General features: G+C 61.7%; 12 protein-coding genes across 20 annotated transcripts in view; 4 read left to right on the top strand and 8 right to left on the bottom strand.

Annotated features, from left to right (window-relative positions):
- LOC134171771 (glycerol-3-phosphate acyltransferase 2, mitochondrial-like) overlaps positions 1 to 1,613 on the bottom strand; it is a 6,138-nt gene extending 4,525 nt beyond the window's left edge. The window contains exons 1-6 of the mRNA XM_062634309.1: positions 1,568 to 1,613; positions 1,274 to 1,368; positions 1,007 to 1,120; positions 799 to 872; positions 359 to 469; positions 166 to 276 (exon numbers count right to left, since the gene is read on the bottom strand). Of these exons, the coding sequence (XP_062490293.1) occupies positions 166 to 276; positions 359 to 469; positions 799 to 872; positions 1,007 to 1,120 (410 nt within the window). The 5' untranslated portion in view covers positions 1,274 to 1,368; positions 1,568 to 1,613. The remainder of the gene's footprint in view (positions 1 to 165; positions 277 to 358; positions 470 to 798; positions 873 to 1,006; positions 1,121 to 1,273; positions 1,369 to 1,567) is intronic.
- Positions 1,614 to 5,556: 3,943 nt separating this feature from the next.
- ADRA2B (adrenoceptor alpha 2B) lies at positions 5,557 to 7,291 on the bottom strand. Of its 2 annotated transcripts, none has more exons than XM_062634313.1 (2): positions 7,238 to 7,291; positions 5,557 to 6,924 (listed from the first exon to the last, which is right to left on the bottom strand). In XM_062634313.1, exon 2 carries the CDS (start codon positions 6,794 to 6,796, stop codon positions 5,645 to 5,647), a length of 1,152 nt encoding a protein of 383 aa, XP_062490297.1. In that variant the 5' UTR covers positions 6,797 to 6,924; positions 7,238 to 7,291; the 3' UTR covers positions 5,557 to 5,644. The 2 variants fall into 2 exon arrangements, with proteins under 2 accessions (XP_062490297.1, XP_062490298.1); XM_062634314.1 differs by lacking the exon at positions 7,238 to 7,291 and adding an exon at positions 7,005 to 7,058.
- Positions 7,292 to 7,901: 610 nt separating this feature from the next.
- Positions 7,902 to 13,349, bottom strand: ELMOD3 (ELMO domain containing 3). 3 transcript variants are annotated; one of them, XM_062634317.1, is made up of 10 exons: positions 13,226 to 13,349; positions 12,698 to 12,767; positions 12,278 to 12,340; positions 11,611 to 11,702; positions 11,331 to 11,454; positions 10,644 to 10,766; positions 9,478 to 9,608; positions 9,104 to 9,180; positions 8,872 to 8,999; positions 7,902 to 8,560 (listed from the first exon to the last, which is right to left on the bottom strand). In XM_062634317.1, the coding sequence occupies exons 1-10, from the start codon at positions 13,298 to 13,300 to the stop codon at positions 8,385 to 8,387; spliced, it is 1,059 nt and encodes a 352-aa protein (XP_062490301.1). In that variant the 5' UTR covers positions 13,301 to 13,349; the 3' UTR covers positions 7,902 to 8,384. The 3 variants fall into 3 exon arrangements, with proteins under 3 accessions (XP_062490301.1, XP_062490299.1, XP_062490300.1); XM_062634315.1 differs by lacking the exon at positions 9,104 to 9,180 and having other exon boundaries at positions 8,872 to 8,995; positions 9,474 to 9,608; XM_062634316.1 differs by lacking the exon at positions 9,104 to 9,180 and having other exon boundaries at positions 8,872 to 8,995; positions 9,474 to 9,608; positions 11,331 to 11,448.
- A 201-nt stretch (positions 13,350 to 13,550) lies between these two features.
- On the top strand, positions 13,551 to 20,188 carry RETSAT (retinol saturase). The gene is made up of 11 exons (XM_062634308.1): positions 13,551 to 13,783; positions 14,854 to 15,036; positions 16,171 to 16,412; positions 17,059 to 17,260; positions 17,425 to 17,622; positions 17,709 to 17,828; positions 18,379 to 18,517; positions 18,691 to 18,800; positions 19,047 to 19,213; positions 19,487 to 19,646; positions 20,016 to 20,188. The coding sequence occupies exons 1-11, from the start codon at positions 13,609 to 13,611 to the stop codon at positions 20,159 to 20,161; spliced, it is 1,842 nt and encodes a 613-aa protein (XP_062490292.1). The 5' UTR covers positions 13,551 to 13,608; the 3' UTR covers positions 20,162 to 20,188.
- Positions 20,189 to 34,705: 14,517 nt separating this feature from the next.
- Positions 34,706 to 54,853, bottom strand: TCF7L1 (transcription factor 7 like 1). Of its 2 annotated transcripts, none has more exons than XM_062634310.1 (12): positions 54,568 to 54,853; positions 54,429 to 54,489; positions 53,448 to 53,578; positions 39,966 to 40,049; positions 39,736 to 39,868; positions 38,389 to 38,491; positions 38,145 to 38,228; positions 37,630 to 37,773; positions 37,386 to 37,545; positions 36,932 to 37,039; positions 35,852 to 35,924; positions 34,706 to 35,778 (listed from the first exon to the last, which is right to left on the bottom strand). In XM_062634310.1, exons 1-12 carry the CDS (start codon positions 54,769 to 54,771, stop codon positions 35,312 to 35,314), a joined length of 1,752 nt encoding a protein of 583 aa, XP_062490294.1. In that variant the 5' UTR covers positions 54,772 to 54,853; the 3' UTR covers positions 34,706 to 35,311. The 2 variants fall into 2 exon arrangements, with proteins under 2 accessions (XP_062490294.1, XP_062490295.1); XM_062634311.1 differs by having other exon boundaries at positions 54,429 to 54,483.
- Positions 54,854 to 58,520: 3,667 nt separating this feature from the next.
- Positions 58,521 to 71,695, top strand: DBNL (drebrin like). The gene is made up of 14 exons (XM_062634312.1): positions 58,521 to 58,669; positions 60,176 to 60,231; positions 61,881 to 61,993; positions 62,485 to 62,559; positions 62,991 to 63,137; positions 63,238 to 63,315; positions 63,513 to 63,664; positions 64,627 to 64,681; positions 65,063 to 65,137; positions 65,214 to 65,316; positions 66,976 to 67,125; positions 68,877 to 68,983; positions 69,963 to 70,065; positions 70,703 to 71,695. Exons 1-14 carry the CDS (start codon positions 58,587 to 58,589, stop codon positions 70,840 to 70,842), a joined length of 1,437 nt encoding a protein of 478 aa, XP_062490296.1. The 5' UTR covers positions 58,521 to 58,586; the 3' UTR covers positions 70,843 to 71,695.
- A 777-nt stretch (positions 71,696 to 72,472) lies between these two features.
- Positions 72,473 to 76,316, bottom strand: CAPG (capping actin protein, gelsolin like). Its single transcript, XM_062634306.1, has 10 exons — positions 76,221 to 76,316; positions 75,813 to 75,858; positions 75,049 to 75,221; positions 74,799 to 74,953; positions 74,083 to 74,244; positions 73,225 to 73,374; positions 73,038 to 73,130; positions 72,768 to 72,900; positions 72,605 to 72,693; positions 72,473 to 72,538 (listed from the first exon to the last, which is right to left on the bottom strand). Exons 2-10 carry the CDS (start codon positions 75,833 to 75,835, stop codon positions 72,473 to 72,475), a joined length of 1,044 nt encoding a protein of 347 aa, XP_062490290.1. The 5' UTR covers positions 75,836 to 75,858; positions 76,221 to 76,316.
- A 1,954-nt stretch (positions 76,317 to 78,270) lies between these two features.
- Positions 78,271 to 89,967, top strand: AEBP1 (AE binding protein 1). 2 transcript variants are annotated; one of them, XM_062634303.1, is made up of 21 exons: positions 78,271 to 78,538; positions 78,661 to 79,092; positions 79,340 to 79,399; positions 81,343 to 81,414; positions 81,494 to 81,580; positions 81,962 to 82,060; positions 82,174 to 82,260; positions 83,310 to 83,390; positions 83,480 to 83,554; positions 83,629 to 83,738; positions 84,362 to 84,501; positions 84,589 to 84,673; positions 84,760 to 84,904; positions 84,995 to 85,083; positions 85,192 to 85,315; positions 85,395 to 85,591; positions 86,291 to 86,470; positions 88,165 to 88,507; positions 88,601 to 88,740; positions 88,824 to 88,923; positions 89,012 to 89,967. In XM_062634303.1, the coding sequence occupies exons 1-21, from the start codon at positions 78,310 to 78,312 to the stop codon at positions 89,560 to 89,562; spliced, it is 3,426 nt and encodes a 1,141-aa protein (XP_062490287.1). In that variant the 5' UTR covers positions 78,271 to 78,309; the 3' UTR covers positions 89,563 to 89,967. The 2 variants fall into 2 exon arrangements, with proteins under 2 accessions (XP_062490287.1, XP_062490288.1); XM_062634304.1 differs by having other exon boundaries at positions 78,272 to 78,538; positions 81,962 to 82,002; positions 82,200 to 82,260.
- A 67-nt stretch (positions 89,968 to 90,034) lies between these two features.
- On the bottom strand, positions 90,035 to 95,304 carry POLD2 (DNA polymerase delta 2, accessory subunit). Its single transcript, XM_062634305.1, has 10 exons — positions 95,051 to 95,304; positions 92,724 to 92,845; positions 91,995 to 92,118; positions 91,805 to 91,919; positions 91,389 to 91,587; positions 91,227 to 91,307; positions 90,733 to 90,890; positions 90,504 to 90,631; positions 90,318 to 90,419; positions 90,035 to 90,243 (listed from the first exon to the last, which is right to left on the bottom strand). The coding sequence occupies exons 1-10, from the start codon at positions 95,268 to 95,270 to the stop codon at positions 90,086 to 90,088; spliced, it is 1,407 nt and encodes a 468-aa protein (XP_062490289.1). The 5' UTR covers positions 95,271 to 95,304; the 3' UTR covers positions 90,035 to 90,085.
- Positions 95,305 to 97,322: 2,018 nt separating this feature from the next.
- On the bottom strand, positions 97,323 to 103,023 carry GCK (glucokinase). Of its 3 annotated transcripts, none has more exons than XM_062634300.1 (10): positions 102,199 to 103,023; positions 99,995 to 100,157; positions 99,720 to 99,874; positions 99,436 to 99,555; positions 99,256 to 99,351; positions 99,035 to 99,134; positions 98,298 to 98,471; positions 97,923 to 98,097; positions 97,599 to 97,832; positions 97,323 to 97,514 (listed from the first exon to the last, which is right to left on the bottom strand). In XM_062634300.1, exons 1-10 carry the CDS (start codon positions 102,241 to 102,243, stop codon positions 97,370 to 97,372), a joined length of 1,407 nt encoding a protein of 468 aa, XP_062490284.1. In that variant the 5' UTR covers positions 102,244 to 103,023; the 3' UTR covers positions 97,323 to 97,369. The 3 variants fall into 3 exon arrangements, with proteins under 3 accessions (XP_062490284.1, XP_062490285.1, XP_062490286.1); XM_062634301.1 differs by having other exon boundaries at positions 97,923 to 98,078; positions 98,288 to 98,471; positions 102,199 to 103,018; XM_062634302.1 differs by lacking the exons at positions 99,035 to 99,134; positions 99,256 to 99,351; positions 99,436 to 99,555; ... (1 more) ...; positions 99,995 to 100,157; positions 102,199 to 103,023 and having other exon boundaries at positions 97,923 to 98,078; positions 98,298 to 98,431.
- Positions 103,024 to 103,421: 398 nt separating this feature from the next.
- YKT6 (YKT6 v-SNARE homolog) lies at positions 103,422 to 109,470 on the top strand. Its single transcript, XM_062634299.1, has 8 exons — positions 103,422 to 103,573; positions 103,698 to 103,812; positions 105,805 to 105,887; positions 106,503 to 106,603; positions 107,208 to 107,312; positions 107,390 to 107,455; positions 107,762 to 107,863; positions 109,114 to 109,470. Exons 2-8 carry the CDS (start codon positions 103,709 to 103,711, stop codon positions 109,147 to 109,149), a joined length of 597 nt encoding a protein of 198 aa, XP_062490283.1. The 5' UTR covers positions 103,422 to 103,573; positions 103,698 to 103,708; the 3' UTR covers positions 109,150 to 109,470.
- A 1,181-nt stretch (positions 109,471 to 110,651) lies between these two features.
- On the bottom strand, positions 110,652 to 125,087 carry CAMK2B (calcium/calmodulin dependent protein kinase II beta). Of its 2 annotated transcripts, none has more exons than XM_062634297.1 (17): positions 125,039 to 125,087; positions 124,883 to 124,948; positions 123,319 to 123,391; positions 122,345 to 122,447; positions 121,932 to 122,015; positions 121,517 to 121,611; positions 121,221 to 121,343; positions 121,038 to 121,121; positions 120,298 to 120,340; positions 119,746 to 119,820; positions 118,252 to 118,292; positions 118,101 to 118,172; positions 115,949 to 115,997; positions 113,433 to 113,508; positions 113,259 to 113,353; positions 112,129 to 112,367; positions 110,652 to 112,040 (listed from the first exon to the last, which is right to left on the bottom strand). In XM_062634297.1, the coding sequence occupies exons 3-16, from the start codon at positions 123,343 to 123,345 to the stop codon at positions 112,135 to 112,137; spliced, it is 1,200 nt and encodes a 399-aa protein (XP_062490281.1). In that variant the 5' UTR covers positions 123,346 to 123,391; positions 124,883 to 124,948; positions 125,039 to 125,087; the 3' UTR covers positions 110,652 to 112,040; positions 112,129 to 112,134. The 2 variants fall into 2 exon arrangements, with proteins under 2 accessions (XP_062490281.1, XP_062490280.1); XM_062634296.1 differs by lacking the exons at positions 124,883 to 124,948; positions 125,039 to 125,087 and adding exons at positions 116,257 to 116,301; positions 124,040 to 124,110.
- Positions 125,088 to 131,297: the final 6,210 nt, after the last annotated feature.

Here is a 131,297-nt window from a genome sequence, read left to right as displayed (position 1 = left end):
GAAGCCCCCACTCAAAGCCCATCCAAAAGGGGCTTGATAAAGAGCACGAGAGCCCTGGAGAGGAGGGGAGGGACTGGGAACGCCCGAGCCAGGAGCTGGGCTCCCTCCAGGATGAGGTGGGAAGTGGCAGGGAAAGGGGATCCCAGCCAGGGAGGGAGCCCAGACCTCAGCATGAGCAGGGAGAGCGGGGCCTGGATGTCACCCAGGAGCTCCAGGATCTTCTCCTTCCATCCACCCCCCAGTGCCGGGCCACGGGCGGCAGCAGCATCCTGCACCCTGCGGAGGGATGGAGGAGGTGGAAGCATCCCGGCCCCCTTGCTCCAGCCACCCGATGGGATCCCCCAGAGCCCGCTCCCACCTCCTGCTGTGGCAGAGCCGTGCCGGGAGGTCCCCAGGGGTGTCAGCAGGAATCCGCCAGGAGCAGACAGCCAGGAGCCCGCAGACCCTGCGCGCCAGCCAGCCCCGGAACCTGCGCACGGGCACAGGGAGCCGTGGCAGAGGCTGCTCCAGGGCCGGAGCTCTCCCTCCCTCCCCACCTTACAGCTCCTGGGGCCAAAGGAAAAGGCTTGGGATGGGCGCAGCCCCGGAGCTGGGACAGGAGGGAGAGGATGGAGCATTGGGAAGAGGCTGGGAGCCCGCGTGAGCTTGTCCCTGGGACGGCTTCCAGCCCCCCAAACAGCCCCTCCTTGGAGGCACGACGGAGCAAGGCTGATGGAGAGGCGTCCCCAAGGGGAAGGGGTTTCCATGGGGATTGGGAATTCCCTGGGGGATAAAGCACCGTTTATGCCCCGGCCTCACCGCGTGTCCTTCTCCGTCACCCGGCTGATGTCGCGGAAGCCGAGGGAAGGGAAGCGCTCGGAGTAGAAGCCGTCCTGGAAGCAAGGAGGGAAGGGGCATTATGGGGGTTCAGCCCCACATCTCCGGTGCTCCCCACACGCACCGAGATGGGGCTCATCCTCGCCACCAGCATCCCAAGATGCCCGGGATAGCTCCACGAGGCTCTTACCCAGCTCATGGGGGTGCAGGTCTGGCAGCAGCGCCCCGAGTCCGGGTGGCACCTGCCCAGGAAGGGCAGCACGACCTCCACCCTCTGCCCCCCAACACAGAGCCACGTTCTCATCTGCGGCAATGGCAGAGACCGGGAAGCTCCGGGAATGCCGAAGGGGGGGAATTCCCCCCCCCCCCCAAAACACTGAGCAGAACTCACTGCATCGGGGGGGGGGGACAGGACACGGAGATGCCGCTAAGGGGAGATCAAGGGGGGGTCACCCACGTTTCTCACTCAGAGCCGGATCCGCTGGGATCAGCACTCGGGAAGGCTCCAGCAGCAGGTTCCGTGCAGGGAGGAGCCCTTGGAGCACAGCAAAGCTGTGGGGCACAGAGCAGGGGGGCTCAGTGAGGGGTAGGGGGGGGGGGCCCTCATCCCACCAGCCCAGGACCAGAGCCGTGGGGCAATGGCGTGAGGCAGGATGTGACCTGTGGGGTGCTGGTGGCGTGAGGGGAGCGGGGTCACCCCCTTGCTGGGGGTCCCCTCCGTGCCCACCCTTGTCCCCAGGGGGTCCGGTACCTCGGGATGGGGCTGTCCTGGTGGAGACACAGCCCTGGGTGTGGGGCTGGGGTGGGGGGCAGCAGAGGGGCTGGGATGCTCCAGGATCCTGGAAAACAGGAGGTGGGAATGGGCAGAAGGGGTCCGTTGGGAAGGTTTAGACCCGTGTCCTACAGGCACTTGTGGGGTGGGTAACACACCCCATAGGGGCCCCAACACCCCATAGGGACTGGAGGGGAGTCCATGGGGGACCCAATGTTCCCTATAGGGTGTTGGGGGGCGGGGGGGGGGGGAACCGCAACCCCCAACACCCCTTACAGAGCCTTGGGGGGGGGTAACACACCCCACACAGGCCCCACACACCCTATAGGGTAACACCCGCCACAGCCCCTATAGGGCCTTAGAGGGGGTTATGGAGGATGTGGATGGGGGGGTGCAGCACACCACACGTTCCCCATAGGGCCTTGGGGGGGTTATGGGCCCCACATATCCCATAGGAGCGGGGTTACACAGCCCCACACGGGCCCTGCGCACCCCATAGGGGCTGTGGTTGGGAGCGAACGCATCCCACAGCCCCTGCAGGGCCTTGGGGGGGGTTGTGGCCCCACACGAGCCCCACATCCCCCCCCCAAGCCCCACTCGAGGCCCGCGGGGCTCCGCGCCCACCCCGGGCCCGCTCTCCCGCGCTCACCGCCGCAGGCCCGGCCGCTGCTCCCGCTCCGCCCCCGCGGAGGGCGGCACCGGCCCGGCCGGAACCCCCCGGGCCGCGACCCCGGCCCCGCCCGCGGCCTTTGGAGGGGGGGGCTCGGGCTCGGCGCCGCCGCTGGGGTTACCCCGGGCCCCGCTCCCAGCCCCGTCCCTGTGCGGGAGGAGCGGAACGAGCGCGGGGGCTGAGGCGCGGCTCGGAGCGTGCGGGCCCGGAGGGTCCCTGGGGAAAGAGGGGGCGAGAACGGGGGGAAAACAACGGAGAAGGGGAAGGGATGGGAGAAGAGAAACGGGAAAATAGGGAAAGGGAAGAAAAACGGGGAAAAAAAGATTAAAAAGGAAAAAAAAAGGCGAAAAAGGGGAAAATAAGAAAAAACGACAAATAGGGGAAAAAGAAAAATAAGGAGAGAAAAAAGAAAAAAATAACGCAAGAAAAAAAGGAAAAATAAGACGGAAAAGGAGAAAAAAATGGAAAAAAGGGAAATAAGATGAAGATATGTGGGGAATACAATAAAAAGGGGGAGGAAAAAAGGAAAAATAAGACGGAAAAGGAGAAAAAAGGGAAAAAAGGAAAAACAAGGAAAAAAGGGAAAATAAGATGAAAATATGGAGGGTAAATACAATAAAAAGGGGGGAGGAAAAAAGGAAAAATAAGGAAAAGTATCACAATAAAAATGGAGAAAGACGATAAGAAAGGGAAACAGTATATGAAAAAAAGAGGGAAAATATAGAAAAAAGGAGAAAAAAAGGCAAAATACAATAAAAAGGAGAAAAAAGTGAGCAAAAAAGAAAAGAAAATATAAAAATGGAGGGGGGGGGAGGGAACAGGCAAGGAAAAGGGAAAAAAAAGACAAAAGGGAGGAATAGAATAAAATGGGGGTGAAAAGACATTAAAAAAGAGAAAAAAAAAGAAAATATAAGGAAAAAATACAGGAAAAGAGAAATAATGAGGGAAAAAAGAAAATACGATTAAAAGGGAGGGAAAAGAAAATACAAAAGTAAAAGAGGGGAAAAAAGCAAGAAAAAATGAAAACTTCAATTAAAAAGAGGAAAAAAAGGGAAAAGACAAGGGAAAAATGGGGAAAAAAGAGAAAATCCCAGAGAACAGGGAAAGCAGAGGGAGAAAGCCCCTTATTGCCGGGCATTCATTGGCAGTTGGGAACGCAAAGCCCTGGCAGCAGCAGGCTGAGGCCTGGCCAGGGCTCATCCCTCCTCCCCTGGCAGCCAAGGGGCAGAAACCCTCATTTCACCCCATTTTAACCCAATTTAACCCACTTTAAGTGATTTTGAAGCCAAACCCCTGGAATTTCCAAGGCTTTTTTTTCTGCTGCAAACCCGGTTCTGTTGCTACGAGCCGGGGGAGGTTGGGAATGAAGGCATCACCATGGCAACCCCTGGGATGGTTTGGGGGGTTCTGGGGGTGCCTGTGCCCCAACCCCTCTATGGGGCCACCCTATGGACCCCACCCCGCACGCTGTGGGGCGCAGCCGTGGGGCAGAGGACGCGGTGCTGGCGGCGTGCGCGGCCCCACGGCTCCGGCCCCGTTCACACGACCTCTCCCACCCCGAGCATCGTCCCAGCGCGCCGGGACGGGAGAGCAGCCAGGCTGGGAATGGGCTTCCCAAAGCTCCGGCGGAGCCGGGCGGGATGGAGGCGGGGAGATGGGGCCGCGTCCCCTGGGAAGGGGGCGCTGGGGTGGTGGTACCTCAATGGGGTCAGCGCGTGCCAGGGTGAGTCACGGCGCATCCATTCCGTGTGAGTGGGGATGCGCCAACACGAGTCACGACACAGCCGTGGGGGTCGCAATCTTCTGCTGCGGGTCACGACAATGCCACTGCAAGCGTGGGTTGCCATTCCCTGCTGTGGGTCACAATACGGTGGTGTGGGTCACAATGTGGTGGTGTGGGTCACAATGTGGTGTGGGTCACGATACGGTGGTGTGGGTCACGATACGGTGGTGTGGGTCACGTTATGGTGGTGTGGGTCACGATGTGGTGGTGTGGGTCATGATACGGTGGCGTGGGTCACGATACGGTGGTGTGGGTCACGATACGGTAGTGTGGGTCACGATACAGTGGTATGGGTCACGATGTTGTGGTGTGGGTCACGATGTGGTGATGTGGGTCATGATGTGGTGTGGGTCACGATGTGGTGATGTGGGTCATGATGTGGTGTGGGTCACGATACGGTGGTGTGGGTCACAATGTGGTGTGGGTCACGATACGGTGGTGTGGGTCACGATACGGTGGTGTGGGTCACGATGTTGTCGTGTGGGTCACAATGTGGTGATGTGGGTCACGATATGGTGGTGTGGGTCACGATATGGTGGTGTGGGTCACAATGTGGTATGGGTCACGATACGGTGGTGTGGGTCACGATACGGTGGTGTGGGTCACGATACGGTGATGTGGGTCACGATACAGTGGTGTGGGTCACGATACAGTGATGTGGGTCACGATATGGTGATGTGGGTCACGATGTGGTGGTGTGGGTCACGATACGGTGGTGTGGGTCACGATGTGGTGGTGTGGGTCACGATGTGGTGATGTGGGTCATGATGTGGTGGTGTGGGTCACGATACGGTGGTGTGGGTCACGATACAGTGGTGTGGGTCACGATACAGAGATGTGGGTCACGATACGGAGATGTGGATCACAATACAGTGATGTGGGTCACGATATGGTGATGTGGGTCATGATACAGTGGTGTCGGTCACTGTCATGCATCACAATACACCAGTGTGGGTTGCGATACGGTGGTGTGGGTCGCGATATGGTGGTGTGGGTCACGATATGGTGGTGGTCACCACACTGCTGTGGGTTACCCCAACCCAATTGTGGGTCACAACCCATGAACCCTCTTGAAATGCAGCACCAAGGCGGGCAGCAAAACCCCTATATGAGCCTCCCACGAATCCCCACCGGGCCCCCGAGGGGGGGTTGAACGCCCTCAGGGCCAGCAGCTGGTTCATCACTTGTGTTTAATTAATTAATTATTATCATTATTATTTATTCCTTCTATAATTTATGGTGCTGCCATAAATAACACCCCCCCCCCCCCAACATCATGTTCCTGCTGCTGTCCCCAAGTGTCCCCAAGGGATGGGGGGGGGGACGACGACACACACGACACAATCACACCCCCAGCCCCCCCCTTGAAAACAAGGGAATGGTTTTCTTATTCCAAAATAGTTTTTATTGTTAAAAGGCCTTGGGGGGGGTGGGGGTGTCTCTTGGGATGGATCCCCCCATTCCATGTGCTGGGTCCCCATGGAAACCTGGCAACAAGCAGCCATGGGAGAGGGGGGGGCACCCATCATCACTTTGGGGGGCTTCAAAGCTCAACCCAACAGTGAGCGCAGGCAGGAGGAGGAGGAGGGGGTGTGGGAGCCCCTCACCAGGGCGTCGGGGCCCGGCAGCGGCACAGGAGCCGCCGGAAAGCCTTGCGGAAGTCCTGGTTGAACACGGTGTAGATGACGGGGTTGAGGGAGCTGTTGCAGTACCCGATCCAGAAGAAGAACTGGAAGACGCCGTCGGGGACCTTGCAGCGCCGGGGGCAGAGCGCGCCCAGGCTGTAGAGGAAGAAGAAGGGGAACCAGCAGAGCACGAAGACGCCGATGACCACGGCCAGGACGAAGGTGAAACGCTTCTCCCGGTTCACCTGAGCCTTCCTCCTCCAGGGGGTCAGGGCTGGCGAGCGCCGCGCCAGCACCACACGCCCCGTCCCGGTGGCCACCGTGTCCCTGCGGGGTCCCGCGGGCGGTGGGGACGTCTCTGCCCCGGCGCTGGGGGACGCTGGGGGTTCCTCGGGGCTCAGCAGCGAGGTCCTGTCCACCGGTGGAGGGGCCCCGGAGGCCGGTGCGGGGATGCTCGGTGGCACCGGCGGGGGTTTGGTGGCGCCGGAGCGGGCGCGGTGGCGGCGCCTGGCGATCAGGTAGATGCGCAGGTAGACGAGGATCATGATGAGGCACGGGGCGAAGAAGGAGCCGACGCTGGAGGAGAGGATGTACCAGGCCTCCTCGTTGAGCTTGCACTGCGGCCGCTCGCCCGCCGCCGCCTTCTTCTCGCCCTTGTAGACGAGCGGCGGGAGGGAGATGGCGGCGGCGATGGTCCACACGATGAGGATGCCGCACTTGATGCGCCGCGGCGTGCGCTTGGCGTTGTACTCGATGGCGCGGCTCACGGCCCAGTAGCGGTCCAGGCTGATGGCGCAGAGGTGCACGATGGACGAGGTGCAGAAGAGCACGTCCAGAGCCAGGTAGATCTCGCACCACGTCCTCTCGAAGTACCAGTAGCCCAAGAGCTCGTTGGCCAAGGAGAAGGGGATGATGAGGGTGGCCACCAAGATGTCGGCGGCCGCCAGCGACACCAAGAAGAGGTTCTGGGGTGCCTGCAGCGAGCGGCTGCTCAGCACGGCCATGATCACCAGCGCGTTGCCCGCGATGGTGAAGAGCACCAGGAAGGTGATGGCAGCGGCGATGGCGGCGGTGGCTTGCACCGAGTACCCCCCAGGGGGGCTCCCCGTGCTCCCAGAGCCTGTATCCATCTGGATGGATGCGGCTGCTGTGCTCAGCGGTGCTGTGGGGTGCAGGAGGGCCAGGACACCGGGTGCTGGGGGACACTGGTGTCCCTTCCCATGCTGCCTGATGGGCTGCCTGCCCTGCCTGCACCCCCCTTACCCTGCCTGCACCCCGCTGCCCTGCTTGCACCCCCCTTACCCTGCCCGCAGCCCCCTTACCCTGCCTGCACCCCACTGCCCTGCCTGCACCCCCCTTACCCTGCCCGCAGCCCCCTTACCCTGCCTGCACACCCCCTGCCCTGCCTGCACCCCCTTTACCCTGCCTGCACCCCCGTCCTGCCTGCACTCACCTTACCCTGCCTGCAGCCCCCTTACCCTGCCTGCACACCCCCTGCCCTCCCCGCACCCCCTTTACCCTCCCTGCACCCCCGTCCTGCCTGCACTCACCTTACCCTGCCTGCACCCCACTGCCCTGCCTGCACCCCCCTTACCCTGCCTGCACCCTGCTGCCCTGCCTGCACCTTTAGCCTGCCTGCACCCAGCTGCCCTGCTTGCACCCCCCCTTACCCTGCCCGCAGCCCCCTTACCCTGCCTGCACCCCCTTTACCCTGCCTGTAACCCCCTGCCCTGCCCGCACCCCACCTCTTGCCGCCGCTGTCGGTGCCGCTGCCCGTCCCTGCCGGTACCGGTGCCGTTGCCGGTTACCGGTGCTGGTATCGATGCCGCTGCCGCCGGGCTCTGCGCTGCCGAGCGCCTCCTCCGCGGGGTTTTAAGCGGACGCGGGGGGGGGGATGAAGCAGCCGCCGCCCCTGGGGCGGAACCGGGAGAGGGGACCCGGTGGGGCCGCGCTGAGCTCCGCTCCCTCCCCAGGCCCCTCCGGCCCCACATCCCCCCGTACCCGGGTCCCCCCCAGCACCCTCCATGCCTCCAGCACCCTCCCGCAGCTCTTCCTCCATCACCTTTTACCTCCCAGTTTGGGCTTTCTCCTCCCTTTTTAGGCCCCGAGGATGTGCTTGGAGCCCCACATCTGACCCCGGCAAACCCCACGCTGCCCTTCCCCACGCTCCAGCCACAGGCCCAGAAGCAGCTCCAAGTCCCAAAGGCTCTTTTCCATCCAAAGCAGCTGAGTTGATTCTATTTTTCCTCCTTCTAAGCACTTCTGTCAGTGCCAACACACACAGTGACACCCCGGGGACTCCAGCGTGCAGAGGACGAGCTGTCCCCAGCACCCAGCAGTAACACCCAGTGGGCCATCTCCCACCCTCCTGGGTGCTGCTGGAGCCGGGACTGTACTTCGGAACACCATCTCCATGCTCCAGCATTGCTAAACTGGGGGTACAGATGGGAGCGTGAATGTGGGACACACGCACGGACTATCCCAGCCCCACGGCTGATAAATGCATCCTCTCGTCCACGTTTTCCTCCTTCACATCCAGATTCCAGCCTGGAAGGGTTGTTTCTGGGGGGTTTGTGCCACAAGATCTCTCCCCACGGTGGCATTCCAGGCTCCTGGCTCGGCCACGGACCCCTCTCCTTGCCCTGCGCCCACCAGTGAGCCCCATAACCGGCACTAGGAGCCGATCCGGGCTCTCCCTATGGATCCTCTCCCGGTGTTTCAGCCGAGCCGGGGCTCACCCTCCAGGTCACACAGGCCGGTGAAGCTGAGCTCCCGGCTGGAAGGGGAAGGAGGGGATGGGGGGTCAGGACCCTCGGCTGTGGGGCTGCGGTTCACAAAGGCTTCCAGGGATTTCAGGAGCTGCTTCGGCTTCCTTTTGGTGGATGACTCCAGCTCTGAGGAGGGCAGAGGGCAAGGTGTGAGGATGGAGAGTGGGGACGGGGTCAGGGATGCTCTAAAGCTGCTGTCCCTACAGATCCCCTTGGGAAAGGCTGCCCCATTTTCCTCACCAAACCCCAGCCGAGCTCGGCACCATCCCAAGATCCCCCCATAAGGGAATCCCGGGGTGAAGATGAAACAAGGAGCGGTTGGGGGTTTCTGGGGGTTACAACCCTCAGGCCAGACCCAGCGGGACACTAAGACCATGCCGGGTTCAGCGTTGGGTTGTTTCCCTTGGGAAAGAAGGAGGAAAACCCGGGACACAAACCCTTCAGGAGGAAGCAGGAGTCGGCGATGGTCTTGTGCTGCCCCTTCCAGACGCGGTAGAGCCGCAGGAAGGCGGCTGCATAGAGGTCGTTGAGCACAGCAATGACCTGCTGCCGGCGGTTGCACTCCCTGCAAGAGGTGCAGAGGGGCTGAGCCAGGGCCTGGAGTGCCGGGAAGCAGCTCCAGATCCCAAATCCCTTCCTGGCCTGCCTATGGGAACTGCTGGAACGCACCGGGAGAGCCGCTCCTCCCGCAGGGCCTGCAGGACGATGCGGGTGATGTTCACGGACATGATGCCAAAGGGGAATTCCTGCAGGAGAAGGAGTGTTACAGGAATCCCAGCTCGCTGAGGTGCCCACACAACCTCCAGCCCTTCCACACCGCCCCAAAGCCATGGGATGCGGCCTGCAGGCCACAAATCCACGCGGCAGGATAATGGTCCTGAGAATACAGCTTCGATGGATGCTGCACGACAAGATCCAGGCTTAACCCCAACTATGTCCAAGATGAAAAGACCACGTTTACGGAGACACTCGCTCCCGTTTTTCACTTGGATCTTTGTGATTCCCACTCCCGGAGCGTTAGGAATTGTTAAGGGAGGACCTGCCTGGGTTTTGTGTTGGGACAGTTTGAAGATGTTCAGAGCCAGAGGCAGCATCTGAGGGTCCATGACGAAGAAGAGCAGCTGCATCAAGGCCAGCATCCCTGTGCCTCGCAGGTCTGTCCCGGGATCTGCGCCTGGAAGGGTGGGATGAGCCTGGAGTCATTCCCTGTCACCTCCCTGCTCCCATGGCCTTTTACACCACTCAAATCCCTTCAGGAACTGCATCCTTAGGACAGGTTTTTGAGGGGGTTCCCAAGCCGGTGCTGTCACCTCCTCCCTGTTGCTCCCCCACCCATGGGCCCATTCCCAACCCTGCTCCAGGAATGAGCACCTTTAAGCTCGACCAACCCCAAGGCTGTGAAGCATCACCTAAAACCAGTTGTGGAGCCACAGGAGCTGCTGGGTTCAGGCTTTGTCTATCGAGTGAACCAGAAGGTGCCGGCGAGGCCACGTGTGACACCTTTAATCACCCTGGGTCTCTTAATGACATTGTTTTTCTTACCCAGCTGAGGCCACCTCAGTGACAGGGACCCGGCCTGCGCCAGGGAATGGGCCACGGCTCATTAGCCCTAATGAAGAGCATTAACGACACCATGGAGCTGGTGAAGGGCCTGGAGCATGAATGTGCCGAGGAACAGCTGAGGGACCTGGGGGGTTCAGCCTGGACAAGAGAAGGCTCCTGAAAGGGAGACCTGAGAGCAGCTCCAGTGCCTGAAGGGGCTGCAGGAAACCTGGAGAGGGGCTTGGGACAAGGGATGTAGGGACAGGCCAAGGGGAATGGCTTTAACCTGCCAGAGGGGAGACTGAGATGAGCTCTGAGGCAGAAGCTCTTCCCTGTGAGGGTGCTGAGGCGCTGGCACAGGGTGCCCAGAGAAGCTGTGGCTGCCCCATCCCTGGCAGTGCTCAAGGCCAGGTTGGACACAGGGGCTTGGAGCAAGCTGCTCTAGTGGAATGGGTCCCTGCCTGTGGCAGGGGTTGGAGCTGGGTGAGCTTTAAGGTCCCTTCCAGCCCAAACCAGGCTGGGATCCCATGAAATCACCCTGGGAAGGAGGGAGAACAAGGACCAAACCCTTTACCCTGTGTTTGCAACCCACCTCCGGAGGAGGGAATGGGACCAGTGTGATCCCTCCCAGCACAGGGAGCTCCCCAGGTCTCTCCCTCTGCCCTACCTTGAAATCCAAGTTCTTCCCAGTGCGCTCCATAGCGCGGGCAGCCCAGGTGGGAGCGGGTGAGTTTCTTGTAGATGGTCTGCAGGATCCTCATGTGCACGCTCTCATTGTCATCCAAAGCACCTGGTGGAGAGAAAACACCCGTCAGCACCCAAAACCCACCACTTAGCACCCAAACCCTGCCCATCAGCACCCAAAAGCCACCCCTCAGCACCCAAAACCACCTCTTGGCACCCAAAAACCTGCCCCTCAGCACCCAAAACCACCTCTTGGCACCCAAAACTTGTCAGCATTCAAAAAGATCACCCCTTGGCACCCAAACTCCACTCCTAGCACCCAAACCCCATCCCTTGCAATACAAAACCCACCCCTTGGCACCCAAAACCACCTCCCAGCACCCAAAACCTGCCCCTTGGCACCCATAAACCACGTCCCAGCACCCAAAACCTGCCCCTTGGCACCCATAAACCACGTCGCAGCACCCAAAACCTGCCCCTCAGCACCCCAACCCCACCCCTTGGCACCAACACAGAGTGGAGAAAGAACCACCCCCCCCAGCAGCGGGGGGAAGCCAGAGCCCTGGACACGAATGGGTGCTGGTGCTGGTGCCAGGAGGACGTCCCGGCCGCGCTCATCCCGCGGGATGGAGGAGGGAAGAGCAGGACCACGTCCCCCGGAGCCACTCACACTGCGCCATGGCCAGCGCCAGCTCCTGCTCCCCCCGCAGCTGCGGCTGGAGCCGGGGGGGCCCGAAGAGGAAGCGGAGCAGAGCAGCCAGGCCCTGCCTGCGCCCGGGCGCACGCAGCTTCCTCTGCAGGGAGAGAACAGCGGCGGATGAGGGACGGGGCACGGGGATGAGGGAGGGAGAGGCAGGAGGGAGCTGCGGGAAGCGCAAAGGGAAGGAGGGAGCTGCCTCTCCCCTCTCCTACTTACTAAAGCTCCCCCCGCGGCGGGGCCCTGCCCCTACCCTGCACTCGCCCAGCTTGGCCGTCTCGAAGAACTGCAGCGCTTCCCGGAAGGAGATGGGGGCTACGGGCACCGCCGGCGTCCCCCCGAGCCCTGCGGGGGGCAGAGAACGGGGTCACCCCCCCCCCAGCTCCTCCATCCCAGCACGGAGTGAAGGGAACGGCTGAGGGACCTGGGGGGGGGCTCAGTCTGGAGAAGGCTCAGGGGGGACCTGATGGCTCCCTCCAACTGCCTGAGAGGAGGATGGAGCCAGGAGGGGCTGGGCTCTGCTCCCAAGGAACAAGGGATGGGACAAGAGGAAACGGCCTCAAGCTGCCCCAGGGCAGGTTTAGATGGAGCTGAGGAACAATTCCTGCCCCAGAGGGTGCTCAGGCATTGGAACAGGCTGCCCAGGGCAGGGCTGCAGTCACCGTCCCTGCAAGTGTTCACACCCCCCCCCGGTGCCACGGGTCAGTGGTGGCCGTGGCAGTGCCGGAATAGAGGTTGGATCGGATGATCCCGAAGCTCTTTTCCAAGCCCGCTGACTCCATGCTTCCCAGCCAAGAGCTTGCTCCCAGCAGGAGGGTGAGGACTTGGGGAATCTCCCTCCCCTTCCCGCTGGGCTCTTTCCCAAGCTCCCTCCTCTCCCAGCCTTCCCCACCCGCCCCGTATCCCAGCGCCGGCTGTACCTGACTGGATCTCTTCCACAGCCTCCCATTCCTCCCGCGCCCGCTGCAGCTCCTCACTGATCCCTAATGAAAGAAGGGAGGAGGCATCAGAGACCCATGGGGGGGGGGGGATTTGCTGCCTTCTCCCAGGGCTGCTCAGGGCAGGATTCCCCTTCCCCAGCTGAGGTGCTGCGGGGTTTCTCTCTGGAAGCTTTATGGAATCGTGGAACGGTTTGGGATGAAGGGACATTAAAGCGCTTGCCACAGGGACTGCTTTAGTGGGAGGCTGCCTGCGGCAGGGGGTTGGAACCGGAGGAGCTTTAAGCTCCCTCCACCTCAAACCATTCCACGACGCCGGGGCAGAGCCAGCGCGATCCACGCAGGGCTCCTCGGGCTCTGGAGCCGCCGGGATAACGCCCTGGAACCGGAGCTCACACTCACCATCACCCGCGGGCGGCTCCGCTCCCTGCACCAGCGCCTGCAGGAGCCCGTTCTGCCCCAGAGCCGAGAGCTGCGGGGGGACACGGGGACACCGATCACACACCGGTCACACACCGGTCAGACACCGGTCACCCACCGATCACACACCGGTCACACACCGGTCACACACCGGTCACACACCGGTCACACACCGGTCGGACACCGATCACACACCGGTCACACACCGGTCACCCACCGGTCACACACCGATCACACACCAGTCACACACCGATCACACACCGGTCACACACCGATCACACACCGGTCACACACCGATCACACACCGATCACACACCGATCACACACCGGCCACACACCGGTCACACACCGGTCACACACCGGTCACACACCGGTCAGACACCGGTCAGACACCGGTCAGACACCGGTCACACACCGATCACACACCGGTCACACACCGGAGCGCTCCCCGCCGGGACCGGGACCGGGACCCGGCCCCTGCGAGCGGGCTGGGGCGGGGGGGACACGCACGGGGAGGGACTTGCCGGGCGGGGGGAATCGCTGCCGCTCCTCGGGCCGCTCCGAGCCCCCGGCACCTCCGCTCATGCCCTGCGGGGAGAAGGAACGGGCCCGGCCCGGCCCCTCAGCGGCGGCACCGGGCTGGGGGAGCCCGGGCCCGGCTCCGCCGCCGCCGCCGCGCAGTGCATGCCGGGAGCTGTAGTCTGCCCCGTGACACCCGCAGGACTACAGCTCCCAGCAGGCACCGCGCGGGGCGGGGACGGCGGCCCTGGAGGGTCAAACCGCGCGGAAGGCGCGATGGCAGGTCCCGGGGCTCGGTGCCAGCGCTCAGCGGTGCGGTGCCTCCCGAGGGCGGAGCGGGGTCCCGGTGCTCCGCAGCAGAAGGTGCCGTCGCCATGGGGCTGTACGCGCTGCTCTGCCTCGCCTCCTTCATCCTCCTTCCCCTCCTCTCCCTCGCCTGGCTCCTGCTGCGCTCCGGCGGCGGCCCCAGCCCCTTCGCTGCCGATGCCCGGCGCCCGCCGGCCCCGCTCGTCACCGACAAGGCGGTCCGCAGGACGGTCGTTAAGACAGGTACGGGACCCCCCCCCCCCAGCAGCACCTCCGGTTCCCCTGTGGGATCCCTCCAATGACCCGGTGCGACCCCTTCATCCTCCAGTGGGACCCCCAGAACACCCCAATGGGACCCCTCCAGTACCCCGCTGGGACCCTCCATTCCCCAGTGGGCCTCCCCCATACGACCTCCAATCTCCCTGTGGGACCCGCAGTCTCCCATGGGACCTCCCAGTCCCCGGTGGGACCTCAACATCCCCCCGTGGGACACCCAATCCCAGGTTGGACCCCCCCAGTCCCCAGTGGGACCCCCCAGTGCCCAGTGGGACTTCCCTAATAACCCTGTTGGACCCTGCATCCCCCCCTGGGAGCCCCCATCCCTCAGTACAACCCCCCCAATCTCCCAGTGGGACCCTCCAAACCGCGGTGGGACCCCTTCATCCTCCAGTGGGACCCTCTCCCAATATCCCAGTGGGACCCCATGACCCCCAGATCTTCAGTGGGCCCCCCCCAAATACCTCAGCGGGACCCTCATTCCTTTGTGGGACCCCCACATAGGACCTCCAGTCACCCTGTGGAACCTCCCAATCCCCAGTTGGACCCCCAAATCCCCAGTGGGACCCCCCAATACCCTGGTGGGACCTCACCATCTCCCAGTTGGACCCCCAATCCCCAGTGAGACCCCCCCCAGACCCCAGTGGGACCCCCCTGATCCCCAGTGGGACCCCTCAGTGCCCAGTGGGACATCCCTAACACCCCAGTTGGACCCTGCATCCCCTGGTGGGAGTCTCCCCTCCCTTAGTATGACCCCCAGTGGGACCCCCAATCCCTTATGGATCCCCCTCATCGCAGCTCCACTGGGTCTGTGTCACCCCTTGGTGGCATCTTCCCCCCCCACCTCCCAGCACAGCATCACCCTCTGGACCAGCATCACCCCCAGCACAGCTGGGCATTGCCCACAGCGGTTCCATCACCCCCCAGCACAGATTCAGAGGTCACCCCTGTGTACCCTGCACATGCCCTGGGGGGGTCTGCATGCCACCACTGAAGATGCTCTGTGTGTGTGTGTGTGTGTGTTCTGTGCCCCCCAGTTTTCTCTGCAGACAAGGTGCCGGAGCAGCTCGATGCCATCGTGGTGGGGAGCGGCATCGGGGGCCTGGGAGCCGCGGCGCTGCTGGCCAAGGCGGGCAGGAGGGTGCTGGTGCTGGAGCAGCACGGGAAGCTGGGGGGCTGCTGCCACACCTTCACCGAGAAGGGCTTCGAGTTTGACACCGGTATGGCCCCATAGCAGGGATCGCATCCATAGCCCTGTGGTGGGGATCACATCCATAGCCCCGTGGCAGGGATCGCATCCATAGCCCTGTGGTGGGGATCACATCCATAGCCCCATGGCAGGGATCACATCCATAGCCCCATGGCAGGGATCACATCCATAGCCCCGTGGCGGGGATCGCATCCATAGCCCTGTGGTGGGGATCACATCCATAGCCCCATGGCAGGGATCGCATCCATAGCCCCGTGGTGGGGATCGCATCCATAGCCCCGTGGTGGGGATCGCATCCATAGCCCCGTGGTGGGGATCGCATCCATAGCCCCGTGGTGGGGATCACATCCATAGCCCCATGGCGGGGATCGCATCCATGGCCCCGTGGTGGGGATCGCATCCATGGCCCCGTGGTGGGGATCGCATCCATGGCCCCGTGGTGGGGATCGCATCCACAGCCTCATGGCACCCCCCTGGCTCCCAGCCTGGGTTATACAAGTGCTTTTCCGCCTGAGCACACGATATCCTGTGGGTTCCACACCCCAAAAGCCTCCTGCCAGAGGGCAAGGCAGGGCTGCTCACACCCCTAACCCCAACCCCTCGTGATACTCGATGGACCCAGCCCACATCTGTAGAATTCCCCATAGACTGGGTTGGGTTAAAGGGACCTTAAAGCTCCCGCAGCTCCAAGCCCTGCAACGGGCAGGGACCCCTTCCACTGGAGCAGCTTGCTCCAAGCCCCTGTGTCCAACCTGGCCTTGAACACTGCCAGGGATGGGGCAGCCACAGCTTCTCTGGGCAACTTGTGTGGTTAACTGTGTCCCAGGGATATCACCTGAGGGCATATTCCCTTGACAAAGCCTTTCCGGCAAGACAAAGTCCAGCCCTGCATCATTAATGTTCGGGATTAATGATTTACAGCAAGACAGGCAGGAAAAACAGCCACGCAGAACAGCGTTCCCAACCGCTGCTGAAAACCATGGCATCGAGCACTTTCCCCATTGACCTAAAGCGGTGGGAGGGTGTTTCCCAACTTTTCCCATTCCCCTCCACATGGAAAAATAAGAGGAGGGTCCTCGTGCATCCTGGGGGCGTGAAAACAAGGGAACCCCCCCGTAAAACAAAGGGAAACCGCATCTTCCAGGTATCCACTACGTGGGGCGGATGCAGGAGGGCACCAGCCTGCGCTTCCTGGTGGACCAGCTGACGGAGGGGCAGCTGGAATGGGTCCCGCTCCCGCCTGCGTTCGACGCCGTGGTCCTGGGGGAGCCCGGCAGAGCCAGGACCTATCGGCTCTATTCGGGGCGGGAGGGCTACTTCCAAGGCTTGAAGCAGCAGTTTCCCGGGGAGGCGGCTGCCATTGAGGAGTTCGAGCGGTTGGTGAAGGTAAAGGGGGCTTTGGTTTTGGCTCTGGTCGCCCCCCAGCACTCAGCTACGGGGCAAGTGCATGTGCTGGTGTGGCACAACCTGCCCCTGCCCGGCCCTATCTCCCCTTCCTGCCTCAAAACCCTGGAGTTTGACCTCCCCTCCCTGAGGATGCTCATGGTCCCATGGGCTGCGCTGGGACACCCATGAGCTCCAGCACCTCCATGGGGTGATGCTCCAGGACTTCCCCATGGGGTGATTGCAGTCCTTATCGAACGAGTGCTGCAGTAGTGTCAATTGTGCCTTGAAACCCTCACCACAGGGAGTTCTATGGGGGGGAGGAAACGCTCCCTGTGCCCGAAGCAACTCGGGATGCTGTTGTCTTTGCCAGCCAAGCAGTGAACGGGATAGAATCGTGGAATCCCAGCCTGGGTTGGGCTGGAAAGGACCTTAAAGCTCACCCCAGCTCCAACCCCTGCCACGGGCAGGGACCCCTTCCACTGGAGCAGCTTGCTCCAAGCCCCTGTGTCCAACCTGCCCTTGAGCACTGCCAGGGATGGGGCAGCCACAGCTCCCCTGGGCACCCTGTGCCTCAGCACCCTCCCAGCCCCTGGAAGGGGCAGAGATGCCCCCGAGCCTGTCCTGAGCCGGCTCCTCCGTCCCGCAGAGCGCCAGCAGAGGGGTCCCGCTCCTGGTGCTGCTGAAGGTGGTGCCTCGGGCGCTGGCAGCGCTGCTCTGCCGCTCGGGGCTGCTCCCCCGGCTCTGCCCCTTCCTCCGCCTGGCGTCGCGCAGCCTCAAGGACGTGGTGGCCGCTCTGACCCCCAACCGGGAGCTCAGGGCCGTCCTCAGCTACATCTTCCCCACCTACGGTAGGTACCAGGGCGCTCCCTGCTCCTCCCCGTTTCCCACATCCCGCATCCGCCCTTCCCTGCAGCGCGCCCAGGCCTTTCCTCGTCCTCGCACCTTCAGGAGGAGCCACAGATCCCCGCGGTTTGGCACAAGCTCACCCGACCTTTCTCACCCCTTTCTCCAGGCGTGGTGCCCTCCAAGGCCAGCTTCTCCATGCACAGCATCCTGGTGGACCATTTCCTCTGCGGCGCATGGTATCCCAAAGGAGGGGCTGGGGAAATCGCCTTCCACACCATTCCTGTTATCCGGAAAGCTGGAGGCAATGTGTTTGGAAGGGCACCAGTGCAGAGGATCCTGCTGGACTCCCAGGGCAAAGCCTGTGGTGAGCATGGGATGGGGCGCCCGTGCCTGCTCCCTGCTGTGGCGTTGCTTTGAGCCATTCCTCCCTCTCCCACCTTTCCCTTCCAGGTGTGAGCGTTAAGAAGGGTCAGGATCTGGTGAACATCTTTGCTCCCATCATCATTTCGGATGCCGGGATCTTCAACACCTACGAATGGCTCCTGCCGGCGGAGGCGCGGGCATTGCCCGGTACCCCAGCACCGTCGGGTTTGGGTTGGGTTTCACTGGGCTGATGGTGTTAATCCTGCTCCGAGCCACAGCAGAATCCTTCGGATTGGTCCTTAGACATCCTCAAACCTTGTTGCTCATGTTCCAAACACCATCCTTGGCCGGGCATTTCACCACAGGGGTTTTAGTGCAACCGAAATGAGCTCACCCAACCTCGTCATGGTTAGCAAAGCCTTGGCTTTGCTGCTCCATCTCCCTAAAAACCACAGCAGAGCACCCCAAACCGTGGGGCAGTCGGTGGAACGTCCACGTAAGGTTGGGTTTAGTGGTGCCACGAAGTCTTCGTGCTGCTTTGGAAGGGGCACGGTTGGGTGGGAGCGTTGTGGGCATCCATATGGTTGGTCTCCAAGCACTCAACAGCTGCAGAATTGGGTTCAAGGAATCCAAGAGATGAGTCAGTTCTAGAGGCAGCAACAGAGGTAGGAGTGGGGCTGCTTCTAGGAGTAACCACTTCTCCGTTGCTGAGGATCCCAGGGAATACTGATTTTCCCCTTCTTCCCTCCGTATCCAGAGATCCAGTCCCAGCTCCGCATGGTGACACACGGCGAAGGGGGTTTCACCATCTTTGTAGGTCTTAATGGCTCAAACGAAGAGCTGGGGCTGGAGCCCACCAACTACTACATATATCAAGGACATGACCTGGATGAAATGTAGGTTTGGCTTCACCTTGGATGTGCTCTGTTAAGCATAAAGAGATGAATTCCAGGGTGGTGATGCAGCAAAGGCTCCTGCTTGATCCTCACTGCACGGGGGTTCGGTCAAAACAAGTCCTGTGGGCAAGGTTCGGGCCAAACCCTCCTCCAACCTCTGCATCCCTGTGCAGGATGAGTCGCTACCTGTCCTCGCCCAGGGAGGAAGCTGCCAAGAGCATCCCCGTGCTGTTTGTCAGCTGCCCGTCGACCAAGGACCCCACGTGGGAAGCGAGGCACCCAGGTGAGGGCTGGAGCCCAACCACACGCTCCCTGGAAAGCACTTGGGGACTTGGTTGGGTTTCCGGCTGCGCACAGGGAGCTCCTCCTCCCGTGGCCGTGGTCAGAGCTGCTGAGCAGGTCGCTCATGGAAAGCGGTCCTCAAGGGGCCTGGCTGAAGGATATGGGGCCACAGAGGATGCTTGTGGCAGCGCGATGGTGTCGTGAGGGCGGGCAGGGGGACACCAGCCCCAACCTTGTCCTGCTGCAGGTAAATCCACGTTGGTCGTCGTGACCTTCGCCAGGTACGAGTGGTTTGAGGAGTGGAAGGACAAGCAGGTCCACAAGCGGGGCGATGACTACGAGGAGCTGAAGCAGACCTTTGTGAACACCGTCATGCAGACCGTCTTCAAGCTGTACCCTCGCATCGAGGACAGGGTGAGGAAGCACCCTGGGGCTCTCAGGTGCTCCAGCTCTTCTCCTGGGTCTCCTTTACCCAGCCCCATGCAGTGAATGTAGGAGCAGGACGTGAGGTGACACCAACCCATCACCCACCCCTGACCATGCCTGGTGCGAGGGGAACCACCGCAGGGGGTGCAAGGAAACCCATCCCAACCCGCACCCCACAAACGCAGCTCTCTGGGGCTGGGACACCCAACACCTGCACCCCCTTCCTCCCTGAGGACCACGTTGTCCCTTTGTCCCCTGCAGATCGAGTACCTGTCCAGCGGGACGCCCCTCACCAACCAGCACTACATCGCCAGCCCCAAGGGGGAGTTCTATGGCGTTAACCACGACATGGCCCGTCTGCAGGCTGAAGCCATCGCAGCCGTGAGGGCCCAGACGCCTGTCCCCAACCTCTACCTGACAGGTACCGTGCCCAGCGCCATGAGGACCCTGCTGGGGAAGCGGGGTATGAGGGGGGGAAACCTTCAACCCTGCAATGAACCAAGGGCACGAGGCACCCCTGTGCCGTGCGCTGATGCACGGGCACGTCCGAGTTGCATGGACCCAATGGGAGGAGGAAAGGGCTGGGCCTCTTCCAGCTCCTGGGTGCTGTCCCCATGCCTGATGTTGGGAGTGGCTGGGCAGGATGAGGCCCTTTCCCCGCTGGGAAGGAGGAAGGGGGCAAGCAGGGACCCCCGGGGCGGTGCAGGGCGTGATGGTTGTGGCTGGCGATGCTGGAGCAGCGCTGGGGATGGAGGACACGGGACCATGGCTGCTTCGCACACGATTCCAGGGCAGGATGTGTGCGTGGGGGGCTTCGCGGGAGCCCTGCAGGGAGCCCTCATCTGCGCCAGCTCCGTCCTGGGGCGCAACCTCTACATCGACATGGAGCTGCTGAAGCGGCGCACGGAGGCCGAGAGCACCGGGAAGAGGGACTGAGACCCCGGGACCGGGACCCCCCCATCCCACCGGAACACCCCCACTGCTTCGTTCTCACCTGCAGCACTTCCCTCCCTGGCGCCAGGCCCACGGGGGAACAGCCCAGGAGGGCGCTGGTCCCGTTTCCAGGCACTTTGCTTTGGACCTTGTGCACCTCCGGCGCTGATCCCTGCCACGCTCCCAAGGTCAAACCCCTCATCCTGGTGCAGGGACAAGGGTCTCCGTGTACAAGTCAAGGCAATCCCAAACCCCGCCTCCACCAGACCCAACTGTTTCCACCGGCGTTTGGGGGCTGCTTGATCCCCACCAATGTCCGAGAGCTGCTGGACCATCGGGGGAGCATCACCCTCCACCTGCATCCCCAGAGCTGCAGCATCAGTGGGGATGTTTCCTCCCTTTCTGATGCTAAGTTGGGCTCAAAGGCTCAGGGAGGAGCTCACCGACGTGGTCCTTCAGGCAGGAACCAGCTCCTGCCTCACCGGGGTGGTGGATTAAGCAAATCCTCACATGCCATGGCTGGGTGTGACGGATTTAAGATGGGATTAAAGCTAAAGAGCAACAGCGCGTGGTGCTCCCGGACCAGCGCCGAGGAGCCGGATGCAGCCCCATGGTGCTGCCACCCCCCATTGCCCGTGCAAACACCGATTCCAAGCCTGGGAAAAGCTTGGGAACGGGATCAAAGCCCTCTCCAGAGATCAGGAGTTAATAAAAGCATCCTCATCATCTTGTGATTTGGGCCTCGTGATGTGGGAGCAGCAGGTGGGGATGGGGGACAGCGGCTTCCTGAAGCTCCGGTTTGGGAAGGGCAGAGGGAATGCAGGTGAGCCCCATCGGTGGGAGTGTGGCCCTGGGGGGCTGCTTTGGGAAGGGATGATCACGGATCGGCCATAAACGGGTAAATCAGGCACTAAAACCAGCTGGGAAGCACCTCCTGGAGCAGGCAGGGTTCGCAGTGGGTGGCACCGGCTCAGGAGCCCGCTCCAGGGAGCTGGATGGGGTCTGCAATGGGAAACGGGAATTACCTGGTGAGGGAGGCAGCGGGATCCTGGTTGCTCCATGGTTCCCTCCGTGCCGGCGTTCCCAGCCCATCCAACCCCCTTGGAGGCACAAACCCTGCTCTTCGCTGTTTTCCTCCCTGATCCTGTGCCCAGTGACCTGTGCCCGGTGCCATCGCACACCCAGTGCCAGGCGCTGCCCTTCACACCCAGCCACGCCGGTGCCGATGGAGCAGGATCCATTCCCTGCACTTCCCAACGGAGCACTCGGGGCCCATCACGAGCCTTGGGGGGGGGTTGGACACCATTCACCTGCCGGGGGCCCCCCGGAGAGGAGCCAAGAGGGAAGTGAAGCTCCCCAGGACACTCAGCTCAGCTGCGAGGTGAAGCTGATGCACAAGGTGAGAGCCAAGGGGATAGCAGAGCTTTAGCAGCAAGGTACCTGTCCCCCCGCCGGCCCCAGGACCCGGCTTCTCTCCCAGCCCCACTGCGTCCCGTTTTCCACCTCTCTATCCAGGTAATGCAGCCCCTTTTGGCTGGCTTCGGGCTGAATCAGGCTGGCACAAGCAGGAGGCTTGAGGCTGCTTCCATGGTGGATTTTGGGACACCCATGGGAGAGCTCGGGCCCTTCGTCGCTCCCCGCACAACCTCCCTTTTCCTATCTCCTTTTCCTGCTCCCGCTGGTTCTGAAGTCAAACTCCTCTGCAGGCTCTCCTCACCCACCCATGTGTCCCTTTGGGTCTTTCTCCAGCACCTCCAGGTGGGAGCGTTTCTGGGTTTTCCATGAGCAGTGACCTTGCTGGGATCAACCATTGCTCCTGGATCCGTAAATCCATCACGCAGGACAAAGGACCACGCGCGAGCTGCGCTGCCCCGCTGGATGTGCTCCAAGGGGAACCCCTCCCGGCATGTTCCCAATGGACTCTTGTGTTTCCATGTGGAATGGCACCTGCGGCAACGCATTTACCAGCAAAGGGGAAATGCCGCAAGGACGGGAACCAGCGTAAGGAGAAGAGGGAGCCCCATCTCTAAGCTCATCGCAAGAGAGATGCAGTGGGTGAGAAGGGGAGAGAATGGGTGAGCTGGGAAGGGAATGGAGATGGAAAAGGAGCCAGGTGGGGCTGTGGGACTGCGGGAATGGGAGCTGGAAGGGGCTCCTCATCCTGGGCTGGGCTCCAGGCTTGGCTTGGGGGGGGTCCTACAGCTCCGTTTGCAGCTCCCCAAAGACCCCAGGAGCTTGAGGCTTGCCCTGGAGGTGGGCAAAGAGGAGGGAGCACAGGGAAACATGGACAGGGGGATTGAGAGCACCCTCAGTGAGCTCACCGATGACACCGAGCTGTGTGGTTCAATTGATACCCTGGAGGGAAGGAATGCCATCCAGAGGGACCTCGACACGCTTGTGAGGTGGGCTGATGCCAACCTCATGGAGTTTAACCATGCCAAGTGCAAGGTCCTACACCTGGGTGGGAGCAATCCCAGGCACAGACACAGGTTGGGCAGAGAAGAGATTCAGAGCAGCCCAAGGAGAAGGACTTGGGGGTGTTGGTGGATGAGAAAATGAACATGAGCCGGCTTCAGTGTGCGCTCACAGCCCAGAAACCAACCATATCCTGGGCTGCATCAAAAGGAGCGTGACCAGCAGGGCGAAGGAGGTGATCCTGCCCCTCTGCTCTGCTCTGGTGAGACCTCACCTGGAGCATTGTGTGCAGTTCTGGGGTCCTCAGCATAAAAAGGACATGGAACTGTTGGAACAAGTCCAGAGGAGGCCACGAGGATGCTCAGGGGCTGGAGCAGCTCCTGTATGGAGCCAGGCTGAGGAAGTTGGGGCTGTTCAGCCTGGAGAAGAGAAGCTGCATGGAGACCTCAGAGCAGCTTCCAGTGTCTGAAGGGGGCTACAAGGATGCTGGGGAAGGACTCTTCATCAGGGACTGCAGTGACAGGACAAGGGGTAACGGGTTCAAACTTAAACATGAGAGGTTTAGATTGGATCTAAGGACAAGTTCTTTCCTGTGAGGGTGGTGAGGCACTGGAATGGGTTGCCCAGGGAGGCTGTGAATGCTCCATCCCTGGCGGTGTTCAAGGCCAGGTTGGACAGAGCCTTGGGTGCCATGGTTTAGTGTGAGGGGTCCCTGTCCATGGCAGGGGGTTGGGACTGGATGATCTCAAGGTCCTTTCCAACCCAAACTGTTCTATGATTCTAGGAAAAGCAACAGGAAACCCGCCCTGGAAAGGTTCCAGCCCTTCAGACACCATCTCACCCCTTGGTGGGGTCTGCTTTGATCTAAGCAAGAGGCAGAACGGATGCATCAGCTTGGCTGGTGCCCTCCCCACAGGGACAGCGTGGAGGCTGTGAAGGTCAGCTCATGCTCTGATGAGGATGCTCCAGGAGTCGAAGCCCAGCCAAGGAAGTGCCAATAAACCAAGGAGGGCAGGAGGCAGGAGCCCAGCTTCACTCGGCTCCTTGGTACCATCGAGGAGCACAGAACCCACCCGAGCTCCAGTGTGGGAGGTGGGCACGGCCCTGGTCCGTGGTGGCTGCAGGAGGACAGGGCCCGGGGAGGGGTGAACCCCTCCACCAAAGCAAGCCCCGCTCTGTGCTCCTGCATCAGCCTCAGCACTGATCCTGCCCCACGTCTCCCCGAGGGCTCGTGGATCAGCGGCTCTGTCGGCATCTCCTCAGCCCCGCTGCCAGATCCCTTTGAGCTCCTTTAGTGCAGGACCTCGGCTCCTGGGCAGCCCAGCTCAGAGCTCCCCATGGCCCACACGTGGGGTGGGATGGGAGGGACCTCCGGGGCTCGTCCTTCCCCGCTACAGGGAGACCTTAGAGCAGCTCCAGTGCCTAAAGGGGCTGCAGGAAAGCTGGAGAGGGGCTTGGGACAAGGGATGTAGGGACAGGCCAAGGGGAATGGCTTTAACCTGCCCGAGGGGAGACTGAGATGAGCTCTTAGGCAGAAGTTCTTCCCTGTGAGGGTGCTGAGGCGCTGGCCCAGGGTGCCCAGAGAAGCTGTGGCTGCCCCATCCCTGGCAGTGTTCAAGGCCAGGTTGGACACAGGGGCTTGGAAGGTGGAAGGGGTCCCTGCCCGTGGCCGGGGCTGGAGCTGGGTGAGCTTTAAGGTCCCTTCCAGCCCAAACCAGGCTGGGATCCCCTGAAATCACCCCGAAGCCACCCAGCACTGGTGCTTTGATCCAACCCCTCATGTAGGAGCGCTCAACCCAACAACCCGGTGTGCGGATGAAATAATTCCCATTGGAACTCCCCATTTCCACCTTTTCTTCCTCCCCCAAGCGCCCCTCCTTGCTCCAGCCCATCGTTTGCTCTCAGTGTGGGGCTGGATGGGTGCAGGAAGGGGCAATCCCCCCAGCGGAGCCGGGGCTGCGCTGGGATCCTCCTCAGAGCCTCCCTGCGGGGGAAAAGGGGAAACACAACAGGAAGGATCCCAACGCAGCCCTGCACAAGCAGCTTAAGCTCTATTCTAAGAGGAGGAAGAACCCGGCTCCCGTCCTGAGCCGCTCAAGAGGAACGGGGCCGCAGAGCAGAACCGCTGCAAATCCGCTCTGGGCTGGAGGCTGGCGGGGCTCCATCCGGCCCCGGGCTCTGTGGGTCACACAAGGGCAGGTTGAGCACACAAAGAGCCCTGGGCTTGCCCAAACGATGGTGTTTTGTGCACCAAGCAGCACTGCTGGAGCCAGGTTTGAAAGGGGCCCGTGCTCAGAGCACGGACACTGTGAGCAGAGGTGAAAACTCGCTGCTTTTTTTTGGTTTTAAACCCATTTATTGACTTCAACACACAGGAAACCAGAAGAAAAAACTACAAAGAAACAGAAAACTTGAGATCCTTCAAAGCAAAGTGCAGCAGAAAACAACCTCTTTGCTCATTCAAACCCTCGAAGGAGCAACGGTGGCCCAAAACAGAGGTACCGAGAGGCCCCATCCACCCACTGAGCCAGGAGCCCCTGGGAATGGGGACAGGAGATCCAGGGAGAACCCCCTTGGTTTAGCCTGGCCTGAGCTGTGCCTCCTGCCGGCACTGAGCAAACCAAGGTCCTCATCCAGCTCATGCAGGAGCTCCTCGTGCTTGGTCCCAGCTGGGCTCGAGGTGTTGGGGTCCGATGGTTCCCAAGAGCTCACTGCTCCCTTTGCTGACAGCAGTGGGGCTCCCAACACCCCCCCTGGGCTGGAGAGAGCACTGGGACAGCTCCCGGCATGGAGAAGCAAACAGCTTTAAAGAGACTGAACCCCTCTGTCAATCCGTTCTCCATCAAACCCAAAAGGCAAAGCAGGAACACGGCACGCGGGAGCAGCTCGGCAGCGCCCGGCATTGCACGTGTGGAGCCATCACCTCCCACCCCACACCCCGTCCATAAACCAGCCGCACACCACTGGAGCCCCAGGCTTATCCCATGGGATCTCGGACCAGTGGAGTCTTGCTGCAGGAGCCCCCACGAGGTCCGCTCCCCCCGGGGGACATTCCTAACCTTGTTCTCCTTTCCCTTCCCTCCCAGTCTCCAAAACAGCTTCTGCAAGCTCGAGCTGGGCAGGCACTTCATGGCCTCTGGGGGAACATCACACAGACATCTTTGGAGTAGAAGTGCAAGAAGAAGCCGACCCCTCAGAGCTGTAACTCCTCCATGAGCGCATCTGGCAGCTCTAAACCACCCCAGGATGCCCCCACCCTGGTTTAAGTGCACCAAAGGGACCGGCCGCTGGTTTCATTACATTCAAGCCCTCAAACCCAGGGCCAGCAGAGGCGAGGATGTGCTGGTGACACCAGGAGCCCTTCACGTGTTGGTCACCGGCTCGAGGAGGTGACCTCAGGGGGAGGAAGTCCCTGTGGTGACGCAGGCACAGGCGGTGGTGCCTGTGCTGTGGTTTCCCAAGGCAAGAGGCTCTGCCAAGGCTTGTGCAAGCAGCTCAGCCGGGTGAGAGGGCACTAGAGCAGGAGCCAGCACCGAGGGCCCGGTAGCAGCGAGCTCCATGGTGGGGAGGCTCCTTCAGCTTCCTTCCGGGGCCTCCATGCTGCACTTCCAAGGAAGAGGTTTGAAGGGTGCGAGTTCCGTTCATCCCAGTGCTTCGGGGTTACCACACACTCTACATCGCGGTGGAATGATGCCGACAAGGGGGTGGGAAGCCACCTTCCAGGTGAGGTCTGCTACAACCACACCGTGCCAAGCTGGCACGGAGCTTCCTCAGCCTCAGCTGTCCTCCTGCATAGCATTGGATGGCAGCTGCCACCTTCAAACAGTGCAAACAGCTCTGGGGGGGGGGGAGAGGGAGGAGACAAGCAGGGAGCAGGGAAGGAAAGAACCCCACGGGGAACAGAAGATGCAGGTGAGGAAGTTTAAGCTACAACCCAAGGGTCAAAGATGTGCAGGAAGAGAGAATCTGGATGTCAAACCCCAACATTGTCTTCATCACCCAGAGAGGGAAATAAATCACATCGGATCAGAGGCCTCAGGGGATCATTTCCAAAGCAGTGCAGTTGGTCACACGCTGCAGTGGAGCATCCAAAGACAGCGGACAGAAGAGGAGCACACGTGTGCCTCGAGGTGCTGGGTACGACCAGAGCTCTCGGGCTCTGGAAGGGGAGGGTCCGACGGCTCATTTCGCAGGCAGATAGATAGATATATCTCTCTATATATATAATTTCTTTCCCCCAAGAGGAGACATCAGTACAGTAGTTGGCAAATTCCATTTCATTTGGCCACAGAGGCTCTGTCAAGTGCCGGGCGCTGGCTACAAGCCAGAGTTTCATCTTCAGGCAGGTGGAAAAGGAGGAACGTGTTATGAGGAAGTGAAGGGTTTAACGTTACCAAGGTGCAGGTGCAAAGCTAAAAGCACTTCCCCTTCTTCTTCCTGCTGTCTGGAACCTGACCATGGTGCGCAGCTGCAGCGGGGGAGGCGGTGGTGTCCTGGGCTTCCTGCACTTTCAATGCCATCCATCGCTACGCTGAGCATCCAAGGAGGAAGCTAGATCTGGAAAGGCAAAAAGCAAGGTGACGGCTCAGCATGGCTCTTCTGCTCTGAGAAAGCACCGGGCTTTGAGCGGGCTGCGTGGCTCCAATGAGCTCTTCCTAACTGCCTGCCTGCTTCGCTGTGCCCCAGGGACGAGTCCGGGAATTCCTGGCAAGGGAAGCAAGTTCCTGAAATCCTGCTGAGGTTAAACAGGGAAAGTGAAGCAGGAAAACCATCCCCGTGGCACTTGGGTGGCTTCCCCAGCCAGGTGCGGCTGCAGTTCGGGAAGGGAGAGTGCTGCTCCCAAGGGCAACACTGAATCCGAGCTGGGCACTGCTGGAGTGCAATCCCTAATCCCGTTTGGAAGTGTCCATTGTCACGGCCCCCCGCATGGCAACAGCCTTCCCAAAGCCTGAGCTTCAGCTTCGGGTGACTTTCTGCTTCCTTCCCGTGTCTCCTCCTCTTCCTACTGCAGAAAATAACTGCAGACACTTCCAGCTTCAGGGACAACCGGGGAGAAAAGGTTCAAGGGGGAAAAAAGTCCCCAAATCCTGCCCTTTTCCTGCTAAAATCCTCTTGGGAAAAAGCCATTTGAGCCCCTGACCCAGCAGAGCCGAGCTCAGGACTCCCAAGCCTCCACCCTGTGTTAGCTCTGCCACCATTTCTCAGCACTTCCACTTCCCTGTTTCTACACCAAAAGCGGGGCTTTTCCTTAAGAATCCAGCTTTCCAACCCAACCCCGTGTGGGTTCGGGCCCATTCCCAGGGCAAGAGGCCAAGGTACCGTGTTCACCACCCAGACCAGCCCCAGAACCTGCCCAGCTCCGCTTTTGGGCACATTTTACCTTCTGATCCAGTCTCTGATAGTCGCCAGATTTGGGTCGTCGAGCGCTTTTGGATCTTTTTCCTTCCAGAGCAAAAGCAATGATCTTTGGAGAGAGAACGGGGGGCAAGGTGAGTGGGACAACAGCGACCAAATCAGCTTTTCCTCACTTCAAACACGGGTGCTTTCTAATGCTTGTTCCAAAGCACTTGCAACAACTGCACGCCACTACTAAAGCCAGCACAGATGGGAAGCAGGCGGTACCTGAGGTCCGCCTAACGCACAGCAAACAATAAGAGTTTGTTTTCTGTCTCCTGCCCCTAAAATAGCTTTACAGGAGGAAAAAAAACCCCAGCAGCAAAGTTACATCCCTTGAGCTGTGTGAAGACCATTTAAGGACAAAGCTTCTGCAACCTGCTCCAGAGAGCTCCCTGGCAGCAGGAAAACACGGGGTAACATCACTCATCTCCTCCTTTTCACCTCTCTCAGCTGAAAATAACCACCAGAGCTGAGGCCACCTGATTCCCACAGCGATCCAACCCTTTTCCCGGCTCCAGCACCCTCCCCGCTCCTCCCAAAGCTCTTGGGTCAAGGCTTAATAGTAAATTGACAATAGTATTAGCATTCTTATATCAAAGCAATGCCTCTCACCTTGCGCTTGTTGTGATACGCTACGTACAAGGCAGCGACGATAATCGCAGTGGTCACCAGGTAGGCGAAGAAGTGGCTGCTCTCCGACTGGTCCCTGGGAGAGGGAAGGCTCTTCCCTCTCTCCCTAGCAAAGGAGGAGGCATCGCTGCTCCCTTTAGCCCCTTCCTCTTCCTCCCTGGGGGTTTCTTCATTCTCTAAGAAGCTGTCGTCCTCACCAGCAGAGGAAGCTGGTTGTGGTGGCACGTTTTTATCCCTCGGTGAGCCCCCATCATTGCCCTGGCTCCCGGTGTCGCTCTCCTGGTTCCCATCGTTACTCTCCTGGCTGTTTTCCTGCTTCTTGTCATCATTTTCCTTGTTCTCGGTGTTGGTGTCTTGGCTGTTGGCCTGGTTCCCACTGTTACCATCTTGGTTGCTGGCCTGGCTCTCATCCTCAGCTTTCTCCTTCTCAGTCTCTTTGTTGTTGGCCTGGCTCTTGCCAGTCTCGCTACCCTCGCTGCTGCCCTGTTTCTCGCTGCTGGTCTCCCCGTTCTTGCTCCCACCCTCAGCACCGCTCCCCTGGCTCTTGGTGTCAGTGTTCTGGCCAGTGACCTGACCCCCGCTGTTACTGTCGCTGGGCTTGCTCTCGTTGTCAGTGCCGGTGCTGTGGTTCTTGCCTGGGTTATCAGTGCTGTCAGCACCACCGGGACTGCCGTTACTGCTGGGGGTGTTGCTCTGCTCCTCACCTGTGCTGCTGGTCTGGTTGTTGGTCCCGTTCTTGTCGTTACCGCTGGGGCCGGTGCTCTGGTTTGTACCGCCACTGCTGCCACTCTGGGTGCTGCTGGCCTTGCTGTCCTGGTTCTGGCCATCGCCACCCGCTTGTGCGCTGCCCTGGGTACCTGTGCTGCCGCTCAGGCCATTCTGGCCATCCCCATTCTGCTTCTCCGCCCCGTTACCAGCGCCAGCCGCAGCCTGCGGGCCCCCCTCTGCCACCTCCCCACCGCTCCTGCCCTGCTTGTCCTCCGAGCCTGGCGTCCGAGCCGACACGGGGCGCTGCCCTCCGCTCCCGTTGGCTCCATCCGCAGGCTCCTCGGGGACGCCGCTCCCTCCGGGCTGGGCCGCTCCGCCGGTGCCCGCAGCAGCTCCGCTGCGCTCGGCTGCGGAACACAGAGCTCAGTCACCCGCGGCCCCGCCGCTCCCGATCCCGCTCCCGGTCCCGCTCCCGGTCCCGCTCCCGGTCCCGATCCAGGTCCCGCTCCCGCTCCCGGTCCCGGTCCCGATCCCTCTCCCGATCCCGCTCCCGGTCCCGCTCCCGGTCCCGCTCCCGGTCCCGATCCAGGTCCTGCTCCCGCTCCCTCTCCCGATCCCGCTCCCGGTCCCGGTCCCCCCTCCCCGCTCACCGTCCAGGCGGAGCAGCAGGAGCACCAGGAGCAGCCGCTGCACCATGGCGGCCCCGCACGCACCGCGTCCGCTTCCGCTTCCGCCCCGAGATGTCGCGACAGAGGAGGGGCGCGGCGACAGCGGGAGGGGCTTGAGGAGTCCGGGGCGGAGCGGACGCGATGTGGGCGTGGCTTATGGAGATTGAGAGGCGTGGCTTATTCCGACCGATGGGCGGGGCTTGCTGCGTAACGGGCGTGGTCTATGTAAATTAGGGGCGGGGCTTAGCGCCGAGGGCTGTGCTCCTATGAGGACCGCTCGCCCTGGAGCCTGCCTTACCCAGCCCGTGTCCATCTCTCCCTATGGGATTCCCTGCTCCCTTCCGGGCTCCCTCCGCACCCGCACCCAGGGCTCCTCCACCTCGGTCAGCAGAGCGGCCATGAGGATGTCATCACCCTCCGCTGGCAATCCCGCTCCTCTCCAGCCTCCGGCTCTGCTCCGGGGATGGGAACCAGCCTGGACTTGACGCACACGAAACGAAGGAAGCTCCCCACATCCACCCGTCATCCTCCTGCCACGGTCTGAGCTCCTCACGTGGATTTGATGTCCTCGGGTCCGTTCCTTCGCCGTATCCCTCTTGCTGTATCCCTTTCCGAGCAGATGTCGGCTGAGCCATGGCTTTTGTGGGATCCTGGTAAACCAAAGATCTCCACATGTTCCTCTTGGGTTTTCTCCCTGCCCATCACTGCTTCCTGGTGACCCCACACAGGTCTGGGTCCCTCTCTTTAGGGACTTTGGCATGGGGGCACATCATCCGTACCTCCCTGCCTGTCCTTCCCAAAGCCAGAGCTTTGGTATCAGTTTTCCAGGTGCAGAAATCACACCATCAAGTCCCTGTAATTTGCCTTATGAGTATCAATCTCCATTTGTCCTCACTCCTTTCAGATCAATGGATTTGCCTTCCTCTCCACCCAGGATGAACTTCCTTGGTGCTCAACCACTCCAGAGCATGCTGTCACCAGAGCTGTATCTCATCCCTAACACGACATCCTGCCGAAGGACACGCGCCCAAGTCTCTAGAAGGAACCACAAGAACGTCCCAGATCCTTCAGCCGCTCCATTTAACACTAAAACCTGGAAAAATATCCCACCACCATTCACCATGCAACCAAATGAGTCCTGTGCAGCGATAATACCGTGGGGAATAATCCTGACTTGGCCTCAGAGCACAATGGATTATGTGCTCGATTTTTCCTTCTTTGCCCCCCTCCAACCTCGATTCAATTCAACCCATTCCAACGTTCCCAGCAGCTCCGTTCTGCCCATTCCTGCCCTTCCAAGGAGACACAAGAGCAGTTGGCCCAGTGCTTTTGCTGACATTAAAAGCAGACAAGCGGGGCTGTTTCTCATGCCCAGCCCCTTCAGCTTTCACTCACACCCCTGGAAGTCAAGAGCAACGGAACAGAGGCCAAGTTCCTCTGGATTTACAACAATGCATCTGGGAATGGGATCCTGCCCAAGATACCAAGTCCCAGGCTGACATCAGCTCAGCGCCGGTGCCTCGCTCCGGGCTCCTTTGCCTTCAGCACTTTTCTTGGCTAAAATGGGATAAACAGGAGCAGTGACCTCCCCTGGCCTCCGGGGCTGCCCCCTCCGCGCGCAGCCGGGAAACGGGAAGCTGCATCGATGTGGACAACAAGGAAATTCCTTCTGGCTTCAGCACGGCCACACGGATGTGGGCTGGAGGGAGGGAAAGGAGGAGGATTGGGGATTATTCTGTCTGCAAAGCAGAAGGAGGAAATTCCCTCTCAGTCTCACCCAGGTGATGGCAGCTGCTGGTCCTTTATCACCTTTAACCCAACCCCGTTCCATTCCAACTCCAGCCAGATCCGCTTGGTTTCCTCATCTCTTCCCATAAATCTCTGTGGGATGTTGCTTTTTGGGGATGACTCTTTCTGAGAACGGCCACAATGACCGAGACCAGGCTGTACACCCAAATCTGGACGAGAACTGAACCAACTGAGGCACTTCAATGCTTGGAGCTAATAAAGTCCTCACCTTGTCAGAAGCGCCTGCATCCCCCATCCCATCCCTTTCCCCCAGAGGGCTAATCTGGTCAGGAGAAAGGATCAAAAGGAGAAACAATTAGCAAATGGAACAATTTAATGATGCTAATTAAAATGTATTAAGTGTAGCCAGTGCCTCTGCACCAGCTGCTATGGCAGGAGCCTGGAGCCCACGGAGCGCCCAGTGCGGGGCCGGGAAACGGGACATCTGCTGCATCCCCCCCCTCCCCGGGCTTGAGGAACGCTCCGTCTCATTGCTGCCGCTCGCAGGGTTCACCGTGGAGCCTCTAATTAGCTCCATCTCTGCAGGAGACCCCTGGGACCTCATTAGGCATTTCAATTAGTGAATAGCCAGAGCTGGGGGGGAGCGGGGCTGGGGGCTGCTTGATGGAGATGCTGTAATTAAGCAAGAGGATGGAGGTGACAGGAGTAACCCCGCTTCCAAGCAGCAGCAAGGAAAGCACCAGCTCTACCACAGGTTTGCTCCTGACAAGCTTTGAACCAGGTCCCGGCCATAAGACCCCGGTGATGGGCGCAGGAGGCTGGGGCTGGGCTCTGCATGGAAGCGGCATCCTGCAGTCCAGGGTTTAAACCTTTCCTCACTGCAGGAAAGGCCCATGGAGGAATAGCTGCCAGTGCTCAAGGCCAGGTTGGGCACAGGGGCTTGGAACAAGCTGCTCCAGTGGAAGGGGTCCCTGCCCGTGGCAGGGGTTGGAGCTGGGTGAGCTTTAGGGTCCCTCCAACCTGGCCTTGAACACCGCCAGGGATGGGGCAGCCACGGCTTCTCTGGGCACCCTGTGCCAGCGCCTCAGCACCCTCACAGGGAAGAGCTTCTGCCCAAGTTTTCCTCATTTCATTCCCTCCCCGACCTTTTCCCCTTTGTTGGATGTGATGGTGGGGAGCCCTGTGAAGAAAAGTCACCTCCGAAGGCAGGAGCAGGAGTTGTGCAGTGGCTTTCTATTGGGAACCTGTCTAAATGCAACACTTCCATAAAGCATGAAGGGTATGCAGGTACCACCATCAGCCTGGGTCAGCTAGGAGAGCCTCAACATGTCCTCTTGAGATGGAGCACCATGGAACCGGCCTTGTCCTCCAGGAGAAGCCAAGAGGGCTTTGGTGCCCAGTTGCATCTCTTCTAGCAGGGGATAATCCAAGCCTATCCCAGTTTGGGAGCACCGCGAAGGCATCGGAACAGATGTTCCTTTTCTGTATGGGAAAAGGCAGAGCAAAACAAAGGAATATTCTCCTGCTGAAGTCCAACATCTGTTGGAAGCTGTCTGGCTCCGGTTCAGCCTCTAATTCTTGTGACAGGTCTCTTCATGCCTTTAATTTCCCATGAAATCTAATTCAAGCAGTTGTTTGCCTGCAGCCTGCTCCCGGTGTTGGGCACGGCGGGGCCGCATGCGCTCCAGGCGTTCCTCGCAGGAAACCGGCTCCTTGGCACGGCCTCTCTGAAGGCAGCAGCGTTTTGCCCCTTCCAGCCCACGGGCACACGTGGTTCCAGGGGCTCTCTAATCCTCTGGAGCCTGGATCTCGCACCACGTGCCATCAGGATGCCATTAATGCAAGCTGCGTGCCTGGTCCTCTTGGGTGCTGGGGTGGAGGCACCGTGCCATGCCCCAGTGCTTCAGATCTGTCCTTTGAAAGCAAGAGCTTCAAACCATCTCCTGTGTGGAGTGGAAACGTCCAGCAAGGTCAGGGCTCTCTGGGCTGCAGCAGGGACTAAAGATGCTCCAGGCACTTTCTCATCCTCCGGGTTCCATCCAATGGGGTTCCAGATGCCGGCGTCACCCCATGGCACACGCTCGTCTCACGCAACATCTGGTAACGCGGAGAGCATCCTCCTCGAGGACAAGACACCGAGATGGTCCCTTTTCCCCTCTACCTCCATACGGACATCTGCTGCTGCTAAAAGCACTTCCCTGGTGGCTCCTTGAGCAGCTCAGCACTGGAAAGGGAAGAAAAATGTCACATATGCCATTAATGAGCAAAAGCACCCCCCAAACTGAGAGCCGAGCGGGAAGGGCTCAGCCCATCACCCAGGGAGGGTCTGGGTGCTGCTCGGACACCCTGGTCCTCCCCATGCAGCACTGGGCCAGGGGGAGAGGAGCCAGGCTGGGTCCTGGGCAGTGGAAACCAAGAGGTTCAGGAAAGGGAATGAACCAGGACTATAAACAGCACAAAGCACCCCTGGGCAGGAGCAGCTCGGGGTTAAACCTGCGACAGAAAACAGGGTTGTGATTTTCAGTGAGACACTTGGAAACAGAGATTTTCCTGTTAAAAAATACAGCACAGGAGGAGTCTTGATGAGCTCAAGTATTAAACTGACCAAGAACTTCCGATTGGTTGAAAATCCACCGGGTGCCCCTGGCTGGCTTCAGTGCAGGTCCTTTGTCATCCTCATGTGGCATCCCTGGGCTGGAAGCAGCAGGCACAGGGCACCCTGCAGCTCCTGGCTGAGACAACTCCGGATCCTCCACTCCTCAGGCCCCCCAGCACCTGCTTTACCCAAACCCCATATCCTGCTGCCCGTGTCTCCCCGATGGACACCCCTAAAGCACCCTGTGCCCATCGAGGGAGGCGCCTGGGGCTGGACCAGAGCCCCAGCCTGATGCTTCCCAGGATGCGGCGGCACCGGAGCGCTGTGGAGGAGGCAGTGATGGGCAGAGAGCGTTCCCTGCACTGACCACGCTCACGCAGCGAGTTACAGCTGAGGTTTTATTTCCTTTAGTGAAAAATAACAGGGTTTCATGGGGAGAAAACGCCCCCAGCCAGGGCTCAGCCCCGGATCCTGCCCCCCGGTACAGCCGCAGCACGGAGCATCCCCAGGGCAGGATCCAGCTCCTCGCTGGGACGGAGCAAAGCCATCGCTGTGGCCGGGAGCAGAGCCACAGGACAGGAGGGGTTTGGAGCACCAGGAGGCAGCGGGTCTGTCGCTGGTGTTTCTCCTCTTGCCTCCGGGATGGATGCAATGCCCGCTGCATTCCGTGCTGGACTGCCCATGGCATTGGGAGCACTCGCTTCGTGCCCGCAGGCGCCTCGCAGGAGGTTTCCATCATCGGCAGCTTACGGAGGGGCTATTTTCTTCTTTTTTTTTTGCCTTTTTTTTCCTTTTTTATTAATAAAAACGGTCTTTACGTGTGAGCAGAAAGCCCCTTCCTCCAGAGTCTGCTTACAAAAGAGTTCAGAGAGGGTCAAATATTGACCAATAATGGTTTTGGCTGCGTTTGAATCTTGATTGTGGCTTCTGCAATGTACAGCAGGGAGGGGACGGACGGGCCGGGGCCGAGAAGGGGGACAAGGTTTTCCCTTAGTCAGCAGGTTTGGTGACCAGGGAGAGGGGCTGCGTCTGCAGCACGGCCAGAGCAGCCGGCGGGGACGGGATGGTGGCCGCGAAGGATGGAGGCGAGGACAGGAGAGCCGCGGAGGGCACCGAGGTGAAGGGGATGGGTCTGGAGAGGAGCGAGGGCGGGCTGCCGAGGCTCGAGGAGGAGGAGGAGGAGGAGGAGGAGGAAGAAGAGGAGGAGGAAGAGGCGGCTTTGCCCGAGAGGAAGCCGGCGGAATGCACGCTGAGCCTGGCCTCCGGCTTGGTGGTGAGCGACAGGGGCTGCGCCTGCTCCGAGTGCGTGGCTGCCGGCGCGGCCGGGGACGCCAGCGCTGCCGACGGCGTGGCGGGCGAGTCCAGCATGCTGCCGTGCGACGAGGCGGGGCTGGCGCAGGGCTTCTCGGCAGGCAGGTACTGCACGCACGGCTTCTTGCCCTTGGACACCAGGGAGCCTGGAATGGGGTGGGATGGGGTGAGCGGGAGCAGCCCCGCAGGGGGAAAGGGACCGGGATGGGGGATACTGACTGTCCGTGTCGTGGCTCTGCTGCTGCTGCTGCTGCTGCGCCAGCTTCTCCCGCTTCCTCTTCTTCTTCTTGCCCTGGGAAGGGTTATAAAGTGGTTTGTGCCACTGCAGAGGCCTTGGGGGTGTTCGAAACAGGGATGGGGGTGCCCCTGATAGGGATTTATCTGCAGGGATTCAGCACCAGTGCCTCAGGTTGCTCCATGAGCAGAGCAACGAGACAAACACCCAGTGAGGGGACAGGAGGGGACACCCCATCCCAGACGGACACCTCATCCCAGACAGAGACCCCATCTCAGACACAGACCCCATCCCAGACGGACACCTCATCCCAGATGGACACCCCATCCCAGACGGACACCCCATCCCAGACAGAGACCCCATCCCAGACAGAGACCCCATCTCAGACAGAGACCCCATCCCAGACAGACACCTCATCCCAGACAGACACCTCATCCCAGATGGACACCTCACCCCATCCCAGATGGACACCCCATCCCAGACGGACACCCCATCCCAGACAGAGACCCCATCTCAGACAGAGACCCCATCCCAGACGAACACCTCATCCCAGATGGACACCTCATCCCAGATGGACACCCCATCCCAGACAGAGACCCCATCCCAGATGGACATCCCATCCCAGATGGACACCTCACCCCATCCCAGACGGACACCTCATCCCAGACGGACACCCCATCCCAGACAGAGACCCCATCTCAGACAGAGACCCCATCCCAGACAGACACCTCATCCCAGATGGACACCTCACCCCATCCCAGATGGACACCCCATCCCAGATGAACACCCCATCCCAGATGGAGACCTCATCCCAGACGGACACCTCATCCCGGATGGACACCCCATCCCAGATGGACACCTCATCCCAGATGGACACCTCACCCCATCCCAGATGGACACCTCACCCCATCCCAGACGGACACCTCACCCCATCCCAGACAGAGAACCCATCCCAGACAGACACCTCACCCCATCCCAGATGGACACCTCATCCCATCCCAGACAGACACCTCATCCCATCCCAGAGACCCCATCCCCGCCGGTCCCACATCCCCATCCCTTACGTAGTTGTCCCGCGCTGACCACGTCGGGTAGAGCTGCGAGTGGAGCTGCCGCTCTTTCCGTGCCAGCTCGTAGTACTTCGCCTGCTCCTCCCGCGACAGCGAGTGCCACTGCAGGGGGAGAAGAGACCACGCTGCAGCCCCTGGGACACGCTGCCCTGCGGCTGCAGAGCTCCCATCCCATTGCCACCTTAGAATGGCTTTAATAGATAGAGGGGAGACTGAGATGAGCTCTGAGGCAGAAGCTCTTCCCTGGGAGGGTGCTGAGGCGCTGGCACAGGGTGCCCAGAGAAGCTGTGGCTGCCCCATCCCTGGCAGTGTTCAAGGCCAGGTTGGACACAGGGGCTTGGAGCAAGCTGCTCCAGTGGAAGGGGTCCCTGCCCGTGGCAGGGGTTGGAGCTGGGGGAGCTTTAAGGTCCCTTCCAACCCAAACCAATGCCAAGGGAAATGCCCGTACCCGTCTGCCCAGGATCTGGTTGATGGCAGCGCTCTCCTTCAGCGTGCACTCGGCCACCACCTTGGCCCTCATCTCCTTCATGTACAACATGAAGGCATTCAGCGGCTTCTTGATGTGGGGCTTCTTCTCCTCCTCCTTCTTCACAGTCACGGGGGATTTCCTGCAACGAGGAGGGGTCAGGACCCCCTCTGCCCCTCGCAGGGGACGAGCCCCTGTCCCCGGGGCTGCTCTGCCCCACACTCACGTGTTGCCTCCAGGGCTGACGCTAGGCTGGGTGGGTTCCTGCTTCACGATGGGCGAGACGATGGTGGGGTGCGGGATACCCGAGGGGTGCAGCCCATGGGTCGGGGGGGGGACCATGTGTGGGGAGAAGCGGCTGGACATCAAACTGCAGCAGAGGGAGCAGGAGAAGAGGGCTTGTCAGCTCCCCACCGGCACCAACAGCCCCGGTTCCACCCCAAACCCTCCTGAGAACCTCCTCTGTTTAAGAGACCACCAGCTCCACGGTGTAACATGGACCCAAGTGATGCTCTGAGCCCATGGGCTGGCGCTTTCCCCCTACCCATGGGGACCATCCTCAGCCTTCTGGGGGTATTTTTGGCCAAGGAGGCCACCACAACCTCCTGGGACTGGGTTGTGCCCGTGCGGAGCAGGGTGTCCCACCGTGGAATGAGTCCCACATCCTCAGGGAAGCAGCTAAAATCCCACTGCCAGCTCCGGGATGCCCAAGGAGGGTCCCTCACCCCTGCAGAGACAAACCTGGACATGGAGGCGTTCATGGCGAGGGCAGGGTAGGGGTGCCGGAAGCCGCCGGGAGGGATGGAGTACACGGGCTGCCCTTGCCTGCAAACACACCAGCTTCAGTGGAGAAATCGGCCCCTTGGACCCATCTCCATCTCCCCATCTCCTCCCTTCCCACCCGCCCCATCAGCATCCCACTGCGTGGATAATGGGATGAAGCGGGAAGAGGAGAAGGGGCTCACGGGACACGGCCCTTCCTTACTGCGGCACGAGCCAGCCCAGCGGGTGCGGGATCTGGCCCACGGCTCCCGGTGACAGCGGGTAATAGGGGGGCAGCTCCGAGGGGTGCTGCGGCCGTGGGATTCCTGCCGAGGAGGGAGGGAGACAAAGGGGAAGGTGTTAGAACATGGACACGGGCCCTGAGCACACGCTTGCGATCCCAGCAACTCGTCTGCCCCCATGCACCCTTCCTCTGAGCACTCCAGCTCCCACCAAGCATCCCATCTCCTTCCAAACATCCCATCTCCTTCCAAGCATCCCATGTCCTTCCAAGCATCCCATCTCCTTCCAAGCATCCCATCTCCTTCCAAGCATCCCATCTCCCTCCAAGCATCCTATCTCCTTCTAAGCATCCCATCTCCTTCCAAGCATCCCATCTCCTTCCAAGCATCCCATCTCCCTCCAAGCATCCTATCTCCTTCCAAGCATCCCATCTCCTTCCAAGCATCCCATCTCCTTCCAAGCATCCCATCTCCTTCCAAGCATCGTGTCCTCCTCCAAGCATCCCATCCTCCCCCAAGCATCCCATCTCCTTCCAAGCATCCCATACTCTTCCAAACACCCCATCTCCCTCCAAGCACCCTATCTCCTCCCAAACATCCCATCTCCCTCCAAGCATCCCATCTCCCTCCAAGCATCCCGTCTCCCTCCAAGCATCCCATCTCCCTCCAAGCATCCCATCTCCTTCCAAGCATCCTATCTCCCTCCAAGCACTCCATCTCCCTCCAAGTATCCCATCTCCCTCCAAGCACCCCATCTCCTTCCAAGCATCCTGTCCTCCTCCAAGCATCTCATACCCTTCCAAGCCTCCTATCTCCCTCCAAGCACCCCATCTCCTTCCAAGCACCCCATCTTCTTCCAAGCACCCCATGTCCTTCCAAGCACCCCATCTTCTTCCAAGCACCCCATCTCCTTTCAAGCATCCTGTCCTCCTCCAAGCATCCCATACCCTTCCAAGCCTCTTATCTCCCTCCAAGCACCCCATCTCCTTCCAAGCATCCTGTCCTCCTCCAAGCACCCCATACCCTTCCAAGCACCCCACCTCCCTCCAAGCACCTCATCTCCTTCCAAGCACCCCACCTTCTTCCAAGCATCCCACCTCTGTCCCAGCACCCTCCTGCTCATCAGCAGCACGAGGAGGGGATGCTGAGACCTGGAAGGATCCCCACTCACCCCAACCAAACCTGAGCCAGGCGAGGACCCGTCCCCATCCACCACCTGCATCCCCTTCCCACCACCCAGGGCGCAGCTGCGGAAGCCATGGGGAAGCAGTGGGACCATCCAGCAGAGAGCCCCCCATTCCCAGCATGGCTCCAGTCCCTTTGCTCACCCGTCTTGGGGTCGATCTCGGGTGAGAGGTGCCCGGGAGGTGACCCCGGTGAGAAGTGGTCGTTGCTGTAGGTGATGAGCGGCGTCAGCGGGTGCATGTGATGGGCGTGCTGCACCACCGGCACCTTGTTCGACTGCGGGCAGAGCACACGGGAGGGAGAAAGCGACCTCACATCAGCATCACGGGGGGGCTGGGAACCCCTCATCCCGGTGGGATGCAGCGGCTCTTACCAAGTGTGCGGGCGAGGGCGAGCGGCTGTCCTTCAGCGTGGCACCAGCGGGCACGTCCAGCAGCGGCCACTTCATCTGCAGGTACTGCGGGACAGCGGGGGTCATGCTCTCCACCAGACCCCAAATACCCCCAGCTCCGCCTGCACGCTCGGCTGGGGCACCCTGACCCATGGACGTGACCGTGGGCTGGTGGCAAAGGGGTTTTGGGGGGCACACGGGGCTGTTTTCAGCCCTATTGCACCCCTATGCCAAACCCAGGAGAGGATAGGGGGAAGCATGGGGGGATGCAGTAGGTGTGGCCAGGTGGATGCAGGAAGGAATGGGGATGCAGGAGGGGATAGGTGAAAGCAAGAGGGGATAGGTGAATGCAGGAAAGGATGGGGAATGCAGGAGGGGATGGGGATGCAGGAAAGGATGGTGCCAAACCCCAGCCTCAAATCCCTGCTCTCTCACTGGGGAGCCACGAGCCCCACACCCCTCCCTGCCCACGCTGATGGCACCCTTTACCCTCCCCCAAACCAGCTCCCTGGGGCTCCGGCACCAACCTCCCATTGCCACAGGGCACAAACCCAGCCCCACGCTGCAGCGAGGGAAAGGCAAAGCTGGGGCTACTGTGGGGGGGTTCGTGCTCGCTGGGCTCAGCTCGGCCCTGGACACCCCAAAGAAAGGTGCTTTGTGCCGAGGGCCCGGGGGCGGTTCCCGGCAGACGGCGCGTCCCTCGGGATGCCGGAGCTGGGGAATGTGGCCCGGACGGGCCGCAGCTGCGCGCAGGAATTTCCCCACGTACAAACCTTCGTGATCCGCAGCAGCTGGAAGGAAAAGCCAGCGAGGAGCTGCGGGAGCGTTAACCCCTCCGTGCCTGGCCGGAGGCTTCCCTGCCAGCGCTGCCTCCTGCAGGGACCCCAAAGTGTCCTGTGTGCCCCCCTGCATCACCTCCCGCTTCCCCACAGTCTCCAACGTCTCCCCATTGCCTCCAGCATCCGTCCTACACCCCCCATCCTTTCCTGCATCCCCATCCCCTCCTGCATTCCCCGTCCTTTCCTGCATTCACCTATCCCCTCTTGCTTTCACCTATCCCCTCCTGCATCCCCATTCCTTCCTGCATCCAGCTGGCCACACCTACTGCATCCCCCCATGCTTCCCCCTATCCTCTCCTGCTTCCCCCCATCCTCTCCTGCATCCCCTCCTGCACCCCTCATCCCCTCCTGCATCTCCAGTACCCCCCTGACACCCGTTCTGCATCTTCTCCTTCACCTCCAGTGCACCCCAGCTCCGTCTCCAGCATCCTTCCTATGTCACCAGTATCACCCCTCTCCATTCCCAGTATTCCATCTCCAGTCCTTCTTCCAGCACCCCCTGTCCGTCGGCACTCAGTCCCACTCCACCAACAGCCCCACAACCGTGGGTAAGCCACAACCCCACCGGCACGTCCCGGCAGCCTCAAAACCCAAGTGAAGCCCATCCAGAGCGGGCCGGGAGTCCAGCAGCCGCTGGGATGATCCTGCTGGAAGCCCCACTGGATACAGCACGATCCCAACGAGCCCGGGATGAGGATTCCCTGTGAACCCAAGTGCAGGCACAGGGAACCCCCCCCAAAACCTACTGCAACGCCATCAAACCGCTCACCCATCCCCATCGCGCGCACAGGGATGCTCCAGCACCCCGGGCCCGATGCTCCACGCACTCTGCCCAGGTTGATCCTTGGCACTGCCGGGATAACGGTGACAGGAAGGACCCCTCAGAGCCAGGGAGCCGCAACCAGACCCGGCCCTTGGCCGCTGCTCCCAGGGCCAGTTGTGGAGGAGGAGGCAGGGAGCCAGGGCTCGCCGGAGCTGCCAACAACAGCTTAGCACCACCAGGCTGGCTCTGCAGAGCCAAGGGCCACCGGAGCTGCTGCGGCGCGTGGATGCGGAGAGGGTTTAGCATTGAGATGCTCCTGGAGATGCTCCCAGTGGGAGCGTGGCTGAGGCAGTGCCATGAGCATCCCTGAGGCCGTGCCAGAGGTGACCCAACAAAGAATCACATTGGTTTGGGTCTCCCTAAGAGCTCATCTCAGTCTCCCCTCGGGCAGGTTCAAGCCATTCCCCTTGCCCTTGTCCCAAGCCCCTCTCCAGGTTTCCTGCAGCCCCTTCAGGCACTGGAGCTGCTCTCAGGTCTCCCCTTCAGGAGCCTTCTCTTCTCCAGGCTGTCCCAGCCCAGCTCTCTCAGCCTGGCTCCAGAGCAGAGCTGCTCCAGCCCTCGCAGCATCTCCATGGCCTCCTCTGCACTCACTCCAACATCCCTATGCCCACGCCAGGGCGATGCAAGAGATGCCCCAATGTCCCCACGGCTGCACTGGGGCCACACACAAGATATCCCAACACCTCCATGACGGTCCAAAGGGCAATGCACAAGATGAGCATCCCCACGGCTGGTGACAGACGAGAACACTTCCCCATCCCCGGCAGTGCTCAAGGCCAGGTTGGACACAGGGGCTTGGAGCAAGCTGCTCCAGTGGAAGGGGTCCCTGGCCATGGCAGGGGCTGGAGGAGCTTTAAGGTCTCACCACCTCGTGGGGCCAGGGCAAGGCAGGAGATGCCCCCTGTGTCCCCAGCGGGCACCCGTGGCTCCTCCTCGCCGTCCCCTGCCCGCTGCCCCCCTCACAAAGGGGCTTTCTCGTCTATTCTGTAAGCGGAGAAGCCGCTGGGGGACGGCGGCGGGGGGGAAGCCGGGGGTATAAAAGGCTTCTTCTCATGGTGAGGCCGTTTCAGGAGGCCGGGGAGGGGAGAGGAAGGGGGGGACCCTTTCAAAATATACAAAGGGGGGGGGGGAGCTGGCGAATGGTTCAGTGCTAATGTGGAAAACTGAAGCCCCTTCCCCTCGGGAAGCGCGGACACAGCTCCCACTGTCCCTGCACGTGCGGGGCCGGCGCGAGCGGCACATTGGAGCTATTAGGGGGGAACAAAAACAGAAGGGAGAAAATAGCTGAAAATCGGTCACATTCCAGAGAGATTAGAGCAAGTTCTGGGTCCTCGTTACCAGCCACCCCCCAATTAAAAGCAGGGAGTTAACCCCTTCCCTGCCAGCCGGTGCTAGGACCACAATGAAGGCTCCTGTCTGTCCGTCCATCCATCATCCATCCATCCATCCATCCATCCATCCACCCATCCATCCATCCCCTCCCCGGGTGGGATGACCCCAAACCACGGCCCCAGCACAGAGGAAGGGGTGGTGCTGGTGGTGGTGCTGGTGGCTTCTGACCTCCATGCTCAGGGAGGAGGCAGCAGCTCCATGGGATCCCCAGTGCCCAATTAGGGGCTGGAATGAGCGGATTCCCTCTCCTCTTCCATGCGCAGGGCTCAGTCCCGGCTCAGATGTTCATCCTGGGAAGGCAGGAAAAGGTCCTGGCTGGTGGCAGGGTTGGTGCTGTGTGTCCCAGCATCGCATGGCTGCCATTCCATGCTGTATGTCCTGGTGCCGTTTGTCCTGGTGCTGCGTGTCCCTCCATTGTGTGTCTTGGTGCTGCATATCCCAGCACTGCATGTCACGGTGTTCCATGTCCCAGGATCACATATCCCAGCACTGCATGTCACGGTGTTCCATGTCCCAGGATCACATATCCCAGCACTGCATGTCACGGTGTTCCATGTCCCAGGATCACATATCCCAGCATTGCATGTCACGGTGTTCCATGTCCCAGGATCACATATCCCAGCACTGCATGTCACGGTGTTCCATGTCCCAGGATCATATCCCAACACTGCATGTCACGGTGTTCCATGTCCCAGGATCACATATCCCAGCACTGCATGTCACGGTGTTCCATGTCCCAGGATCATATCCCAGCACTGCATGTCACGGAGTTCCATGTCCCAGGATCATATCCCAGCACTGCATGTCACGGTGTTCCATGTCCCAGGATCACATATCCCAGCACTGCATGTCACGGTGTTCCATGTCCCAGGATCATATCCCAGCACTGCATGTCACGGAGTTCCATGTCCCAGGATCATATCCCAGCACTGCATGTCACGGTGTTCCATGTCCCAGGATCATATCCCAGCACTGCATGTCACGGTGTTCCATGTCCCAGGATCATATCCCAGCACTGCATGTCACGGTGTTCCATGTCCCAGTATCATACCCCAGCACTGCATGTCACGGTGTTCCATGTCCCAGGATCACATATCCCAGCACTGCATGTCACGGTGTTCCATGTCCCAGGATCACATATCCCAGCACTGCATGTCACGGTGTTCCATGTCCCAGGATCATATCCCAGCACTGCATGTCACGGTGTTCCATGTCCCAGGATCACATATCCCAGCACTGCATGTCACGGTGTTCCATGTCCCAGGATCATATCCCAGCACTGCATGTCACGGTGTTCCATGTCCCAGGATCACATATCCCAGCACTGCATGTCACGGTGTTCCATGTCCCAGGATCACATATCCCAGCACTGCATGTCACGGTGTTCCATGTCCCAGGATCACATATCCCAGCACTGCATGTCACGGTGTTCCATGTCCCAGGATCACATATCCCAGCACTGCATGTCACGGTGTTCCATGTCCCAGGATCACATATCCCAGCACTGCATGTCACGGTGTTCCATGTCCCAGGATCACATATCCCAGCACTGCATGTCACAGTGTTCCATGTCCCAGGATCACATATCCCAGCACTGCATGTCACAGTGTTCCATGTCCCAGGATCATATCCCAGCACTGCATGTCTCGGTGTTCCATGTCCAAGGATCACATATCCCAGCACTGCATGTCACAGTGTTCCATGTCCCAGGATCACATATCCCAGCACTGCATGTCACGGTGTTCCATGTCCCAGGATCACATATCCCAGCATTGCATGTCCCAGCAGCTCACAGCCCAGGATTGTGTATCCTGGTGGTGCTGGTCCTGGTGTTACACCTCAAGGCTCTGCCCATCCTCCTGGCATTGCGCATCCCAACACTGCACATCCCGATGTTGAACATCCCAGCATTGCACATCCCAACACTGCACATCCCAATGTTGAACATCCCAGCATTGTGCATCCCAACACTGCACATCCCAATGTTGAACATCCCAGCATTGCACATCCCAACACTGCACATCCCAATGTTGAACATCCCAGCATTGTGCATCCCAACACTGCACATCCCAATGTTGAACATCCCAACACTGCACATCCCAATGTTGAACATCCCAACACTGCACATCCCAATGTTGAACATCCCAGCATTGCACATCCCAACACTGCACATCCCGATGTTGAACATCCCAGCATTGCACATCCCGATGTTGAACATCCCAGCATTGCACATCCCAACACTGCACATCCCAATGTTGAACATCCCAGCATTGCACATCCCAACACTGCACATCCCAATGTTGAACATCCCAGTGTTGAACATCCCAACACTGCACATCCCAATGTTGAACATCCCAGCATTGTGCATCCCAGCGTTGAACATCCCAGCATTGCACATCCCAACACTGCACATCCCAATGTTGAACATCCCAGCACTGCACATCCCAACACTGCACATCCCGATGTTGAACATCCCAGCATTGTGCATCCCAACACTGCACATCCTGATGTTGAACATCCCAACACTGCACATCCCGATGTTGAACATCCCAGCATTGCACATCCCAACACTGCACATCCCAGTGTTGAACATCCCAGCATTGTGCATCCCAACACTGCACATCCCGATGTTGAACATCCCAGCATTGCACATCCCGATGTTGAACATCCCAGCATTGCACATCCCAACACTGCACATCCCAATGTTGAACATCCCAGCATTGCACATCCCAACACTGCACATCCCAATGTTGAACATCCCAGTGTTGAACATCCCAACACTGCACATCCTGATGTTGAACATCCCAACACTGCACATCCCGATGTTGAACATCCCAGCATTGCACATCCCAACACTGCACATCCCAATGTTGAACATCCCAGCACTGCACATCCCAACACTGCACATCCCGATGTTGAACATCCCAGCATTGTGCATCCCAACACTGCACATCCTGATGTTGAACATCCCAACACTGCACATCCCGATGTTGAACATCCCAGCATTGCACATCCCAACACTGCACATCCCAGTGTTGAACATCCCAACATTGCACATCCCAATGTTGAACATCCCAGCATTGCACATCCCAACACTGCACATCCCAGTGTTGAACATCCCAGCATTGCACATCCCAACACTGCACATCCCGATGTTGCACATCCCAACACTGCACATCCCAGTGTTGAACATCCCAGCATTGTGCATCCCCACGGGATGGCATAAGGTCATGGCAGCCTCTTCTCCACCAGCCTCTCCTTTTGGGATAGAAAAGGTCCCTTTGGAACCTGAGCTGCCGCTTTTCCAGGGAAACCCCTTTTTCCTGGATGAAAGCCTCCGCACCAGCATCTCCCTCTGCCTATGCTGCTCCATCCCAGCAGAGATCCAAATGATGCCGGCACCCAGCAACTTCATCCCATCCCCAAAGACCCAGAAAGCATCCAGGGAAGCATCCTACCAGAACATTCCCAATATCCATCCATCCATCCATCCCTCATCACCTCCATCCCTGAGAGCAGCCTGGGGCAGGCGGTGCGGACAGGGACCCATCCCAAACACCATGCCCTTTTCCAGCCCTAATGCCCAGGGTTTGGCAAAGCCGGACCATGGCCCCGCTGATCCCCCCCGGCCTGTTTACACAGCTGTGGGATAACCATCCGCTTGCCCTTCCCCCTCCCGCCTCCAATCCAGCCCTTTCCCCCCCCAAAATCCATCCCAAAACCCTGCGGGGGAGGTGGGAATGGCCCGTTTTCTGGGATACTTGATGGAGCCCCCAGAACCCTTTGTCTGGGTATTGGATGCTCCACAGCATCCCAAGAAGCAGCATCTCTGGCTTGTTTGGGATAAAACCAGGCAGATTTGGCTCCCGGCAGCTCAGGGGGTCAGAGGAAAATGGGAGTTCTGAGGGAAAAGGGTTTTCTTGGCTCGAGGCATCGTCTGATCCCACAAAATTCCGCCTGGGAGCCAAAGGCTGGCAAAGGCCCAAATCTGCCCCGGCAGGAGGTCCTGAGGCTGCAGGGGAGGAGGGAGGGGGGGGTGGCTGAGCCCTGAAAAGGGGGAAAGAGAGGAGGGGAAAAAAGGGAGGGGGGGAAGGAAAAGAGGAGGAAGGGGAGGGAAAAGGGGGGAAGAAAGGGGAAAAAGGGAAGAAGAATAAGAAGGGGAAACGGGGAAAACGGGGAGGAGAAAAGGTGGGGAAAGGGGAAGGAAGGGGGGGCAAAAAGAGGGGACAAAGAGGGGGAAAGAGAGGGGAAAGGGGGGGAAGCAGGAAAAAGGGAGGAAAGAAGGGGGAAAGAGAAGGGAAAGGGGAGGGAGTGGGGGGAGAGAAGGAAAGAAGAGGAAAGGAAGAGGAGAGGAGGAGGAAAAGAGGGAGCAGGGAGGGGGAAAGGTGATGGAAAGGGGGGGAGAGGGAAAGGAGTGGGAAGGGGAAAAAGAGGGGGAAAAAGGGGTGGAATGGGGCCAAAAGGGGGGCAGGGCAAAAGCTCCTTCTCAAAGGCCACCATGGGCCATGGGAAGCGAATCCCACTTGGAGGAGGGCGGCTGCCCGCTCGCTTGCCACCGGGATTCCACCCCGGGGCAGGAACGGGATGAGGGAACCCGGTCCCTCGCCCTCCCTCCGAGCTCGGATCAACCACCTTCATGGCAAGGAAAAGCAGGGAAAACCAAGGAGCATCCCTCCCAGCCCCTCGCCCATCCCGCATCCCCGCACGGAGCCGCCGCATTCCGCTTCCCTGCGGATAATTAGGGAGGGAGAAATCCCAATTACAGCTGGGATTTACAGCCCCAGAAACAAGCCATAAATCCTCACCCCTCCTCCCGCTCCCAGCCGCTTCCCAGCCAAATCTCCTCCAGATGTTGCCAGTTTCCAGCTGGAATGAGCCCTTTCGGGGGGTGTCCTGCACCCCTGCATCCTGCCCAGGAGAACCCCAAGAATTCCTGATGGGATTCTTCTTTTTCCCACTGGGGTTTTAAAGGGCTGCGAAGGGGCGCAATGCTGCGGCCCAGGTTGTCCCCACGGCTCCTGGTGTCCCTTCCCAGCATTCCCAGAGTGACACAAACCAAGTCAATGGCTTTGGGGACATGGGTTTGGGGTAGGAGCAGGTGCTGGGTGCTTGGGACTCCCCACTAAAGGATGCTTGACCGTTCCCGTGATGCTTCCCAAACCCCTCAGCCAGTGGCACCAGGTGGGAAATGCCAACAGCACTGGGATGGGAAACTAGGAAAAGGGGCTGGAAGCTGGGAAATGAGCCCCACAACATCCCCATTTGGGATGAGCTCGGAGAGGCAGTGCTTAAAGCCGACCTTAGCTCAAGGTACAGCCCCTCTGTTCCCACACCGGGAATGCCAGGGAGCAGCCTGGACCCAGCTACGGCTCCACAAAGGAAAAGGCAGGATGGAAGGGATGGAAGGAAGTAGGATAAGGCTCACAAGCAATACCAAGAGCCAGCTTCATCCCAAAACAGGGATGCTCCAAGCATCCACTGCCCATGGGTAGGAGCATCCTCCACGCAGGGATGCCCGGAGCATCCCTGCCGCTCGCAGGAGCCATGGAACAAGCTGGGATTGGACTCACCACGATCCAACCGACCGCAATTCCCTCTCTGAGCCCCAAACCTGCCGGCAACAAGTTTTCCCTGCTGCCCCCAGGCTTTTGTATGCAGCTTTCAGCTCCCGTCCATCACGCTGAATGGCTCCATTCATCCCCCAGCGGCTGCATCCGCGCCGGGGGGATCCCAGCGGGTGCAAAGGGCTCATCCCACCCCGGCAGGAAAAATCCCACCGGCTCCAAGCCCCCCCCCCCCCGCCCCGAGCATCCTTGGACCTGGGGGACGTGACACGCGATGTGCACCCCGGGAAGAGGTTTGAACGGGTTTCTGCGTGTGTAAAACGCTTAAGAGTCCATCCAGGGTGTTGGAACGACGGGAGACGTCCCTGGAAGCCACCCTGGCGTGGGACTGCGGGTGAGGAGGGTCCTGCTGCTCCCAATGGACACGGAGCTCCTTATTTTGGTGGCTGCATCTCTGCATCCTGACGGGTGATGCTGCACCCAGGCTTGGGGGAGCACCAGGGCAGCGGCACGCATGGGACACCTGGGGGTCCTTTAACAGCCCAGGCAGCACCCATGGGACAGCAGCTCACCCGGCAGCATGGCCTGGCAGCCTCCCCTGCCCTCTGCCATGCTTCGTGGGGGGCTCCCCAGGGCACAGGAATCAATTCCCAGGCCCCAGGGACTGACCCCAGGGCTCAGGGATCGATTCCCAGGGCTCATGGATCAATCCCAGGGCTCAGGGATTGATTCCCAGGGCTCAGGGAGCGATCCCCAGGGCTCAGGAACTGATTCCCAGTACTCATGGATCAATCCCAGGGCTCATGGATCAATCCCCATGGCTCAGGGACTGATCTGCAGGGCTCAGGGAGTCATTCCCAGGGCTCAGGGATCGATTCCCAGGGCTCAGGAACTGATTCCCAGGGCTCGTGGATCAATCCCAGGGCTCAGGGAGCGATTCCCGGGACTCATGGATCAATCCCAGGGCTCATGGATCAATCCCCATGGCTCAGGGACTGATCTGCAGGGCTCAGGGAGTGATTCCCAGGGCTCAGGGATCGATTCCCAGGGCTCAAGGAGCGATTCCCAGGGCTCAGGGAGCAATGCACAGGGTGCCAGAGCTGCCAAAACCTAACCCCATAAAGAAGCCGTGGAATCGTGCATCACCATCACCATCACCATCATCACCATCACTCCTTCCTCATCCTCCTCCCTGGTACCTTCCCCATCCCATCCCATTGCCCCCTCAACCCAAGCCTGGAGAGACGGCGCAATCACAGCCTTCCTCTGCCCTTATCCCTCCTCTTCCTCCGGCTGGGATGCGCCAGGCGCTTCGCTCCGGGTTCCTCTTTTCCCTCCCGCTCCCGCCAGCGACTTCAAGGAAGGAAAACTAATGCAAAGCAGCTGCTGGGAATAGCAGCGGGATGATGAATGCGTGTTAAGTCCCCTTAACAAAACCAGGTCTGATGAGAGTCGCCCGGAGCACTTACTTCATTGCTTTCATTTGGGAATCGTGTTGGAAAAGGGAGGGAGGAGGGAGAAGCTGGGGGGGGGGGTTAGTGGAAACCTCCTGTAGGTCTCATTTAGCCCCTCCAAGCAGACCTCAGGGTAATTAGCCGAATGGCATAATTAAGGAAGAGACACAAAGGGGCCATTGTGTGCAGAGGCTCAACAGGGGAAACTGAGGCACAGGCTGGGGTTGCTGCAGGGAGGCACGCGATGGGCACGGCTGCTGAGCAAAAGAAGCCAAAAAGTGGGAAAAATCCTTTGGTTTTCCTTCCGATTTCCCAGGTGGGGACAGAAACTGGGAGGGGGGGGGGGAATCCCAAAGAAACCAGTGAATACCAAGGAAGTGCCCGGAGCCCAACCAGCGATGGATGCTGAGCCCCCTGCATCCCAACACCTCCATCCCACATCCCGCCGGAGCACGAGCCAAAGCCCTTCCCGCTCTGGCGGAGCCTCCGGCAGCACCCGCCCGGCTTTGGGAACAAGCCCTTTTCTTGCCAAAAACTCGGAATTTGAATCATTTTCCTTGGCAGCCGCGCGGGGCCAGGATGGATTTTCCTTTGCAGACAGATCTGCCTCTGTCCCGCGCCGGGATCGGGAGCTGGGCTCGGGAATGGCAGGGACAAAGCCAAAAGGAGCCCAAGTGATGCTTTTCTCCCTCGTTTACTTGAGGGCCACAACCCAGCGATGCATTAATGACACCAGAGCATGGATGACTTCGGCACAGGGAGCTGGTTGGGTGCCTGGGCTGCATCTAAATCCTTGCCTCCAGACTGGAATTCCTGGGATTAAACTCCTTGTTTTGGGACGGAACCACGACAACCCCATGTGAGGTTGGTCAATACCAATGCATGGTCCCGGCTTCTCCTCCCTGGTGGTGCTGTGCCTGGTTTGGGGATGCTGAGTGTCCGGTTCCATCCCTTTCCCAACCTGGAGGAGGACATCCCAGTCTGATTTTGCTCCACTATGGATCCCGCTTGTTCCAGGGTTGGGATAAAAGGCACCAGCTCCAAATGATCCTGATGGGATGGATCCAGTGTGGCGGCAACAGGGGTTTGCATCCATTCCACTCATGGTGCCCAGACCTTTTCCTTCCCATCCGGCCTTGGGTAGCTTCCTATTTTGGGGAATTGAGGGGTGATGATCCCAGGGAGCCAAACTCAGCCTCAGGAGTCCTCAAATCCTGATTCCCGGTGCACCCATAGGGAAAACCAGGCTAAAATGCTGCCCTGAATGGCAATGCCAGCATTAGATCCTGCCAAATTCCAACCCCACCTTAGGGAGGCCTCAAAATATCCCAGAACAGCGATGCCGGGGAGCGAGAAATCCCAAATTCCAGAGTCCTGAATGGAACCAACACCGGTGATATTGGAGTGGATTAACCCAAAGAGCTGGAGCGTCCCGTGGCTTCAGTGCCCAGCAGCTTTGCACAGGGATGGAGGCGCTGCTCCTTGTTTAGGCATCGCGTTTCCACATCCCAAACTCATTTTCCAGGTTTCCAGGTATTTGGGAGCACGAGAGATGCAGAAGCAGCCGCTTGCCTGCTTGTTCATCCCAAAAAGCTCATCCAGTGGTTTAGCTGCTGCCGTGGCTGTCCCAGCATCCCCCGGCACAGAGATTCTTGGGATTTGGGGATTTTCCCCTCCAAAATCTTCCCTTTCCTCACTCGGAGCAGTGCGGTTCAAGCCGCAGCCCCCCCCGGGATGCCGTGGCCACCGGGATGGCCGGATCCCGCGGATCAGCTCATTTCCTCCAATGGCTGCAGGGGGGAAAAAGAAGGAAACGGGAAAACAAAAAGCTCCCGGGGCTGCTCCCGCCACCCTGTGCCGCACGTGTCCGGTCTTGCCTCGAAGCTTCCCGGGATGAGGGTGGGTGGTGCCTGGATGCGGAATGGGCTCGGGATGCTGCGCCCCATTGGCTCCAGGATGCAGGATCGAGGATGATGTCCCAGCCGAGCTGGCATCCCAGGATCCAGAGGATGGGGTTTGCCGAGTGGTGCAGAGCTCGGGGGGGGGGGGGGGTTATTCCATGAAACGGGATACGGCGCAGCACATTTCCCTTTCCAGACACCTCCTGGTTGCAATGAGACGCAACGTGCACCCCCAAAACCCCCTCCAGTTTGCCCCTACTGCGATGCTTCTGCACTCAGTCAGTGCCCCAGGCTCAGCTCTGCATAGGACCCAGTGGGATTCGGCCCCAATCCGGGGCTTTCCCATCCCCACTCATCCCCCAACAGGCTCAGCATCAACACCCGGGATGCAACAGCAGCTCCTCTCCCAGCTCCTTTTAATTAATCTCCTTTTCTGGGATTCATTAAATCATCGTTAGCGGCCAGGTTCTACGAATCCCAGTCCCTTTCCATTATCCCGTTTTCCTTGCCGGTATTTGGGATCGTGGCCAGTTGTGCATCATCTCCAAAACGTATTCAGACCAAAAGTGACAAAGTGGGGATACAACCTTTATCCCGCTCCCGGCCAGCAGTCGAACTCGGGAGATTTCTCTAACACACCCCCTGTCCTCATCATTCAAACCAGTTACTTCCAATAAATCCCAAAGAAACCCCAAACACACAGAAAACTCGCCACACGACACCACTGGGAAGCCGGACCCCAACCGGGCTTTTAAGCCATTTGAACTGCACTGTTTTTTGCCCTCCTTTCCGTATTATATATGGAAACGCAGCTTCCAACAGGGCAAAGGATGGGCTTTGAACTCTCCGGTGCCACCGAGGGAGAAATCCACCCGGAAAACTGCGATGCTGCAGCCGGGATTGACGGGTACCATAGCACATCCCTTCCCGGGATGGGGAAACTGAGGCAGGGAACGGGGTCCTGTGGCTAAACCCGGTTTAACCCAGTGTCCAAATTCACTTTGGAGCTCTGAATTCACTTCGAGTTTCTCAGTGAGGCTCATGGCCATGGCCCAGGCTGGAGTTTGGGATGCTCTGGGTGCAGAGGGGTGATGCTGAGGTGTGGGGGGAGGTCAATCCCGTTCTCCTTTGTACCCCCCCCCCCCTTTTCCCCTCCCCAAATCCTCACTCCATTTGCTTAATCACTTTCCTAAGGGCCAGACAATGTCAGCCCATTGAGAGCTCCAACATCAGCCCATTGAGAGCTCCAACAAGTAGGTTTTCAATGAGAAAAGAGGCGCAGCTCAGGGTCAGGTTTCAGGGCGAGGACCCCCCCCCAGACTCACCGACACCCCCGGGGGGTCCCTATACCCGCGAGGGGGCAAACCAGCTCAATGTAAGGGGAATGGACCCCTCGGGGGTTGCCAGCATCAGGCGGTTGCTTCCCTGCAGGGAAGTGGGGTTTGAGCATCCCAGAAAGGGTCTTGGGGGGGGGGCCGGGGGGACACTTACGGTGCGGGCGCCACCGGGGGACAGGGCTCCGTTGGCGAGGTAGGGGCTGCCCAGCTCGGGGAGCATCAGGAAGGGGTAGCCGGGGTAGGGGGGGCCCTTAAAAAACCCCCCATCTTGCTGGCGTCTGACCACTGGTGAGAGAAGGAAGGGGGGGGGGTCAAGAGGGGGTGGAATCGGGGGACACACACGGGGGATGGGGGTGCTCCCATGGTGGGGGGAAAGATGGGAGCATGGGGGGGTTAGGTGAAGGTCCCTTTGGGAGTGCTGAAGTCCCCTGGGGGGGGGGTCCTTGGTTCTTCTCGAAGGGGGGTCCCACTTGGGGGTCCCAGGTAGGTCCCGCTGGGGATGCTCAAGTCCCTCGAGGTGGTCCTCTCGGGGCGGAGGGGGGGGGCACCCAGGTCCCTCAGGGGGGTCCTTGGTTCTTCGGGGGGGGGGGGGGCGCAGGGGGGGGGAGGGGCGCAGTTCCCTTAAGGGGGGGAGCCCATTTGTGGAGGTGGGGGGCACTGGGCTGGCGGCGAGGGGCGAGGTGTCCTGGACCGATCTCCCCCCCCCCGAGGGGGTCCTCGGCTGCACGGGGGGGTCCTGGGGGACGGCTCCGCGGTGGGGGTGGACACGGATCCATCCGTGGGAAGCGATCGGGGGCCGGTTAACGGGGGGGGGGGGAGTAGGGCCCTGGGGGCCGCGATCGCTGCGGGGGGGCCGCCGCCAGGACCGGTTCCTCCGGTGGAGGGGGGCCCCGACACAGCGGGGGGGGGGAAACGGGGGGGGGGGTGGACAGAGGGGGGATGACCCGGGGGGGTTGGACGGGCACCGAGAAGGGGTTGGTTGGACGGGGGGGGGGGTCCCGGGGGTCCCGCCCGCAGCCGGGGGCGGAAACAAAGAAGTTGCGAAGTGTCGGATGGTCCCGGGGGGATGCGGCGGGGGCCGGGACCGGGAGCGGGGCCGGGGCCGGGGGGGGATCGGGCCGGGGGGAGCCGGTACCTTCTGCCAAATAGTCCCGCGGCTTCTGGAAACTTTCCCGGGGCTGCGGGGGCCGCTCCGCCTGCGGGGAGAGCGCGGTGAGCGCGGCCGGGAGCGGGTCCCACCGCCCGCCGCGGCCCCCGCCGCCCCCCGGCCTCACCTCGGGGTCGGAGCCGGAGCCGGAGCCGGAGCCGGCGCCGCGGTTCTCGGTCTCGCTGACCAGGGAGGACTTGAGCTCGTCCAGGTCCCCGTGGGCCGAGCCGCGCCCCGCGCCCTTGTCCTGCTCCTCGCCCTCGTCCTGGAAGGCGATGAGCTCGTCGGGGGCCCCCAGGTCGTCCCCGGCCGCGGGCTCCAGCTGCGGCATGGTGGGGGTCCGGCCCCGCCGCCCCGCTCCGGCCCCGCCGGGCCCCGCCGCCGCCGCCGCCGCCGCCGCCCGGGAGGGTCGGGAATGCGCGGGGCGGCGGGGGGAGGAGGAGCCCGGCTGCAAACCGACACCGCGGGGCAGGGCAGGGCGCTCGCACCGCCCCGCGACCGGCCCCGCCACCGGCGAGCGCCCGACGGCGGGACCCGGACCGGGCGGGGCAGCGGCGCCACGTCCAGGGGCCCGGAGCCCTCCCTGCGGCTCCCCAGCACGTCCAGGGCTCCCCAGCACGTCCAGGTCCCCCCCATCCCATCTGTGTTCCATCCAGGGGCTCCCCGGTACGTCCACGGTGTCCCCTGCAGGGCCAGGGCTCCCATACTGTCCAGGACCCCCCATCCCATCCAGGGTCCCCCCATCCCCTCTGTGTTTTCCCCATCCTGCCCAGGTCCCCCACCCTGACCCTGTCCCTGCAATCACACCCAGGGCCCGTCCTACACAGACAGGGCTCCTATTCTGGGAGTCCCTCATCCCATCCAGGTCCCCCTATGCTATCTGTGTTCCCTCATCCTGCCCCGGTCCCCCCCATCCTGTCCAGGGCCCCCCATCCCATCTGAGTCCCTCATTCCCATCCAGCACACCCCATCCCATCCAGATCCCCCGCCATCCCATCAGTGTTCCACTTTTCCATGGTCCCCCCATACCATGTGCTCCCCATCCCATCCAGGCTCCCTCTATCCCATCCAGACTTCCTCTACCCCATCCAGCGTGCCCTATCTGAGGTGCCTGTGTCCCACCCGGGTACCTCCATTCCATCCAAAGTCTTCCCATCCCATCAGAGGAACTCCTCATCCCAGCTGGGTACCTCCATCCCACCCAGCACACCCCATCCCATCAGAGGGACTCCTCATCCCAGCTGGGTACCCCCATCCTTGTCCTTACCCTGCCCCATCCCATTCAGGTGCCCCCCTCCCACCTCGGTGCCCCTGTTCCACCGAAGGTGCCCCCATCTGCCAGGGTGCCCCTGTCCTGCTGGGGTGTCCCTATCCCATTTGGATTCCTCCACGGAATAGGAGACCCCCCCATCCGCAAAGGCTGATCCTGTCCCTCCGGAGTGGCCCCATCCCACCGAGGAAGCCCCATCCTACCCCTGTGCCCCACCAAACCTGAGCATCCCCATCCCACCAGGGTGTCCGTGTCACCCTCACCAGTGGCCTTGTTCCCCCATGACAGGGACACAAGGGTGGGATGGGTGCCCACCCAGCACCCCCTTAGGTGAACCCAGCAGGGCCTCATCCAGCACCTCCAACCAGCTTCACCGTAGCCATCACCCTCAGCCTGGCCGTGACCCCCAGGCTCCAGCCGGAATTCCCACCTCCCCGTTTCACTGGCACAGTCCTGGATTCCTGCTCCCAGGAGCCCCAGCCCCAGCGCTCCCTGCCAGCCCCACAAAGGTCCTTCAGTTGCTTTGCCTCAAAGACTCCATGAAAAGGCTTTTGTAACGTCGGGATAACTGGTGACCCCAGTCCCCCCGGCCAGAGCTCCTCAGGGAATAGCGGGAAGCCCGGCCCCGCTCCCAGCCCTCCAGATGTTTAATTACCCGGCTTTTAATGAACCTCATCCATGTGCTGAATAGGGAGTTCAGAGCTGCCCCTTCCCAGGCAGATCCATGCTCTGGGGTTCGGGAGAGCCCGGATGTGTCCGGGGGCTGCTAAAAGAGAGAAATAATCAGTGAAATCCTTGTTTTTTTCCAGCAGTCTCCCAGCTCCAGTGTGAATCCATAAAGGAGCAAGGGGAGATCCATGGCATGGAGGAGATGACGGTGGGACAGGAGGTCCACGGGACGGAGGAGGTGACAGTGGGATGGGAGGTCCACGGGACGGAGGAGGTGACGGTGGGACGGGAGATCCATGGGATGGAGGAGGTGACGGTGGGACGGGAGATCCATGGGATGGAGGAGGCGATGGTGGGACGGGAGGTCCATGGGATGGAGGGGTGATGGTGGGACGGGAGGTCCATGGGATGGAGGGGTGAGCTGGGACGGGAGGTCCATGGGATGGAGGGATGAGCTGGGACGGGAGGTCCACGGGACGGAGGAGGTGATGGTGGGACGGGAGGTCCATGGGATGGAGGAGGTGACGGTGGGACGGGAGGTCCATGGGATGGAGGAGGTGACGGTGGGACGGGAGGTCCACGGGACGGAGGAGGTGACGGTGGGACGGGAGGTCCATGGGATGGAGGCGTGATGGTGGGACGGGAGGTCCACGGGACGGAGGAGGTGACGGTCGGACGGGAGGTCCACGGGACGGAGGAGGTGACGGTGGGATGGGAGGTCCATGGGATGGAGGGGTGAGCTGGGACAGGAGGTCCACGGGATGGAGGGGTGAGCTGGGACGGGAGGTCCACGGGATGGAGGGGTGATGGTGGGACCAGAGGTCCATGGGGTGGAGGGGTGATGGTGGGACGGGAGGTCCATGGGATGGAGGAGGTGACGGTGGGACGGGAGATCCATGGGATGGAGGAGGTGATGGTGGGACGGGAGATCCATGGGATGGAGGAGGTGATGGTGGGACGGGAGATCCATGGGGTGGAGGGGTGAGCTGGGACGGGAGGTCCATGGGATGGAGGAGGTGACGGTGGGACGGGAGGTCCAGGGGATGGAGGAGGTGACGGTGGGACGGGAGATCCATGGGATGGAGGGGTGAGCTGGGACAGGAGGTCCATGGGATGGAGGAGGTGACGGTGGGACGGGAGATCCATGGGATGGAGGAGGTGACGGTGGGACGGGAGGTCCATGGGATGGAGGGGTGAGCTGGGACGGGAGGTCCACGGGATGGAGGAGGTGATGGTGGGACGGGAGGTCCATGGGATGGAGGAGGTGATGGTGGGATGGGAGGTCCATGGGATGGAGGAGGTGACGGTGGGACGGGAGGTCCATGGGATGGAGGAGGTGATGGTGGGACGGGAGGTCCATGGGATGGAGGGGTGATGGTGGGACAGGAGGTCCATGGGATGGAGGGGTGAGCTGGGACCATCGGACACCCCAGGACCCTCAGACACCCCAGGAACCTCAACCACCCCCAGAGCCTCGGCGGCTCCAGGACCTGTGGCTGCCCCAGGAGCTTCAGCTTCCCTGGAATCCTTGCATAAGGTGGGGGCTCCAGGCAAAACTTGGCAAGTTGGAAACTGAGGAAATCCATGGGAGCCTGGAGCGAGAGGGCTGGATTCGGAGCGGCTCTGTTGGACCCCTGGAATTGGGGGGCACTGGGGCCATGTCTGGGTGTCTTGGGGTGCAGGGTGTGGGGCCACGCTGCGGGTTGGGGACCCCTGGGGTTGAGATGGGACAGGGGACCCCGAGAACCACCCCAAAAACTGCTCTGGGATGGGGCTCCCCAAAACCTGGGTTGAGACGGGGTCTCCAAGAGCCGTCGGGGGATGGGGAGCCCCGAGAGCTGCCCCGGGAGGGGGGCCCTGCAGACTCGCCCCATGCCAAGGTCCCCATGAACCCCCAAAGGACGGGGACCCCGGGGGTGGGCTCCGAGCGGGGGAGCGGGGAGGGGCGGGGCAAGACGTTGGGGGGCGTGGTCTGCAGTGCCGTCATGGGGCGGGGCGATTGAGGGGGGCGTGGTCTAGAGCTCAAGGGGCGTGGTTTAATGAGGGGCGTGCAGTCCAGGGGCGGGATCATGTATTGGGCGTGGCCTCGAGGCCAAGGGGCGGGGTTCTCCGAGGGGGCGTGGTCTGGCGCTGCAGGGGGCGGGCCGGGCCGGGGCGGTTCCGGGGCGGGCCCGCGGCAGCGCGGCGGGGCGGGAGCTGTCGGTGTCATGGCGCTGAACCTCGGCAAGAACGGGCGGGCGCTGCAGGAGGCCTACGGGCGGGTGGTGGCGGTGGGGAGCCCCACCGACTGGTGAGGGGCCGGCGGAGGGACGGCTGGGTCCGCAGCGGGAGATTGAGGGGGCCTGGCAGGGATGGGGGGGTGATGGGGGGGGATGTGGGGTTCATGGGGGGGGATGGGGGGGATGTGGGGTGCATGGGAGTGATGGGGGGGATGTGGGGTGCATGGGGGTGGGGCGGATGTGGGGTGCATGGGGGGGGATGTGGGGTGCATGGGGGGGGATGTGGGGTGCATGGGAGTGATGGGGGGGATGTGGGGTGCATGGGGGTGGGGGGAATGTGGGGTGCATGGAGGTGGGGGGGATGTGGGGTGCATGGGGGTGGGGGGGATGTGGGGTGCATGAGGGTGATGGGGGGATGTGGGGTGCATGGGGGTGGGGGGGATGTGGGGTGCATGGGGGTGGGGGGGATGTAGGGTGCATGGGAGTGATGGGGGGGATGTGGGGTGCATGGGGGTGGGGGGGAGGTGGGGTGCATGGGGGTGGGGGGAATGTGGGGTGCATGGAGGTGGGGGGGATGTGGGGTGCATGGGGGTGGGGGGGATGTGGGGTGCATGGGGGTGGGGGGGATGTGGGGTGCATGAGGGTGATGGGGGGATGTGGGGTGCATGGGGGTGGGGGGGATGTGGGGTGCATGGAGGTGGGGGGGATGTGGGGTGCATGGGGGTGGGGGGGATGCGGGGTGCATGGGGGTGGGGGGGATGCGGGGTGCATGAGGGTGATGGGGAGGGATGTGGGGTGCATGGGGGTGATGGGGAGGGATATGGGGTGGGGGGGGATGTGGGGTGTATGGGGGTGGGGGGGATGGGTGCATGGGGGTGGGGGGGATGTGGGGTGCATGAGGGTGATGAAGGAAGTGGGCTGCATAGGGGTGGGTGGGGATGTCGGGTGCATGGGGGTGATGAGGAGGGATGTGGGGTGCATGGGGGTGGGGGGGATGTGGGTTGCATGGGAGTGGGGGGGATATGGGGTGCATGGGGGTGATGGGGGGAAGTGGGGTGCATGGGGAGGCTGTGGGATGCATATGGGGTCTGTGGGGGTGCTCCAGGGGCTTGTAGGGTATATGGGGAGGTCTGAGGAGGAGTGGGTGGTAGAAGTGGACCCGGGATAAGGAGGTTTGGGGGTGGCTGGTAGGGTTTGGGGGGTGCATAGGGGAACGTTTAAGGCTTGGCTGGTGCCTCAGTGGGGCTGTGGGGCGGGAATTGTGAATGAGCGGTGTGGGGGTGTCTGTGGGGTGCATGGCAGGGACTGGAGGTGAGGGGGTGTCGGGGATGTGGGGGTGTGAGGTTGGGACAGAGATCAGGGACTGGGGGTGTCTGGGGGAGGCTGTGGGGTCTATGGGGGGATCAGGGGTTGTGTGCTGTTGGGGGGGCTGTGGGGGGGCTCGGGTGGGGCAGGCAGCGTGGGGGCCCCGTGGCACTGTGTGCATTGAGGTGAGGACCCCCCCGTGGGCACCGGGAGCCTGGGCAGGTTTTGGGCTGCGCCGCAGGGGCTCAGCTCCGCTCTTGCCTTTCCTTCAGGGCTCTGTTCACCTACGAAGGCAACAGCAACGACCTGCGCGTGGCCGGCTCCGGGGGTGAGCGCGGGGGGACCTTGGGTGAGGCTGGGGCTGCTGCCAGGGCTCTGCTCCCCGCATCCTGTGCCTCGGGCCCCTCACTGTGTCTCGAGCCCTGAGGGGGGATGCACGGGGAGGCTTGGGGCAGGTTCTGGGTCTCTTTTCCTTGCGTTTTTCCACAAGGATCTGAAGTTCTGGTGCCCCTTTGTGGGCCTGGCGTGGTTTAGATCCCAGCTGCCCGCAAAGGAAGGACCGGGACGCGCTTCCTGGCTTTCCCAGGCTGCTGCTGCCGGAGCGGCCTCTGCTCTCCTTGCTTCCCCCCTTGATGGAAGTTAGCGTGTGTGTTTCTTCCCTGGCTGCTGATGCCCACACAGCAGCTGGAGCCGTGGGAGCGCAGCCAGGCAGGTTGCTCTGCTCTCCCTTTGCATCCTGCAGCGCTCGCTGCATCCCCTCCGCTCCCCTCCTGCCTTGCCCGTTTGGGAGCGGTTCCTCGCAAGCCCTCGGTGGTCGCGGTCAGGTGAGGAGTCCGGTGAAGCCCCTGCTCTGCGTGGTTTGGTGCTGGAGCCTTTAGATGAGCAGGAGCTCTTCAGGGAGCTGTTGGGGCTGAGAGCGCGTTTGCTGCTCTCATAGAATGGTTTGGGTTGAAGGGACCTTAAAGCTCCCCCAGCTCCAAGGGACCCCTTCCACTGGAGCAGCTTGCTCCAAGCCCCTGTGTCCAACCTGGCCTTGAACACTGCCAGGGATGGGGCAGCCACAGCTTCTCTGGGCAGAAGAGTTGGGGTTGGATGGGGGGACTTTTGGCGTGCATCTCTGTGTGGTTCCATGGACCCCGCTCTCATGGGCACGGTGTCACCCTGCTGCTCCCCGCCAGCGGAGCCCCGACCTCTCCATGGAGCTCCGCTCCTCCCTGCACTTCCCTTTGTGTCCTTCCCCGCCTGCTGCTGTGGTAATCATTGACCTGGCAAGCATGGGCCCTGCCAGCCCATCGCCTTCAGGCTTCCAGCCTTCAGCTTCCCTGCGGGCTGCGAAACCACGGTGCCAAATTTAGAGCCAAAGCATAAATATTTAATAGCAGAGGGGAAGCCGACGGCGGGTCCTGCTGCAGTGCAGAGACCGGCTCCTGCTGGTGCCTGCAGGAAAGCAGTCACTGCTTTTCCAAGGGTCAGACAAGCCCAGGTAGGAGGACGTGTGCTCTGGAGGGCTGTTTCTGTTCAAAGGACACGTGCTTTTGCGTTGTCTCTCCTTTTCTGGCAGTTTTTTGGCATCAGCTTGCAGCAGGAGGGATGCTGCGGTCCATGGGGCAGCGCAGTGCTTCCCATCGCGCACCCTCCGATCACTGAGCAGAGCTGGGCTCTGCTTCTCCATCGCTGAGCCCTGCCCTGGGGTTACACCAGCCGGGGTTTCCTCCTGCTTTAGCCTGCACCAGCCTCTTGGTCTCTCCTCTGCTTCCTCCTTGGTGAAGCACCAGAGGTGGAAGATGGGACAGAACCAAGGCCCAGCCAGTTCCTCCTCTGCTTCTCAGGACTTCTCTGATCCTCCCCAGGCTCTTTGCTGGTGGTGGAGGTGCTCACCGGGCTCTCCTCGCAGCGTGGTTTGGGGTAGGGAGCACCGTTCCCACCACGTGTACGTGATCTCCTGTCTCACAGCATCTCCTTTCTCTCCTGGGGCAGATGGTGGCCTGGAGGAGATGGTGGAGGAGCTCAACAGTGGGAAGGTGATGTACGCCTTCTGCAGGGTGAAGGATCCCAACTCCGGCCTGCCCAAATATGTCCTCATCAACTGGGTGAGTGGGGACTGGCCTTCACCTTTCCCAGGAAGGGCCTCGGGGGAGAAATCACTGTTTCTCCCTTCAACTCCCTTTGGAATTGCTCACGGCCAGCACATTGAATCCCTTCCCCGAAGCTGCAGTACCAAGGATGTACCGTGCCCACTGCTGTGGGTGTGTAGCCCAAACCCCATGGACGCAGGCAAAGAGAAAGAGGGAGGATTCACTTCCCTGCTGCAGCTCTCTTGGCCATGGAGCTCGCTTGGTGACATTGCTGGGAAATGGCTCTGAGCCCATCTAGGATGGGTTGAGTGAAGCACCTGAGGACGGGCAGGAGCCTGGAGCCCTCCTGGTGCGCCCGTTGTCATAGAATCATGGAATGGTTTGGGTTGGAAGGGACCTTAAAGCTCCCCCAGCTCCAAGCCCTGCCACGGGCAAGGACACCTTGCACTGGAGCAGCTTGCTCCAAGCCCCTGTGTCCAACCTGGCCTTGAACACTCTCTTCACAGACTGGGGAAGGTGTGAATGACGTGAGGAAAGGAGCCTGCGCCAACCACCTCAGCACCATAGCCAACTTCCTAAAGGTCTGCTCCTCTTCCCTGCTTCCTCCTCACATCCATGGCCTCTGGGTTAGGGAATGGCCATGGGGACCCTGCTCGGCTCACGCTGCTCTTTGGGTGGCACAGAGGTGTCTGCAGGCAGGAGCAGGGCTGGGGATCGCTGCCCCGGTGCTCAGGACTCCCTCCACTGTCACAACCCAAACCTTCTGCAGTCAAAACCAGCTCTGGAGACTGCAGAGGAGGGGAAAAAAAAGCCCCTCTGAGCCCCAGGGAATGTTTGCTTACCCAGCGTTGGGATATCTTAACATGGCTGGTGACCTCTTTTACTCACCTGAGCCCTTTTCCTTCCCTTGGGAGCTCTGGGAGCACAGATGGGACCTGTCAAGGCAGCGTGATGGGTTTAGTGGCTTCTAGAGCCACCCTCTCCCTCCTGTGCTGCCTTTCCTCCTGCTCAGGGGGCTCATGTCACCATCAACGCTCGCGCCGAGGAGGACGTGGAGCCTGAACTCATCATGGAGAAGGTGGCCAAGGCCTCTGGGGCCAACTACAGCTTCCACAAGGAGAACAGCAAGTTCCAGGACTCGGGCCCTCAGGCTCCTGTGGTGAGTTGGCTCCATGGGGGCTTCCTGGGCCCCAGTTGCGCAGAGGAGCAGCGGTGGCTCAGTGCCTGCTGCTCACGCCTGCTGCCTTCGCCTCCCCCAGGGCTCTGTCTACCAGAAGACGAACGCAATGTCCGAAATCAAGAGGGTCAATAAAGATAATTTCTGGGCCAAAGCTGAGGTGGGTGCTGGAGGATGAGGCTACAGGGGGAGATTTCTCTCCGTCCACACCTTCCCTCTCTGACCTGCCTGGAGTCAGGGCTCCAGACCCCAAGGGAGTGTGGAGCTGGGCTGGGTCCTGCTGCAAGAGCAGCGCTGGGCTGCAGCGGTGGCACCGTGTGGCATTAAGCCCGTGCTCTGCTGTGTGTGCCCTGGTAGAAGGATGAAGAGAACCGGCGGCTGGAGGAGAAGAGGAGAGCAGAGGAGGAGCGGCAGCGGCTGGAGCGGGAGCGGAGGGAGCGGGAGCTGCAGGAGGCTGCAGGGAGGGAGCAGAGATACAAAGCGAGATCCAATGAGATCGAAGCCCAGAAGTGAGTCCCTGCCACTGGCGCTGCCTGGATCCTGCTCTCGGGGATCTCTTGGCTCTGCTCTTGGGGTGCCCTTGTCCCCACCGCTTCCGAGCTGCAGGCAGGGTTGTTCCTCAGCTCCTGTCTGTGCTTTCCCTGCTGCTGCAGTCGCTGCAGTTCCACTTAAACCCCCCAAAGGCAGTGGGTGCGGAGGGGATTGGCTTCAGGTCACACTGGGGCAGGCTCAGCCCCGTGGCACTGTGCCTTCGGGGCTCTGATCCCTCTCCTAGTGCCTGTGTGGCCCGAGCAAGCATCGCCCTGCTCCTGCTGATGTGCAGGGGCTGTGTTCCCCTTGCTCATTGTCCTGGAGCGGTGGTGGAGGGCTGGCCTTGGGGGGAGACAGCATCTCCCTGGCCAGACCACCACCAGGCTTGGCTGCTCGTCCCGCATCGTCCATGGCTCTCCCTGCCCCAGGACCAAGCCCTCCCTTTGTAGGGTGCTTCTGAAACACGTTTCTGAAGCCCGTAGCCACTGTTTGTGGGGTACCAGGGCTTCAGGCTGGCTGGTGGGGGGGCTCTGAGCCCTGCAGAGAGGAGGCAGCGTGTGCAGGGCCCTCTCTCTGCTGATTTCCTTCCTCTCTGAGCCTGTGTTGGGTGGTGGAGCTCGCTCTGCAGCAGCAGCGGGCACTGCCTTCCTGTTTGGAGCTCGGATGAGGAAGTCTGCGTGGCCCCTCCGTGCTGGATGCTCGTGTCTGTGCCGCTGAAGGAAGAGCTTCTGCTGCTCTGCCCCTCTCTCCTTGCCCTTGCCCCCTGCACAGCTGCAGGGGTGGCCTGTGCCTCCTCATCCGGCCCAGAAGTGAGGGGCAGCATCCTTCCTGTGCTCTTCCCTGTGTAGCTCAGCAGGGCAAGGTCCCAGAGCAGCCCCATGCAGGGCAAACCCCTCGTCCTGCCTGGTTGCTAACCTCACTTTGTCACTTGTCTCCTCAGGAGACTCCAGCAGCAGCAAGAGGCAGAGAACAGGGACAAGGAGCAGCAGCAATGGGTGAGCTTCAGCGTTAGCCCCCGTTTCTTCACCCACCCTCCGTGATGGAGAGCACAGGGTGCTGTGGGGCAGAGGCAGGAGGGTGATGGAGGAGCTCCCCAGGCATCCCCGGGCACTGCTGTGGCATGTGGGGGACATGGGGAGACCCACGGGCATGGTCTGGCCCGAGGAGAAGAGCCTGGAGGAAACCGAGTCCTTATCCCGAGCCATCCCTGGGTCCGTCTCCCTCCCAGATCCAGGGGGTTTCTCCTCATTCACCCTCCAGCACCGTGGCTGTTCCCTGTTCCCTGTTCCCATCTCTCTGGTGCCTGGGGCTGCCTGGGGAGGGAGGGGGCTGGCCGGGCCCCCAGCGAGGCTGCAGCAAACCCTCTTGTGCCGCAGAAGGAGCGAGCTGAGGAGTACGAGGCCAGGCGGCAGAAGGGCTGCACGAGGAGCGAGTCGGTGGAGAAGGCGCAGGTACAGAGCCAGGCTCCCCGCTCCCGTCCTGCCTTGGCTCCAGGGGTGCCTTGACCGTGGGGTCTTCCCTTTGCAGGAGGCTGCCTCGCTGATAGCACAGAGAGAGGTGAACCCCCGGGACATCTTCAAGCAGAGGGAGAGGTCGGTGCCAGTGGACACAGCAGCAGCTTCGCAGCCAGGTACAGCAGGGAGCTGGCTCCTGATCCCGGTCCGGGGTCAGTCTGTGTGTTCCCTGTGAGGCCACAGTTCCTGCCCCCCCCCCCGTGTTCTGTGCCGTGGGCAATGTCACACCCAGCCCATGTAGTTTCCCATGGGAAGGCTCTCGCTGGGGGCTGTGCCAGGTTTTAGCGGCAGGGGTGAGAGTTTTCATGCTTTGGCTCTACTGCTGAAGCTTAAACTTCATATTTAAAGTGAAAATCAAGCACATTAATGGCAGAAAGGGACCCCTGTCATGGTGTGTCCTGGCTGGCATCCATTCACCTGCACTGGGCACTGGTGAGGCCGCACCTCAAATCCTGTGTTCAGCTCTGGGGCCCTCACTACAAGAGAGACATTGAGGGGCTGGAGGAGGGGCAGAGAAGGGCAATGGGGCTGGTGCAGGGCCTGGAGCACAGGGGTGATGGGGAAGGGCTGAGGAACCTGAGGGGTTCAGTCTGGAGAAGAGAAGTCTCAGGGGGGACCTGATTGCTCCCTACAACTGCCTGAGAGGAGGATGGAGCCAGGAGGGGCTGGGCTCTGCTCCCAAGGGATGGGACAAGGGGAAACGGCCTCAAGCTGCACCAGGGCAGGTTTAGATGGAGCTGAGGAACAATTCCTGCCCCAGAGGGTGCTCAGGCATTGGAACAGGCTGCCCAGGGCAGGGCTGCAGGCACCGTCCCTGCAAGTGTTCACACCCCCTCAGTGCCATGGGTCAGTGGTGGCCTTGGCAGTGCTGGGAACGGTTGGACTGGATGAGCTTAAATGGCTTTTCCAACCTGGCTGGGTCCATGATTCATTCCACCCATTTTCCACTGGCTGAACGAAGCAGGAGCATGTTCTTTCAGAAGAGACCAATCTGATCTATCATCTGATCAGATAGAAACCAGGAAGCTGAGAAAGCAAAGCTGAAAGCAGCTGAGGAAGTAGCTGAGCACATGTGCTAGCCCTGGGTGAGCGGCAGCTCTTAGGCAGCTCAGCCTCCTCCCAGGTATCTGGAGTTCATCTGGAATAAGCACTCCTGTGATAGGAGCACAAAACCCCTTGGGGTTTCCCTCCCTAGTATTTGACAGCTTCCAGTGGTGGAAAGGGAGACAAAGGCCCTGGCACTGATAAAACCCAGGGGCTGAGGGCGGGCTTGTGTGTCTTGGTGCTTGCTCAGGGCTGTGCTGGGGTAGGGTTTGCCTCGTAACTCTGCTGCTTTGCTTGTGTTTGCCTTTGGAGGCGTAGATGGGGGAGATAACAGCGGATAGTTACCTTCTGCCAAAGGCCCACTTTGAATCCTACCCCTCCCATTGCTGCTCCTAATGCCTGGAATTCAGGGCGCTCCAGAGATCCTGCGGGAAGCGCTGGGTGACCCCATCCTCCCCAGAACTCTTCCCCCCCCCCCAAAAAAATGCCTTTTTCATCTTTGTGCTGCAGCTCCTGCTGTAACCAGGAGACAAACTTGTTTTCCACAGCCAGGATTAGCGCTGGAAAATCCTGCTCAGGAGGGAGGCTAATGGAGCTGGGGGCTCCTACGGCAAAAAGCATCCCACAGCCCCCCTCAGTAACTGAGCCCTTTGGGCCACGGAGCTGCTGCTGCATGGCTGGAAGCCTCAGCGCCTGCCCAGCTCCTGCAGCTCATCCCGCTCCTGTCCTAGGCAAGCTTCGCAGCCCTTTCCTGCAGAAGGAGGTGGACTCAGTGCCGAGCCCTGCCTGCCCCGGGTCCCCTGCCCGGGGCGCTGCCCCGACCGCCTTCATCCCCTCTGCTGCGCGGGGGACGCCTCCAGCCTCTCCGGTGCCCGCAGCAGGTACGTGGCCTTGCTTCCTCACCTCCCCAGCGCTTGCCACCGGCAGTCCCAAATGGGCAGCTTGAGGCCGGGCTCGGAGTTTCTGGTTCAGATCTTCAGGCCGGAAAGCAGAGTTTGTCCCAAGGGCTCAGTGTGATGCTGAGGCTGGGGAAGAAGGCGAGTGAGTTCCTGCTGCCTGGTGGGGAGGTCCCTGCGTTTCCTCCTTCAGCCTTCCAGTGCCTAAAGGGGCTGCAGGAAAGCTGGAGAGGGGCTTGGGACAAGGGATGTAGGGCCAGGCCAAGGGGAATGGCTTGAACCGGCCCGAGGGGAGACTGAGATGAGCTCTTAGGCAGAAGCTCTTCCCTGTGAGGGTGCTGAGGCGCTGGCACAGGGTGCCCAGAGAAGCTGTGGCTGCCCCATCCCTGGCAGTGCTCAAGGCCAGGTTGGACACAGGGGCTTGGAGCAAGCTGCTCCAGTGAAAGGGGTCCCTGCCCGTGGCAGGGGTTGGAGCTGGGGGAGCTTTAAGGTCCCTTTAACCCAACCCAGTCTATGGAGAATTCTACAGACGTGGGCTGAGTCCATCGAGTATCACAAGGGGTTGGGGTTAGGGGTGTGAGCGGCCCTGCCTTGCCCTCTGGCAGGAGGCTTTTGGGGTGTGGAACCCACAGGATATCGTGTGCTCAGGCAGAAAAGCACTTGTATAACCCAGGCTGGGAGCCAGGGGGGTGCCACAAGGCTGTGGATGCGATCCCCACCACGGGGCTATGGATGTGATCCCCACCACAGGGCTATGGATGCGACACAGGGGCTTGGAGCAAGCTGCTCCAGTGGAAGGGGTCCCTGCCCGTGGCAGGGGTTGGGGCTGGAGGAGCTTTAAGGTCCTTCCCAACCCTGACCAGGCTGTGAGTCTGTGATAAGCAGAAAGCTCAGTGGCCAAGGGGCTGAGGACATCTCCTGACTGAAAGGCTGCCATTCAGCTCCGTGCACCCCCAGAGCCCCTCCTGCTGCAGGGGATGTGCAGTTTGCTCTCAGGCCTTTCCAAAATGCCTTTGACAGAAGCAAAGGACCTTTCCTGGCCCTGTGCAGGAACACTCGTGCGGTCAGGGCTGTTCTATCACCCAGTGAAGGCAGAGGACTGGTGCTTGTTGTCAGTGCGGGGTTGCAGGGCTGGCAGTGCCCATCTGCCTGCACATCGCTGCCCTCACTGGGGCGATGGCAGGGAGAGGGACCCATGCAGGGGAGAGCTTCCTCTGCCTGTGGGGAGATGCTCTGTCCTCTTCCAGGCGGTGTGTGGGGGAAGAGCAGGTCTGGAGGAGGGCTGGCTACATCCGGAGGGTCTCCCCATGGGCCGAGGGTGACACGGAGGTGTTCCCTTGTCCTCGTGTGGCTTCACATCCCTGCTGGCTTGTCCCCAGGCTGCTCCCGGCCCTGCCCAAGGCTACCGCAGTCACCACTAGATGCTGCTCTTGACCAGGGTCTCCGCACCAAGCCTTCCCCGTCAGGCTTGAGGAGCAACTTGGGAATGGTTCATCCTGAGCAAGCTTATTCCTTTCCTCATTGGAGATCCTGGGGCTCTCCCTTGTCCTTCCTGCCATTCCATAAGCCCCCACTGGCCTCGCGGCTGGGTTTGTGCTTGCAGGACAGGTCAGGGAACATCCATGCACCACAAGTTTGGTGGCACTTCAGCCTGGAGCAGGAGCTGGACAAGTGAGGGGCCAGGGGGAGGTTTTGGGGGGGGTACCATGGTGAGATCCCGTGTGTTTCTTTCACAGGGCGAGACTCTGGGTACAATTCCAGCGTCCCAGCTTCCCACGAGGAAGAGGCAAATCTGTACGAGGAGCCACCGGACTCCTCGGCCATCTATGAGGAACCCCCTCGGGTTGGTGCCATGGGAGCTAGAATCAGTGCCGAGCTCGGGCTGCATCCACGTGGGAATGCTGCTGCATCCTTCCCATTGCCAACAGGGAGCGGTGCTGGCGCTGAGCCCCTCTTACCGGCCCCGGTGTCACTGCCCCAGGAGGTGACAATGGGGGAGGCTCTCAGCAGCCTCTTCTCCTCCTGCTGCTTTGCACGTCCCAGCCCAGCGGAGCAGACAAAGCCCAGCTCTGTGGTGTGCTCTGTCAGCTTCTCCACTGGCTAATAGCGGGGTTGTGTCACGCTGCAGTGTTTCCCTTGGAGATGCGGTGGCCGTGTGGTTTCCTCCCCTTTAGTCATCCGCCCGTTCCCGGCTCTCAAACACAGACGCATTTCAGACAGACTTGATTTTCTCATTCCCAAATCTGTCTGGAAGTGTTGAGCTTCCAGAGGAGCAGGAGTGGGGCTGAGCCCCCCCCCTCCCCAGCTTTCCTCTGCAGAGGAAAAACACACAGCAGCCACTGAGGCTCGGGCAGAATCACTTGGAGAAACTGGAGCTGGTCCAGCTTCAAGGGTGCATCCATGGGGTGATGAACCACTGCCTGCAGCAGAGATCCCAAGGGATGTGGACTGGCTGCCAGAGGGATTGTCTGCTGCCGGTCTCTGGTGCTTCTGCTTATGATGCTCCTTTAGGAGTCCAGCAGAGACACTTGGTGTGAGCTTCCCAGAGCCAGGGGGGCATCTGGGACCTGCACACAGTGCTCTGAGCCTGGGGGGGCTGCTGCGAGTCTCTGGGCACTGCAGGGTGCTGTACACCTCCTTCCCGCTGTTTCTCCTGCAGTTCAACACCTCCCAGTCCATCCAGGGAACCAGGATGCTCTGTGATGTGCACCCCATTGTGTTGGGGTGGTGAGAGCCTCTTCTGCAGCCCCTTGCTCTGCTAACAAAGCCCGAGCTGCATCGTGCACACTGGTAACTCCTTTTCTTCTCTCTCCTCCCTGAAGGAACATGTGGATGATGCCAAATACGAGTACCCGGTGGAGTACCAGCAGCCGGACCTGACGGGGAAGGGGATCTGTGCCCGGGCGCTCTATGACTACCAGGCTGGTAGGAGCTGCAGAGCCCAGCTTCCCCTCTGACCCTAGGGAGGGGGTTTGCTGGGTCCAGGCTGTTCCCATCTTGCTACTGCATAGAGGGTCTTGCACCCAAACTGGAGCTGGAGTGGTTTGGGTTGAAGGGACCTCAAAGCTCCCCCAGCTCCAACCCCTGCCATGGTCAGGGACCCCTTCCACTGGAGCAGCTTGTTCCAAGCCCCTGTGTCCAACCTGGCCTTGAGCACTGCCAGGGATGGGGCAGCCACAGCTTCTCTGGGCACCCTGTGCCAGCGCCTCAGCACCCTCCCAGGGAAGAGCTTCTGCCTAAGAGCTCATCTCAGTCTCCCCTCGGGCAGGTTCAAGCCATTCCCCTTGGCCTGTCCCTCCATCCCTTGTCCCAAGCCCCTCTCCAGGTTTCCTGCAGCCCCTTCAGGCACTGGAGCTGCTCTCAGGTCTCCCCTTCAGGAGCCTTCTCTTCTCCAGGCTGCCCCAGCCCAGCTCTCTCAGCCTGGCTCCAGAGCAGAGCTGCTCCAGCCCTCGCAGCAGCTCCGTGGCCTCCTCTGGCTTCTCTTTTTCCTCCGTTGGCTTCTCTCTCTTTTCTCCCCTAACGCCTGTTTCTCACTTCCCTCCCTCGCTCTGTCTCCTTCCAGCTGATGACACTGAGATCTCCTTTGATCCAGAGAACATCATCACCAACATCGAGATGATCGATGAGGGCTGGTGGCGCGGCTACGGCCCCGACGGCCACTTTGGCATGTTCCCGGCCAACTACGTGGAGCTCATCGAGTGAGGGGCCATGGGGCTCACTGCCAGGCTCCTCCCGCTCCTCCCAACGGCTCTGCCTTTGATTTCCTCCTCTTTTGACTCTGATTCTCTCTCCACACTGGTGCCATCGCCCCGCTCCCGGCGGGGCTGACCCCAGCACTGCTCCCTTCTCCCATCCCCTATTGCCAGCCCTTGGTTGGGATGAAGGCCCCGGTCCCATCCCGAGCCCTGCAGTGCTCCTGCCTTTGGGTCAGGCTCTGAATTCTCTTGCAGGGCTCAGGGATAAGGGATGACAAATCCCTTCCAGGGCATTTTCAGGGAACAAGTTGCCTCTTTCCCCACGCTCCCTCTGACCCTGTGGCCACAGCAGAGCAGCTTTCCCCGTTCTGGCTCGCTGGCGAGGCCCTTGCATTGACTCTAGCATCTCTCGGGGTTTAACATCACCTGCAGAGATGAAACCTCCTCTGCAGCGTTGTCACCACCCCTGAAACCCGCCATGAGCGTCCCCCTCTGCTGTCCCCACCACAGGGCTTTGCTCTTCTCTTCCCTGTCCCCAAACCACGCTCCAGGCTGTGTGAATGAGCTCCCATGGAGGGGGCCCAGCAAGGCCAAAGGGGGCTTTGGGTCTATCTTTTGGTCTGTCTCCCATGAGTGTGGGACCCCCCCCCCCATCACCCCAGATTCACTGTGAACAAGGAAGAGCCCAGCCCAGCCGCAACCTTCCCCTTGTTGAGTCTCTTCCCTGGTGTTGCTTTAGAAGTAGAAGGAGAGGATGGGTTTGAGGGTACCCGTCCCCCCCGTGGCCCTGTGGGCTATTTCCCCACTGCTTGCTCCTCCCCATCCCTCCCAGCAACAATAAAAGGGCTTTTCTTTGGTGATGGATGTGTGGTCGCATGCAGGAATTGGGGTGAAATGCCAGTGTTTTGGTGCAGGGAGGGCAGAGCTCTCCTGTTCCTAGCATCAGCTATGAGCACTAAGGGGAATCACCCCATGGTTTTGGAATGGGTGCCCCAGCATCAGGCAGTGAGGGGCAGGACTTGGCCCCATCCCTTTATTCACTGGGGCCCAGGTGCAGGATGGGGAAGATGCGTTGGGATGGTGGCAGCGGGAGCGTGGGGACAGCAGGGACATGGGGGTGATAGACACAGGGATGCACAGGGCAGGACAGTGTTGAGGGCATGCGGGTGGTGGGGGTGCAGCAGCAGTGACAGTGGGGAACTTGTGCTGGCGCAGGGTTACCATGGGCAGGGCACAGGCTGGAATGCTGTGGGGATGGGGAAGGGAATGGTGTGGGCAAAGGGGTGGGGATGGCACAGGGATGGGATGGGCAAGGGGATGAGGATGGGGAAGGGAATGGCGTGGGCAAAGGGATGGGGATGGCACAGGGATGGGATGGGGATGGAGAAATGGATGGGGATGGCACAGAGACAGGATGGACAAAGGGGTGGGGATGGGGAAAGGGATGGGTTTGGCACAGGGATGGGATGGGCAAAAGGGTAAGGATGGGACTACACGGGGATGGGATGTGGATGGGAAAAGGGATGGGGATGGCACGAGGATGGGATGGGGAAAAAAGGGATGGAGATGGGGCTGGCAGAGGGGTGGAGCTGGGGACAGCATGGTCACAGGGCAGGGCGCAGGCAGTGGCACGGAGCTCACTTCCAGCCAGTGAAGAATTGCTTGAAGAGCGGCGTCTCGTGGCCCTGGGGCAGGATTTCCACCTGCAGGGGCAGGGATGTGGTGACGCTGCCTGTGCCAGCCCGTGCCCCCCTCACCGCTGCACCCACCTGCGTGCGGGGCGAGTGGCCCATGCGGGCGATCACCTCCTCAGCCACCCTCAGGGCCGCCTGGCGCTCCTGCTCGTTAGCCTTGTGCCCTATGGATAGGGCATCAGAGCCACACCAGGGGTTTTCCCTGTCCCCGTGTGCCCCCATCCCCATCCCCGGGCACCTTTCCAGACGTAGACCTTCCCACCGGCGCCGTTGTCCAGCACGAAGCAGTCGTCGGAGCAGAGCAGGCTCTGGCTGAAGGGGCTGCTCGCAGCCACTTGGGTCAGGTCCATGCGCCCCGTCGCGTCTGACACCTGCCCGGGGACAGGGAGTCACCTCCTGCAGCAGTGTCCTCTGGCCATGCCTAGCCCCATACGTCCCCTGGGGCCACCATGGTGTTCCCAGCCATGCCCGGCCCTGGTGCCACCGTGGTGTCCCACCGTGTCCTTGCCTTGCAGAGGACGGCTGCCCGCGCATTGCTCTGGTCGGCCACAGCATCCTCCTCGGGGCTGCCCTCTGGCAAGGTGGGTTTGGGGCCCAGCACCTGCCGGGAGAGCAGACTCAGGCCTTAGAGCCACCCCCCGGGGACACTGGGGACCCCCTCTCCTCCCAGTGGGGACATTGGGGTCCTGCCATACCTGGAGCATCTCCGGTGGCTCCTCGCCATCAGCCACGATGTCCAGGCGCGCTCTGCCGCGCCGCTCGCTGTCCCGGATGGCCGCGGCCAGCTCCTGCGCCCGGCTGCGCTCCAGCGCGTTGCACCCGGAGCCACACCAGACCAAGAGCGTCTGGGGACAGGGAGCGGGGTGGTGGGGACAGAGCCATAGGTGGTGGCTTCAACCCACCTCACCCAGGCTGGGGATGGAGCGGTCACAGGCAAACGGACACCCAGACGGACGGACACAGGGATGGATAAATGGCTGCCCCAATGGGTGCATGGACACACGCGGGTGGATAAATGGCTGTCCCAATGGATGCATGGACACACACAGATGGATAAATGGCTGTCCCAATGGATGGATGGACACACACAGATGGATAAATGACTCCCAATGGACGGATGGACACCCAGATGGAGAAACACCCCAGCAATCACACATCCCTATGGATCAGGGAACCCCCCAGCTGATTGATGGGCAACCCAAGAGACAGAACTCTCTAAGGACAGACAGACACCCCTATGGATGGAGCCAGTGGACAGATGGCTACCTCGAAGGGCAGACAAACAGCACAACAGACTGATACTTGGAAGGACAGACAGACATCCCAGCAGATAGACACCCCAAGGCAGACAGCCCTGCGTGTGGATGGACGCCCCAAGAGAAGGACAAACAGCCACCCAATGGATGGCCAGTTGCCCTGATGGACCCAGTGAGTGGATGGGCACCCCAATGAGCTGACAGACACCCCAGGGGGCAGATGGACACCCAGCAGGACACATTGCCCTGGGTTTGGGGCACAGGGAGGGGATGGTGGGGACAGAGCTCGCCCCGCACCTCGCCCAGGTCAAGGATGAAGCAGTCGCCAGTGTTGAAGCTGCTCCAGGCCAGGTCCCTCTCGCTCGCCCGGATGTTCCTCCTGCCCTTCACCTGGTAGAGTCGGTGCCCGGGGCTGGCGCTGGGGCGTGGGGTCTTGAACGCCGAGGCCACGCCACCATCCTGCAGCATTGGGGTGCTGAGCTCCCATGGTGGGACCAGCATCCACCAGGGATGCTGAGCACCCAGCAGAGATACCAAGCACCCAAAAGGTGAGTGCTCAGTGCGCAGCCCAGCACTCAGTGGGGATGATGAGCACTGAGTACAGATCCTGAGCACCCCGAGATGATGCTGGGCACCTACCAGGAAGGCTGAGCACCCTCCAGAGGTATCGAGCACTCAAAGAAGATGCTGAGTGCCAGGCATCTGGTGTTGATGCCCCCAGCAGGATGCTCTATACATGTCAAGGATGCTGAGCACCCACCAGGGAAGCTGAGCACCCACCAGGGAGGCTGAGCACCTACCAGTGATGCCCAGCACCTAGAGGGGAGTCCCACATGCTCAATGGGGATAAGTGAGGGTGCCAAGAGCATCGATCAGGATGTTGAGCATCATGTGGAATGCTGAGCACTCAGTCAAGGTGCCGAGCACCGGGTCAGGATGCCGAGCACCACGCAGGATGCCGGTGCACAGGGGATGCTGAGGGCCGGGAGCACTGTGGGGGTTCGCAGTGGTACCTGGTAGGTGATGCCGTGTGGGAAGTACTGCATGAAGAGGTCGGACTCGTTGCCCTGCACCTCGCGGTGGGTGACGGGGCGCTCGCCCAGCAGCGCGTTCAGCTGCGTGGACAGGAGGGCGCAGGCCCCCTGCTCGTCCTGCGAGGAGTCCTGGCCTGCGGGCACCCGGTGTGAGCCGGTACCTGGTACCCAGCGCGAGCCGCGGCTCCCCCGCAGCCCCGGTCCCCAGCCCCTGGTCCCCAGCGCGCACCCAGCCAGAGGTGCAGGTGCGCCCGCTCCTCGGGGCCGTTGTGCAGCACCAGGTACGCGTCCCCCGAGAAGAACAGGCCCCAGCTCCGCTCCGGAACCTCCACCGGCCGCAGCTTCTCCACCCGCCAGACGTGCAGCCCCGGGCGGGAGGCGGTGGGGCCGAAAGGGGAACCGCTGTGGGGAGAAGGGGTTGGGGGGGGGGGGGTGAGCAGGGGGTGATGGGAGTGATGGGGGTGATGGGGGTGTGAGCAGGGGGTGATTGGGGTGATGGGGGTGATGGGGGTGTGAGCAGGGGGCGATTGGGGTGATGGGAGTGATGGAGGGTGATGGGGGGTGATGGAGGGATGTGAGCAGGGGGTGGTTGGGGTGATGGGGGGTGATGGGTGTGTGTGTGAACAGGGGGTGATTGGGGTGATGGGAGTGATGGGGGTGATGGGGGTGTGAGCAGGGGGTGATTGGGGTGATGGGAGTGATGGGGGTGTGAGCAGGGGGTGGTTGGGGTGATGGGAGTGATGGGGGTGATGGGGGTGTGAGCAGGGGGTGATTGGGGTGATGGGAGTGATGGAGGGTGATGGGGGGTGATGGAGGGATGTGAACAGGGGGTGGTTGGGGTGATGGGGGGTGATGGGTGTGTGTGTGAACAGGGGGTGATGGGAGTGATGGGGGGGTAATGAGGGGTGATGGGGGTGTGAACAGGGGGTGATGGGGGGTGATGAGGAGTGGTGGGGGGTAATGGGAGGCGATGGGGGGGGAGGAAGGTGGTACCTTGTGGGGATTGTGGTGTACATGGCGTCAGGGTGGACGGATGGACCTGTGGACAGAGGGGCACCGTGAGGTGAGAACCAGGAGGTCAAGGACACCCCAACAGGGAGATGGATGCCCCAATGGACACCCAGAGGACAGACAGATGGATGCCCCCGTAGAGAGATGGACACCCAGAAGAACGGACAGACACCCCTACGAACAGATGACTGCCCCTATGGATAGGGGGACACCCCTACAGACAGACACCCCGATAAATGGCCACCCAGGAAGACAGACAGACAGACACCCCAGTGGGTGGGAAGCCCCCAGGGCAGACAGATGGACACCAGGATGGACAGACAGACCCCGTCCCCCTGACAGACCCCTCCCCGAGCGGACGGACCCCGGCTGACAGACAGACAGACAGACCCCGTTGCTCGCAGCGGCTGCAGCAGGACAGACGGACGCCCCAGCAGCCGCGGGGCACCCGGAAGACGTCGGAGGTGACTCAGGAGCAGGAAAGGGTGGGGACGGGGGGGGTCATATGGCCTTGGGTGGGGCCCCCACACTGGGAACGGGGCACCCACCATGGGACCCCCCACTGCTGGGACCTCCCCTTCACCATCATGGGACCCTCCCCACTCCATTGGGACCCCCATCCCCCCAGCACACACCCCACACCCCCCCCACTACTGGGACCCCCAAGCCCACAGGGGCTGGGGCAGGTCTGAGGGGGCCGTACCTGGTGCAGGGGCCATACTGGGAGCTGCACTTGGAGAGGGTTGTACTGGAAGGGGGTTATACTCGGGTATGGGGGGGCTGCACTGGGGGGGGGCTGTACTGGGGGTCCATGAGGGGTTGGGGAGGCTGTAATGGGAGCAGAGCTGGAAGGCGGGGGCATTAGTGGAGGCTGCATGGGGCTCATAGGGAGGCAGGGGGAGCTGCACTGGGAGGCAGGGAGAGCTGCACTGGAAGCACTGGGAGGCACTGGGAGGGACTGGGAAGCACTGATAACATGAGGAGCTGCAGTGGGAGCACTGGGACGGACTGGGAGGCACTGGGAGCTGCACTGGGAGGCAGGGAGAGCTGCACTGGGAGGGACTGGGAAGCACTGATAACATGAGGAGCTGCAGTGGGAGCACTGGGACGGACTGGGAGGCACTGGGAGCTGCACTGGGAGGCAGGGAGAGCTGCACTGGAAGCACTGGGAGGGACTGGGAGGGACTGGGAAGCACTGATAACACGAGGAGCTGCAGTGGGAGCACTGGGACGGACTGGGAGGAACTGGGAGCTGCACTGGGAGGCAGGGAGAGCTGCACTGGGAGGGACTGGGAAGCACTGATAACACGAGGAGCTGCAGTGGGAGCACTGGGACGGACTGGGAGGCACTGGGAGCTGCACTGGGAGGCAGGGAGAGCTGCACTGGGAGGGACTGGGAAGCCCTGATAACATGAGGAGCTGCAGTGGGAGCACTGGGATGAACTGGGAGGCACTGGGAGCTGCACTGGGAGGCAGGGAGAGCTGCACTGGGAGGGACTGGGAAGCCCTGATAACATGAGGAACTGCAGTGGGAGCACTGGGATGAACTGGGAGGCACTGGGAGCTGCACTGGAAGCACTGGGAGGCACTGGGAGCTGCACTGGGAGGCTCAAGGCTGGCCCTCCCCCCCCGCAGTCCCGTCCCCCCCCGGCAGCATGGCTGGGCCGTGACTCACGCGTGTGACGAGTGCGAGCGGCCTCAGCCCCGGCGCGGCCCGGGGAGCCTGCGGGCCCCGGGGAGGGGATGCTGCGAGTGGTGCGTGTGAGCTGCATCCCATGTACAGCAAGGGCATGGTGCATGTGTGCGGTGCTGACACACCGCGCTTCCTGCGTGCTCTGTGCGGTTCTACACGCGTGTACAGTGCGTGTCCCGTGCGCAGCTCTGTGCGGTGGGGGGGGCACATGTGCTGTGCACGCCGTGCCATGTATGTAGTGTGCCTGTGCTCCATGTATGTAGTGTGCCTGTGCTCCATGTATGTAGTGTGCCTGTGCTCCATGTATGTAGTGTGCCTGTGCTCCATGTATGTAGTGTGCCTGTGCTCCTCGTGCCCAGGCCCGTGCGCCCGCCCGATGCCGGGGGGGTGCGGTGCCAGCGCCCGTTCCAGTGCAGAGCTGGTGCCGCCTGGTGCCCGTGCCAGCGCAGTGCCGGTGCCGTCCCAGTCCCGCGCAGCGCTGGTGCTGCTGCCTCATGCAGTGCCAGTGTCACTGCAGTGCCCGTTCGGGGCTGGTGGCACTGCCGAGCGGGTCCCGTGCAGTGCCGGTCCTGTGCTGATGCCGGTGCCGGTTCCAAGCGGGTCCCATTCAGTGCCAGTGCCGGTCCCGTTGTTCCCGTTCTTCCCGGTGCCCAGCGGCTCCCTCTCGCCCCCCCCCCCCCCCAATTCCCCTCCGCTCCGTCGGTGCCGCCCCCGCCCGCCCCCGCCGCCGCCCCCCGTCCCCCGCCCGCTCTCGCTCTCCCGGCCCGGTCCCGGCGGCGTCGTGCGATGGGGCCGCCCCGGTCCTGCCTCGTGCTCGCGGCCGCGCTGCTGCCGCTGCTGCCGCCCGGGGCCGCGCCGGGACCCTCCGCGCCCGGACCCGCCGTCACCGACGCCGAGATCGAGGCGTTCCTGCGCGGCCTCCTCGGCACCGGCGACCGCGACGGGGATGGGGACGACGACGGCACCGACCTGGGCTTCGGCATCGACCCGAGCATCGGCACCGGCAGCGACACCGGTGAGCGAGGGCGCCGCGGCCCCGCGGGGGTGCAGTGGGACCCTACGGCCTGGCCCTGGCGCCCCTCACCCCGCGGCGGGGCGGTTGCCCCCCCCCCGTCCCCTCCGTTCTCCTCCCTCCAGGCTCCCCGGGGCTGATGGAGCCCGAGAAACCCAAGAAGGGGAAGAAGGAAAAAACTCCAAAACCCACCAAGAAGCCCAAGGAGAGAGCGCGGGGCTCCAAGAAGGACAAGGACAGGGACAGGGGCCGGGACAGGGACAGGGACAGGGATAGGGACAGGGGCCGGGACCGGGACAGGGACAAGCCCCCCAAGAAGCCCAAAGAGAAACCCCAAAAAGGCTCTGAGAAACCACCCAAAGGCTCCAAGAAGCCCAAGGAGAAGCCACCCAAAGCCACCAAAAAACCCTCTGGCAAGAAACCACCGGAGCCCCCGACACCTCCCCCGGAGCTCCACATCACCCCACAGCCCCCGTGGGGTGAGGATGAGGAGGGGACACCCCAATTCCCAAAGCAGCCTTTGCCCTATGAGGAAGAGGAGGATGCGGGTGGCAGAGGTGAGTCTTGGGGAGCTCCATCTCGCTACCAACTGGGTTTTGGGGGGGTCTTGGCGCTTCACAACATCACCCTATGTCCCACAGCTCCCAGCTGCCCCGGCTTTGTCCCCCTGGGGTCACATTCCCCCCTCAGCCTTCCTCCCACCATGGGCTTTACTGCCTGGATGGGCCCTGTTTGAGGCGGGGTTTGGGGCTGGGCTTGGGGTCTGGGGTCCCCACCAGTGCCTTGCTCTGTCCCTGTCCCCAGGGGAGCCAGAGGAGCCACCAATCTGGGAGCTAGGCCGGGAGGACTCACACCCCGAGCCTGGTGAGTGCCCTGGCCCTAGGCCACTGCCCTGGGTCTTGGGGCCACCTCCCTGCACCCCAGTGTCACCTCCCTGCACCCCAGAGCTGCCTCCCCATGCACCAATGTCACCTCCCTGCAACCCAATGCCACCTCCCTGCACCCCAATGCCACCTCCCTGCACCCCAATGTCACCTCCCTGCACCTCAATGCCACCTCCCTGCACCCCAATGACACCTCCCTGCACCCCAGTGTCACCTTCCTGCACCCCAATGCCACCTCCCTGCACCCCAATGCCACCTCCCTGCACCCTAATGTCACTTCCCTGCACCCCAGTGTCACCTCCCTGCACCTCAATGCCACCTCCCTGCACCCCAATGCCACCTCCCTGCACCTCAATGCCACCTCCCTGCACCCCAATGCCACCTCTCTGCACCCCAATGCCACTTCTCTGCATCCCAATGCCACCTCCCTGCACCCCAGTGCCACCTCCCTGCACCCTAATGTCACTTCCCTGCACCCCAGTGTCACCTCCCTGCACCTCAATGCCACCTCCCTGCACCCCAGTGTCACCTCCTTGCACCTCAATGCCACCTCCCTGCACCCCAATGCCACCTCCCTGCACCCTAATGTCACTTCCCTGCACCCCAATGTCACCTCCCTCCACCCCAGTGTCACCTCCCTGCACCTCAATGCCACCTCCCTCCACCCCAGTGTCACCTCCCTGCACCCCAGAGCTGCCTCCCATGCACCAATGTCACCTCCCTGCACCCCAATGTCACCTCCCTGCACCCCAGTGTCACCTCCCTGCACCCCAATGCCACCTCTCTGCACCCTAATGTCACCTCCCTGCACCTCAATGCCACCTCCCTCCACCCCAGTGTCACCTCCCTGCACCCCAGAGCTGCCTCCCATGCACCAATGTCACCTCCCTGCACCCCAATGTCACCTCCCTGCACCCCAGTGTCACCTCCCTGCACCCCAATGCCACCTCTCTGCACCCTAATGTCACCTCCCTGCACCTCAATGCCACCTCCCTCCACCCCAGTGTCACCTCCCTGCACCCCAGAGCTGCCTCCCATGCACCAATGTCACCTCCCTGCACCCCAGTGTCACCTCCCTGCACCCCAATGTCACCTCCCTGCACCTCAATGCCACCTCCCTGCACCCCAATGCCACCTCCCTGCACCCCAATGTCACCTCCCTGCACCCCAATGCCACCTCCCTGCACCCCAGTGCCACCTCCCTGCACCCCAATGTCACCTCCCTGCACCTCAATGCCACCTCCCTGCACCTCAATGCCACTTCCCTCCACCCCAGTGTCACCTCCCTGCACCCCAATGCCACCTCCCTGCACCCCAGTGCCACGTCTCCAAGTCCCAGTGTCACCTCCCTGCACCCCAATGCCACCTCTCTGCACCCCAATGCCACCTCTCTGCACCCCAATGTCACCTCCCTGCACCCCAGTGCCATGTCTCCAAGTCCCAGTGTCACCTCCCTGCACCCCAATGCCACCGCCCTGCACCCCAATGCCACCTCTCTGCACCCCAGTGTCACCTCTCTGCACCCCAGTGTCACCTCCCTGCACCCCAGTGCCACATATCCAAGTCCCAGTGTCACCTCCCTGGTCCCCAGTGCCACCTCTCTGCACCCCAGTGCCACGGCTCCAAGTCCCAGTGTCACCTCCCTGGTCCCCAGTGTCACCTCCCTGGTCCCCAGTGTCACCTCCCTGCACCCCAGTGCCACGTCTCCAAGTCCCAGTGTCACCTCCCTGCACCCCAATGCCACCTCTCTGCACCCCAGTGCCACCTCTCCAAGTCCCAGTGTCACCTCCCTGCACCCCAATGCCACCTCCCTGCACCTCAATGCCACCTCCCTGGTCCCCAGTGTCACCTCCCTGCACCCCAATGCCACCCCCTGCCCCAGCCCCCCCCCCGTGCCCCTTTCCCAAGTGCCCCCTCCCGCAGAGGCCCCCATGGAGCCGGAGCCCCCGACCCTGGACTACAACGAGCAGCTGGAGCGGGAGGACTACGAGGACTGTACGTAGAGGAGGGGTCCCGCTGCGGGGACGGGTCCCCCCCGGCACCCCCAGTCAGTGTCACCCCGCGCTGTCCCCAGTCGAGTACATCCGGCGGCAGCAGAAGCCCCGCAAGCCCCCTGGCAGGAAGAGCCCGCAGAGGGTCTGGCCCCAGCCCGAGGAGCCACGTGAGTGGGGGGAGCAGGGCAGGATAAGGGGGGTGACAAAGGGGGTGGCAGCCTCGGGGGAGGACGGTGCCCAGGCTTGGGCACCAAGGGGAGCATCGCTTCGGGGCAGCTTGGAGCCGGGGTGGGCACGGGGACCCCATGGGGGTGTGGGGACCTGTGGGGATGTAGAGGGGGGGACCTGTGGAGATATAAAAGGGGGGGTCCTGTGGGGATGTGGGGACCCTACAGGGACATGGGGTCCTTGCAGGGATCCCACAGAAACATGGGGGACCCCACAGAGCCATTGGGACCCTATAGAGGCGCCCTACAGGGACACTGTAGAGGTGTGGGGACCCCATAGAGGAACAAGGGGTCCCATGAGTTCCCTTTTACCCTCCCCAGCGACACCGGCAGAGACCCCCCCAGCGCCTCCCCCACCGCCCGTCCTGGTGACCGAAGGGGACTACGATGAAGGCTTCTTGCCACCTGACTACGATGATTGTGAGTGACACACGGGGCACCCCAGAACCCCATCCCTGTCCCCATGGGCCCCACAGGCCCTCCTGTGCCCCAAAGGCGTGTCCCAGCCCCCCCCCCCCCCTTTGCACCCACAGTTTCCTATGGGCTGCCCCCACCGAAGCCCGGGAAAACCCCAGACAAAGGGGACGAGATGGAGACGGACGAGGAGAAACTCAAACCCTGTGAGAGATGGGCAGGGGCTGGGTCCTGGGGTGGGTGACATGGCCCTATGGTGGGTGACATGGCCCTATGGTGGGTGACATGGCCCTATGGTGGGTGACATATCCCTATGGTGGGTGACACGTCCCTATGGTGGGTGACATGTCCCTATGGTGGGTGACATGGCCCTATGGTGGGTGACATGGCCCTATGGTGGGTAACACGGCCCTATGGTGGGTGACATGGCCCTATGGTGGGTGACACGGCCCTATGGTGGGTGACATGTCCCTGTGATGGGTGACATGGCCCTATGGGGGGTGACATATCCCTATGGTGGGTGACATGTCCCTATGGTGGGTGACATCGCCCTATGGTGGGTGACACAGCCCTATGGTGGGTGACATGGCCCTATGGTGGGTGACATCGCCCTATGGTGGGTGACATATCCCTATGGTGGGTGACACGGCCCTATGGTGGGTGACATGTCCCTGTGATGGGTGACATGGCCCTATGGGGGGTGACATATCCCTATGGTGGGTGACATGTCCCTATGGTGGGTGACATCGCCCTATGGTGGGTGACACAGCCCTATGGTGGGTGACATGGCCCTATGGTGGGTGACATCGCCCTATGGTGGGTGACATATCCCTATGGTGGGTGACATGGCCCTATGGTGGGTGACATCGCCCTATGGTGGGTGACATATCCCTATGGTGGGTGACATATCCCTATGGTGGGTAACACAGCCCTATGGTCGGTGACATGTCTCAGTTGTGGGTGACATGGCCCTATGGTGGGTGACATGGCCCTGTGATGGGTGACATGTCCCTATGGTGGGTGACATGTCCCTATGGTGGGTGACATGGCCCTAGGATGGGTGACATGTCCCTATGGTGGGTGACATGGCCCTATGGTGGGTGACATGTCCCTATGGTGGTTGACATGGCCCTGTGATGGGTGACATGGCCCTGTGATGGGTGACATGGCCCTATGGTGGGTGACATATCCCTATGGTGGGTGACATGTCCCTATGGTGGGTGACATGGCCCTGTGATGGGTGCCTCATCTCCAGTAGGGAAGCCCAAGAAAGGCAGCAGCAGCAAGGAGGAGGAGGAGGACCCCTGGGCAGAGGAGAAGGGCCGGGACCGCAAAGGTGGGTGCTCCTGTCCCTGTCCCTGTCCCCGTCCCCTCGCCCCCCTCTCCCTCCCAGGCTCTGCCCCCACCACCGTGCCCCTTTTCCAGGGAAACCCAAAAAGCCAGGCGGGAAGAAGTGGGAGCCAGACGAGGACGAATGGGAGCCTCCGGAGGAGAAGACGAGTGAGTGCCCCTGCTCCATGGGGCAGCAGTCACCCCGCTGTGGGGCCATGTCCGTCACCCCCCCTTGTCCCCAGGCTGCCCCCCCATTGGGCTGGAGTCCCACCGCATCGAGGATGACCAGCTCCTGGCCTCATCCATGCTGCGCCACGGACTGGGTGCTCAGCGCGGGCGCCTCAACATGCAGGTGAGGGGCACCCATCCTGCCTCCTCCCCCCCCCCCCCCCCAAAGCCAGGGGACCCCCGGACGTGTCATAGAACCCCAGCCTGGTTTGGGTTGGAAGGGACCCTAAAGCTCCTCCAGCTCCAGCGGCTGCCACGGGCAGGGACCCCTTCCATAGAGCAGCTTGCTCCAAGCCCCTGTGTCCAACCTGGCCTTGAGCACTGCCAGGGATGGGGCAGCCACAGCTTCTCTGGGCACCCTGTGCCAGCGCCTCAGCACCCTCACATAAATCACTTCTTCCTTATCTCCAACCTAAATCCCTCCCGTTTCAGTCTGAACCCATCACCCCTTGTCCCATCCCTACAGTCCCTGATGAAGAGCCCCTCTCCTGCATCCTTGCAGCCCCCTTCACACACTGGAAGCTGCTCTGAGGTCTCCACGCAGCTTCTCTTCTCCAGCCCCAACGTTCTCAGCCTGGCTCCATTCGGGAGCTGCTCCAGCCCCTGAGCATCCTCGTGGCCTCCTCTGGACTTGCTCCAGCAGCTCCATGTCCTGATGCTGGTGACGGTGCACCCGGGGGGGTTCCGGGTTCCCCGCTCATCACCACCAAGTGATGTTCAATGTCCCACTCGCTGTCCCCACTGCAGGCGGGCCCCAACGAGGACGATTTCTTCGACGGGGCTTGGTGCGCCGAGGACGACAGCCGGGCGCACTGGCTCGAGGTGGACACGCGCCGCACCACCAAGTTCACCGGCGTCATCACCCAGGGACGTGACTCCCAGATCCAGTACGGGAGCAGGGGCTGGGTTTGGGGACATGGGGTGGGGGGAGCGGATGGGAACCCCCCTCCCAACCTGTCCCCTTCCTCCCGCAGCGAGGACTTTGTCACCAGTTTCTATGTGGGCTTCAGCAACGACAGCCAGAACTGGGTGATGTACACCAATGGCTACGAGGAGATGGTAGGCACCCCAAAAGTGGTTGGGGGGGGACAATGGGGACCCTTTGCCCCCAGTTTGGCTACGTCTTCCCCCCTTCCCCATGGCAGAAGTTCTATGGTAACGTGGACAAGGACACGCCGGTGCTGACCACGTTCCCCGACCCCATGGTGGCCCGTTACATTCGCATCTACCCCCAGACATGGAACGGGAGCCTCTGCCTGCGCCTCGAGGTCCTGGGCTGCCCCCTCTCCAGTAAGAGCCGCCCCAAGGAGGGTTGGGGGGCACGCGGAGGGGGGTGGCATCTCTTCAGTGTCCATCACCGCCTCCCTGTCCCCTCCACAGCCGTCAGCAGCTACTACAGCCAACAGAACGAGGTGACCTCCACCGACAACCTGGACTTCCGCCACCACTCCTACAAGGACATGAGGCAGGTGAGCACCTCCCTGGGGTGGGATCCTCCATGGGGCAGGATCCTCCACAGAGGGTGGGCTCAGCCCCCCAGCACTACCCCATCTCCCCCCCCCTCCTTGTGCCCGCAGCTGATGAAGGTGGTCAATGAGGAGTGTCCCAGCATCACCCGCATCTACAACATCGGCAAGAGCTCGCGTGGGCTGAAGATCTACGCCATGGAGATCTCGGACAACCCGGGCGAGCACGAGACCGGTGAGGCAGGAAGGTTCTGGAAGGAACCCGGAGCAGGCAGGGGTGCAGGCATCACCCTGAGCCTGTGCCCTGCCCACAGGTGAGCCCGAGTTCAGGTACACAGCCGGGCTCCATGGGAATGAGGTGCTGGGCCGGGAGCTGCTGCTCCTGCTCATGCAGTTCCTGTGCAAGGAATTCCAGGATGGCAACCCCCGGGTGCGGAGCCTGGTCACCGAAACCCGCATCCACCTCGTGCCCTCCCTCAACCCTGATGGCTACGAGCTGGCCCGCGAGGCGGTGAGGGCATGGCAGGGATGGGGCAGTGGATGCGGGTGGTGGATGGCGTCGTGGTTTAAGTGCTGAAGCCAGGACAGATGGAGATGATGGGATGTGGGTGGTGGATGCAGGTGATAGATGCAGGTGGTGGGATGCGGGCGATGGATGGAGGTGGTGGGATGCAGGCGATGGATGCAGGTGGTGGATGCAGGTGGTGGATGCAGGTGTGGATGCAGGTGGTGGATTCAGGTGTGGATGCAGGTGGTGGATTCAGGTGTGGATGCAGGTGGTGGATGCAGGTGGTGGATTCAGGTGTGGATGCAGGTGGTGGGTTCAGGTGTGGATGCAGGTGTGGATGCAGGTGGTGGATTCAGGTGTGGATGCAGGTGGTGGATGCAGGTGTGGATGCAGGTGGCGGGATGCAGGTGGTGGATGCAGGTGTGGATGCAGGTGGCGGGATGCAGGTGGTGGATTCAGGTGTGGATGCAGGTGGTGGATGCAGGTGGTGGATGCAGGGGGTGGATGCAGGTGGTGGATGCAGGTGGTGGGTGCAGGTGGTGGCTGCAGGTGGTGGGTGCAGGTGGTGGATGCAGGTGGTTGGATGCAAGTGGTGGATACAGGTGGTGGATTCAGGTGGTGGATGCAAGTGGTGGATGCAGATGGTTGGATGCAGGTGGAGGGATGCACCCTCCAGCTCACTGCTGCCCCGGGCTACTGCAGGGCTCTGAACTGGGCAACTGGGCTCTGGGCCACTGGACAGAGGAGGGCTACGACCTCTTTGAGAACTTCCCTGACTTGGCTTCAGCTCTGTGGGCAGCTGAGGACAGGAAGCTGGTACCTCACAAGTTCCCCAACCACCACATCCCCATCCCTGAGCACTACTTGGCTGAGGATGCCACGGTGAGCTGCAGAATAGGGCATGGTGGTGGGGATGTGACGGGGCAGTGAAGGGGAGGTGATGGGGAGGCAATGGGAAGGTGATGGGGAGGTGAAGGGGAGGTGATGGAGCAGTGAAGGGAAGGTGATGGAGCAGTGAAGGGGAAGTGAAGGGACAGTGAAGGGGAGGTGATGGGGCAGTGAAGGGGAGGTGATGGAGCAGTGAAGGGGAGATGATGGGGCAGTGAAGGGGAGACGATGGGGCAGTGAAGGGGAGGTGATGGAGCAGTGAAGGGGAGGTGATGGGGCAGTGAAGGGCAGGTGATGGGGCGATCATGGGGAGGTGATGAGGCAGTGAAGGGCAGGTGATGGGGAGGCGATGGGAAGGTGATGGGGCAGTGAAGGGCAGGTGATGGGGAGGCGATGGGAAGGTGATGGGGCAGTGAAGGGGAGGTGATGGGGCAGTGAAGGGAAGGTGATGGGGCAGTGAAGGGAAGGTGATGGGGCAGTGAAGGGGAGGTGATGGGGCAGTGAAGGGCAGATGATGGGGCAGTGAAGGGCAGGTGATGGGGCAGTGAAGGGGAGGTGATGGGGCAGTGAAGGGCAGGTGATGGGGCAGTGAAGGGGAGATGATGGGGCAGTGAAGGGGAGACGATGGGGCAGTGAAGGGGAGGTGATGGAGCAGTGAAGGGGAGGTGATGGGGCAGTGAAGGGCAGGTGATGGAGCAGTGAAGGGGAGATGATGGGGCAGTGAAGGGGAGACGATGGGGCAGTGAAGGGGAGGTGATGGAGCAGTGAAGGGGAGACGATGGGGCAGTGAAGGGGAGACGATGGGGCAGTGAAGGGGAGGTGATGGAGCAGTGAAGGGCAGGTGATGGAGCAGTGAAGGGGAGGTGATGGGGCAGTGAAGGGGAGACGATGGGGCAGTGAAGGGGAGGTGATGGAGCAGTGAAGGGGAGATGATGGGGCAGTGAAGGGGAGACGATGGGGCAGTGAAGGGGAGGTGATGGAGCAGTGAAGGGGAGGTGATGGAGCAGTGAAGGGGAGGTGATGGGGCAGTGAAGGGCAGGTGATGGGGCGATCATGGGGAGGTGATGAGGCAGTGAAGGGCAGGTGATGGGGAGGCGATGGGAAGGTGATGGGGCAGTGAAGGGCAGGTGATGGGGAGGCGATGGGAAGGTGATGGGGCAGTGAAGGGGAGGTGATGGGGCAGTGAAGGGAAGGTGATGGGGCAGTGAAGGGAAGGTGATGGGGCAGTGAAGGGGAGGTGATGGGGCAGTGAAGGGCAGATGATGGGGCAGTGAAGGGCAGGTGATGGGGCAGTGAAGGGGAGGTGATGGGGCAGTGAAGGGCAGGTGATGGGGCAGTGAAGGGGAGGTGATGGAGCAGTGAAGGGCAGGTGATGGGGCAGTGAAGGGGAGGTGATGGGGCAGTGAAGGGGAGGTGATGGGGCAGTGAAGGGGAGGTGATGGGGCAGTGAAGGGCAGGTGATGGGGAGGCGATGGGAAGGTGATGGGGCAGTGAAGGGCAGGTGATGGGGCAGTGAAGGGCAGGTGATGGGGCAGTGAAGGGCAGGTGATGGGGCAGTGAAGGGCAGGTGATGGGGCAGTGAAGGGCAGGTGATGGGGCAGTGAAGGGGAGGTGATGGGGCAGTGAAGGGCAGGTGATGGGGCAATCATGTGGAGGTGATGTCTCACACCACCTGCCCCCTCCGGCAGGTAGCGGTGGAGACGCGGGCTGTCATGGCGTGGATGGACAAGAACCCCTTTGTGCTGGGAGCTAACCTGCAGGGCGGGGAGAAGCTGGTGTCCTATCCCTTCGACGCAGCCCGTCCTGTCAGTGAGACCCCAGCGGCCGCCCCGCGCCCGCCGGATGAGTATGAGGACGAGAACCCGGAGCTGCAGGAGACCCCCGACCACGCCATCTTCCGCTGGCTCGCCATCTCCTACGCCTCGGCCCATCTCACCATGAGCGAGACCTTCCGCGGCGGCTGCCACACGCAGGACATGACCAATGCCATGGGCATCGTGCAGGGCGCCAAGTGGCACCCCCGGGCAGGCAGTAAGTGGGTGCCACGGTGCGCGGCACCAGCTTGGCCACCACGTGGAGGTGCGAGCAAGCAGCTGGGTGGGTGCTTGGCCGTTTGTCTTGCAGGCATGAATGACTTCAGTTACCTGCACACCAACTGCCTGGAGCTCTCCATCTACCTGGGCTGCGACAAGTTCCCCCATGAGAGCGAGCTGCAGCAGGAGTGGGAGAACAACAAGGAGTCTCTGCTCACCTTCATGGAGCAGGTAAGCGCTGGATGCGCCAGGCAGGGAGCGGGCAGGGCCCTGCCTGCCCCACACAGCTCCTCTCATCCCCCTTCCTGCCCCAGGTCCATCGGGGCATCAAGGGCTTGGTAACGGACCAGCAGGGAGAACCCATTGCCAACGCCACCATTGTCGTGGGGGGCATCAACCACAACATCAGGACAGGTAGGGCGCGGGGCAGGGTGTGGGGCAGGGCGCTGCTAGCATTGTGCAACCAGCTTCACACGCCGCCGCGTCCCCTCGCTGCCTGCAGCCAGCGGTGGGGATTACTGGCGCATCCTGAACCCCGGTGAGTACCGCGTCTCGGCCCGCGCCGAGGGCTACAACCCCAGCGTCAAGACCTGCAGCGTCCTCTATGACATCGGGGCCACCCAATGCAACTTCGTGCTGTCCCGCTCCAACTGGAAGCGCATCCGGGAGATCATGGCCATGAACGGGAACCGGCCCATCCGCCGCATCGTGCCCGGCCGCCCCATGACGCCCCGCGAGCGCCTGCGCCTGCAGATGCGGCTCCGGCACCGCATGCGTCTACGGCAGCAGATGAGGCTCCGGAGGCTCAATGCCACCACTGCTGCCAGCAGCCCCACGGCCCCTGCGCCCACCACGGCCATGCACATCTCCTTCAGCAGCACAGCCTATGTGCCCTGGAGCCAAGAGCCACCCACAGCCGGCACCTGGGAGATGGAGACCGAAACAGAGGTGGTCACCGAGGTGGTGACCGAGACGGAGACCTGGGAGCTGGGCACAGGGACGGTGCAGCCCTTCACCACGGCCGAGACCTACACCGTGAACTTTGGTGACTAGGGGCGCTTGTCCCCTCGTTCCTGCCTCAGCCAGGGCCGGACACTCGCCGCAGGCTCCGGCATCGCTTCCAAAATCTCCTCGAGCCCAGCAGCCCGCTCCGGGTGGGCTCCAGCTCCTCACCCGTGCTGCTTCCTAGGGCTGTGCTGCTGCTCGCCCCAAGGCTGGGTGGCTGCAGGGTGTCCCCCGTGCCGCTCTCCAGGGCCAGCACCAAGAGATGCGCTGCCCCATCCCTGAGACATGGGATGGGGTGAAGCAGTACACAGCCCTCACCCCATCCCATCCTGGTGGCGTTGGCAGGGGTGGTCCCGCTCTCCAGGGCAGGGCCCGACGGAGGCAGGCGCAGCCCCACTCCCCTCCACACAGTTTTTTGTTACACAAATAAATCAAGTTATATTGGTAAGAGAATCTCTCCTTTGCAGCCAGCAGCTCCGTGCCAGCGCTCCCAGGAGGACAGCCGGGAATGACACAAAGGTGGTAGGCGCTGGTATGCTCTGAGGGGTTTATTGAGTCCATGCCTGCTCCGTCAGTGCTTGACGTCCATGTCCCCATCATCGTCCTCAGCCCCAAAGCCAGAGAAGGAGATGGGCTGGCAGCTGAGATCGCGCAGGTTGATGAGGCAGGCGGTCTGCGTGGTGCTGAAGGTGGGCACTGTCACCAGCAGGACCTGCTGCCCTTTCTCCCCTGCAGACACAGGCGGATGAGCCCCCACTCACACCCTGGCACAGGGTTGAGGGTGCTGCAGGCGCTGGACTCACCTGTGAGCAGCTTGGACTGGAAGCGGGGAGCGTTGCCACAGAAGTAGACGTGTGGGCACTCGGTGATGATGAACGGGTCCAAGTTGTAGAAGGGGTAGCAGCCTGGGAGGGATGGAAAGCAGGGGGTTAACTTGCACCCTCACAGCAACACCTGCCCGGCTCAGCTGCCAGCAGCCCTTGCCTCACCCAGCGTGTCCGGCGCTGTGGGGCTGATGTGTCCTGCCAGCAGCGTCCATTCCAGGATTTCCAGGTAGTCGTCCATGCTGCTGTACTTGAAGATGTCACTGACGTTTTGACCCGATGTCCCCAAAAACCTGCATTTTGGAGGTAGAAAGGGGAGGTTCACCCGGCTGTACCTGCCACGACTCAGCCCACGATCCCAGAGCTGCTCGCAGGCTGGCACAGGAGGTTTTACCTGACGCCGTCCACATCGGCCTGGTAGGGGTTGGTGACCAGGCGCAGCGTGGCGTAGGCGCTGGAGAGGGGCAGCATGCAGTGGTGCAGCGGCTGCTGCGGCAGCATGTAGTTGGTGGGGTCAAACTCACCGGGCATCACGTCCACAGGCACTGAGCTCTGTGGGGATCGACAGGGATAAACCAAACTCTGAAGGGGCTGGGAGCAGCTGGAGCTGCTGCCGGCTCTGCCCTGCTCCCCCATTTGGCTCCTGCTGCATCCCACAGGAAGCCTCTCTTGGCTTCACCACACAGACCAGATGCCGGGATCCGGGCCGGGCGCTGCTTTCCCGTTCGGCACCACATGGACTGCTCAAAGGGAACGTGTGGCTGGGGAAGGGGGCCCCCTGAGCCCCTGGGCTGCTGGCAGAGCACCATTCCCTGTTTTGGGAGCCAGGCACCCTCCCCCAGCAGGTCCTGATTCCCTGGCCAGCCCCATCCTGCTCCACATGCTCACACAAAGCTGCAGCAGGATCTCATCCAGCATCTTCATGGATTCCACACTTGCTGCCTGCGTCTTCTTGGTCAAGTACTTGGCCTGGGTCGGGGGAGAGACAGTGAGGAAAGGACCCTGTCCCCTCGCTGGTCCCTCCCTGCCCAGCACCTGTCCCCATTGTACCTTGTTGAGGGTGTCCCGGCTCTGGGTGTTCTGGCTCAGCATGTTCCCAGCCAGGATGACACGGGAGATGTGTGCAGCGCAGCTCTGCTGGCCCTCAGCACCCAACTGCCCCGTGACCACATCCAGCAGCAGTTGGGTGCTCAGCAGGGACTCACCACTGCCACTGCCCAGCCCCAGCCCCGATGCCAGCAGCACGAACCTGCACGAGTACAGGCAGCACCTGTGATCCCTGAGTACACCCAGCCCTGCCCGCACCCAGCCCTGCCTGCACCCACCCTGCCTGCAATGGGGTGCTTCAGAGAGCTGGAGTAGGATCATGAGCCCCCATACGTGGTCTCTTGGCACAAGGCTCCTACTCCATCAGGCCCAGGGGACAGCGGGGACACAGTGCCAGCCCCTCCTGTCCCTGCGCTCACCGGTCGGAGCTGGGCCCGTTACGGGGCAGCGCTGGGGGCAGGCTGGCGAAGCAGTGATCCTCCACCAGGAACTTCCCGTTGTCCTGCTCGTAGCCGTACACAGCCAAGATGGTCCCTATGGCACAGAGTGGATGGTCACCCCTAGCCCGGGCCCCGAGGTGGCTGCCAGTGAGGGTCTGTTGTCCCCTACCTGTCACCAGCTTCTGCACGTCGACAGCTCCTTCCAGCTTGATCCGCTGCAGCTCATCCTCCAGGATCAGCTCGTCGGAGGGGTCAATGTACTTGGGCAGGGGTGGCTGTGGCACCAGGTTGTACTGGGGGAGACACACACAGGGGAAGCTGTGACAGCCTCAGCGATGGCAAAGAGCCCTTCCACATCCCAGCCAAACTCTGCTCATGGAAACCAGCCCTGGTGCTGCTCCAGCACTCAGAGGGGCTGCTTTCACCTAACGATTCCCACAGTGCCCAGCAAAGCCTGGGAGAAGAGGAACTGGGACATGGAGCAATGGCTCACATCTGGAAATGTGTTTGCAGTCACCACCCTGCATATCCCAACTCTCGGGCTTCAAACTTCCCAATGTGCTCCCCATGAGCCGGCCCCGAGGATGGAAAAGCTTCCCTGGACACCCCCCACATCCTCACCCTCCAGAACAGGGAAAAGGGGGTTGCTCTGCTAATCCCACTGGATCCAAATACTCCAAGGGCAGGAAAAGCAATGCCAAGCTGGCAGCAAGGGGTGGCACTAAGAGTGATGGGGTGGGCACAGAGATTATTATCCATCAGCTCCCCAGGTTGAAGCCCTGGCAGCTCCCACTTGCTGGGCCACAGCAAGCATGAGGGAAGCGACGGGAAGGCGGCTGAGGTCCTGGTGTGTGTTGGCACATTCTCCGGAGGAGAAGGAGGAATGTTCCCTCCTTACCTCCTCGCTGATCTCCTGCAGGATGGAGGGCTGCAGCTGCATGGCCTTGAAGAGCGTCCCCACCACGCAGCACTTCTCTCCTGCCTGCAGCTCGCAGAGCTTCCTCAGTGCAATGTCATCCCCTGCGGAGAGAACCGGGGCTCAGGCACGCGACGTGAGGCAGTGAGGGAACGGGGGGAAGGCTCCCACTCATCCTCAAGGCACAGAGCTCAGCTCACACGTGTGGGCCAGATGGGGCCAGCAGAGCACAACCAAGAGGCAGCACTGGTGGAGGGGAAGCTGGGCCATGCCCAGCAATTCCCAGGAAAGGAGGGAGCATGGAATGGGGACTGGTGTGCTGGGCACACAGCTGGTGCTCTTGCCCCTGGGCATGCAGGGCTGGTGCTGCTGCTCTCCACCAGGAGATGACACAAACATCCCACTTGGGTTGAACAGGCAGGAGAGATCATTTCCCCCTGTCAGGAACGGATCCTCCACCCACGATCTCCATCACAGCCAGCAACATTTGGGGAGATCCTAATGTGAAGGCAGTGGCAGGAAAGGCACAAATGGGATCCCCAGAGGAAACCAGGCCAGGAACCAATCTGTGCCTCAGCAGCACAGCCCCAGCACTCCATCACCTCTGCAGGCAGAACCCACATCTCCCCCACCACAAGCTGAGCCCCATCCTGTACGTGTCTGTAGGACTTTTATCTCCTGCTGTTTAAACCAGCCCGTGAAGCCCATCCATGCCTCCATCCATGCCTCCACCTCCACCCTGCAGCGAGCAGGACTGGCTGCCAGGCGCTGCCGCTCTCCTCTCCCAGAACAACACTGCCAGATCCCGCTCTGTGCCGGCTCCTCCAGCCTTGCTATGTGCCGGGGGGGTGACATTTACCCCCCCAAAACCTCTCCCTTTGCTCATCACGCGCCTGCTGAATGTGACTCCCGTCCATGGGAAGGGCCCTGCTGGGCTCACAGGCAGCCGGGGCTCAGCAGAGCTGGAAACACAAGTTCATCCATCCCAGGAATGCAAACACTCGGCGTCAGGAAAAACAATCCGGGGTTGGTTTCTTATTCTTGGCTCTCCCCCCCAGCTCAGGGGGAGGGGGCTGCACTCTGCAGACACAGACCCAGAAATCCCATCCCATGACTCCACACGTGGAGCTTTAGGAAACCGCTGGTTCCCGTCACCGCAGCCCAATCCAGCTCTGTGGAAGCGGCGCAGCCTCAGCTCCACACAGCCCAGGGGCTGGGGAGAGGAAGGAAAACAAGCGGCCAGCCCAAAAAGCTCCTTAGAAGGGCAAAACCGAGAACTCGGCTGGGCCAGGAAGGTGGAATTCAATCATGGGCTTTACCACGCCAGAGGAGCCGTGGTTTCAGGAATGCTGGAACACTGCCTAGCAGGGAAAACATTCCCAGGAACACGTGTGGGGTATTCGACCCTCAAACGTGTGTGTAAGGTGAGGAAACCAGAGGGGCTGTGTGAGCCTGAGGGACCTGGGGAATTGGGACCATGTGAACACCATGGACTTCAACAAGGCCATGGGCAGGGTCCTGTCCCCAGCACAAGCCCAGGCTGGGGGCGACTGGATGGAGCAGGCTGAGGAGAAGGACTTGGGGGTGTTGGATGAGAAGCTCCCCATGGCCTGGCTTCAGTGAGTGCTTCAGACCAGAACCTCCCCGTGTGCTGGGCTGCAACGGCAGAGTGTGAGCAGCAGCTGAGGGAGGGGATCCTGCCCCTCTGCTGAGCTCTAGGGAGATGCCCCCCCCAGCCCTGATCCAGCTCTGGGGCAGCAGCACAAGAGGAACATGGAGCTGTTGGAGGGAGGCCAGAGGAGGCCACAGAGCTGCTGCGAGGGCTGGAGCAGCTCTGCTCTGGAGCCAGGCTGAGAGAGCTGGGCTGGGGCAGCCTGGAGAAGAGAAGGCTCCTGAAGGGGAGACCTGAGAGCAGCTCCAGTGCCTAAAGGGGCTGCAGGAAAGCTGGAGAGGGGCCTGGGACAAGGGATGGAGGGACAGGCCAAGGGGAATGGCTTTAACCTGCCCGAGGGGAGACTGAGCTGAGCTCTTAGGCAGAAGCTCTTCCCTGTGAAGGTGCTGAGGCGCTGGCACAGGGTGCCCAGAGAAGCTGTGGCTGCCCCATCCCTGGCAGTGCTCAAGGCCAGGTTGGACACAGGGGCTTGGAGCAAGCTGCTCCAGTGGAAGGGGTCCCTGCCCGTGGCAGGGGTTGGAGCTGGGTGAGCTTTAAGGTCCCTTCCAGCCCAACCCAGTCTGATTCTACGAAGCTCCCAGTGCCCTGGCTGTGGGGCTCTGTCCTCCTGCCCCACAGACGGGGTTTCTCCACTCACCCCACTTGCTCCGCGCGCGCTCCTGCAGGATGGGCCGCATGCGGGCCAGGCGCACGGCGTAGATGTGAGCGTACTGGTGCCCGAAGCTGCGCTCGCCCAGGCGGAAGTTCTGCGACTGATCCGTGTACTCCGACAGCGGCACCCGCGCGAACTTGGGGGGCTCGGCCGAGGGGGGGCTCAGCAGCCCCTGCGCCGTGGGGGCCGCCCGCTCCGAGAACATGGTGGGTGCTGGGGGGGCAGGGACTGGGAAAGAGAACGGGAACACTCAGGATACAGGCACCTTTCCGGACCCCAAAACACGTCGCGCGCCCCGCAAAAATACTGCCCTGGACCCCCAAAACAGCCCCGGACCCCCCGAAACACTGCTTTGGACCCCCTGAAACAACCCCGGATCCCCCAAACAACCACCAGACCCTCCAAAATACTGCTTTGGACCCCAAAAATAACCCAGGACCCCCCCAAACACTGCTTTGGACCCCCTGAAACAACCCCGGACCCCCCAAACAACCCCGGACCCTCCAAAACACTGCTTTGGACCCCAAAAACAACCCAGGACCCCCCCAAACACTGCTTTGGACCCCCTGAAACAACCCTGGATCCCCCAAACAACCTCGGACCCTCCAAAACACTGCTTTGGACCTCCCAAAACAACCCCAGATCCCCAAAACACGGCCCCGGACCCCAAAAACAACCCTGGGCCCCCCAAAACACTGCCCTGGACCCACAAAACAACCCCGCCCCCACCAAAACACTGCTCCGGACACCCCAGAACAACCTAGGACCCCCAAACAGTGTCCCGGACTCCCGAAACAACCCCGGACACCCCCCAACACTGTCCCGGATCCCCCAAAACAACCCAGGACCCCGCAAAAAAACCCGGACCCCCTAAAACAAACCCAGACCCCCCCAAACACTGCCCCGGATCCCCCAAAACAACCCCGGACCCCCCCAGACAACCCCGGACCCCCCCCCAAAACAACCCCGGACCCCCCTAAACAGCCCCGGATCCCCCAAAACAACCCCGGACCCCCCCAAACAACCCCGCCCCCCCCCAAAACCACCCCGGACCCCCCTAAACAGCCCCGGACCCCCCGAAACAACCCCGGACCCCCCCAAACAACCCCGGACCCCCCCAAAACAACCCCGGACCCCCCAAACTCTGCCCTGGAACCCCCAACCATCCCCCCGGCACCGGGACCTCCCCCGAGCCCTCTCAAGCACCAGGACCCCACAGAGCCCCCCCCCCGGTACCCCTGTTCTCACGTTCCCCGGAGCCCAGGTCACGTACGGGTCAGAGGTCAGGGGTCAGAGGTCGCGGTCCCGGTATCACGGACCCGCCATGAGGGGGTTGTGGGGGGTGGGGAAAGGGAAAAGGCGCGAACGGCGGCGCCACCGGCGGAAGTGGCGTAGCCGCGGAGCGGAAGTTGCGTCAAGGCAGCGGGGTCGCCGTGGCAACCGCTGGAGGCGTTACCATGGGAACGCGAGGGCCGCGGGGGGGGGGGGGTACCGGGATCCAGAGGGCCCCATCGCCATGGGGGTGCATGAGAGGCACTTGGGGGTCCCGTGCCCCCAGGAGGGGGTGCCCCTCCCTGCACTGGGGACATGGCAGCGCCCTGGGGACACCAGGAGGGCTCTGGGGGTGCGGAGCTGATCCCTCCCCGGGGACACTGCAGAGGGATGGATGGGGGTGCTCAGAGGGACCCCAAGGGGTGCCCCATCGCTGGGGGTCACCTGTGTGCCCCTCTGTGTGGGGTGGGCTGGGACCTGCTGGGTTTTGGGGGGCTGGGGGTGGGATTTAGCCCTTGGTGGGGTCAGTGCTGCAAGGGGGTGTTTGGGTGCCCCCCCCCCCCGTCTTTAATGTGGGGGGGATCCCCAAAACTCAGTGCCTCTGGCACAGCTCTGGTGCACCCCAGTTGGTCTCTGCACCTTGGGGGCCCCTGTTCTCCATCCCAAATGCCCCCCAGTGCCCTCAACCATCTCCTTGTCTCCCAGCCAAGCCACCTGGGGGGGTCTCCCCAGAGCTGGGGGAGGACGCAGGGGGCTGGGAAGGCACAAGAGGACCTTCAGTATCCCCACACGTGTGGGGCAGCCCCATGGTAGGGGAGACGAGGAGCTGAAGCAGCCCCGGAGGAGAAGTCCATGCAAACCCCGTTTATTGGGGAGCTGCCTCCACCAGTGGCAAATCCCGCGTCCGTGTGTGCTCCACGCAGAGCTGTGAGCGGGACCAGCGGCCTCCCACCCCCTCCATCATCATCATCATCATCATCATCATCATCATCATCATCATCATCCTCATGCTGCTGCTGCCCGAGTCCTCTCTCACTGCCCCATCATGCAGGCCATCTTGCAGGCGACGGCGGAGATGAGCGCGGCCCCGCGCCCGCTGCCCTCCTCCGACTGGATGAAGGTGATGTCGCAGCCGGGCGTCAGCTGCCGCACCGTGGCATGGAACCGGTCCTTGAAGCTGCCGGAGCAGGGAAAACCACGGGATCAAAGGCAGGACAAGGAAGGGGACGGCGGCGGGAGGGAGGCTCCCGGGAATCCTCACCTGGGATGGAGCTTGTAGACGGAGCCGTCGACACCGACGGTGATCTTGAGGGTGTCCTGGCTGCGGCTCTCCCGCATGCGGTTGATGACCCCGGCCAGCCCGGCCGAGCACATCTGTGCCGCGCGCGTGGACACGCTCTCGCACACCATGCGCACGATGTCGCAGTCCGTCCTCGAGGGCAGCAGCTCGAAGGAGGTCAGGATGTTGTAGATCTGCTTGCGGTCATCTGAGTCGCTGCGGCGGGGACGGAGGGGTCACCCAAGGGAGGGGGAGCTGCTGGGACCCCGTGTGGGGCTGGTTTGGGGGGGCTGCCCCTTGCCATACCTCTCGATCTGGGACATGAAGCGGGTCTCGAAGGTCCCGCGGGTCTTGAGCTTCTCAGAGGCTTCCCCGTTGAAGAGCAGGTTCTCATCCACCAGCTTCAGCAGCACCAACCGCACGATCTCCCCCATGTACTTCCCCCCGATGATCTTCTCATAGCTGGGAAGGGGGTCACAGGCTGTCAGGGTGGGATGTGGGGGACAATGTCCCTTGGCGCACCCCCCCTTTGCCAGCATGAAGGACCCAGCTTCAGGAGTGCCTGTGATGAGTTGCTCCGGCATCAGCCGAGCCCAGGGCCTGGGGAAGGAGCAGGGCGGGCACCAGGGATGGGGGACACCCAGAGGAATGGGATCTGTCCTATTCCTTACAGTTGCTGACCGGGGTTAAGTGAGGTCTCATCCACCACGCGGTCGTACTCCAGCAGGAACTCGTCCAGCTCCCCCGAGGCGCCGAAGGCTCCCCACTCCGTGTTGACACACATCCGGCCCTCGTCGCCCTCCACCAGCTCCACGTTCTGCATCTCCTCCATGTAACAGGCGTTACAGCCCGTTCCTGCCAGCGGGAATCAGGGATGGTGGGGACACCAGCACCCACCAGCACCCTCCAACACCCGCATTCCTCCCATATAAGCAGCTCCATGGGGCAGCTGGCGCCGTCCCCATCCCCCTGTGCTCGGGGAAGCTCAACCCTCCCACTCCTCTCTGGGCCTTGTCCCCGGTGGGTGCCGGTGCCGCGGTGCAGTGAGGGCAGCCGTGCCTCCGAGGAGCTGATAAACAGCCCAGCGCCGCAGCGCTGTGTTTACCCAGGCCGAGGGGAAGGTGCCAGATCCCAGATGGCCGCGTGCTTGCTGTGGAGCTGGGAGGTGCTGAGGGCTCAGACCATCCCCCTTCACTGGGTCCCTACCCATGGGGTGAGACCTTGGGGATGGACCCCTTGAGGTGACCAACCCCTTTGTACCCCATCACTGGGGCCAGGCGATGCCATGCAGTGTCCCCTGCTGCCACCCCCCCCGTCCTCACTGTGTCCTTCCAAAGGACAAGCTCCTGCCCACAGCAGGGGCCATGGGAAGGGTCGCCCCCTCCCTGCCGCGGTCCCTGTGGGAAGGGGCATCTTACCCACAATCATCCCAACCTCGCACCGGTGATCTTCGTAGTAGCAGGAGATCATCGTGGCCACCGTGTCATTCACCATCGCCACCACGTCCATCTCGAAGTCCTGCAGAGGGGAGAAGCACCCTCAGGGGCTGTCCCACAACAGGGTCTGGGGTGAAACACACCGGGCTCCAGCTGGGAATGCTGGGGTCTCCCTGCTGGCACAAACCCTGCCATCATCTCACCCCGCGGCGTTTGATGGCATCTCTCAGGAGCCCGACCACGTTGTTCCCTTCTGCGCCGGAGGCTTTGAAGCCCTTGGTCCAGTTCAGGAGGATGCCCTGGAGCAAGGGTAAGACTGAAATGGAGCTGTGGGTGCAGCTTGGAGACCCCCAAACCCTCGTCCTGCTCAGCCACCCCCTCACCTTGTCGATGTCCTCGTGCCGCACAGGGAAGGAGAAGGTGAAGCCCAGCGGCAGCTTTTTGTGCTTCATCTGGTGCTTGTCCAGGAAGTCGGAGATACACTCGGAGATGTAGTCGAAGAGCTGGAAGAGAAGAGGTGCTCACTGCCACCATCCCCACCACAGCTCCCCCGAGTGTGGCCACCTCCTGTTCTGGAGGGATGAGGGACGTACCGGTGGCACAGCGAGCCCAGCACAGTGACAAGGACAGCGTGGAGGGGATGGGGTGCCCTGTGTAACCTGCTCACCATCTCGGCTGTTCCCGTCATGGCATCCTCTGGGATGGAATACATCTGGTGCTTCGTCTTCACCTTCCACTGCCCTTCCTCCCCCTCGCCCACCTTCACCAGCATCACACGGAAATTGGTGCCTCCAAGGTCTAGTGACAGGAAATCTCCAACCTCTGCAGAGCCGGGGGGGGACAAGGGGTGACCGGCTCAGGGGGGATTCACACTGAGCCTGGTGAGCTCTGGGAGGATGGGACACAGCAAAGGACCAACCAGGAGCACCTGCAGCACCATACCTGAGCCCTCGGGTGTGGAGCGGACGTAGGTGGGCAGCATTTTGACAGAGGCTTCCTCGTGCGTCTCCAGCTTCAGCCCTCGGTCCATCTCCTTCTGCATCCGGTACATCACCTTCTTCAGGTCCTCCTCCTTCAGCCGGAACTCTGACAGGATCTGCTCCACCTGCGTGGAATGGGCGGCATCAGCTGGGGCCAGGGGGTATGGGACACTGGTGGCCTGAAGTGAAATAACTAACCCACATTTCCTCCCCCTGGCCCTGGTTTTCCCCATCAGACACCCTGAAACACCTCATCCCACCCCTGCTACCCTGATGGACGTGCTGGAGAACCCGCAGGACTGGCACAAACCACCACTGGCTCTGGATCCTTTGGCTGAAGGATGGTTGCATTGAAGACAACATCAGGACACGTGACCTTGGACATCCCATCCCACCAAATCCCAGGGTCTTTCCCAGCAAGGAGCGCTTCCAGAGATGCCATTTAGGAGCTCAGCAGCTTGCACTGAGGATGTGGGACTCCTCTGTGTCATGATGGGGATGCCAGTGGGATGCTCGGTCTGCCGGGAGCCGGGAGCATCCCTTCCCCTGTATTCCCGGGGAGCTGCAGGTATCTTTTCCAGCCTATCAAACCTGCTGTGAACAGGGAGCAGGACCACAGGCAGGATATTGGGAATGCTCTCAGGGCCCTCTCAAGGGGAGTGCATGGCAGGACCCGTATTTACCCTTCCTGCAGCAGCAGCCTCCATTAGGCACAGCCCATGCTCGGGGCAGCAGCCCGGGGCTGTCAGATGGAGCCGTGGGGAGCAGCGCTCGCTGCTTGGTGGCATTAGAGGGCTCATTAGTCACCGTGTTCCGGGCAAGCTCAGAGCACTCCCGCTTGCATTGTCACCAGCAGACGGATGTTTTCCTGGAGCCTGTGGCCGTTTCCCACTGTGTTTCAGGCTGGGAGGCTCTGCCCAAGCCTTTGGGATGTGGTTCGGAGCATCCCGGTGTTGGCACAGCATCCACGGCCTGACCCCCACTAAGTGAACCTGCCTCATGGACTGGCCCCAGACGCCATCCCTCGGCCTCCAGCACCCCCAGACTGTGGCTTGTCCCAAGTATCTCCTCGCCCTGAAAGCACCCAGTCTATCCTGGTGGGATTCCAGCACATAAGCACCTCTCCAGCCATCCTGCCTCGTCCAGGCTAGTGCAGGGGCTCCAGTAACACTGAACCCCCAAATAAGAAGCCAGAAGATGCGGCTGCACCATGGAGGATGCCACCGCCCCCCCTCAGAAGGGGCAGCTCTGTGGTGAGGTTCACTGTGACTCGGAGCGTGTTCAGCCCAGGATGGTTGGAAAAATCCTGCCAGGAAAAGCATGGAGCTGGTTTTGACCACCTTGCCTGAAGGTGTCCACTGTGAAGCTCTCCTGTGGCATCGAACACCAGGTTTGCTCCCGAGGCTCCGAGTTTTATTCCTGCCAGCTCATCCCTTCTCATGCCTCCAACACAATGGGTTTGGCTCTTCCTTGGTGGCATTTGGCTCTTCCCGTGCAACCAAAATGAGCTCTCAGCTTCTCAAGGGAACTGTTTGCTATGGCACATCCCGCAAAGGGGATAAAGCTGAAATCCACGTGGCCAAAGGCTGCGATACCTGGCGATGTCCAACGCTGCCAGCCCTCAGTACATGCCAGGTCCCCTTGGTGTCCCCTTGGATGTCCCTGTCCAGAGCAGGGAAGCATCTCGGTCCTTACCCACAGCCCCATGAGCTCAATCCATCCAGGAAAAGAGATAGGAGCAGCTTCTCCCAGCTGGTGTTTAGCTGGGGAAGAGCTGGGTGCCATCTGCCTGGGTGACAACAGTGACGGGCCCCATCTCATCCGGTGGCTGCTTGGCTGGCAGCAACGTGTGAATCCCAGGCAGTGGTGCGGTACCAGGGACGCTCCAGGCTCCATCCCGAGTTCTTGGTGCCATGGGGACTGGGCATGGCCTGTGCCATGCCAAGATCCAGCGTTCCAAAAGGCAGACCCCCAGCTTACAGCACACTGGGGCTGATTCCAGGCTGCCTGCGGCTGGTGTCTTCCCCTCCCTCTGCTTCCATCCCCAATGCCCGTGGGAGATGTCCATGGGGGTGGCTGGAAGTGCAGGGAAAATCCGCTTCCACCTTGTGCTCCCACCCCATCTCCCCATCATTCCCCCCAGCACTGCCCTGGCAGCGGCCTCACCTTCTCCCTCCTGCCGCTCTCCATCCTGGCTCTGTGATCCAGCATGGGGGCAGCCGTGGGGGCCGAGCAGCAGCGCCTGGCCCGGGAAGCAAGCCCCGTTCCCCGTCCCGCCGGGCGTGCTGCCGGCGCTGCGCTGCTCCGTGCCTCGCACCGCCGGAGGATGCTCCACTTTCGCCGCTTTATCTCATCCGACGCCTCTGCAGCACCCACGGAGGGGGGTCCCGCTCCCCCCCGACCTCCGGCCCCTCAAGCGCAGGGGCAGGGAGAGGGGCCCGGCGCCCCGGCGGGCTCAGCGCTCTCGCCCCGCATCCTCCGCACCGCTCACGCTCTCCGCACTCGCTTCCTTCCACCGGGGAGGTCCTTCGGGTGGGTTTGGGTCAGGAGCGCACCCCGGTGGGGTTGTCCGGCCGGCGGGAAAGTCCCGGTGCGGCGGCGAGGCTCGGCCCCGTCATGCGGAGCACCACGCCCGTGTCCCCGCTCCAGTTGTCATATCAACGGCTCGATGCGCTGCCCGCGGTGGCAAGCACTCCACCGGACGGCTTAGCAACCCAGCGCGCTCCCATGGAGACCGCGCCGGGCAGGAGGAGCCGGCGGCTGCATGGCAAAGGTTACGGCCGCCCGGCGAGGGGCGAGGGGAGTGCTCTGCGCCTCCGGGATGGGAAAGCGCCGGTGGTGCCGGGATTCACACCGGGTGCCACGGCGGAATGCGGGCAGCCACTGGTTTTCGGGGAGGGGGACACGGTGAGCCCCCCCCGTTGTCCCTGGATCGGTGCCGTCGGACAAGTACAGGGGGGCCCAAGGGGCAGTGAGGCTCGTGGGGGTCCCGATGAGCAATAGGATGCTCCTGACCACGGGTGAACCCCAAATCATCCCAGCGCTGACCCGTGGCAGCGTCTCCCGTCCCATGGAGCTGGGAAGGGCCAAGGGGGGTCCTCCGGAGGGGGGGGAGGATGGGGGGAGCCGCAGACACTGGGCTGCGCTGTGGGGAAGGCGGAGGGTTTGGGGGTGTCACTGCAGGGCCGGGGGGCCCGGGCTGCCCCACAGGGGGCGAAGGGGCGCCGGTATCCCAGCGCCCGCCCGGTACAGCGCCCCCCTCTGGCAGCCCTGCGAAAGAAGCCCCGCCCCCCCAGCACACGTATGGCGCTGATTGGTCACTCAGCTCGGAGGCGTGTCCAACGTGATGGGCGTGGCCTGAGGTCGTGAGACGGGCTGTCATTGGTTAATATTCCGAGGGAAGGGCGGGGCGGAGCCGGCGCCCGCGCAGGGAGGAGGAAGCCCCGTGGCAGGGTCCTGCGCGTGACGTCACTTCCCGCAGCCGCGGTTCCACGTCCGGGTTGAGCTCGGTCCGCTCCCGGCCACCGCCTCAGAGCCGCCGGTACCGGATGAAGGGGAGCTGGGGGGACCGGGACCGGATGGGTTGGGTTGGATCGGACCGGGGGGGGGGGTGTGGGTCTGACCGGGGGGGTCTCACCGCTGGTCTCGTCCCTCCCTCCGCGCAGGAGCCGCCGCTATGAGGCTCTACAGCCTCAGTGTCCTGTACCGGGGCGATCCCAAGGTGCGGCTGCTGAAGGCCGCCTACGACGTGTCCACGTTCAGCTTCTTCCAGCGGTCCAGGTGGGTGCGGGAGCGCCGGGGGACACCGGGAGAAGGGAGAGGGTCCCCGGTGCGCTCCGGGAGGGGAGCTGTGGCCCCGCGTACGCGGTCTGAGGGTGCTGGAGCCCCCCCCGAGCCCTCCTCCAGCTCCGTTTGCCGCAGGAGCAGCCCGTGGCCGGCAGCAGGAGGCCGGGTTTGAGCCGCAGAGCCTCTGCCCAGCGGTGGGAACCCCCTGGTGCTGGGAGGAGGCTGCTCTGTGTCAGGCCGTCGGGGCGCGCCCCACGCCTCCGCTGCCCTTTCATTTACGTGCTTGGGCTCAGCCAAAGCATTCCCCAGCCCTCAAACCCTGCTGGGGTCATTGCGGCAGCGCCAGGTTGCTCATGGAGCTCTCCCAGCAGCTCCTAAAAGCCTCTAAATGTGTAAAATGAAGCAGGTTTCTGCTGTGGAGCAGGTGGGTTCTAAGCACCCTGCTCCAGATGCTAAAGGCTTTAGGAAATGGCCACAGGACTCACATTTTCCATGCCATGTTCCTGCCAAGTCCTCATGGAGCCTCCAGCGCGACTGGTTCTGCAATTGCAGGGATAAAGGGAAAATACCAAACTAAGAGCAGCTGAAAGCCATGCTTGGCTTAGCCAAATGTGTGAGAGGGATAAAGGGGCTGTGCCGGCGCTTGAGGCTGGAGTGCAGCGGCTGAAATAATCACTGAACAATCCTCACTACTTCATGCTTGTGGCTCCCGGTGTTATAGATGCTGAGAAGATTCCTTTGGGGATTTTGCTTCTGGCCATGGGCAGGGACCCCTTCCACTGGAGCAGTTTGCTCCAAGCCCCTGTGTTCAACCTGGCCTTGAGCACCGCCAGGGATGGGGCAGCCACAGCTTCTCTGGGCACCCTGTGCCAGCGCCTCAGCACCCTCACAGGGAAGAGCTTCTGCCTAAGAGCTCAGCTCAGTCTCCCCTCGGGCAGGTTAAAGCCATTCCCCTTGGCCTGTCCCTCCAGGCCCTTGTCCCAAGCCCCTCTCCAGCTTTCCTGCAGCCCCTTTAGGCACTGGCGCTGCTCTAAGGTCTCCCTTTCATGCAGCAGAGGGGCAGGATCCCCTCCCTGAGCTGCTGCTCACGCTCTGGGGGTGCAGCCCAGCTCACGGGGGGGTTCTGGGCTCAAGCGTTCACTGAAGCCGGGTCATGGAGAGCTTCTTGTTACCCAGCACTCCCAAGGCCTTCTCCTCAGGCTGCTCCATCCAGGCTCCCCAAGGCTGTGTTTGGGGCAATCCTCCTGAATGGTCTGCAAGGGAATAAAGTTTCCAGTGGCTGATTCCTCCAGGAATACTGTGAAATGCTGGAGCTGTGGCAGCAGGGGCTGTGGCTGCAGCAGCTCTCCCAGGCCAGGTGGCCGTGTTGCTCCTCCAACTTTGGCAGAAACAGATTTAAGCAATCTTTGGGCTGGTTTTCTCTCTGCAGCACCAGAAACGTGGTGGTTCAGGGTCCCAGTGCAGCCAGTGTCTCATTCCATAGCGTCCTGCCTGGGATTGATGCATTCCCCCCCAAGGAGGATGTAACCTGGGAGAGGCAGACCCCTGTGTGGGGCTGACAGTGCGGGAGCCATTGGGCTCTCTGGCTGTTGATGTTTCCTTGGCATCACTTGAAGCTCCAGAGCCGGGGGTGTGGGAGCAAACCTGACTTTGGCTCCAAGTGTGTGGTGTGTTTGTGGCTCAGATGCGAGTATGGACTCATGCAGGAGAAGGGACTGGAGTGCTCCTCGCCGGGAGCAGGGCACAGCCTCTCTGCTGTCTTTGGGCACGTCTGTGGCTCCGTGGTGGTTTAGTTCCTGCTAAATCACCAAAACCCAGGTTTAGCCCCAGCACCGGGGCCTCAGGCTGCAGCTGAGGTCTTTGGTGATGGCTGCAGCTCTGTATGGACACAGGGTCTGCCCTCTTCGCCCCGGAGGCTGCATTCCCAGATGTTGTGGTGGGGATATGGCCGTGTGGGACAGCCCTTGTCCCGCTTTGTGCTTCCAGCGTGCAGGAATTCATGACCTTCACGAGCCAGCTGATCGTGGAGCGCTCGGAGCTGGGCAGCAGAGCCTCTGTCAAGGAGCAAGGTGAGGGGAACGCGGGGCCCCGCGGCCACAAGTGCTGCTTCCTCCTCTGCTTATGATGGGAGATGAGACCTCAGAGGGCACCCGGGTGAGTGGCACCGAAGGGGTGAGGTTGTTGAGCTCAGCCCTCCCTTGAGAGAGCAGCAGGGACCTGCCCCACAGCCAGCAGCCCCCTTGGAGCCACCCTTCAGCCTGTCCCCTGGCCCCACACAGCCTCCTCCTGCCCCTCACCCTTGGGCTCTGCCCCACAAGTGCTGGCTTCATCCTCTGGCCTCTGGGACATGCAGGGTGTGGGCTGGAATCAGCTTAATGACACTGCAGGCTGGTGACACGTCGGTGTTGTTAAAACCAGGCCAAGTGCTTCTCCTCCGCTGTTTGTTCAGCCCTGGCAGGACCTGCTCCCCTGGGCAGGCAGTGCCATGTCCTGCCCTGTGCAGCCAGGCTGCCCTGACCTCCCCGGGCACCACTGGGGACTGATCTGGAGCCTCCTTTGAGCCCTTTCTGCTCTTCTCGTGAGCTGTAGTCACTGGTGGAACCTCTCAGAGCAGTTTGGGGGTGGATGAGCTGCCGGGGCCGGGTGGGTGCTGGGGTTGCCGCTGACGCGAGTTCTGTGCCCAGAGTACCTCTGCCACGTGTACGTCCGGAACGATGGCCTGGCCGGGGTGGTGATTGCAGACAACGAGTACCCCCCGCGGGTTTGCTTCACCTTGCTGGACAAGGTGAGTGTGGGGCTGATGGGGCTGTGCTGGGGACCTCCCTCCTCAAGCAACCAACTCAGCAGTTGGGGGCTGTCAGAGCCGAGTTGAGCCCAAAGCCTCTTGAGCTGTAGCACAACGTGGCTTTGCCTACCAGGACTCAGCCCTTCATGAGCACCCTGTCCTCCCTGTCTGCTGTGGGGTTTATGTGGGGCCAAAGCCCAGTGATTAATGTGTGACAGGGTGCAGTGGGGACAGCCACCCCTCCCTGGCGTGGGCACTGCTGTTTGCTGCGGAACTTGGGTTCTGTCTCCTTCAAAGAGGAACAAGGAGGAGAAAAATCATAGGATCATAGAGCAGTTTGGGTTGGAAGGGACCTTAAGGTCATCCAGTCCCAACCCTCTGTCATGGGCAAGGATGCCTCGCACTAGATCATGTCACCCAAGGCTTTGTCCAACCTGGCCCTGAACACTGCCAGGGATGGGGCATTCACCATATCTCTGGGCACCTGTGCCAGTGCCTCAGCACCCTCGCAGGGAAGAGCTTCTGACATCTGGGATCTCCTGGGTTTGAGGAGAAAACCCCTCCTGGTGGCCATGGCAGTGACCCCCGTGTCCGTGTGCCGCAGGTGCTGGATGAGTTCTCCAGGCAGGTCAGCAGAGCAGACTGGCCCTCAGGATCCCCAGCAACCATCAGCTACGCGGCCCTGGATGGGCACCTCAGCAAGTACCAGGTACAGCCCACGTGGCACAGGGAGGGGGGAGCCATGGGGTGCCAGGGGTGCTGATGTCCCTGTTATTTCTCTCCCAGAACCCCCGTGATGCTGACCCTATGACCAAAGTGCAGGCAGAGCTGGATGAGACCAAGATCATCCTGGTGAGGAGAACCCCCAGGCCACAGTCCCATCCTGCCTTCTCGCTTCTCCAGAGAGATTCCTGTGGGTGCTTCCTGTCCCCTTCGCTCATTCCCCTTTCTTTTCTCCTGTCTCAGTGTCCCAGTGCAAGCACCAGGGCACTCACCCTCCTCCCTTCCCATTGTTATTGGGGCTGGGGTTGCTCCCTCCCTCGCCGGGGCTGTGGGAAGAGGGAGGCTCATCCCGGGATGCAGCAGTACCCGAGTCTGCTCAGTGCGGGTCAGGCCCTGGGGGCCGGTGCCGTGGATTAGCACCAGTTTCCTTGGCAGCACAACACCATGGAGTCACTACTGGAGCGAGGGGAGAAGCTGGATGACTTGGTCTCCAAATCAGAGGTGTTGGGGGCACAGTCCAAAGCCTTCTACAAAACTGTGAGTGCAGGTGGTGGTCGCCCTGTCCCTGAGGCACCAGCGATGGGCTGGGGAGGGGTGGGATAAATCCCTGCGGAAGAGGATGTGTAAAAGAACTGTCCGGGTGGCCGCACACAGAGAGTTGTGGTCAGTGGCTCAGTGTCCAGCTGGAGACTGGTGACAAGTGGGGTCCCTCAGGGGTTGGTGTTGGGACCAATCCTGTTCAACGTCTTTGTCAGTGACATGGACACTGGGATCGAGTACCCTCAGCGAGTTTGTGCTGACACCGAGCTGTGTGGTGCAGGGGACACACTGGAGGGAACGGATGGGATCCAGAGGGATCTGGACATGCTGAGAGGTGCCCAGTGCCAACCTCATGGAGCTCAACAAGGCCAAGGCAAGGTGCTGCCCCTGGGTAGGGGCAGTCCCAGGCACAGACACAGGTTGGGTGGAGAAGTGATCTGAGAGCAGCCTGAGGGGAAGGACTTGGGGTCGTTGGGTGAGAAGCTCCCCATGGCCTGGCTTCAGTGTGCGCTTGAGCCCAGAACCCCCCAGTGTGCTGGGCTGCACCCCCAGAGCGTGAGCAGCAGCTCAGGGAGGGGATCCTGCCCCTCTACTCTTGTGAGCCCCCCCTGCAGCCCTGTGTGCAGTGCTGGGGTCCCCAACATGAGGACATGGAGCTGGTGGAGCAAGTCTAGAGGAGGCCACGAGGACGCTCAGGGGCTGGAGCAGCTCCCGTATGGAGCCAGGCTGAGGATGCTGGAGGGAGGGGCTCTTCATCAGGGACTGTAGGGATAGGACAAGGGATGATGGGTTCAGACTGAAACAGGGGAAGTTCAGGTTAGAGATAAGGAAGAAGTGATTTATGTGAGGGTGCTGAGGCGCTGGCACAGGGTGCCCAGAGAAGCTGTGGCTGCCCCATCCCTGGCAGTGTTCAAGGCCAGGTTGGACACAGGGGCTTGGAGCAAGCTGCTCTAGTGGAAGGGGTCCCTGCCCATGGCAGGGGTTGGAGCTGGATGAACTTTAAGGTCCCCTGAGCCCAAACCCTTCTGTGCTTCCATGGTTCTGAGTATATGCTGGGCAGGGATCACATCCCCTGTGGGTGTGGGACTCCTTGAGACATCCCGTGCCCTGTGGCTGGTGCTGGTCCCAGCTCCGGCGGTTCCCGGTGCTGATCCTGGCTCCGGTGATGCAGTGCTCCTTGCCTGGGGGGCCGGTGCGGGCGGGACGGGGCTCTGCAGCCTCACTGCTGCTTTTCCTTCTTTTCCCAGGCCCGGAAGCAGAATTCCTGCTGTGCCATCATGTGACACAGACCCCACATCTCCTGCTCCGGACCTCCAGCCCTGCGCTGCCCTTCGGCAGGAGCCGCAGCGCGTGCCCAGGCCGGGGCTGGCGGCACCCTCGGCACTGAAGTGACTTTATGGCCCCATGTCCAGGGGCTGCTATGGGGCCGGTGCCCATGGGGCAAAGGGAGAGCACGGGAGCCCCCCCGGCCCTTGCGTATCCCGAGCGCAGCCGGGACCATGGGGCACCGGCTGAGGGCCCCTCCGCATTGCCCCATGGCCTTTCCCAGCACCTCGGGGGGGGGGGTTGTGTCTCTGTGTCCCAAGGGTGAGCCGGGGGGTGGGGAGGGGGGGAAAGCAGAAGCGCTTTCCCATGGTGGGGGGTGCTTGCTGCTGGGATATTATTGCCTGTGCCCAGGGAGGGGGTCGCCTCTGGGTGCCTTTGGTGGTGGTGTGGGATGGGACAGCTGCCCCGGGGGGCTCAGGATGGAGGGGGGGCTGTCCCCTGTTGCGCTGGCTGGGGGCCTGTGTCCCCCCCTTTGACCCAGTGAAACCAGCCCCAGGGCTGCGGTGCCTGCACCGGTGGGAGGGAAGCAGGGCCGGGGCGGGGGGGGAGTCTCCTGCTTCCCGCCCCTACTCCCATCAGCTCGGGGGGCTCCAGCAGCCCCCGCTGCCTCCTCTTCCTCCTGTGGAAGGGGGAGGAAAAGCTTTTGCTTGAGGTTGTCTCGTGGTCAGTGTTGCTGTCGTTCCCGGGCTGTTGCCCGCAGCGCCCAGGCAGGATAAAATTGTCTTTGGCACTTGTTGCCCTGCTCTGGCTCTGTCTGGGTGGGAATCATGGAATCAACCTTGGAAAAGCCCTTTAAGCTCATCCAGTCCAACCCTTACCCCAGCACTGCTGAGGCCACCACCAACCCATGGCACTGAGGCCTCGTCTCCATGGTGTGTGAACACTTAGAATGATAGTTAGGGTTGGAAAGGACCCCAAGATCATCCAGTTCCACCCCACCCTGCCCTGGGCAGGGACACCTCACACTAAACCATGGCACCCAAGGCTCTGTCCAGCCTGGCCTTGAACACTGCCAGGGATGGAGCATTCACAACCTCCCTGGGCGACCCATTCCAGTGCTTCACCACCCTCACAGTAAAGAACTTCTTCCTTAGATCCAATCTAAACTTCCCCTGTTTCAGTTTGAACCCATTACCCCTTGTCCTGTCACTACAGTCCCTAATGAAGAGTCCCTCTCCAGCATCCCTATAGGCTCACTTTAGACACTGGAAGCTGCTTTGAGGTCTCCATGCACCTTCTCTTCTTGCAGGGACAGTGACTGCAGCCCTGCCCTGGGCAGCCTGTTCAATGCCTGAGCACCCTTTGGGGGAAAGAATTGTTCCTCAGCTCCATCTAAACCTGCCCTGGTGCAGCTTGAGGCTGTTTCCTCTTGTCCTGTTCCTTGTTCCTTGGCAGCAGAACATGGGCTCCATCCTGCTGCCTGGCAGTTGTAGGGAGCAGTAAGATCCCCCCTTATCCATTGTTTTTTCTCATAATTTATTTGCAGTTTTCCCGAGACAAAAACGAAATCCGAGGAATCTTTTACACTTACAAGGCTCAGAAAGAAAAGACGAAGGGTTTTGTTTGGTTGTTTTTTGGAGGGGGGCAGGAAATGGGTGGAAAAAGAATGAGAGAAAAAGGGGGAGAAGAGTCAAATTTGGCAACGATCCACCAGCATTCATGGGACAGAAACAGCTCAGCTCAGCTCCTCAACATACAGCGTTAGCGCCCGAGGGTTGCTCCCGCGCAAAGGGCATGCAGAAACGACTGATCAGGATTAAAAAAGAATCATCATCATCATCATTATCATAATAAATACCCACCCACCCCCCACCCCCCCCAGCCCAAACCAGCCCCCAGCAACACGGTGCCTCTGGATGTGGAGATGGGCCAACGGGAAGCGCATGGCCGAGCTGGGGAGTGCCCAGAGCCCCTCCCTGGGCAAGGGGAGGTCGGGGGTGCCGGGGTGTGTGTGTGTGTGTCCCCCTGAGAGGGGAAGGGGTGCGGGAGGGGAGCGCTGCCCGGTGCCATGGGGGGACCCCCGGCGGAGCAGCCTGTGCCCCCTAAGAGACCCGTTCTCTTAGTCTAAAGTGCTTTCGATGCTGCGTCAGTGCTGGCTGGATCGCCCCGAGCCCCTGTCCCAGCCCTGGTACGTGGAACTCGCGCCCCCCCCACCACCCGCCCCCCCCGAGCCCCGTCACCCCCATAAAACCCACCAGCACCCAGAGGTGCCTCTGTCACCGGGTAGGGGACATAGAGGTGGCTGCCAGAGGATCGCCCCCCAAAGGCACCCACCATATCCCCAGCGCCGGGACTTTGCTGGGGGAGTCCCTTGTGTGTGTGCCCCCCCCCCCCCCCAGCAGCCGGGGCCCCCCCATGGGAATTCAAAAATAAAGAGCTCTCTCTATGTACAGGGACGGGGAGAGCGAAAGCGGAGCCCAAAGAACAACATCCACCACCAGCAACAGCGACACGCCACAAGCACAGCCGGGGCCGGGGGGGCCGGGCAGGGACCCCCCTCCCCGCCACAGCCGGGAGACACCCCCAGGCGGAGACGGGCAGAGAGGGGGGTCTGGCCATGGGAGCGCCCCCCCCCCAAGTCCCCGCCTGGGCTGGATCTGGGGTGGGGGTTGGGGTTTCCCCCCCCCCCCCTTTTTTTTTTTTTTCTCTTTTTGGGTTTTTTTGTGTGGGATTTTTTTTGTCTTTTTGTTTTCTGCAAACACAGGCACTGGAGGGGAGGAGCGGGGCGGGGGGGGGGGGGGACGGGGACAGGCATGCGGACGCGTGCTTCGGGGCCGCAGCTCCGGCTGCCGGCTCGGCTCCCATCGCCGGCTCCGTCAGGCTGGAACCAGGACAGCCACCGCCAGCTCTGCGGGGATGGGGGGGTGAGGCCGAGCCGGGGCACCCCCGGTACCCTCCCGATGCCCCCCCCCCCATCGCCCCGGCCCTGCTTTCACCTTCATTCACTGCAGCGGGGCGACCGGGGCCCCCGAGCCGTGGAAGTGGACGTTCTGCCACTTGCCGTCGCGGCGGTGCCACACGCGGGTCTCCTCGGACTGGCTGGTGCGGGGCCGGCCCTGGCCGTCGATGTACTGCGTGAGGCGGATGTAGGCGATGCAGGCGGCGTCCTCGCCGATAACGTGCACGTGCGGGTTCAGGATCGTCGTGTGGATGGGTTTGTTGTTCTTGGAGAGCACTGCGGGGCGGCCGCAGGGTCAGGGGTGGGCAGGGGAGGGAGCGGGGCAAGGGGGCAGCAGGATGGACGGGGCGGCCGTGCGGGCAGAGAGGGGTGGATGGGTGGACAGGCGGCCAATACACAGGCAGGATGCTGCTGGCAGAGCTGGGTGATGGACACAGGCTGGAGCAGGCAGGGGCCAGGGAGACAAGTCTGGTGGGCAGGGGGAGGGCTGGGGACAGGCGAGACAGGTGACAAGACAGGATGGACCGAGGGACAGGCAGGACAGGAGGATGGATGGGCAAGCATGCAGACAGGAGACAGGCAGGGAGATGGGGGGGATGGAAGGGGATGGGCTGGGCAAGGACAGGCAGGACATGGGCAGGGTAGGCAGGGCACAGGTAGGGGGCAGGCAGGGTGCAGGCACAGGCAGAGGGTAGGGTGCAAGGCAGAGGCAGGGAGCACACCAGGTGCAGGGCAGAGGCAGGGTGCAAGCATGGTGCAAGCAGAGGGCAGGCAGGGAGAAGGCAGGAAGAAGGCAGGGTGCAGGGCACAGGCAGGGTGCAGGCAGTGAGAAGGCAGGGCGCAGGCAGGGTGCAGGCAGGGAGAAGGCAGGGTGCAGGGCACATACAGGGTGCAGGCACAGTGCAGGGCACAGGCAGGGTGCAAGCTGGGTGCAGAGCACAGGCAGGGTGCAGGGTGCAGGGCACAGGCAGGGTGCAGGCAGAGTGCAGGGCGCAGGCAGGGTTCAGGCAGAGCGCAGGCAGGGTGCAGACAGGGTGCAGAGCACAGGCAGCATGCAAACTGGGTGCAGAGCACAGGCAGGGTGCAGGCAAGGTGCAGGGCACAGACAGGGTGCAGGCAGAGCACAGGCAGGGCGCAGGCAGGGTGCAGGCAGCGCCAGGCACTCACAGTTCTCAAAGTAGAAGCGGTGAAAGTCCATCCCCTCCACCAGGTTGCCCAGAGCCTCGGGCTCGAAGGAGGTGAGCCCCGGGTCGCAGATCTTCCTGTGGAGCAGCCGTGGGGCAGCCGTGGGGCAGCAGCGGCCACGGCCCCCCTCCCAACCCCCCCTGTGACCCCACTCACGCGTAGGCTTCGAAGTCTCCGTTGTTGACGGCCTCAATGAGCTGCTCTGTGATCTTGATGATCTCCTGCTTACGGGCTGGAGGGCCACCGGCACCATCACCACCCTGACCCCATGCCCTTCCCATCCCCCTCCCATCTTCAACCCTATTCCACCCTATCTCGTTCCCCTCCCCATCCCATCCCTATCTTTAACTCCATCCTTGTTCCCATCCCATCTCCATCCCATCATCCCTATCCCCATCCCATTCTGTCCCTTCCACAGGTGCCCTGTGCTGGAGGACTGGGGACAGACACAGACACTATGGGGGTGGTGACAGGGCCGGTGGGACAGGGACATATCCATGTCCTGGGAGATACTGGAATGGACACAGGGACATGGGACATGGTGAACGGATACATGGGGAGAAGGGATGGAGAGACAGATGGTGGGGACAGATGGACCATGGGAACACACACAGGGACCTCCATGCACCCAGGGCCCTGCAGCTCTGCCCTGCCACACCAGTATCGGCCTCCCCATGGTCCTGTGCCCTTCCAGCACATCCCAGCACCATCCCAGTGCCCTCACAGAACACTGAGGCGTCCCAGTATTCTCTGAGTGCCACCTCACCATGTACTCCCTGTACTTCTCAATGTCAACCCTGCATGTCCCACTATATCCCAGGGCCATTCCAGTGCATCCAGTTTCATACAAGTGTTTCCCAGTGATATCCCACTCTGTCTCAGTGTAATTCCAGTGCATCCCAGTGCATTACAATAAATCCCAGTTCCATGCAAGCGCATCACAACACATCCCAGTGCCATCCTATTGCATCCCAATGCATGCCAGGGCATCCAAAATGTCCCAGTTCCATCCTAGTGCAATCCCACTGCATTTCAGTGACACCCCAGTACATTCCAGTGCATTCCACTACATCTCACTCAGTTACACCCTGGAGTGTTCCAGTACCACTCCTGGGCATCTCGATACACCCCAGTTTCCAACAGCACATCTCAGGGCCATCCCAGGGCATTTCAATGCAATCCAGTGCCAGCCTACTGTGTCCCAGTGCCCTTCAAGCATTCCAGTTCATTCCATTTCCATTCCAGTGTCACACTGTTGAATCCCATCATCCTCCTATTGCATCCCAGTGCCAATCGACTGAGTCCCAGCATTATTCCAGTGGATCCCACTACATCCCAGTTCCATTCCAGCGCATTGCAGTACCATTCTACTGCATCCCAGTACACCCCAGTTCCAACAAGTGCATCCCACTGCTATACCAGTGCATTTCAATTCACCTCGGTACCATATCACTGTATCCCAGAGCCACCCCGGTCCATTTCTGTGTCACCCTCATGTGTTCCAGTGCCATTCCAATGCATCTCAGTGTGACTTCACTATATCCCAGTGTGTCCCAGCGCATCTTAATGCCATTCCTGGGCCACCCCAGTGTTTCCCAGTGCACCCCATGTCATTCCAGCACATTCCTACACAGCCTAGTTCCACCTCAGTATGTCCCAGTGTCATCTTAGTGCATCCCAGTGTCATTCCAGCACAATTCCAACACAGCCCAATTCCATCCCAGTGTGCTCCAGTACTACTGCAGAGAATATCTTTACACTCCAGTCTGCCCCAGTGAATCCCAGTGATGTCCCACTGCATCTCAGTGCCAATCTGCTGAGTCCTAGTGCCATTCCAGTGCATCCCAATGCGTCCCAGTACAGCCCAGTTCTAAAAAGTGCATCTCAATTAACCTTGGTACCATGCCACTGTAGGCCAGCATCGTCCCAGTGCATCCTGGTGCATGTCAGGCCATCCCAGTGACATTCCAGTACATCCCAGTGCACCCTCATGCACCTTGGTGCCATCCCAGAGCCATCCCAGTCTGTCCCCATGCCATTCCAGTGCATCCCAATCCACCCCAGTGCCATCTTACTGCATCCCAATGCATCCTAGTGCCATCCCAGTGCACCCAGTGCTATCCCAGAACATTCCAGTGCTGTCCTAGTACATTCCAGTGCTGTCCTAGCGCATCCCAGCGTCATCTCAGTGCATCCCAGTGCCATCTCAGTACACCTCAATGCATCCTAGTGCCAGCATCAGTACATCCCAGTACATCAGTGCATCTCAGTACACCCCAGGGCATCCCAGAGTCAGTGCATCCCAGTGCCATCTCAGTGCATCCCAATGCATCCCAGCATCATCTCAGCGCATCCCAGTTTATCCCAGTGTCATCCCAGTGCATTCCACCCCCCTCCCAGTGCCATCTCAGTGTATCCCAGTGCATCCCAGCATCATCTCAGTGCATCCTAACGTATCCTAGTGCCACCCCAGCGCATTCCACCCGCCTCCCAGTGCATCCCAGTGCCATTCCAGGCATCCCAACGCATCCCGGTGCAGACCAGCGCCACTTCGGTACATCCTAATGCATCTCAGTGCCATCTCAGTGCATCCCAATGTATCCTAGTGCCACTCCAGAGCACTCCAACCCCAGTGCATCTCAGTGCCAGCCCCCCAGCGCAGCCCCCATCACCTTTGGTGTCCTCATCCTCGATGGTGGTGTTGGTGCTATCGGACGACTCCTGCCAGCGGTGCCGGGGGAGAGACACAGACAGAGAGCAGGGTGAGGCCAGGCCCCACCGGGGATGGGGGGGAAGAGCCTGGCTGGGGCCCGGCCGGAGCCCGGTGACACCGGTTGTGCTGGGGACAAGCCGCCGCCGCCGTCACCCCCTCCCGCCCCGCGCCATGGCTGATGCTGGGGAGATGGAGGCGGAAAGCGGGGCCCAGACGGCCCCGGCGCTACCGGCTGTGGCGGGGCGAGGGGAGGAGAGGCAGCAATACCTTAACGCCGTCCGCGGGGTTATGGATTACCGTAGTTTGAGGCTCCTATGGGAGAAGGGAGAGAGACAGAGGCGGGGGGGGGGGGGAGGGTAGGAAAGGAAGGAAGCAAGAGCCCGGAGGGGGGACAACGGAATTGGGGGACGACGGAGCGAGCGGCACGCGGACAGGGGCGAAGAGAGACCCAGACCGGATTTGGGGAGGGCAGAGGGGGGAGAGAAGCAGAGAGTCATTAGTCCAGCGAAAGCCAAATGGTTTAATTCACAGAAAGACAGAGGCTGGGGGGAAAGAACTGGGGCAGGGGGGAAGGACACAGCAAGAGGAGAAGCTGCAGGGTGGTGGTGGAGGGCAGCCCCGTGCCCATGTGCACTGCACTCCCTGTGCCGGCCGAGCAGCCTTCCGCCTGCTTCCCGCACTCACTGCCTGAGCTGGACATCCCCTTACCTGCAGCCTGCATCCCCCACAACAGCTCGGTGTCCCCATGCCCGTCTCCTGGAATCACGGCACCAGCTGGGCGTCCCCATGCACATATTCCACATTCATGGTACCAACTGGGCATCCCTGTGCCTGCATCCTGCATCCACGTGCCCGTATCCTGGACTCAAGGTACCAATGGGCATCCCTGTGCCTGCATCCTGCATCCATGCACCTGCATCCTGCATCCATGTGCCTGCATCCTGGACTCCCTGTGCCTGCATCCTGCATCCACGCGCCCGTATCCTGGACTCAAGGTACCAATGGGCATCCTTGTGCCTGTAATCCTGCATCCCTGTGCCTGTATCCCATACCCACCTTGCTGTCCACGTGCTGGACCATCCCTGCACCCTGCTCCTGCTGTGACAGCCCCATCCCGTATTCCACACATACTTCACCATGCTCTGGTCCTCTGTGTCCTGCACCCACCTCGTGCCCAGTGGTGGGGTCCCCCCATGTCCATACCCTCTGTGACGGGTACCCCAGGGTGACATCCTGCCACCACTCCAGTGCCGCGGCAGGAGCACTTTGTGCTGTGTTCTGCACCCACCTCACTGTCTCCATTGTGGGGACACCCTTGTGCCCAGGTCAGGAACCCACCTTGTCCCATGGCAGGGCCATCAGGTGCCCATATCCTGCACCCATCTCACTGCACCCCCAGCAGGGGCACCCCCATGCCCATATCCTGCACCCACCTTATCTGTATGGCGAGGGCACCCCTGTGTCCGTATCCTGAACCCATGCTGTCCATGGCAAGGCTGGCTTGTGCCCGTATCCTGCACCCGTGTCACAGGACACTCCTGGGTGCATCCTGCACCCACCTTGTCCACATGGCAGGGCTGTCCCTTGCCCGTATCCTGCACCCATGGTGGTGACACCCCCGTGCCTGTATCCTGCACCCGTGTCACAGGACACTCCTGTACCAACATCCTCGCACCCACCTTGTCCATGGCTGGGCTATCCCTTGGCCGTATCTTGCACCCATCTCGCTGCACCCATAGCAGGGGCACCCCTGTGCCCACATCCTGCACCCACCTTGTCCCATGTCAGGGCATCCCCGTGCCTGTATCCTGCACCCATCCCTCTGCACCCGTGGCGGGGGCACCCCTGTGCCTGTATCCTGCACCTACCTTGTCCCATGGCGGGGGCACCCTGTGCCTGTATCCTGCACCCACCTTATCCATGCTGCGTGGGTGCCCCCATGTCCGTATCCTGCCTCCCCCTCTCCATCCTCATGCCCCCCCCCCTTCATCCCCAGCAACACCAGGGCCAGCCGGACAGACAGACGGACAGGGTGGGGGTGCCATGGCGATGGATGGGATGGGGTGGGATGATGGGATGGATCCAGGGGGGGGGGTCAGGGAAGCACCTACCAGTGCAGCGGGCGGGAGGGTCCCCTTGGGGCTAGTGACGCCGGCGCTGCCTTTGGTGCTGTTGGTCTGAGGCTGAGGGAGGGAAGAGAGAGTTGGGGGGCTCAGTGGCATTGGGGGGGTGACCCCCCCCGACCCCCCCACAGCCGCTCACCTTCACACCATCCGCCTTCTTGTTCAGTAAGCTCTTAGCTGCTGCGGGGGGGGGGGGGGGAAGAGCGTCAGAGGCCATCCCCCCCCTCGGGGACAGGGGACATTGCGTGTGTGTCCCCCCACCCTGAACCCCCACCCCTGGCCCCCCACCCTGATGCCCCCCCAATGTGCCAGCAGCAACCATCAACCCCGGTGTCGGGGAGGGGGAACATGCTGATGGGGGGGTGGCCCCATCCTGGGGTGTCCCCACATGAGCTGGGGGGGGGGGGGTCCCCACCCTGGAGGCCCCCGCGGGGGCTGGCTTACCTTGGAGGAATGCAGAAAGGAAAGCGAGAGAGAGAGGAGGGGGGGAGCGAGAGAGAAACGGGGGAAAAAGGGGGGAAAAAGGGAAAAACATAAAAAAAATCATAAAAAAGACGAGTTGAGTGCAGGGGGGGCAGGGGTGGCCCCTGTGCCCCCCCCCCCGTGCTACCCTGGAGGGGGACGAGGACGGACGAGGAGCATCTCTCACTGCTGTCACTGCTATCGCGAGCTCTGCCAGTGGGTATGGGGGGGACAGGAGGGGGTCACAAGTGGCCTCGGGGGGGGCTGGTGTCACCTTGAGCATCCTCATTGCTCCTCCAAGCTTGGGGACCCCCCCCGCTGGTGTCACAGCGCTGGGGGGTGCTGGGGGGGTGACACGTCCGGTGACAGCAGGGTGACAGGCATCAGCCCCCAATATGGGGCGGACTAATGGGGGGGGGGGGGGCACGACACCCCTGCCCCCCCCTTTGGTGGAGCCGTGTCCCCATGGGGGTCCCTGTCGGGGTGTCCCCAAGGGTCCTGGTCCCTCCTCAGGAAGCAGGCGGGCGCTGAGAGGTGGGGGTTTAAACCAGAGCCGAACTGGGGGGGCCGGGGGGGGGTACCCCGGGGGGGGGGGGGCAGATGGAGCCCTTTGGAGGAGGGGGGGGCCCGGTTTAACACCCGCCGAGTGTTTCGCGGCGCCACGAACACCGGCTGCAGCTCTCAGGAAGCCATGCGGGGGGGGCACGTGCTGGGGGGGGGGCATGGGGCATGCAGCTGGTTTCTTCCCTCCATGCAGCACCGTGTCTCCCCATGCAGCGTCTCCCCATGCATCTGGGGGGGGGGGTACCCTAAATTATCTCCACCTCCCCCCCCCCGCAATGTCCCCATTGCTGACCCTATCCCTGTGCATGTCCCGTCCTCCCACCGGGGGGAACCACAGAGCAGGGCACAGGCACCCAAGCAGCGATGGGGGAGCACAGGGTGTGACAAGGGGGGGGCACAGTGGAATCTCTGTCCCCATAGGGGTGATGCGGGGTGGGGGTGCGATGCAGTGCGGGGGGGGCCATGCATGCGCTCCGATTTCCGAGGAGGGCACCCGAAACCCGTTGGGGGGGGTGAGGAAGAGGATGGAGGGGGGGGGTGAAGGACACAGAGACCAAGCGGGGCCGGGTTGGGGGGGGCCGGGCGGGCCCTTTGCGGACGCGTCTACCTTGTTCCACCAGCCCCAGGGGGGCCCCGGCGGCGGCCGCCGACATGGTCGGAGGAGCGGTGGTCTGTCTGCCCACTGCCGGCAGCGGCACGGAGAGGAGAGAACGGAGCGGAGCTCCCGTTAGGAACGGGCCGGGGGGGGGGCGCTGCGGGGGGGGGCGCAGCCGGGACCCCCGCTTCCCAACCCCAGCAACGGCACCAACGGGGCCGGGCCCTGCTGCTGCTCCCCTCACGCACCCTGTGCCCCCCCCCCCCCCCCCCGGCCCCTACCGGTCACTGCGGGGGGGGGGGGCACGGGAGCGGGCACTACCTGCTGCTGTGTGCGGGGGGCGGGGGGGGCCGCGTCCTGCCCCCCCCTTGGCTACCGCACGCCCCGTCCGCGGCGAAAAAACGGGGGGGGGGGGGGGGAGGGGGTGTCAAAGGGGGGGGTGGGGGGGGGTAAAGAGAGAAAGACAGCGACAGAGAGAGGGGGCGGGGGCACCAGCCTCGGCGGGGGCTGCGGGCGGGGGGGCTGCGGCCCCGGCTCACCCCGGCAGCGGGAGCCCCCCCTTACCTGAGAAGTTCCTCGTGGCCAACATGGTGGTGAGGATGGCGCCCTGCGGGGGGGGGCACAGAGAGAGAGCTGCGTGGGGCCGTGGGAGGGGGCCGTGGGGTAGGGGTGCAGGAGGGTGCAGGATGGAGCCATGGGGTGCAGGAGGGGGCTGTGGGGTCCAGGAAGCGGCCATGGGGTAGGGGTGCAGGAGGGTGCAGGATAGGGCCACGAGGTGCAGGATGGGGCTGTGGGTTGTGGGGTGCAGGAGGGGGCTGTGGGGTCCGGGAAGGGGCCATGGGGTAGGGGTGCAGGAGGGTGCAGGATGGGGCCATGGGGTGCAGGATGAGTCTGTGGGTTGTGGGGTGCAAGGAGGGGGCTGTGGGGTCTGGGAAGGGGCCATGGGGTAGGAGTGCAGGAGGGTGCAGGATAGGGCCACGAGGTGCAGGATGGGGCCTTGGGTTGGGGATGCAGGATAGGGCCATGGGGTGCAGGATGGGGCCTTGGGTTGGGGATGCAGGATGGAGCCTTGGATTGGGGATGCAGGATGGAGCCATGGGGTGCAGGATGGAGCCTTGGATTGGGGATGCAGGATGGAGCCATGGGGTGCAGGATGGGGCTGTGGGGTCTGGGAGGGGGCCATGGGGTGGGGGTGCAGGAGGGTGCAGGTTGGGGCCATGGCACTGTCAGAATGGGGCTGTGCCGGTGGGAACGTGCTGGGATGGGCCCGTGTCCGGGGGGGGGTCACTCTGGGGGGGTCTCACCTTGAGCTTCCTCCGGGCGTTGAACTTTTTCAGACACTCGACCGTCTCCTGCCTGTGCATCATGGAGGCCACGGTGGAGCGTTGCTGTGGGGACAGGGGGGGTCAGCGCCAGCGCCCCGGCAGTGGGGGGGGCACAGACCCACGCCGGGGGGGGGCACAGCGGGGCAGAGGCTGGGCACTTACGCAGACCCACGGGTGCTTGAGGGCCTCGTGCGCTGTGATGCGCTTGGCCGGGTTGATGGTCAGCATCTGGTTGATGAGGTTTTTCGCTTCGGGGGTGACCGTGTCCCACTCGGGTGAAGGGAACTGGGGACACACACACACACAAGGGGACAGCAGGGGGTGAGGCTGGGGAGGGACAGCCCCACGGTGCCTCGCTGCACATCCCCAGCCCACCAGGGGAGAAGTGGCCCAAAGCCTTTCCCCAGGCTCTGTCCCTCAGTAGGTTCCACGGTCAACCCCCGGCACCGGTGACTTACATCGTAGGCACCGGCCTTGATCTGTTGGTAGAGTTTGTGCTGGTCCTCGTCCCAGAAGGGCGGGTACCCCACCAGCAGGATGTAGAGGATGACGCCTGCGCAAGGGACAGTGGCATCAGGGCCAGGGCACGGGGCTGGGGTGGAGGCAGGATAGGTACAGGGATGGGACCAGGATGAAGGGGACGGGACCAGGATGGGGACAGGATGAAGACTGCGATAGGGCTGGGACAGGAACTGGGCTGGGGGGACATAAAATCAGGATAGGGAACAGGGTGAAACTGGGATGGGAATAGGATGGAGCCAGGAAGGTGATAGGATTGGGGCCGGGTGCGGATCAGGATGTGACCAGGAGGGGGATCGGGGAGGCACCAGGCAGGGATCAGGTGGGGATCAGGCAGGGACAGGGATCACCTACCGCATGCCCAGATGTCCACAGGTTTGCCGTAGGCCTCTTTGCGCAGGACTTCAGGGGAGAGGTATCCCGGTGTGCCCGCAAAGCCTGGATGGGATGGGCAGGAGCTGAGCCATGGCAGCATGGATAGGACAGGACAGGACAGGACAGTGACAGGACACGGGCACAAACGGGGACAGGGACAGGAGCAGGGACACAAACGGGGGGGCCAGGAGCACAGACATGGACAGGGATAGGGACAGGACAGGGACAGGATAGGGACACAGACACAGACAGGGACAGGATGGAGTGGGCATTGGACTGGTGCACAGGGATGGAGCAGGGATGTGCTGGGCACAGGGTAGAGACAAGGTGGATACTGGGGGATACAGGGGACATGGGGGGACACAGGGGGCAGGGGCACTCGTGGCACTCACCGAACCAGGCCTGCTGATCCCCCTGCACCTCGATGGCGAGGCCGAAGTCGGCCAGTTTCACTGCAGCCCCTTTGCACTTGCTGGCCAGGAGCAGGTTCTCCGGCTGCGAAGCCAGCACCAGGTATGGGCAGCACCGGGTGCAGGCAGCACCAGGTATGGGCAGAACCGGGTATGGGCAGCACCAGGTGCAGGCAGCACCAGGTATGGGCAGAACTGGGTATGGGCAGCACCGGGTGCAGGCAGCACCAGGTATAGGCAGCACCGGGTATGGGCAGCACTGGGTGCAGGCAGCACCAGGTATGGGCAGAACTGGGTATGGGCAGCACTGGGTGCAGGCAGCACCAGGTATGGGCAGCACCGGGTATGGGCAGCACTGGGTGCAGGCAGCACCAGGTATGGGCAGCACTGGGTATGGGCAGCACTGGGTGCAGGCAGCACCAGGTATGGGCAGAACTGGGTATGGGCAGCACTGGGTGCAGGCAGCACCAGGTATGGGCAGCACCGGGTACAGGCAGCACCGGGTACAGGCACCACCAGGTACAGGCAGCACCAGGTATGGGCAGCACCAGGTATGGGCAGCACCGGGTATGGGCAGTGCCAGGTATGGGCAGTACCAGGTACAGGCAGTGGCAGGTATGGGTAGCACTGGGTACGGGCAGTGCTGGGTATGGGCAGGGAGGGAGAAGAGGACATGGGAGGAAGTAGAGGGGCTTTGCAGCCACCATGGAGCGGGTCCTGCCCCGGGGCGGGTCTGTCCCCCGTACCCCAACAGGTTGAGCCCCCCTCGTGAGGAGCCATCACGGGGGGGTCACATGCACCCCAGAAAGGGGTCCAGATGAGGGGAGCCTCATCCCCAGGGGCAGCTCAGTGACACCCCCCCCCCAGACCCAGGGGCTTGGGGACCCACCGAGCCAGGGCCCCCCCACCCAAGGGACCCCTTGCAGAGGGGCAGACGTACGGATGGGGGGGCTCACCTTGAGGTCCCTGTGGACGACCCCCATCTGGTGACAGTGGAGGACGGCCTCCAGGATCTGCTGGATGCAGTGGCTGCGTGCAAATGGGGGGGGTGGGGGGGGTCAGGGACACGCTGCCCCCCCCACCTCCTGCACCCCTCCTGCCCCCCCAAACCAGCCCCTGGCCCCGCTGCGCCTTGGGGGGAACCCTACAGAAACATCAGTATCTCATATTGGGGGGGTGCTGAGCTTGGCACCCCCCAAACCTCTGCCTGGGGGGGTCACTGCCTGGGGGGACACCCCTGGGTGCCCCTCAGGGGGTGCCCCCATCTTAGCATGGAGCTATGGGGGTCACCCCCCTGGTGCTGCTGTGCCGCCCCCCAGCCCTGCTGCCTCTCGGGACCCCCAGACAGGACTCACAGGGGAGGGACGGGGGATGCGGGCAGGGTGGATGGAGACGAGACAAGAAAGAAAGAGGGAAGGAGCGGGGGGATGAGAGGCTGGAATGGGGGTGAAGTGGGGGGGCCCTCGCCCGGCTGGGGGGTGCTGGGGCATGGGGGGGGGGGGGGGGCAACCTCCCTGCAAGGGGGTGGCAAAAAAAAGTGTGTGTGGGAGGATGACAGAAAAAGGAGGGAGGAGAGAGCCCCAGAGCGGGGTCCCGGTGAGGGCAGCGGGGCCGGGAAGCACAGATGCTCCGGCAGGCGGGGGGCACGGCCCCCCCGGCCTCCCCCGTTATACTGACCTGCGGCTCCCTCTGCACAGGGGCAAAGTGATGGGTGGGAGAAACGCGCTAATAGCTCATGGACACAGTGACTGCAAAACAAAACGGGGGGCGGGGGGCGGGGGGGCGGGATGGCGGGGGGGGGAGGGAGGGATGGGGGTGAAGGGGAGGGATGGGGGAATAGGTGGGAGGGGTTAGGATGGGGATAAAGGGGTGGGATGGGAGAGGAATGGGACAGGAGTGGGGGGCAGGAGGACAGAGGGGCAGGTTGGGGGGCAGCAGGAGGTAAAACAGAGGGAAAGGGGTGCCGGGGGGGGGGCAGCGAGCAGAGGGGCAGCAGTGGGACAGACGGACACATGGACGGACACACGGACACGCACAGAGCCCGAGCGACGCGTGATGGGAGACAGGGAGGGATGGGGGGGACAGGGGAGGACGGATGGAAAGGGGGGGGGTGGGATGGGGACAGGGTGGGGCGGAGATGGGGGAACGAGAGAGGGGGGGAGAAACAATGTTGTGAAAGCCCAGAGACCACGGGGACGGGCACACGGTGGCACACAGGGCACTGGGGGCCTGGCACCGGCATGGGGGGGGCCCTGGGGGCCCCCCACCAGCCACCAGCCACTCCCCACACACGGCGGGGGTGGGACATGGGGGGGGGCCCACTGAGCACCCAGCAGCAGGACGGAGCCGGGGGGGGGGCGCAGGGTAAGAACCACCCCCCCACACTGGGTGCCCCCCTTCCTGCCTCGTTGGAGCTGCCCCATCCATGCAGCCCCCCCCGGGGGGGGGGGGGGGTGTGGGGTGGCACTGGGGGTGTCCAGGGGGGGTTTAGGGGGGTCTGGGTGGGGGCGCGGGGCTCACCTGGCATCGGCTTCACTGTAGTATTCCCGTGCCACGATGTCCTCGAAGAGCTCACCCCCGGTCACCCTGAAACACACGGAGCCAGCGCTGTCACCCCCGGGCATGCCCCCCCCCCCCCCCCCCCCGGACCCCCCCGGTACCCCCGGCCACACTCACAGGTCGAAGACGAGGTAATGGAAACCCTCCTCCGAGATGCTGTCGTGGAGCCGCACTGCAGGGACAGGGATGGGCACAGGGATGGGCACGGGGGCAGGAGCCCACACGTGGGTCTGCGGCATGCACCTAGAGCCAGCGCGTGCCAGCACCCAGCAGGGACCCAAGGCGGGGACCCCCTGTGTCCCAGGGGCACCCAAGGCCGAGACACCCCCCCCATGTCCCCAGGGGCACCCCGCACACCGGGGGGTCCCCGCAGTGCCCGCTCACCGATGTTGGAGTGCTTCAGCAGCCGGCAGATCCGGGCCTCGCGCTCCAGCTTCTGGTGGTCTGAGAGGAGAGGGGTGAGGCAGAGCCCTGGCACCCCAAGAGCACCCAAGCCCCGGACACCCACCACCTGCACCCCCAGGTCCCCATCCAGAGCAGCCACACGTGAACACACGTGGCTCTGTGGGTGCAGGTGGCTGTGGGCGTGCAGCATATATAGGTGCACATGCGTGCAGGTGTGCGGTTGTGCGTGCTGATGCAGCTGCGATGTGGTTGTGCATGTATGGATGCGTGTGCACGTGTGTGGCTGTGCATGCGGGCAGTTGTGTGTACATGTGTGCAGTTGCGGGTGTGGATGTACGTGGGCTTGTCAACGCATGTACACGTGTACAGGTGTGCTGTGTGAGGCTGTACTTGGGTGGATGGGTGAACCTGTGTGTGGCTGTACATACACGCACATGTGTACCTATGTGTGGCAGTACATGTGTGAGGCAGTACATCAATGTGGTCACGCTTGTGTGCACACATGTATCTTTAGGTGTAGCTGTACCTGTGTACAGGTGTACATCCGTGTGGCTGTACCCCTGTGTATGTGTACCCATGTGTGTGTATTCACGTGCACGTACCCGTGTGCCGGGCAGGGCTGTGAGGGTGCACACATGTGCGGGTGTACATACATGTGTGTAACCATGGTGGCACAAACAGCTCACACGTGTGCACACACACGGAGCATCATAGACACGACATGCACACGTATGTGCACAGACACACAGCAAACACACACATCCACGGCCCAGTACACACACGTGTGCACGCATAGAGCACACGTACACAGCCTGCTACCGTGTGCACACACGTCACACACCTGCACACACGCACCCCATGACACACTACAGGCACACATCCTGCTCACGCATGTGCACATACCCCCATGTACAGTGCACATGCCTGTACACATTGCATATGTTGCTCGCACATGTGCACACACACACTTGTGCACTCCCCATGTGTGTGCACCCGTGAACAGTCATGTGCACACACATGTGCACACGCCATGTACACATCGCACATACATGTGCACACACACACTGTGCACACGCACACACTGCTCACACCCATGTGCACCCCCCATTCCACTCACTCCTGGGCATGCACACACACCTTTGCACATAGCACACGCATGTACACACACACGTACACACACATGTACACACACATGTATGCACATACACGTGCATGTACACACACATGTACACACACGTGTATGCACATACACATGCATGTACACACACATATACACACATGTCTGCACATACACATGCATGTACACACACGTACACACACACGTACACACACGTGTACACACGTAGGCATTCACATGTACACACGTACACACACGCATGTACACACACATGGACAACACACACAAGTACACACACACGTATACACACATGTAAACACACACAAGTACACACACATGACACATGTACACACACATGTACACAAAACAAGTACACACACATGTACACACACATGTACAACACACACAAGCATGTACACACAGACATGTACACACACAAGTACACATACACACATACACACACGTACACACACATGTACACACACAAGTACACAAACACATGTACAAACACACATGTACACACCTACGCACGTACACACACACATACAAGTACACACACTTGTACACACACACATACACACAAGTACACACGCACATGTACACACAAACACAAGTACACACACACATGTACACACATACAAACACAAGTACACACAAGTACACACACAAAGTACACGCACAAGTACATACACATGTACACACACATACACACACATGTACACACACACGTACACACACACACGTACACACACACATGTACACACACGTACACACACACGTACACACACACACGTACACACACACATGTACACACATGTACACACACAAAGTACACAAAGTACACACACACACACACAAGTACACACACGTACACACACACGTACACACACACGTATACACACACACGTACACACACACACAAGTATAAACACACACACACAGCTCACACGCATGCACAACCCCTGTGGTGGCGTGGGGACCCTGTGGGGCAGCAGGAAGGAACGGGAAGGGCCAGAGCCAGCCCCATGGAGCACCCAGCAACCTCCCAGCACCACGGTACCAGGGGTGTGATGGGTACCAGGGGTGTGATGGGTACCACGGGTGTGATGGGTACCAGGGGTGTGATGGGTACCAGGGGTGTGACGGGTGCCCTGGATGTGACGGGTACCAGGGGTGTGATGGGTGCCCCGGGTGTGACGGGTACCAGGGGTGTGATGGGTGCCCCGTGTGTGATGGGTGCCAGGGGTGTGATGGGTGCCACGGGTGTGATGGGTGCCCCGGGTGTGACGGGTACCAGGGGTGTGATGGGTGCCCCGTGTGTGATGGGTGCCAGGGGTGTGATGGGTACCACGGGTGTGATGGGTGCCCCGGGTGTGACGGGTACCAGGGGTGTGATGGGTGCCCTGGGTGTGATGGGTACCAGGGGTGTGACGGGTACCAGGGGTGTGATGGGTGCCCCAGGTGTGATGGGTACCAGGGGTGTGACGGGTACCACGGGTGTGATGGGTACCAGGGGTGTGATGGGTGCCCTGGATGTGACGGGTACCAGGGGTGTGATGGGTGCCCCGGGTGTGATGGGTACCAGGGGTGTGATGGGTACCACGGGTGTGATGGGTGCCCCGGGTGTTATGGGTACTGGGGTGTGATGGGTGCCACGGGTGTGATGGGTGCCACGGGTGTGATGGGTACCAGGGGTGTGATGGGTGCCATGGATGTGATGGGTAACACACGTGTGATGGGTGCCATGGATGTGATGGGTAACACAGGTGTGATGGGTACCAGGGGTGTGATTGGTGCCAGGGGTGTGATGGGTACCAGGGGTGTGATGGTTCCCATGGATGTGATGGGTAACACAGGTGTGATGGGTACCAGGGGTGTGATGGGTGCCAGGGGTGTGATGGGTACCAGGGGTGTGATGGCTGCCATGGATGTGATGGGTAACACAGGTGTGATGGGTGCCACAGGTGTGACGGGTACCACAAGTGTGATGGGTGCCCCGGGCATGCCGCACATCCCCATGGGCACTCGGGGGAGTGCCGGGGGGCTCCTACCTCTGGCCGAGAGCTTTTTGGTGTTGATGATCTTGGCGGCGTACTCATGGCCGGTGCAGAGCTTGACACAGCGCCGGACCACCGAGAAGGCGCCCCTGGGGGGGGGGGGGGCAGGGATGGCCTCAGCCCCCCCCGACCCCCAAACCCGGCTCCCCCCCGTGACTCAGCACCCAGGAACGGGGCTGCACTGCCCGTGACTCAGCAGCAGGGGGTGAACCCGGCACCGGGGGGGGGGGGGGGCCTTGACACCGAGGGCCCGTGGATGGGAGGTGCTGGAGGGGAATGGGGAGGGAGGGAGGGAGGGAGGGAGAGCGTGGCAGGGGCCGGGGCAGCACCACGGCGGGGAGGAGGCGCGGGAAGGATCCGGCACCGGCAGCCTGTTGCCATGGGGACAGCGGGTGGCCCGGATGGTGGCGATGGCCGTGGTGGGGATGGGGGTGATGATCGTGGCGATGGGGATGATGGGGATGGCGGCAGCAGTGGTGGTGATGGGGATGATGGGGGTGATGAGGGTGGTGGAGATGCTGATGGGGCTGATGGGGACGATGGAGACAATGATGATGAGAATGATGGAGATTATGATGATGAGGATGATGGAGTGATAGAAATTATGATGGGGGTGATGGTGGTGGTGGATATGGTGATGGCAATGATGGTGATGATGTGGATGGTGATGATGAGGATGATGAGGATGATGGGGATGAAAATTGTGGAAATGATGGGGTGATGATGATGGTGATGGTGGGAATGATGGGGATGATAGTGGTGAAGGTGATGATGGGGATGGTGGGGATGATGGTGATGGTAGGAATGATGGGGATGATAGTGGTGAAGGTGATGATGGGGATGATGGGGATGGTGGGGATGATGGTGATGGTTGAGATGATGGAGATGGTTGTGATGATGGAGATGGTTGTGATAATGGAGATGGTTGTGATGATGGAGATGGTTGTGATGATGGAGATGGTTGTGATAATGGAGATGGTTGTGATGATGGAGGGGATGGGGATGACTGAGATGATGGGGATGATGGAGATGATGGAGATGATGGATGGGGATGATGGAGAGGATGGGCATGATGTAGATGATGGGGATGATGGAGAGGATGGGCATGATGTAGATGATAGGGATGGGGATGACTGAGATGATGGGAATGATGGAGATGATGGGGATGATGGGGATGGGGATGATGGAGATGATGGGCATGATGGGGATGATGGGGATGACGGAGATAATGGGAATGACAGGGATGATAGGGAAGGGGATGATACAGATGATGGGGAAGGGGATGATGGAGATGATGGGGATGATGGGGAAGATGATGATGGGGAAGGGGATGATGGAGATGATGGGGAAGGGAATGATGGAGATGATGGGGAAGGGGATGATGGAGATGATGGGAAAGGGGATGATGGAGATGTTGGGGATGACAGGGAAGTGGATGATGGAGATGATGCGGATGGGGATGATAGTGGTTATGGCGGTGATGATGGCAGTGAGCACAGGGCCTGGCTGCAGGCACACTGGGGCACAGCGAGGCAGCAGCTACCCCAGGGATGGGGACATTGTGCCCATGCCCAGCAGCAGCACCTGCTCACCCACAGCCATTCCTGGTGCCACCAGTGCCTGTGCTCCCCCAGCACCACTGTACCTGCTGTCCCCTGCCCATCCCCTGCCTGTCCCTAAGGCAGCAGTGCCCCCTCTATGCCTGCACTCCACAGTCCCATGCCAAGGTCCCATGGGGACACTTGGACCCTGTCCACCCCCTGTGCCCCAGGTCTCCCCCCATGGCCATGGGATGAGAGGGACCCGTCACACCACATCCCCTCCCCACAGGGCCCCGGGGGGGGGGGTTCCAGCTCCCCCCCCCGTGCCTCAGTTTCCCACTGGCCCATGTCCCCCCACAGCCCCGGCTGGGGGGCGATGCACGCAGCGGCTGGTGGGTGACACAGAGGGATGGGGGGATGGGGACCACGTTGCCATGGCAACCAGGACGGGCTGGATTTTGGGGAGAACAAGGGAATGGCCCCCGATGGCACCAACACCCCCGCCTCCAAAGGGACCCCTGGTAACCCCAGCAGAGCATCCCTCTGCCACCCCAATGGAATCTGCCCCCTCCTCCCCGTTTTATGCCCCCCCGCACACAGGTCGGGGGCTGATCTGCCTCTTCCCCCGCCACCCCCCCCGTGGCCCTGGGGGCAAATGAGTCCCCCGCAAACAAACCAAGCTCCTCCAACACCTGCACCGGGGGGGGGGGGGGGGGGGGGGGGTGATATGGAAAGACCGGGGGTTGCAGAGAGGAACTGGGGGTCCTTAGGTGGGTCCATTGGGGCTGGCATCTCGTGAGGACTGGCGGGGGGGGCAGATTTGGGGAGTTATGTAAGGCCCAAAGGGGTCCAAGGGGGTGGGGAGTCTGTAAGGACCACGGGGAGGGGGGGGCTATAGGTGAGGGGATGGGTGGGGAGCTCCGGAGCTCTGTAGGGGTGGGGGGCTCGGGGGGGTCTAAAGGGAGCAGTAGCCAAGAGGACTCAAGGACGGTCAGGAGGATGAGGGATGTCTGTAGGGACCGGGGGGGGGGCATCAGGATTCGGATGAAGGGGTCTCTATCAGGATTAAAGAGGTCTATAGGGTCTGTAAGCGCTGGGGGGCATCTGTGAGGGCTGGGGGGGTTGTCTGCGCGTCCATAAGGACCAGGGGATCCAGAGAGATGGGGGGGCTGCGAGGATGGGGGGATCTATAGGAGCAAGGGGGAGCTGTAATGACTGGAGGGGACTGCAGGAGCCGGGGCGGGTTCAGGTCTGCT

Source organism: Pezoporus occidentalis, unplaced genomic scaffold (assembly GCF_034315485.1).
Source record: "Pezoporus occidentalis ecotype Australia unplaced genomic scaffold, CSIRO_AGI_Poc_V1 ctg420, whole genome shotgun sequence".
In the NCBI taxonomy this organism is placed as follows: Eukaryota; Metazoa; Chordata; class Aves; order Psittaciformes; family Psittacidae; genus Pezoporus; species Pezoporus occidentalis.
This window is presented reverse-complemented; position numbering and strand designations above follow the sequence as displayed.

What these genes read in the sequence shown, in the direction of transcription:
- YKT6 (XM_062634299.1), top strand. Translation starts at nt 103,709, where the DNA reads ATGAGGCTCTACAGCCTCAGTGTCCTGTACCGGGGCGATCCCAAGGTG. An exon ending in GCTTCACCTTGCTGGACAAG is followed by an intron (nt 106,604 to 107,207) that starts GTGAGTGTGGGG and finishes CGTGTGCCGCAG; the next exon opens with GTGCTGGATGAGTTCTCCAG. An exon ending in GGCACCTCAGCAAGTACCAG is followed by an intron (nt 107,313 to 107,389) that starts GTACAGCCCACG and finishes TTTCTCTCCCAG; the next exon opens with AACCCCCGTGATGCTGACCC.
- AEBP1 (XM_062634303.1), top strand. Translation starts at nt 78,310, where the DNA reads ATGGGGCCGCCCCGGTCCTGCCTCGTGCTCGCGGCCGCGCTGCTGCCG. An exon ending in CCAATGGCTACGAGGAGATG is followed by an intron (nt 84,674 to 84,759) that starts GTAGGCACCCCA and finishes TCCCCATGGCAG; the next exon opens with AAGTTCTATGGTAACGTGGA. An exon ending in ACTTGGCTGAGGATGCCACG is followed by an intron (nt 86,471 to 88,164) that starts GTGAGCTGCAGA and finishes CCCCTCCGGCAG; the next exon opens with GTAGCGGTGGAGACGCGGGC.
- DBNL (XM_062634312.1), top strand. Translation starts at nt 58,587, where the DNA reads ATGGCGCTGAACCTCGGCAAGAACGGGCGGGCGCTGCAGGAGGCCTAC. An exon ending in GTGGGGAGCCCCACCGACTG is followed by an intron (nt 58,670 to 60,175) that starts GTGAGGGGCCGG and finishes CCTTTCCTTCAG; the next exon opens with GGCTCTGTTCACCTACGAAG. An exon ending in CCATAGCCAACTTCCTAAAG is followed by an intron (nt 62,560 to 62,990) that starts GTCTGCTCCTCT and finishes CCTCCTGCTCAG; the next exon opens with GGGGCTCATGTCACCATCAA.
- ADRA2B (XM_062634313.1), bottom strand. Translation starts at nt 6,796, where the DNA reads ATGGATACAGGCTCTGGGAGCACGGGGAGCCCCCCTGGGGGGTACTCG.
- GCK (XM_062634300.1), bottom strand. Translation starts at nt 102,243, where the DNA reads ATGCTGGATCACAGAGCCAGGATGGAGAGCGGCAGGAGGGAGAAG. An exon ending in TGAGACCTCACTTAACCCCG is followed by an intron (nt 98,098 to 98,297) that starts GTCAGCAACTGT and finishes CCACCCTGACAG; the next exon opens with CCTGTGACCCCCTTCCCAGC. An exon ending in TTCATGTCCCAGATCGAGAG is followed by an intron (nt 97,833 to 97,922) that starts GTATGGCAAGGG and finishes TCCCCGCCGCAG; the next exon opens with CGACTCAGATGACCGCAAGC.
- CAMK2B (XM_062634296.1), bottom strand. Translation starts at nt 123,345, where the DNA reads ATGGGGGTCGTCCACAGGGACCTCAAG. An exon ending in CGAGGATGAGGACACCAAAG is followed by an intron (nt 113,509 to 115,948) that starts GTGATGGGGGCT and finishes GTGGCCCTCCAG; the next exon opens with CCCGTAAGCAGGAGATCATC. An exon ending in CCGCTTCTACTTTGAGAACT is followed by an intron (nt 112,368 to 113,258) that starts GTGAGTGCCTGG and finishes GCCGCCCCGCAG; the next exon opens with TGCTCTCCAAGAACAACAAA.
- RETSAT (XM_062634308.1), top strand. Translation starts at nt 13,609, where the DNA reads ATGGGGCTGTACGCGCTGCTCTGCCTCGCCTCCTTCATCCTCCTTCCC. An exon ending in GGAGGCGCGGGCATTGCCCG is followed by an intron (nt 17,829 to 18,378) that starts GTACCCCAGCAC and finishes CTCCGTATCCAG; the next exon opens with AGATCCAGTCCCAGCTCCGC. An exon ending in ACCCTCGCATCGAGGACAGG is followed by an intron (nt 19,214 to 19,486) that starts GTGAGGAAGCAC and finishes TGTCCCCTGCAG; the next exon opens with ATCGAGTACCTGTCCAGCGG.
- POLD2 (XM_062634305.1), bottom strand. Translation starts at nt 95,270, where the DNA reads ATGTTCTCGGAGCGGGCGGCCCCCACGGCGCAGGGGCTGCTGAGCCCC. An exon ending in CGTGCAGAAGCTGGTGACAG is followed by an intron (nt 91,920 to 91,994) that starts GTAGGGGACAAC and finishes TCTGTGCCATAG; the next exon opens with GGACCATCTTGGCTGTGTAC. An exon ending in AACGGGCCCAGCTCCGACCG is followed by an intron (nt 91,588 to 91,804) that starts GTGAGCGCAGGG and finishes GTACTCGTGCAG; the next exon opens with GTTCGTGCTGCTGGCATCGG.
- CAPG (XM_062634306.1), bottom strand. Translation starts at nt 75,835, where the DNA reads ATGTACACCACAATCCCCACAAG. An exon ending in CACACGGCATCACCTACCAG is followed by an intron (nt 74,245 to 74,798) that starts GTACCACTGCGA and finishes CCAATGCTGCAG; the next exon opens with GATGGTGGCGTGGCCTCGGC. An exon ending in TCATCCTTGACCTGGGCGAG is followed by an intron (nt 73,375 to 74,082) that starts GTGCGGGGCGAG and finishes CCCTGTCCCCAG; the next exon opens with ACGCTCTTGGTCTGGTGTGG.
- ELMOD3 (XM_062634317.1), bottom strand. Translation starts at nt 13,300, where the DNA reads ATGAGCGGAGGTGCCGGGGGCTCGGAGCGGCCCGAGGAGCGGCAGCGA. An exon ending in CCAAGCTGGGCGAGTGCAGG is followed by an intron (nt 11,455 to 11,610) that starts GTAGGGGCAGGG and finishes CTCTCCCTGCAG; the next exon opens with AGGAAGCTGCGTGCGCCCGG. An exon ending in GGAAGAACTTGGATTTCAAG is followed by an intron (nt 9,609 to 10,643) that starts GTAGGGCAGAGG and finishes CCACCCTTCCAG; the next exon opens with GCGCAGATCCCGGGACAGAC.
- TCF7L1 (XM_062634310.1), bottom strand. Translation starts at nt 54,771, where the DNA reads ATGCCGCAGCTGGAGCCCGCGGCCGGGGACGACCTGGGGGCCCCCGAC. An exon ending in CGAGATCGACCCCAAGACGG is followed by an intron (nt 38,492 to 39,735) that starts GTGAGCAAAGGG and finishes CCTCCTCGGCAG; the next exon opens with GAATCCCACGGCCGCAGCAC. An exon ending in ATGAACGCCTCCATGTCCAG is followed by an intron (nt 37,774 to 38,144) that starts GTTTGTCTCTGC and finishes CCTCTGCTGCAG; the next exon opens with TTTGATGTCCAGCCGCTTCT.